This window comes from Mytilus californianus, unplaced genomic scaffold (assembly GCF_021869535.1).
Source record: "Mytilus californianus isolate M0D057914Y unplaced genomic scaffold, xbMytCali1.0.p SCAF_12, whole genome shotgun sequence".
Taxonomy (NCBI): Eukaryota; Metazoa; Mollusca; class Bivalvia; order Mytilida; family Mytilidae; genus Mytilus; species Mytilus californianus.
Window position 1 is genome coordinate 44104692 of NW_026262604.1, and position 144179 is coordinate 44248870.

Here is a 144179-nt window from a genome sequence, read left to right on the forward strand (position 1 = left end):
TTCAGTGGCAAATATTTCAGGATGAGAACAAATTTGATGGTATGTATCGTTACGTAAATGAATGTATATATCAGAAGACAATTTACTGCATCATAATGTAACTTAAGCGACAGTGTGCATAAAAGAACAATCGGCAATCCTCGTGTGAATCCGCTACTCTGCTTCTATCTATCTATTTTAGATGAAGGTACGGAATCGGCCGAGTAATCACGAGTGCATAACAGGAGACATGGGGCATACATCGGCGAGATCGCAACACAACGGAAACAGCCAAAAAACATTACCGTCAGAGAGAACATTAGAAAACACTTAAGAAGGAAAATTGAACAAAATCTCTCTTGCCATGTTTATTTACTGTATAGAATCGATCAATATATTTATATAGTCAGGGTTTGGCGACATTAAGTTTTACCGTTTAAATGATTGAGTGATTTTCCACATGGTATTGTGTCAATAGATTGAGTTTAAACGTATAACGAATTCTTTCAAAATCACAAAACCATGCAAAATTAAATCCCTTAAGTGTATATCTATGTAAAAATAATGTCGTCACATGTAAATTTCTATCTCAATATTTGTTTTAAGGCAGATGTGATTGTTATATTACTGTAAACAGTCGGTAAAGAAAGCAGAAGTGATTTTATGTGCTGAAGACTCATAATAATAATCATACTTTATAAAATTTGTATTTAAGATCATAATTTAACTCTAGGACTATTGTTGTCCTGAATATGCATGTATACTAGTATACATTATTGTTTAGGGGCCGGCTGAAGCCCGCCTCCGGGTGTGGAATTTTCTCGCTGTGTTGAAGATCCATTGGTGGCCTTGAGCTGTTTTCTGCTCTTTGGTCGGGTTGTTGTCTCTTTGACGCATTCCTCGTTTCAATTCTCATGACATATTTGCCACTGGACGTCAGTAAGGAGCCAACAGCCAATCAATCTAGGACCATTGAGACAATCAGAATTCGCTATTAACGTAGATTGATTTTATTTCCTTATAAATGGCACGTGGTCATTTCTTGTTTCACGCACATGGTAAAACCCATGAAAGTTGTTGAAACCCCATATAATTAGATATGTTCTTTACATTTTGTTAGTATCATTCCAGCAGCACCTGCCGTATGTAAAGTTATATCTCCCAGTTGATACGACATTTCAAGATCATGATTTCCAACTAGCGGATTTAATTAAGACAATCCAAGACGGTGTCTTCAACCTATGCCAACATTTGAAAAATATATATTCAACCTATGCCTACAAACAAAATACAAAGGGTGCTGTTATAACAATTAATAAATAATTACAGGTAAAATACAGTCAGTATTTTAAAGCATTAAAAATTACTCCTTTAGAATAAAAAAAAAAACAACAGTTAAATACTTGCAAAATTATGTTGTAGTAAAAATATGACATTTGAAAAAAATAGATAAAAATATTACAATAGAACACTCTTGTATGGTCAAATACTTCCCACATTATGTGGTTCTAAATATAAAATTGAAAAAAACAAACAAACAAACAAACAAAAATAAATAAATGAATGATTAAATGAATAAATATAAAATTATAGAAATTAAAAAGAATTAAAGTAAAAAAACATTTTATTTGGGATTTTTTTAATATACAAGATTTGCTAACTTATGACTTGTTGCTGAATATCCAAGCTAAAAAGTGTATTAAATCTGATTCATGTTCTATATCTAAATTTAAATTTTTATTTTGAAAAGGTGCTTTATTATTTCTGGTAATCATATATAAAAAAAATGGGCTTTAACTAGGTTTCACAGAGTTCTTTAATTCAGTATGATTTGTATGTCTTAGAAACATAATTCCCCATTGAATCTTAAAATATTTTTTTTAAGAATAGAAATCTATACACAGAGACTTAAAATTTTCTAAGCACATATGAGTAGCGTAACCCACCATAAACCGGGGGAATCTCAGGTGTCTTACAGTTTTATCAGATATGTTTTTATATATAAAAGCTTATTGTTTTCTGTTTGGTATTAAATTAATTATTAAGACCCATTTTGTTACATCTGGTGATCCGTTTATTTGGCCATCGCCATGGCAGTCAGCAGGGTTTAAGAACATCCGTTGTTCGACCTGCTAGTCAAATGCGTTTTGTTTTCAATTTAGACTTGTATATATATATATATATATATATATACAAACAAGTCTAAATTGAAAACAACGTTCAAACCTATGATTGCGTTGGATAAAAACCACAATTTTTATACATGTGCATGTAAAACAAATTTCTTGGTAGACGGGTCTAAATACAGCACATACAACATTTTCCAAAAGACCAAAAAAGTGAAAAGTATATTTTAACAAATCGCATTTGACTAACAGGTCGAACAACTGATGTTCTTAAACCCTGCTGACTGCCATTGACGATTGCCAAATAAATTGATCACGAGATGTAACATGGATCATATTTATTAATTTAATACCAAACAGAAAACAATAAACTTGCGGAGAAGATGGTATACCGCAAACATGAGGTGCAAAAATGTGTACACCATATCCGGATTTCGACAATTAATGTCTCTTCAGTGATGTTAGGAATCGAAACGGTATTTGGAAGGCCATATAATTTACATCAATTTAGGATAGACTCTTGAATTTGAAAAAGTCGAAATAGGATGAATGGATCATATAAATCCGAAGGAAAATATAATACAAGCCCAAACGAAAAAATATAAACAAGTCTAAATTGAAAACAACGTTCAAACCTATGATTGCGTTGGATAAAAACCGCAATTTTTATACGTGTGCATGTAAAAGAAATTTCTTGGTAGAGGGGTCTAAATACAGCATAAACAATATATAACATATATATATATATGTGTGTGTGTCTCTGGTATGATGTAATTGTGAACATTGTAAAAATGTATTTAATTGTGATGTCAGTTTTTACGAAATATGTGTTTTTGTATATTATAATACATGGAACTGCAGAATTAAGCACTATTGTAATAAGAAGTAACACAAATATATACAAAACACTATTATTTCATAAACACTGAACTGTGAAAAAATACACTTTTCAATGTGAAGCAGATTTTAAGTAGTGTTATATTCATTATTTCCATGCATTTGACGTAATTCTACTTTTAGAAAAATATAATCAAATTTTTTCATCATATATTGTATGATATTCACATGATACTGGTATATCCTGAACATGCATGAAATATTTTCAATTGGACGTTAAGCAACCTTCAATCATCAATTGTTTTATTATGCGAATTCCTAATACAAAAGAGATCAACAACACATAGAGTAGCCTTCATTTTGACTATTACAAGTTACAAAAATAGTTTTGGGTACACTTAAACGCCAATTTTAAACTGATTGTAAATTGATTGACCCCTAATTATTTTTTGTTTTTATAGCACTTAATCTGTTATATTTTATTCAACCTATGCCAACATTTTTTCATACAATCTTATACCTAAATTTCAAAATGTTGGCATAGGTTGAATGAACCTCCAAGACTGCTATCCCTATATTTCATTATTTTGTTGGTTTTATAATTAAAATGACGTTTTCTGTAAGCTTGATTTGAAGAAAAATACTTTCTCACCCTATCATATCCATAAGAATTTTTTAAAGAAAATTCTGCAACTGCTGAGGCACCTGCTAAATCTAAGGATATTGCAAACTTTATTTCCACATCTGTACCTAGTGCTCAAATGTTTAGCATTCTAAATGAAAACTGAAAACCACCTAGTTATTTTCCTATTCCTAAACAAGAAATGTACGGGTTAAAAAGATGTTTCAAATATGCGTGGCTGCACTATTTCCCATGGTTTGTCTATTCAACTTTACAGGATGCAATTTACTGAAAATTTTGCGTTTTGTTCGCTACTGACTACAACCTCGGACAGTTTGTTAAGAAACCAGTTCAGAATTGGGTAAAAGCAAATGGTTTATGTAAATCACACGAAAAAACAAAATGCCACCAAACAGCCTTTTTAATAGCACAAGACTTTACTCACACACATGATAAGCCGGCTAGTGGAATAGACGTAAGGGCTGATACGGCAATTTCAAAACGGGTGGATAAGATCTGTAATTAAATAATTAAACTACTCTAAAAAGTTAAGTTTGAGTAACCATATGCCGGATGAACAAAAAGTGTGCCAATTTTGAAAAACATAATGTTTGATATGACAAGAAAACCTCTATAATGTTCAAAAACGTTTCTCAACCCCTCTGCACAGTATACACAATGGCGAATTCAAGTACACACACCCTTTTTTGATAGGAAAACATTGTTTTTTGGCATAAAATCTTCAACAAAAAAATCGCATCGCTTAACTCTCCATCATTTTTACCAATACTGATAATCACTCCCTTTTTTCCTCAATCCCAGGACCGCCCATGATGCATATAGGCTGTGTCTAAAAACAATCATAATTTATTAAAAATAAAATCTGTGAGCACGTTCGTGACAGTGAACACACAATATTTTATCCGTGGTATCGGTGGACTATCATTGTATTATATCAAGGAATTCTTGAGGGTATCATTGGAATACATAATCAAAGTCAATCATTTTCAATGTAATAAGTATTTAGTGATTGATTATTATTGATAGATGTTATCATAGCTTTCAGTGAAATGGAACTTATTTTGACAATTCGGTTTTGTTCCAATTGGTTTACTAATGGAGAATTAACAACAAAATCTCACACAAGCTCTTTGGGGAAAAAAAAAACGTCTTGTATTAGCATTGTATTTGATCATTAATAATCATATTAAGAAATGTAACTTGCACTGTAACTAGCTGTCTATATGGAATTGTATTGTTTTTGGTCATTTGTTATATTTAGAAATGTAGTGTGCTGTAACAAGCTGTCTATATGAAATTGCATAACAAAAAAAAAACCAATTTGTTCACCAAAAAGAATATCGAAAGATCTATAGTATAAACGTAGTTTTATAGCCATGTCACGCTATATTATAATATTTACTGTAACATGTATTGATCATATTTTTCACCTGTTTCCATACTATGTGTCGCGATTGATTTTATGTAATTAATATTTCTCAAAATCACCTATCCATGAAAAATACAACATGTCGCTGGAGTGTTGCTCGTCTGACAGCAGATGGTTCCAATGTGGTGAATACCAGTATATATTTATACAAAGATAATTTTTTCCAGCACGATGATAATGTGTCTTAAGCTTTCCTACATTGTCTGTTTGGCTTTTTTTCTCGTTGTTGAAGGCCGTACGATTGCCTATAACTGCTTACATCCACTTCATTTGAACTTTGGTGGATAGTTGTCTTATTGGCAATCAAACCACATCTTATCTTTATATAGAACACTATTTTTGTTTACTTCTATGAAATCATAATTCAATGGTTAATGTTTCACACTTGTAAAAAGTTTAATCTAACTGTCCTTTTTAATGCAGGAGTTTCATAAATAGGAATGAAAGAATATTTGGATACGCCAACGAGACAACAACCCAGCGAAACCAATAACCATGATGTCTGTCTTAGCTGCTTATTTCTAAGAATTGTGTTATTGATATCACGAATACAGTGAACGACTTAAAAACTATTCTTCAATAATTACATTATAATACGTTATTTTGATTGGCTAACAGCTAGCTATCTCGCGTCATTCTGAAATCAACCTTCATTTCAAAATGAAATGTAACATTGATGATTATACGAGCTTCCACAATAAAGTGCACAGGTAAATAAAAGAAAAACTTGATAGAAATCGTGTTTTCATGATCCTAGCAAAAACATGTAATTATAAGTATTGAATGCTTTTTTTAGTAATTTTATAGGGTTGTAAAAGCGTTGTAAAAGTGCTTCATACACAATGTACTTCGGTCAGACGAAGAAACTATGTACACCAGAGTGGATGTTTGTAATTTTACTAGGCCAAATCGGCCAGACGAAGAAATCCTGCACACCAGAGTGGATGTGTGTACTTTCACTAGACCTTATCTGTCTGACGAAGAAACCTTGTCTACCAGAGTGGATGTTAGTAATTTCCCTAGGCCTTATTGGTCAGACGATGAAACATTGTACGCCAGAGTGGAGGCTTGTACTTTGAATAGGCATGATCAGTCAGATGGAGGAACATTGTTGACTAGAGTTGATGCTTGTACTTTCATTCGGCCTTATTGGTCAGACGAAGAAAACTTGTACACCAGAGTGGAGGCTTGTACTTTGAATAGGCCTGATCAGTCAGATGGAGGAACATTGTTCACTAGAGTTGATGCTTGTACTTTCACTACGCCTTATTGGTCAGACGAAGAAAACTTGTACACCAGAGTGCACGTTGGTACTTTCAATAAATGTTATTGGTCAGACAAAGAAACCTTGTCCACCAGAGTGGATGTTTGTACTTTCACTAGGCCGTATCTGTCTGACGGAGAAACCTTGTACACCAGAGTTGGTGATAGTACGTTTACTAGGCTAAATCAGTCAGACGAAGGAACTTTGTCCGCCAGAGTGGATATTTGTCCTATCACTAGACCTTATCAGTCAGACGAATGAACCATGTCCACTAGAGTGGATGTTGGTACTTTTACTAGTCTTTATCGGTCAGACAAAGAAAACTTGTACAACAGAGTGCTTTCACTAGACCTTATCGGTCAGACGAAGAAAACTTGTACACCAGAGTAGACGTTTGGATTTGTACTTTCACTAGGCCTTATCAGTCAGACGAAGAAATCTTGTAACCGAGAGTTGATATTTTTGCTTTCACTAGGTCTTGTCGGTCAGACGATGGGACTGTATTCACCAGAGTGGGTGTTGTAACTTTCACTAGGCCTTATCAGTCAGACGAAGAAACCTTGTACACCAGAGTGGGTGATTGTACTTTCACTAGGCCTTATCAGTCAGACGATTGAATCTTGTACACCAGATTTGATATTTTTGCTTTCTCTAGGTCTTGAAATTCAGACGATGAACTGTATTCACCAGAGTGGGTGTTTGTACTTTAACTAGGCCTTATCACTCAGATGAGGGAACCTTGTGCACTTGAGTGGATGCTTATACTTTCACTAGGCCTTATTAGTCAGACGAAGAAACCTTGTACACCAGAGTGGGTGATTGTACTTTCACTTGGCCTTATCAGTCAGACGATGTAACTTTGTTCACTAGAGTTGCTGCGTATACTTTTACTAGGCCTTATCAGTCAGACGAAGAAACCTTGTACACCAGAGTGGATGATTGTACTTTCACTCGGCCTTATCAGTCAGACGATGGAATCTTCTACACCAGATTTGATATCTTTGCTTTCTCTAGGTCTTGAAATTCAGACGATGGAACTGGATTCACCGGAGTGGGTGTTTGTATTTCACTAGGCCTTATCACTCAGATGAGGGAACCTTGTACACTTGAGTGGATGCTTGTACTTTCACTAGGCCTTATCAGTCAGACGAAGAAACCTTGTACACTAGAGCGGGTGATTGTACTTTCACTAGGCCTTATCAGTCAGACGATGGAACTTTGTTCACTAGAGTTTATGCTTGTACTTTCACTAGGCATTGTCATATATTGTCATACAAAGGAAGCTTGTTCATCACAGTGGATGATTGTATTTTCACTAGGCCTTATCAGTCAGACGATGGAACCTTATACACCAGAGTGGATGCTTGTATGTTCACTAGGCCTTATCAGTCGGACGATGGAACCTTATACACCAGAGTGGATGCTTGTACTTTCACTTGGTCATATCAGTCAGACGATGGAACCTTATTCACCAGAGTGGATGCTTGTACTTTCACTAGGCCTCATCAGTCAGACGATGGAACCTTATACACCAGAGTGGATGCTTGTACGTTCACTAGGCCTCCTCAGTCAGACGATGGAACCTTATACACCAGAGTGGATGCTTGTACTTTCACTAGGCCTCATCAGTCAGACGATCGAACTGTATACACCAATGTGGATGATTGTACTTTCACTAAGTCTGATCAGTCAAGCAATCAAGCAGACAGTGGAAAACTGTACACCAGAGTAGATACTTGTACTTTAGCTAGGCTATATCAGTCAATCAATTCATCAGACAATGGACCACTGTACACCAGAGTAGATACTTGTACTTTTACATGGACTGATCAGTCTATAAAATCAGCAGACAGTGGAACACTGTACACCAGAATAGATACTTGTGCTTTCACTTGGCCTGATCAGTCAATCAATTCAGCAGACAGTGGAACACTGTACACCACAGTAGATACTTGTACTTTAGCTGGGCTATATCAGTCAATCAATTAATCAGACAGTGGACCACTGTACACCATAGAAGATACTTGTACTTTTACATGGACTGATCAGTCTATAAAATCAGCAGACAGTGAAACACTGTACACAAGCGTAGATACTTGTACTTTCACTTGGTCTGATCAGTCAATCAATTTCAGCAGACAATGGAACACTGTACACCAGAGTAGATACTTGTACTTTCACTAGGCCTGATCAGTCAATTCAGCAGACAGTGGACCACTGTACACCAGAGTAGATAATTGTACTTTCTATATTTTAGTCACATGATTTTTCTATTAGTTGTTATTGGCTTTGAACTACACAAATGTAGCTTTTTGTAACTGTGAATATTCTCATATCAGTATTATCTGTACTTTTTGTCTTTCGTGTTTTTGTTATTTGTTTTTTTGCTTTGTATCGACCTGATGAGTTGAATCCTTTTCAACTGATTTTTATAGTTTGTCCTTATGTTGTGTTGTTACACCACTGTCCCAATTCAGGGCAGGGTTGGCGCGCCCGCAAACATGTTTAACCATGCCACATTCTGTATGTGCCTATCCCAAGTCAGGAGCCTTGTAATTCATTAGTTGTTGTTTAATTCTGCTTATCTATGTTTTTAGTTTTTTTTACATAAACGAGGTCATTAGTTTCTTGTTTGAATTGTTTTACATTTGTCATTTCAGAGCCTTGAATAGCTTGCATTGAACCTTGTACATCAGAATAAATAATTAACAAGAATGTGTCCATAGTACACGGACACCCCACTCGCACTATCATTTTCTATGTTCAGTGGACTGTGAAATTGGGGTCAAAACTCTAACTTGGCATTTAAATTAGAAAGATCATACCATAGGGAACATGTGTACTAAGTTTCAAGTTGATTGGACTTCAACTATATCAAAAACTACCTTGACCAAAAACTTTAACCTGAAGGGGGACAGACGGACGAACGGACGCACAGACCGAAAAACATAATGCCCCTCTACTATCGTAGGTGAGGCATAAAAATAATGAGATATGGTATGATTGCCAATGAGACAACTTCCAGCAATATTCATATGAAGTGGATGTTAGCAATTATAGTCAACCGTACAGCCTTCAACAATGAGAAAAATCCATACAGTATAGTCGGCTATAAAAGACCCTGAATCAGAGCTGGTTCTCATGTTTTTTCACAAGGTTTGATCAGCCAAAAAAATCCAGACTTGTTGTCCTCAGAGTATGGTATATATGAAATATTTGCCATAACAATCAATAATTTAGATAGGTTTTTATGTATTTTGTAATCTGGTGCATTTGATGAATTTGTTGAATTGAAAGCCCTGTAGAAAAGAAATTTGTTTCAATTAAAGTGAATGTAAATTAACCTGTATAAACCAAATATCCATCTTTTTCAAGCAAAATCTTCAGCCCAAAATGGGTTTAGATCAGACAGGTTTTTTCTTGTCCTAAATATACATGATATACATATATTTACCATTTGACATAAAGCAAATAACAATATCACCCTATCTGGACACATTATTTCGACTCCAAATTGATCAGTCTTTGCAGTTACTCTTAAATGTTCAGTGCAGAAGCAGCAAATACCAATTTTCAAATCTTTGATTTAATCGCTCCCCAAGCCGAACAGTCTTTGCTCTTAATCCTAAATGCAGCAAAAAAAGCAGTAAATGACAATTTTCTTTGGTTTGACCCTGGCAGGGATTGTGCCCATGACCTCAACAATGGAGGGGAGCAGGACACCACCATGGCTGTAATCACAAATAAGTCTTCAAGATGGCAGATATCAGATGGAAGAAGGCCAACATAAACCAAGTGATGGCAACAGCTTAATATATAAGCCAGAGGAGCCAAAACAAATCTTAAAATGCCAAATTGTAAACTGCCTCACTGCTCTCAATCAATTTCAACCCCCTCCTTCAGCTCCCCAATGCCCAACCCTTATTCATACTGTATCCTCAGCTAGGATAATCTCTAACCTCTTTAACATCTTTATCAATATATGGCAAACAAATTAAACACATGTAAATGGAGACATCTGCTGATTTATTTCAGATATAAACAGTCACGAACTCTGTCATTGTCATAGTAATAGCAAAAGACCATTTGACCTTCAACAACCAATCAAAACTAATAATAAAGGATCATGTGGTTAAAAGAAATCTTTACATTTCAAAGTTTATCAGGATGACTTCTTCAAGTTAAAATTGGTCAAAAGTAAAAGATGTGTGTGTCAAAAGTTCTATTTGTGTTTGCATACTATATGGCACTCTTAACCTTTGTTGAAGGTCAGAAGGTCAAATGCATAAAATTAAAATTGTCTTGAGCAAAGGTAACATTGCACAATCTTTCTGAATGCCACTGGCAAGGAAAAATCTATTACAAAATTTAAATATATTCAAAAAATGGCCAAAAGTAGGTTTAATTTTAGTTGAATTATGAGATTTACATCATTCTAATGAAAATTGATTTTTCATTTCTACAACTCTGAACTAAAAATACAACGACCTGAACCATGCACATCTAGTGCTTTGTAAAATGAACAAAATATCAAAATACAAAAACATATACAGAAATCTGAATATATGGAAGTAAATATTTGAAAACATAGGTATCGAACCTCTAATAAGTATCTTTTGGCCGAATTAATTACAAAAAGATTATATGTAAAAAAATTTAAGTAGCATTGCCAGGGAACGTGGTTTGGAAATTTCCACGATAAAAAAAACACCATGTAACCATGGTGACCTGCAGTGGATGTTTTACAATAAAATTACCATGTAACCATCACACATCTACAATTTACAATCACACAGCTAAATAATTTAGTCTCTGACCAGAGAATCAACAACTAACTATACAGAACTACTGATAAAATTTTGGTTGTGTACAGACAATAAGCTGCATAAATATAATGCCCTAGAAAAGAAAAGGGAACGAAACATATATAATGTGTTTAAATATGAATTCAGGACCCAAGTGTTGAGTTGAAATTACAAGTTTTCCTACACCTATGTTGCATCCAAAATCCCTTTTGTTCATTGTAAAATGCATATTTTGGGGGTATAATAGTGTAGACTTATATAAATCAACCTTTTGTATTTATCTATTTGTTTTGAAATTGTTAGAATCTTTTGTGAAAAGTTCAAACTTGAATTGTTAACAAGTGTATAAATATACTGTCTGTACACATCCAAATTCAATTGTTACTATAAATAGATTTCCTATTTACATGATATTTTAGACTATATATAAAAGAGGTCGAGGAATTTATTTATTTAATGTTTTGATTGGTTAATTCATTAATTCACAAATCATCTGATTTACATAAATTTTATCTTAATTCACTTATTGAATAATTATAAACAAATTATCACAGGCTTCTAACTATTTTACCCATAAAACTGTACGCTTCTAATTTGTATAGTCACTTGTCTTATCATAAAAACTATTATTAAGTTGTATAGTCAATTGTCTTTATTACAAAAACCTAAGTTACTAAGTTAGATTATTTTGATAAAAGCTAAAAATGGTGTGAAGCTGATCTCAATATTTATAAAAATGAAAAGATTCCAAAAAAATTAACTTTTATTACCACTGCATTATTCTTTTTTATGGTTTTAAAATATTTTAGAAATAAATCATTTCTAATTTTATACAAAAGTGGTGATCTTTCATTGGAAAAATGTTAATCTCTACTTGATGGAGCCAATTAAAGTCCAAATTTCAAAATACTTTCAAAACATCCAATATGTGTTACTTCAAATTATGTTAGCATTGACATTAGAATCTATTTTTATAGTAAGATATCAATTAAATATTGCTTGGTAATTAGACAATTAGTAAATTATTATAGACATCATCAGATAATTATATTTATAAAAAAAGTCCTAAATATTGCACAGATATATTGTTAATTCTACCTTAACCAAAAATTTAAATAAGAAATAATTAAAAAAAAGAAAATCGATAAAACAAAAGGAAAAAAGTCTTGAATATATGATATTGCTTTCATTTTTACCCTGTTTCAAGAATATTTCTGTTAGTTCGATGAAAATGACATGTTATTATCAACTAAAAACAAAGAACACAATTTTTTAAATCAGTTAGATATAAAAAAAAAAAAGACAACAGAAAAGCTTTGTTCATGAAAAATATTCTGAGTATTACTGATCTAAATACTGTTATAAGCTACACTGGAACTATCTACCCTTCACAACACGATAGTTCCTAGAACATGTTTGCAGTAAGAGTTATTTCCCTTGAGAAGAGCTAAGAAAGACAAGTACTGAACTGTGTAAAGTAGATTTAAATATCAAAATGAATTTTATTTATTTATTTCTATGAAAAACATGAAATTTTACTACACACTACTTTAAATGAATTATCATTTTGAATAAAATAATGAAAACAATACTGTTAACTGAAGCACTTCCTTTGTCAAATTCTCCCAAAATATTGTTCATTTTCTCCTAACCTAATTATCTGCTTTGTCTAAATAAGACATAGCCAGTACCCATTTTTCAGAAGTAAAAAATAAAAAAAACATAACTATATTCTATAACCAAACATATTCCTCTCCCATGAAAAAGAAATCACCTTGTAACCAACACTACAAACAAAAAATGGGGCACCAAAAGGGATGATCAAATTCTGCTTAATCCCACTTTTCATTAAACACAGTTAACATAAACCCTGTGTAGGAATTGTTTTCCAATATGCATAAAAGAGGTCCAACAATATTTAACAGTGTCACATGAAAAGTAGCTTATTGCTGTTTGTCAGAAAAAAAACTTCATTGTAAACATAAAATATGACTAAAATTATATGCAACTAAACATGAATCTACAACTTAGTATGGATTTCATATATTGAGGCCCTAGAAGGGATATAAATACTGAGTAATACAAAAAGCTTATAAACCCTGCTTTAGGGACCCCACCAATGGCAATTTCTTTCTCTTGAGACAGAAAACAAACAAAAACTGTAAGATTTTGGGGTCCAACAAGGGATAAATATACAAAATAATAATACATAATTTGATTATATTACAAGCGATGTCAATCACCTTATGTTGACCTCAATGAGCAAAATAAATAATAAAGCAAAAAATGAAAAAAATCCTCTACAAAACATAATATTGCTTCTATTTGAAAACAATTTCATTATGGAGAGTTCCATCAATTCAATTCTATTATCTAAATATTCTTTTCATGAAAAAAGTATAAAAAGACATGTAACACATTTAATATTTACAGGAAATTTCAGCTCTCTTAACAATACGTCTTTTTTTGTTTGTTCTTGATATGAGAAAAAACTCTTTGTAAATTGGCAGAAAAAAAATTACAGCAATATTAAAGATTTTTGATATCACAATAACTGTAAATTCAATTCGATATTTGTCAAAGGGAGGTAATCGTCATTTCTCACAATTACAATAAAGACATAAAATAAATTGGTTATTGTGAAGACAGCTGAAATTCATTTCACACAAAACACTTACACAGCACTATATATGGTTGCCTCCATTTTACAATTTAAACAAAACAACAAATTGTAAACAACATTTGCATAAAAAGTTTGATGTTTTTTCGTCAACACATATAATAAGAACAATTAACAATAATAGCATTGGAAATTATTACAAGTGGAATGTCATTGAAAAAAATGTCAATTTCAAAGCATTTGTTCGAAGGGAATACTTCAAAAATGTACAAAAAATGGGGACCATTTAAAAAAATGATGAGATGTTTAAATTGGTCCAGTTGATCATCACGTTACAAGCTGGAATTTCAAACTCCTGACTCCTTACAATTTTACATTGTTGATTCAAAAAAAGATAATTAATAAATATTAGATTAAAATCTAATTATTTAAGGAATTTTCAATTACTTTTTGCACAACCAAAACAGAGTATATAATTAACACAGATACACAAGTTGCATATTTAAAAGATGAAAAGTATTCGTTGTCATGGTTTCGGATTTATAATAAATGAGTTTTCGATCTACCAAATTTTTTGTTTCCTATTTCAAACTCCTCCCTGGTAAACAATCTAATTTTTAAAACAAAATTAAAACTAAATAAATTTTTATTCATATTGGTACAGAACACATTGAAATTTTCAAATTTGATTGAATACTTTATAAAATCTAGATTATATTTTTTTGTGTATGGTACAAGAGGCAAGCTGTAATTTACAGCTCCTCGTGTGATTAAAAATTTACATTTTGAATAAAAAAACAAAACAAAATCCCTGAATTGTTCTGATTATTTGAAGAATTGCACACAGTTTGTATTACAACTCTTAAGCAATTCCTCACTACATCAATGCATAAAACATGATCGAGGATCTGTGCAATCATTAAAATTAAAAGGCATAATAATTGTTCGTTTGAATATAGATATGCCCCTGCAGTGAAGATATGTTGAAGAAATGATTGGACGGAAAAAGAGCTAATCAAAACTCTTTACTAATTATGTAATATCAACAACAAATTATGAGACTATTTCTAAGGTAGCTCACTTGAACATTTATTTTTTTCAATTTTCATCTCCCCAGCTTTTGTTTTTGTTCTGAGATAAAAAAAAATAATTATTAAATCAAGAGTAATATATTCAAATCATTTTTAATTCTGTCTAATTACGAAGAAAAAACAAAGAATATTTATTTGGAAGATGTGTTTAGAGCATGGTTTCCAAATTAGTTGTATTGTCAAGGCAAGTCTGGGAAATTAATTTCTCAACCTGTTGCTGGTTTTGCGTACTTCAAAAACTTTTTACTGGTACTGGTCTAAAAAAAATAAACATTCAAGGAATAACAGTGAGACAAAAAAAAATAACATGATCTTAATATGAAAACTAAGCTAATTAAACAAGGATTGTGATTGGCTATTGAAAATTGTGTCAATTTAGTGAATTTATCTATCTACTACATATCTTACATTAAGTGATGATGAAACATTATGCATATTTCTTAATTTTTTTTAACTGTATTTTTTGTTTCTTTAAATCTAATGTGTAAGTGGATGGTTCTCTTATGTGTTTTAAAATTCTTAAAAAAAAAGGTATGCTTTTTGACAAGTAATATTTTGTATTGCAAACTGCATTTAAAGTAATCACTAAATAAACTATTCTAAAAATAGACCATCAAAACCAACCAAGTCACCTTTTAAAAGTTATCTTTTGGTCATGTTGGAAGTATTCATGTGATAGTCTTTAGTGCTGATATGGTGTAAAGCAAACAAATTAATGAACCAGTTGATCAGAAATACAATAGTTTCTGAACATCCAATCTGAGTGTGTTATGCATATAAATATGTGAATAAAAGGAAATGTGGGATACATGTCAATGAGACAGCAACCCATCATATCTTGTTTTCGATTTCTTAGCCAATCACAATCCTTAAATTCATAGCTAAACACTAATCAAATAAACCAATAATCAATACACAATATTCAATATCAACATAAAAACCAGAAAAAATGGTTTCAACAAATTTCATGCATATTTTATATAAATAGCTAAATCACTATATATAGATATATACTTATTATAATATACAAAAAAAATCACTGAACTATTCATTAACAACCATTGAATTAACAAATAAATAAGTTATCTCCCCTTTATTAAGGGAAATTGTTATCAGTTCAGTCTCCTTGGTTACCATGAAGATGTCCAATCATTAAGCAGAATAGTGTGTCCATGGTGACCAATGAGATCATAACACTGAGGTGGGTGAAATGGTGGTATGACCAGGTACCATAGGAACCTCTTGATTTTTACCCTGAAAACAATATGATATTTCTATTTACTATAGCTGCCATATATAAAAGATGAAAAGGTAAAATTGTACTACGCACTTTAGCCCTCATTACACTGCACCAGTTCCTGATCCTGTCCACACAGACAGGAACTCATGAATGAACTAGAGTGATTACATTCTTCCTGAAGGCACAAAACCAGATAGTAAGATTGGAAAGAAAATACTGTAAATTAAGAAATTTTCACAAGTTTATTTAATTGACACAGGAAAAGTTTTGTAAAATCTAAATATAGCTTTTCAAATTTTTGAAGCATTATTTGAATGCAGCATTCATGAAATCGCAATAACTAATCTCACATTTCTGAAAAAAATTGCAATAATAAATGCCTACAAAAATTTCTGAATTTACAGTACATAACAATAGCAAACTGTTGAGATTTTCATGTGATTTTCCAATTCATAAACTGTAAAGTTTGAGATGTTATTTCTGTTGACATTTTGTGGTATACAATTTCAGTGTTATTTCTTGAAGTAAGTTGTCTGTCAATTGTTTTCGGATTTACAATAGGAAATATGTTATTTTCTTGTCAAGTTAGTCCATTTATAAGAACCTTTTTATAAATTTAAATGTATACATGAGAATAAAAACAAATATTGCTTTGTGCGTCTGCCCATGCTTTAATGTTACTGCATAGTGAAAAACAAAGGTAGGAAAATAGAAACAAAATCTACATATAGTTTTGAAATGTTCTATATGATTTGTTATCAGCTTTATGAGATGTTTTCATTAATCTGATTGGCAGTGCTGTATCCAATCACCTACTCATGCAGTGATCATGTGATTTACACTACTGGGGTCAAAAAAGGGGAGACAATGTGATACACAACATACTAAATTATATGTGCTGATAAAAATAACTGAATAAACACATAATAAAAGTCATTTTTGGTTGACCAAAATACTTATAGAAAAAAACATTTGCACATGCTAAAATATTTTGATATCCTAATCTGGTATTTTTGTTGTTTATAAAATGGTTCTTACTCCATCTATTGATGCATTGAGATCTTAATACTTCTCATGATTTCTTTTTAAAATTTGGTCATATATGATAGCAATGCAACAAAGAAAAGACAGAGAATTTAAAATATATGAAACAATTAAATTCTGATTGGCATAATCTAGTAGAAAATATTATTGAAACACATGACCTGGTTCTTTCTCTTAAAGTTGCAGTATAAAATGGTATAATGGAAAATACTTTTTTTCAAATTTTTGAATTACTTCCCTTTTAACAGTAAAGTGAAGGAAGATTGTCAATATAATGGTCTGAAATGTATTGGAGAAGTGAAAACTAATTCCCAAAGGCTTTTGATAAATGATAGAAAGTTGGAAAGATATTTTGGTAGACTTATCCTCAATTTAAAAAATTCCGGGCAATTATTTACTCTTTTTAAATTACAAAAAATTCTGAGCAACTATAAAAAGAACAACCAACACAGCTTTTGACACCATCTGCAAAGAAAGAAAAGGGGCGCTATAATATCTATAAAAAGTTGGTGAAACATGCTGCAGAAAGCTATGATCTGTTTGTGAACTGCATAAAAATGTGAAGCTACTCTGTTATATAGAATATAAAATTCAAATTTCCTTTTAGTTACACCAAGGAAATAACAAGATTTTATTAGTAGATCATGTGCATTGTTGAAAGAGAAAGAAAAAAAAACATGTCCCTCATTCAGGTGTTGATTGGACTTTTTTTATCTACTAAAATTTTCTGACTTTTACCAAGTTTATCTCCAAGTTACTCCCCTTTGTAAATTGTCTCCCCTTTTTTGACTCCATTTTCTAGCTACAGCCAGAGGATTTATAAATTTTTCTTACTTGTTTAATTGGGTTGTTACCATAGTAACAGTGTTAAAGTCCACTCACCACCTCACCCATCTTATTTTTTGCATATTCAATACGGATTCCTCCTCTGTCAGAGGAGAGAAGAACAAAACCCTGTAGTCTATTCAATGCTTCTGTTGCTTGTTTTAAATCCTGGAATAAAATGTAAATTAATTTTTTATTGGGCCTCTCAATACTCTTTTCTGTCTGACCCATTTAAGATGACCGAAGGGCACTGTATTCTGTCAATTTGTTCCTGTTTCATAAATGCCTTTAAATTAACATTAAAGCTGTTTCAGTCAATCTGAATCTTGATCCATATTTTCTGCAGAATTTTTCAGGATCTCTAGAATCCAAAATAGACCGTTATATCAGTCAACTTAAATGTTGACTGACTGCAACAGGAAAGCTTTGGTTTCAGGAAAAGGGATGTGTGTGGCATTTTTTTGCGGGAACTAAGGGCATATACAAATATCTTGAAAATTTAATCACTTTTATCCACCATGTGGTTAATGTATTTGTTGTGATATTTTGACAGAGCAAATGATCTGAATCCTCTGGTTGGAGAAATCTAGCATGTGACATGATAAACTGGCAATGTGATCTAATTTAAATGTCATGTGATAAAATATGCAAATAAGAGCACATATAGGGGAAGATAACAGATTTCTGAAAAAAGTGTGTAAAAAGGCACTGAATATTTGTGATGACAGAAATAGGCAAAAAAACAATTATCTAATGCTTGTTAACACGCTACAGTGCAAAGGAAGGGAACTTTTACAGCCAGACAAAAATAAATATGCAGTGATGCTAAGAATATATAGGCACCAAACAAATCCTCCTGTCGATGCTGAGTGACAAATATAGATGACATGCTAGGTTGTGAATAACATTGATACAATTTATAAAGTAAATGGCAAAATAGCACAATTTACTTTTGACTTAAACAAGGTTGAAATCTTTATAATTTATATGTATTTTTTTTTCAATTTCTGTACAAGCTTTTTTACTTACTATTTCCTGTTTTTGAAATTTGCTTTGAGCATAAACTGTATTGCAGAATTCTACTAAATTCACTATAATGAATGATTTTTTTTTTCGTAGGTAATGGACTTAGGGAACTGTGTTAATTCAAATATCTGTAATTGTTTTGTTTTTTACATCTTTACTAAGCATCTGGTGTCCATATTTTGAAAATGTAGAACTTTTTTTTCAATGTGTTTGTGATATGGCATTAACAAGCTTCAATCTTTATGTTTGCTGCTAGTTCAAAGATGTGTACAAATATGTCAGTATGTTCATGACTTTCATGGACCAGAACTTACAGCATTTACAGTTCTTTGATTTTCTTTATCTTACCTGAAACTCTACAAATGCCACTGGTGAACCTCCTTTATTATGCATTCTTAGCCGGTTGAAACCCTGAAAACTACAAGAAAAAAACAAACTTTTAAATATATTGGAAAAAAAAGCCAAATCTAGGTAAAATTGCATAACAAATCTTCATGTTTGGTCCCACTAACAAATGACACAACAATCCACCAAAGCGACTATATTTTTTGTGAGGAAATAATTTTATTCATCAAGGTTTGATTCTAGTAGCTAGTAGTCCTACAACATTATAACCTTATGGATGATGAATTTGCTTTTACATTTCCATTCTTCAATGAATAACAGGAGATTTTGGGTATATGAAAATGGGACAGCAACCCAAAGAACACAAAAACCCAAAGGTCGTCACATTTATTTTTCTAAATCTTTTGAGTTCACTTGGATTTTTATTGTTTAGTTTCCTTCGTAGTGTTGTGAATCTTTCAGAGTTTTATTTCTTCAACCATCTTCAATCTTACCACTGTTCCAAACAGTGTTCAAAACTGACTATACTGTATAAGAATTATATAGACTTTTTATCGTGATGAAATCCTTATTTCAACAATACATGTGCATGCAACAAATTACTGTAAATTCAGAAATTATTGCATGCATTTATTATTGCGATTTTGTCATTTTAGACTTAATTGCGATTTTAATTTTTACGATTGTGAGAAAAATCATGTTTAATTCATATAAAATATTTCAAAATGCGAGTTTAAATTATTGCGTTTACAACTCTGTCGCATTTTTCGCAATAATAAAAACCTCGCAATAATTTCTGAATTTACAGTATGCATCATTCAATGTACATCTACATTTTTTATAATCTGTTTTTTAATTGGCTTAAAAACTTTAGTCACGTGGTCTTGTCAGTAGCTTTCATAATGTATGAAAACAGGTTACTATCTTGAAGCATGTGTTGCCAGTGGTACATGGTAAAAAACAGTAAAATCTGTTAGAATTCAATCAATATATATTGTAGAATAGCTGTAAATTCACTCTATAATTGTAAATTCTATATGCTGCCTTGTACACAACATCAACTGGGTTTAAAAGAAGCAATACTACTGACTTTGTCATATATAGGGTGTAATGCATAGAAAGTGAAAATTATTTCTGGAAAAATAACTATGTAGGTATGTCAATCCCAGATAAGTGAGAAATAATCTATACTAATATATTAGTACTAGCATCCTTGAAAATCAAAACGTTTACTTCTTTTTTCAAAATTTCACAGGTTTTGTTAAAAAAATCAAAACATTTACATCTATTTTTGAATGGTTTCACATGTTTTGTTTGGAAATCAAAATATTTACATCTTTTATTTTGAATTATTTCAAAAGGTTTAATTTTTTCTTAAGTGACATCATCAAATAGTCTATTGGTAAGTTGGAAGTACTTGCCATCACAAAATTTGATTTTATAACCACTTTTATTTTTGATATAGTATTTAGTATTAATACTGCCATATCATGTGTTTTAATAATTAAACATTCAGGCATACCGAGCAGTTAGGTGTAAATTCGATCCATTTATATTTGTATAAAAAAAATCTTTTTCAAATGGTTTTTTTTTTTTTATAAAACTGCCATTTTCAAAGATGCTATGAAAAGATCCAAAATCACTTCAGGCAGAGGCAGGGTAACATTGCAGGATCAATATACAAGATTCAGAGGTGAAATAAAATTTTACCACACTCCTCCCCATTTTTTTTTTTATTTAGAGAGATGATTTAAGAAAAAATGTGAAAAGAACAAACAAAATATAGCATGTGCCAGTTTCAAACCAAGCAAATTTCACTAAAACAACAATATAAATATAACGGTAGGGTCAAATTTACTCAACTGCTAATACAAAACTTGGAAAGAACGATAACGGACTACATGAATATGAAATGTTTCTATGATTTTACAAAAAGATTTAAACAAATTTCTAATTTTCAGCGATCAGAATGATTTACATCAGGTGGTTTTTAACCATTTGTACATATGTAATTCTTACACCAACAATCACTAGTTACGTACAAGACGATCTTTGTTCTAGATCTGGTGGAATGGAATGTGAGATGAAGATTTTACATACCGAACTTTTTCAAAATAAGAAGATGAACAAATTTATCCCACACAAAAGGAAAAAGACATGGAAATCCTTACGAAGGAATGAAGACCTCTAACTGAACTACTATGACCTCTGACCTCTACCAAATGCCTGAAGTGACTTGGACCATGTTAGTGGCCCAAAGATGGCCTGTGAACTAACCTGCTAAACAAGTCCTTTAGCTCCTGCTCTGATGAAAATTGACCAAGATTGGCCACAAAGAGCGTGGAGCACGGTGCATTTTGCTGCATCAGTGGCGAACTCGACGTCGAGGGGGTGCTCATCGTGCTAATTGGGCTAGTTAAAATAGGCGTGGCTGCTAATGGCGGATGTGGCAAGGCAGCTGATACGGCCGTAGGGGGTGCTACAACTGCTGGGTGATGTATCTGTTAATAAACATAGACCCGTGATTCCAGTGATCATGTGATAAGTGGTTCTATAAATAGATATGTTAATGATCTGTGCCTGTTACAGCTGTTTCCAATTTGTTGGTACCAGTTTAGCTCAAATGTTTTAATATCAAGTTCTTTTTTTCTAATTCAAAATCATAAATAAATGATTTTATTCACACTTTAAATTTCTATTTTCACCAAATTTTTTATTTTGAATTATTTTATTGTTTTATTTTTTTTAAATCTTTACCAATTCAGCTCAAGTACATAAACATTAAGAGCATAAAAATGAATAAATTATACCAAGATTATGAAATCAGCTGTAAGCAAACCCACTGCTACAAAGATGCAATAGGATAAAGCACAGAGAAGAGAATTGATTTCTTTTGAAAAACTACTAATATCAAACAATTACAATGAATCAATTTCCTCTTATTTCATATGACAAAAATTGTCACGTGAAATTATATAATACTTCATTTTTTAAAAATTTGTCAGTGAACCTCTGGTTGTAAAATGTAAAATATCTAAACATTACCTTTTTCAATTAAATTTTATACAGTTGGATGCAAAGTACTTGTATCAGACATTTTTTTCCATGACCAAAAGAAAAGACTAGAACAAATGTACTCAATCATTAAGTAAATTTACAAAGTACTTGCATAAGTAATTTAGTTCATTCTATATAAATTGTTCTTTTTTTGTGTTTATTTATATTTTGTTGTTCCAAAAAGATTTTTTTTTCCATAATTTTTCGCTTAAATTAGCTTGATCCATGGTAATATTTAGATATATATACATTTTGAAATTGACATTGATAGCAGACAACAGCTGACTAGTGTTAAACATGCTGTTAATTTCAAGTAGTTCTGTAATTGGTTGTTCATGCAATCTGTAAAAGTTCAAAGTTCATGCTGAAACTATGGAAACATGCCATGAAATTTTACTCAAACAACTTTGACTTTCTCCTTCCTGTTAGAAACAATCTTAAAGGTCAGTTAGAGTTATCTTCCCTTGAAACATAAATTTAAGTAACTGGACACCTGCAGTTAAATTAAAGGATTGAAACATAAAAAAAAAACCACCAGATATTATGAAATTTCTTGAATTCAACAGTAAAATGATATTATTTTTTTTTTCTATCATCATTATTTAATACAAATATTCCCAATTAAAGGAAACACTTATAGAACCGACTGTGCGAGACCCTCATGGGTAGTCAAGGTCCATGAACACCCCCCTAGTTGTAGCATTTGACAAAGAAGTTGGCCTTTACCAGAAGACAGACAAGAAAATAAGGACCATTCACAAAATAAATTATCATTTTGTCATTCAAAAATTATGTAGCCATGTCATGTTTGAAATAATTTCACTGTCATGGGAGAGAATAGGAACAACATACAAAGCAAAGATCTCTTACCAAAATAATACATGAATAAAAGCAAGAATTGCAACTGCACAAAAAGGCTTGAATAAAAGCCAGATTGCAACTGAACAATGCATGCAACAGAAAACTAACAAGAGGACAAAATAAAGCATTTGTTTATAATAATCAAACATGAAAATGATGGTAATTTTAAAATTGTCATTTCATTTGAAAACTTCTTCATATTAGATTTGCCCTCTTAAAAAGTATCAAATAATTTTGAGTATCAAAACATTAAAATTCAAGATTTAACAGCAGAAATATATGTAATATAAATGTATTTGAATTACTTCAATTTTAAATCAGGAATTTCTTGAAGACAAACGAAATAGAAATGTTCATAATGTTCCAAATCAAACTTAAAAGTCAGAAGAAATCTCTGATTAATTGAATTTGGAAAATCATTAAAGTGTGACTTCTGAAAATTAAATGAATGAAAATACCACCAAATTGCAAGTTTGAAAAGCTGCTTCTGTGAATAATAACAGTGAAATTATTTCATACACTGATTTGTGAATTACTTAATTTTATTTTCATAGCTTGATGAACAAAAAGTTATTTTCATTTCTCAAACAACCCCCTCAACCTAAGGAAAAAAAAAAAAATATTAGCTCTTGGAAGTTTTACTGCTGGCCCTATAAATTTGTGTCGGATCCGTCTTTTCGTCCTTATAAAACAAAAGATCGAAAGGTCGACAAAAAGTTACACACAGTATAAAAATGCCATTGATATTCATCATCTGATTAAAGTTAGAAGGAACTTTTTCAGCTCTAGATGACAGAGCTTTTAATCATTTGTTAAATTTTATGAATTTTAAGAGCCTGTAGTTCAATGGTTGTCATTGGTTCATGTCTGTCATATATGTTCATTTTGTGAATTGTATTTTTAAAATAAGGTTGTTCAGTTTTTTCATTTGAATTGCTTTATATTTTTCATGTCAGGGCCTTTTATATCTGGGCCTTTTATATCAGACTATATGGTATGAGATTTTCTCATCATTGATAATCGTATGGTGACCTATGATAGCTTATATCTATGTCATTTGGTTTCTGGTGGAGAGTTGTCATTGACATTCATACCACATCTGCTTATTTTTATATTTGGACCAGACTGAAAAATTGCTGACATATGTCTAATGTTGAAGACCAAATGTTGCCTTTTGGGCATTTTTGTCATTGGGTTCCTGTCTCATTGACATCCTTTTTATATCCTTTTGCCTGAAAATGTTTTGTTTGTTATATCCTCACACATGCTCTATCGTGCCAAATGTGTCCTTGTTTTAAAACAGGAAGGTAATTGGGTCCTGGTTTAAAAACAGGAAGGTAATTATATCCTCACACATGTTCTATCGTGCAAAATGTGTCCTTGTTTTAAAACAGGAAGGTAATTTGGTCCTGGTTTTAAAACAGAAAGGTAATTGGGTCCTGGTTTAAAAACAGGAAGGTGGTCCTGGTTTTTAAACAGGAAGGCATCATTTACAGAAATAGATTCTGGTCTTTTTCATCTTAAAAAGCAAATTGCTTAAATTACAATCAGTTGCATTTCATGTAACATTTAATCAGAAATAACAATGGTATATTTTTACTGCTTGTAGACTTAAACGATATATAAAATTATTTCAATAATATACAATAACCAAAACTAAAATCATTATTTGGTAAAAACTTTTAAAATGTATTTAAACCATAAAAATGAATACAAGTCAAAAATGGAATTTTGATATATTTTTTTCATCAAGCTATTGTGCATTAAATGAGGAGATTTTCTTTTACCTGTGGAAAATGTGTAATCCATTCCTAAAAATGTTCAAATAAGGAAATATTGTAAATGGGCTGGCATAAATATTATATATTTTTGCATTTTAGTCAGTAATGGTAGTAAAATAATGTTTTCTTTTTTCTTAATTTTCCTGACACCCAGAAGTTGCATGATGCAATAAAGATTAGATAAAATGGAAAATAAATACTGTTTGAAACACAGAACAAAATGAAAAACTCATTCGCATATAAACTTCAACCATCATCTTTCTTTTTTTTTTATGTCCTCAACTTTTGTTGCTGTCAGCTTAGCTTTCAAAATTCTCACTTTTGTTTTGACAGAAAATGTGTTATACTTAATATGAACATGAGCATATCATTGCATAAAACTAACACCCTTCAAAATGAATGAAATTCTTTTCAGTTGTATTTGCTTCCCCCCTTTTTTTCTGTTTACATTAGGAATGCAAATAAGATGGCAGCACCTTTGTGCAAGAAGTGTGGAATTGTTTTTCATTTTTAAACATGTTACTAAAATTTACGCTGGAAATTCCAATATACATCCGATAAAACTATATATGTGTCATGCAATCATTTAATTAACTGTTAATAAATAGAGGCACTGTTAACTGTTAATGGTTGTTAAATTTACCTGTGGAAAGTGGTGTATCCATTCCTGGAAATTAAAAATAGTACACAAATTAAGCAGTGGGCAAATAAAGTGAACAGCCAATCAAAAATAGTGTTTTATATCAATCAATCAATCATGGTTTGAATCAGCAAATCAGAACTTGTGTTTCAACTAGGCAATAAATGTGTGTTTCAATTAAACAAAATTATTCAAAAATAATGGACAACATTATGAACCCTTTTTATTTCAATCAAATAAATCAATACACACAGTGTTTTTGTGAGAAGTATTTTCTGCACTAACTAAAAATGAGTTTATATCAGTGATATCATGTAGTGAACTAGTTTCACTAATAGCTGGACATTGTAAATTTTGTAAGACTGAAACATGTAAAAAAAAAAAATTCTAGAGTCCCTGCTAGAAACATTTTTCTAAGCCTTCTGCATTCATTTGTCATTTGGACACAACGTCATAAGACATAATGTTGTTTGTGTGACCTTTTACCTCCTAACTGACAACACAGCCTAACTCCTCTAGTAATGGAAAAATAAAATTCATATCAAAGATCTGATATTACAAAAGGTGAAGTAAAATTTTGCAGTAGAGTTTTTTCCAATGGGTACAACAATTGTAAAAAAAATATAACTAAAGGATAATTCTGATTCTTACAATGTCTAAATTAGTTTTTAATGTGGACCAGAAATACAGAATATTTTTCTCTCCCTCTTTTTTAAACAATTATATATTTTGAATTGGTGCAGATCTGTTCATATTAAGTCTATCTAACATGTAAATTAGGTGACAATTTACATTATTGCCGGCCACTGCTATTTTGTTTTTCAGTGTTTCAGAGTATGGTACCACGGTATATGGGTTTACATGCTAAAGAAGAGACAACCTACACCAAATCTAATATGTATGTTCTTAGTAGGTATTAATCAGCGACCAAAAAATTTGTACACACATTCTACAAATTTTAAACAGAAAATCAACGACAATAGATTACAATTAGATTCTACAAAAGTTTTTTTTCAATGATCAACCCATTAACTTGTGAGTTGCAAATTTTGTGACCATTGTATATAACTTGCAAAATATTTTTTTTCATATTAAATTGAAATATTTTAACCCTTATAACAGATTGAAAAATACAGTTACTTTCATCATAATACAACAGCCATACTACAGAAACAATGTCACAATATTAATACGGCAAATTAGAATTATTTCATATTTAAAAAAGTATAAATATTTTCTCCATTATACTATAAATGTATATTTATATATTATATATTACATAGTATAGCGACTGTGTATTGCAAATGGCCAGTGTCACCTTTTTATACCTCCCAGACAAAAACTTATCAGAACAAAAGCAGACTAGAAAAAGGAAGCCGAAGAAAATGTCTGATCAAAGTTTGTTCTCTGCTGTCTCTGCCCACTCTTTGAAAAGCAAAGATCCACAACTACAGAGTTGATAAATCTTATGGAACAACACACAAAGTAAGGATCTTAGTGGATTCTTTATTTGATCATATATCCTAAGGACAGAGTAGGTGACAGATGGAACAAGGTCACAGTGTAGAAATGATAGCATATCCTTTGGTCGAGGAGGCAGAATCAGAGAAAGAAACCTTTATTTCTCACTACTGTGGAATTTTGTTAGAACTGCTTTATTTTTGTACACAGTATAGACTTAAAATTGGACAAATTTACTAGCATTGATGAAATGTCCTTTCTAATCTTTCTGATCTATTTTTTGGTCTAATTTCTTATACTAGCTACCCAGTCTATGAAAGATCTATTCCACAACATTGAGATATAAAAAGATTAAAGATGGAAGAAGCCAAAACTTGAAATCAAGGTCACCTTGGATTATGGTCCCCTTTTTTTTAAAATCCTGAACATCAAATTTTTCTAAAACCTTATACAATAGAACTATAGAATTGTAAAAAACTTTACCATTATTTACCCAAGCCATTAGAAATCTGTCATTTTTACCTACATACACATACACATAAAACACACTATCACATTTGCAATACACAGTCAAAATACAAACACACCACACATGTTCCAATTATCACATCGTGCAAAACAAAACTGTACATTAGACAATGATAATCCTGGTTATAACATTAAGAACAATATCCAACATCATCTAACTTTTATCCATATTACAACACAAACGATTCATGTGTTCACCATTATTTTTATTTTGCAAGGGGTAAATTTTATATGAGTTGTTGGGAAGAGCTTAAAAAAAGACAAATGAAATTCAAAATTACTTGTTGAAATCTTGACCTAATCAGGTTACATGACAAATTTTGACATCAACATGGAAAATTTTATATAAATACGCAAATTTCATTCAATATAAAGAGATAATTTTTCACAAAAACTTAGAAGTATCTTAATTTCAACACAATAATGTATCCATCCCTTCAAGAGATAAAAATGCATACAATTTGCACTAATAAACAAATAATTCCTAAATAGGGAAAAATCACTGAAATTTTTTCTCTTACATGGTTGAAAACAAGGATGTATCATATTTACTCTCAAATTCACCCTGTTATCCTGTGCATAACCTCAGCAAGTCTTGATAGTTTTCCTTACTTTCTTCAAATTATTGCCATGACAAATCAAAACCAATGTTATGGTTTTTGGTGTTACCTCTGTGATTGAAATCTGTTGTGACACCAACATTCCAAAACATGTTAATTTTTCAATCATGTGATATAAAACGTTTGTTACCATGGTGATATGTGACTAGTTTTGCACGAGTGCGATAAATGGAAATAAATGATAACTAACCCGTACCGGAACTTGTGCTAAGGCTGGGTGCTGGATGAGTGCTGTGTGGTGGATAGCTGCAGCATTCGGATTTAACTCAGGATAGGCGGCCAATGGGTGTGGCGCCCACGCCTCAGGAGCACCTGGGATAAAGGCAGCACCTAACTCTTCTGTAAAGTGAGGGAGAAAAGAAACACGCACACGTGAATATGCTAGTATGTGTCAGTAAGTACCCTACTACCGTCAAATAAAATGTTACCGCAACCCAGGCATTTGTGACTGTATTGTATTAAAAATTGTCGTCTGCAACTAATCAAATGACATGTATTGCTGTATGATTTAAATAACTGTCGAAAAAAACTAAATTCATGACATGTGACTAGTAGCAGAGTTTTGATTGGCTCATAGAATGGGGTGATAATCTATATTTATATGAAATGCAGTGACTTAGAAAATAATTTATAAAATTCTATTAAAAGTTGTCTAAAGCTCATTTGCATGCTATTGTGAAATTTATAAGAAAAGTGCTGGATTAGAAAATAATTTAACAAATATTAACTTGTATCCATAGCAACAAGTGTCTAAAATGGCCTCTTACATCATCCCCATTCTAAAGAGAATTTATGTTCATTTGTAGCAACCTGAAAAGTAAGAAAATATATTCCTTATGTAAAACTTATCCATTTTATCTCTTCTCGGAAAAAGTACCAAAATTTACTGTACAAAAATAAGACACTCTTCTTGAAAAAGCTCTCTTTCATGTGAAATTGTGGTACTTTGTCAAGAATCTTGTTCAAGTGAAAAATGTCTGCCATTTATTTTACCCACAATCCTCTGGTCTTCACAGCATTCTGTCACCTGCTGTTTTAATGGTGTTGTGCATCACATATAAAACTTCAAAAACCTTCCTGGTCATGAAATACTTGTAAAAATCAGTTCAATCAAATAATTATCAATCTAATAATTTATTTTCTCCTTAATTATCAAATGTTTTCAAAAATTTCTCTACTTGAGATCAAAGGTTTAAAATCAAAATTGACCATCCATACATGGATAACTGGTCACTTACTTTTAATCAAAACTTCCAAGTTTACATGTATTTTCATGACCAGACAGAAATGGCAGACAAAATGGTTAAGAATGACACAGATGAAACTTAACTTAAACTATAAGCTATCACAAGAATTAGGGGCAAGAACCCTCAATTAAAATTCAGACCTACCAACATGCTTGATTCATGGGGGATTTCCATGACATCCTCAATTATAGCAACTAAATACCTCAAAGCAGGCATTCAAAGAAATTAAAATGACATTTTAGAATATATATATATATATATTATCTCAAAACCATAAAATATAAGATTAAAAAATACTTATGACATATATAAGTGTTGCATTAGGTTCTTGTATGCCAAAAATCCCCCATGGAGATTTTGAAAAGTTGGTAGATATGATTAAGTAAATACATAACAAGGTATATTTCAGAGAATTCTGTGTCAATCTTATTTAAGAAATCTCCCTGTAGCTCCCTCTATCTACTAGGAGAATCTCCGTGTACCTGATTTATATGGTAATAAAGTTTAAATACATCAATTTAATCAATTTAACTGCATAGAAATATTAACATTGCCTAGCTGTATGATATCATTTAAACTTCTTTATACATAATACAGAAATTTCTCCTTTGAATTTATCAACTTTATTAATATGATAAAGACGTCATTTATCTTATTTAATAATTGCTAAAATTATGTAATCTCTCTTTTTTATGCGAGTATTGATGATATCTGTTGTATTGTGTTCGTTCTGAAGCAGCAAGTATACATTTATCAAGTATAAAGTTATCCAAAACTCTAGTCCATAATATAAAACTTGTAAATCATATAAATGTTTATCGAAAAAAAGCCTTTCAAAATTTCAACGCATTCTTTTGATGTAAACATAGTCATGACCTGACTGGGTGTAAATAAACACACCTTGACAAAAAAAAACTTCACGATTTTTACATCCTTCCATTTATTTGAAATTATCTAACCGCTTAACAATTTTATATTGCCATTTTTTGAAAGCCAACTATCAATCATGTTATTATTGAAATAAATCTATTGGATCTTTTTACTGCCAAATTTGTGTAGGAGTTAATTTTTAGTTTTGAACAATTAAGCAATTAAATAGCAGTAAACCATGAAAATTAAGTAGGAGAGAAAAACTTGCTATCAACAAAACATGAATAATCATCTTTCCTTTATTGCTGCATATTATATTGTTTTCTTACATAATTTTAGCAATTATGATTTATTTGTTATAAATAAATATATTTGTAACATTGGAAAACATCCTTATATTTTGAAGCACCATAAAAGCCCCTTACACGCCACACATTATATCTTACCGACAGTCAAAGCTCGTCCAGTTAACGATTCAGACATAGATCCCCCGCCTCAAAATATATATTACAATGTTATCTAATTTCACCAAGTAAAAAAAAAAAAAAACTATTTACATTTATGCAAGTATAATTGATATAATTTCTCCACTTTCGTAATCAACTCTAGAAATTCATGCAATATCTGTAATTTTACCAAAAGGAGGACCATTTAGATTTTTAGAAGTGTATATAAAATTTGAAAGCAAAATTGTATGGAGGTTTATAATCAGATCAAATTATCAACTCAAAGACTTAAATCAGTATTATATTTTTCAAGAAAACAATGTCTTCCAGATATGATAATTCTTAATAATTAACAATTAATTTGACTCTTTCTTCCATTCTTTAAATATATGCATAAAAGATATGCATTCACATATTTTTTTTACAGTCTTCCTTTCAATTTTATCTATCACTCAGATTGATTTCATTTTTATATTTTTTTCAATTGTTCTTTTCTGAATACTGTGGATTCATTATCATTCGTGGAATACCAACTTTCGTGGATTCATTATCATTCGTAGAATACCAACTTTCGTGGATTCATTATCATTCGTGGAATACCAACTTTCGTGGATTCATTATCATTCGTGGAATACCAACTTTCGTGGATTCATTATCATTCGTGGAATACCAACTTTCGTGGATTCATTATCATTCGTGGAATAACAACTTTCGTGGATTCATTATCATTCGTGGAATACCAACTTTTGTGGATTCATTAACATTCGTGGAATACCAACTTTCGTGGATTCATTATCATTCGTGGAATACCAACTTTCGCGGATTCATTATCATTTGTGAAAAACCAACTTTTGTGGATTCATTACCATTCATGGAATACCAACTTTTCATGGATTTCATGGGTATTTTATAAGTGAACCATGAATTTAAATTTTCAGCAATGTATAAATTTTCTATAGGCTAGTATGCTGACTTTAGCAAAACCACAAAATCAAGTATCTGAAAAAAGTATAAGTTTTCCTCAATCCATGAAAATTGGTACCTACAAAAAATAAATGAATCCTCAGTATATAAAATCTAATCTTCTTCCGAAACATGAGTACTTACGACCAGTGAGAGGATGTATAAACGTGGGAAGTGTTGCCGCTGGCTGGGGACTTTGTTGTTTTGGCTTTGTGACTTTAGTATTACTCTTGGCAAACTCTAATCTCAGAGTCTGTGGTAGGTCAGGGTCAAATCTAACACCCTGAAATCAAAATATTCAATTATCATTTTTTGTTATTTTACAATTCCATCAACATTATGCAGCAATGCTGTGAAGATAACACATTTTCAGTCCTCCTTCCAAAAGTTACAATGAAAAACTTGAAAATTGTGTATGCCAAGTTTACATTTAGGAATTTTGCTAAGCTTCCTGTATAAGATGACTGCAATGTAAAGTCACATACATCGCATTTATGCAAATACAGATCACAGTATGGCATTCAACAAGTGTGCTTTATTATCTGGCTAAATAAATGTAATTATCATCGAGATTGTAACTTATAGCAATACATTAGCAGACACCAATTATTACTATATGTGGACCAGTTTAGATCATATCTAAATATAAATGTTATCTAAATTTAACTTGAAAATGATTTGTTAATTAAGGAAATTACAAAACATGATATATAACTGTTATATTTTTTCTACCGCATCTTTTGAAGATATACCATTAAATAAAATCAAAAAAACACATTTATGAAGCAGAATTTTTATTGGTGAAGTCGATTTCAAATCAATATTGCAACTTCAGAAATACTTCAGATGTTTTATTACAGAAAAACATGCAATTGGATAAGCCTTGCATCAAAAGAACAAATTTGTTTTATTCTTGAGGCATAATTTGGATGCAGTATTTCCAGAAAACACATTTATCAATCTCTTGTGTTTGTATGTTCATCAAAAATGGTAAAAAACATATGTTTTCTGTTATGGGAAAAAATATTTTGCAACATTTTCAATGGATACAATAGAGTTACAATATCATAAAACATAGTTACATGTTGTGTTTGTTTATACTGTACTTATTTACAATAAAGAAGTGTGAGTTGCCACCAGGAACTTTTCTGTAGAAAATTGCACTTCGATAGATTGGAAAACAGCAATTTATCACCATGTTTCTTTTGTACTGTATAAAATCGTTTGCCTCTAAGGAAGAAATAAGATTTAAAGACTTCCCCCCAAAATTACGTATAAAACACAAACATACGCAATTTCCACTGAAACAAAGATTGTAGTGCTAATACTACTTCCTCTGTCTGGAACTAAGTTTGAAATTTAATTTTATACATCTCTCAGCTATGTAATTTTTTTATATAAATTTTGTCGAGCAGTTGATATCAGCTGCTCTCACTAATTGATGAACATCGGAAAATAAATGATTTCTTACTTGTAAATCTTGCTTGGCTACTTCTGCAGCTGCTCGGGAACTAAATGTTACAAATCCTACAGGCTACAAAGACAAAAAAACACAATTTTATATTAAACACATAAAGTACATAAATTATTATCCATCTTTAATGGTACAATCTAAAGTACTGTAAATTTATTGCAAAATTTGCGATGGAAAGGTTTTGCGTAAATAAGAAGTCATTTTAAATTTTGAAAGCATTATATGCATGCATGAGCCTTTTCTGAAATAACAATAAATAATCTCTCTTTTTGTCTCTTGATCAACAATTGCAATAAATGCACACAAAAATTTATAAATTTACGTTATCTTAGAAAATGTTTTTACTGTAGATTCATAGTACATGTATCTTAGAAAATGTTTTTACTGTAAGATTCATAGTACATGTATCTTAGAAAATGTTTTTACTGTAAGATTCATTGCACATGTATCTTAGAAAATGTTTTTACTGTAGATTCATAGCACATGTATCTTACAGAATGTTTTTACTGTAGATTCATAGTACATGTATCTTACAGAATGTTTTTACTGTAGATTCATAGTACATGTATCTTACAGAATGTTTTTACTGTAGATTCATAGTACATGTATTTTACAGAATATTTTTACTGTAGATTCATAGTACATGTATCTTACAGAATGTTTTTACTGAAGATTCATAGTACATGTATCTTACAGAATGTTTTTAATGTAGATTCATTTGAATTTATAGGGTACTTATTGTAATCAATTTGTGGGTAAAATATTAAGTGTTAATGAATTTTAATTTACAAATTCTCATAGGGTTGTAGGAGAATTTCCCCAATCCATGAAAACTGGTACCCAATATAAATGAATCCACAGTACTTATATATTTTACATATGTTGCAATCGTATTTTTTTTTTAAATACTCTTTTTTAACTTTACGTAGCACAACTTTATTTCTAGAATTTCAGTTCTGAACCTCTATATCTTAAATTCAAGTCTTGAAAATGTCTCAACTAACAATTATTTTCTTCTTTTCTTTTCGAATTCTTTAATTCGGTAATATTTAGTTTTACAAATAGATGCGTTATTTTAATGTGTTGATAAAACCCCTATTGTATATTTTAAAGCCTTAACTGAAAAAATACTGAAGTTTTTCAAGTCTTCTCTTCCAATGTCACTGGCTCAGTATTTCAGTTGATTACAAAGCAGGGTATATTCCTATCACAGAATCAATTTAAAAGGTCATGAATATGCATGCAACATTTGAAGCTGACTGTTAATCAATCAATCAATCATTAGATACACTCCTACTCTTTTTGTGTTTTCAAAGACAACAAATGGCATTCAATTTATTCTCCGAATCATACTCAATCTATTTCCATGTGGTGCTCCTACTATATGAGCAATCAATACACAACAATATACAGTACTTACTGAGGTATTTTTGCCGTTTTTGTTTGTGACCTTTAATAACGAACCTTCATAACCCTGTAAAAAACATAATGTGAAACATACAAGCAACGTGAGCTGTGAGCTTTAATCATGTGACATTAATACTTGCAGGCTATTGGTTATTGTTAGTTACTATTCAGATCTCTTTATTACTTATATATATGAAGCATAAATGTCATAGTAGACAGCAACCCAAAAACTACAACAAAATCTTAAGCTTGGAAGTTGGTGGCAATTTCCATTACTATTGGGCATTTTTAAAGCATTTCATTTTTTAAAACCCTTTACATTTCCAGTATAATGGACCAGGACTCTGGAATAATTTGTCAAACCATTTTTGGAACAACCATAAGGATCAATCTGAAGGAAATTGACATATACGATGTCCCATTACCACTCTCAAGAAAGAGGAGGATTCATTTTGTATATCTTATAGATAAATGCCCAAATCAAAGCTAGTGACTTTTTCAGAACAAAATCATAGCATAAGCCAATACAAAACAGGTAAAACTGAATTAGGAATTAGAATTATATATATAATGGCCTTATTTTGACAATAAATTGGCTGTAATTTTAATGAATTTTCTTAAGTGGAGGCATCAGGTGCACCCTGTCTACAAAAGTACTACAGATTAATGCATCACTTAAAACTGAAGTTTTCACCAAGATGTTGAAATACACAATCATATATAATATAAGCAATAAAAAGAAGCTGAATAGCCAATAGCCTGCACTATAGCTAAAATCAGGGTCAAGGTCAAATTTGCAAATGTCAAAGTACAGAAAGGTCACTACCTATGAATGTACTTTTATTGACAAATATGACATGACAAATTTCAGCATAAAATGATATGTTAATTTACAAATAATGTGTTAGTCATAATGTGATGTGCAATGCCCAAGATGTTAGTCTGCAAATGTCATTCTACAAAAAAAATATACACATGCCACTGTTAATGGTGAAAATTATGAACAATAACATTTTTGGTGAATTAACGGACAGACATGTAATAAAATTGTGTTAATTTTTATTGTATTAACGCTGCAATGGTGAAACACTATGGTGATGGTGAAAAATAACATAATTCTGACACATAAACTTTCACCATGTGGTGACCATGGTGACCAACTTACACTGTTATTTTTGCCAGGTTTACCCATCACCTTTAGTAAAGCATTTTCATAACCCTGAAATCAGTAAAATGTTTCCAACCTATAGCATTGAGGTATATTTAGTAAAGCATTAGATTAACACTGAACACAAACAATTATTTTTTAACCAAATCTCAAACAGGTCCAGAAGGTGAACATATACAGGTTTGACTGTATAATATTTCTAAATTCCATTTGTGAACCTTTTGACCAAACACAGCAACGATTGCAACCACTACCAAAATTCAAATTTGAATCAAAATTCCATCATCCATATTAGTTACATATCACCATGATAATTTTCTATAACAATATTCATATTCAAAAAGTGAAAAAGAGAATGGAAACTAAAATAAAAGAATGAAATGCCTGCAGTGTGTATATGGTGTCCTTAATAGTAATTTAAACATTATTTAGTGTATTATATCTATAAAGTTTTCAATACTTCTCACTGAAGTCAAATATCTCTATTCTATAAGGTATAAATAGCTACATTTTACGAGTTAATACATTTTAATGTTAAACTCTTGATAAGCTTGAATTTCATACTTTTCATGCTAAACTCAAAATAATTACAGTAACAATTGCTTCACGCCACCTAAATTATGATTTAAGAATATAATTTCAGATTCTATTTGTGACACCTTATACACAGGATGGCAATAATCTAAGACTGAATTCAATTAAACTTAATATAATCTGGCTCAGGGGAATAAAAGCAGGAACTAAGGAAATTATTAGGATTATCAGATTAGGTTAAAAGAAAGAATTATTTCTGCAGACATTGCGAGAATGAAAATCAGGCTTTTATTCACAAGCTCAAAAATTAAGAAAACGCTATCTCATAAATATTGTGTCATTAACAGTAATTTTTTGGTAAAATTAGAATATTATGCAATAATGTTGTTTTTGCTTCACGCTCTTTCTACCGATTCTTAACCGTTTAAATTACAATGAAGCAAAAATCGTCACTTTACGTAATCTCTGATGATAACATGCAGAAGATAACTTACTTAAATTCTAATATTATTACAATTTCATGATTTGTCAATTCACTGGTGGATTTACCAGCCAAGTTAACCGTTCAAGTTTAAAGAAAATTTCTAAATCTTTTTTTGCTTTTTTGACACGTATGGCATGTTTTCTTCTGTAGGCGATTTCCTCTTGACGTAAATGACACTTCAATTTTAAAGTGAAGTTATCGTTTAAGTTGTAATTATAAACAATGATAACATTCTGTTGTAATTAGTAGCTCTGATGAATTACTGAATGGCTGCCGATCTGAGATTTTCCGTTGAGCATCAAGTGGGGAATATAGGTGTCAATTTACTCCAGCGTAATCTTAATTTATATTGTCTTTATGCTTTTCTGTTCTTGAAACTATTGCACACTTTGTCTTGTATTTCTTCCAATAAATCACTTTTATTGTGACGAGTGATTTTCTTCAAGTTAAATAAATCATGGAGATTATTCCGGGTTGAAATAGAATTTTTATTTTGTTTCTACTTGTTTCATGTTTTTTAAGTTGAATTAATGGAAACACACAAGTTTTTCTTACCCAAGTCAAATATAGCCTTAGCTGTTTTTGTCAAACTTTTCCGTTTTTATGGTTTTCATTGCTTTTCAACTTCGTTTTTGATTTGGTCTACAAACTGTTTTGATTAGAGCACCACCAATAAATCTTATGTACTAGCTGACAAAACGCATTTCTGGTGTACCAATTTATAAACCTGGTATATTAATGAGTTTTTTGTGGAGACATTTTGGTAAAAATCTTTTTGTCGAGACAAAAGTCTTACCTTGTAAGCTCTGAAGAGGAGATATAATTCTCTAGGCTTTGCATCCATAGGCAGACCACTCACAAATAGTGTTCGTACCTGAAAATACAAATAAATATATAGTTGATTGTTGCTTCCTTCAAAAAGCCAGTGGCAAATATCTCATGTATATTCAGGATGATAAATAAATGTTATAGTTCTATAAAAACAAATAAATTGTTGAAGTATCCAAATATATATGATCAAATTAAAGTTTATGGATTAACAAATACCAAAAGTGTGTTGTTTTTTTTATATTTAAAACATGTAGTTTAGTTTTCTCATTTGAATTGTTCCATATTTTTCATGTCAGGGCCTTTTATAGCCGACTATAGGGTATGGGTTTTTCTCATTGTTGAAGGCGGTACGGTTGTCTATAATTGCTTACATCCACTTTATTTGAATTTTGGTGGATAGTTCTCTCATTGGCAATCATACCTCATCTCTTTATTTTTATAAACAAGACCAAAATCTTTATTTTCTTCAAATTTATTATTTATTCATAACACAGTGACTTAAAAGCTACCAGATGTATTGCCTTAAAAAAAAGTAGAAATTAAGTTAGGATTAATTAAGATTTTATACAAATATAAATCTTTCAAATGTAAATTTGAGGCTTCTCGAAGTTTTGCTGGTGCAAACTGTCCATTGTTTATTTAACTCATCTTAGAACAGATTGACCCTTAATTATACCATATTTTTTCTAAATATCTAAATGATAGTGATTACGACATAATTACAGTACTATATTCCAATCATTATTGGTATCACAGATACGTATTTACAAATTCTTCCATTGACTTTAAATTAAACCATCATAACCCAGTATCCTATGATTAAACTTGATGCAGAGAAAGGTTAACTTAATTTCCTACCCTGAACAGGTCTATAATATTACCAATTTTGGACGGGAATGAGAGTTAATTCAGTCGTGTATATTAACGATAGAATTCTCTTACGGCAAGTTAAACTGCAGTAGGTTTACATTACAGAGTAAATGAGGATTAGTGTACCAGTGCAGACATGGAATCCACGTCATTTGGACTCTGGTTCATAGATCTGTAATTGGCAATCAATTTACCACATCTCCTAATTTTAATATAGTCATGTGTTGGGCTGTTGGATTATAAAAAGTCCATAAATATCATGGTCAATTGTATGGACATGCAAATTAACTATTCTTTTCCTTTACTTTTGAAAAATAAGTTCTGTCGATTAACAGGATTAAGGAAAAGATGTTATTTCTGATTCTCCTCAGCTTTGGAAAATGTCTGTTTTTCCTTTTTTGTATATTTTTGTGTTTTAATATTTATTCTTCATTAAATAAAATAAATAACATTTGTGTCAATCATACATTCCAGGACTCTAAGGGTCATCCCAGTAATCAACAATTTAATATTCTGTTTGGGGGAAATTTTCCAATTACACATCTCTATGCAACAAATTTGGTATAAACATTCATTAAAAGTACATGTGTTATATGTGTTATATCCATGCTAAAACTAAAAGTCAACAATTTCCTTCCAATAACTTTCCTGACATCGAGACATAAATGACAATAAATGATCTCCTGGGACAGTTTGGCTGAGAAATCACAGATATATATTGGTGTCTTAGTAACTGTCATTGGATAATGGAAATACATAGATATTTATCACGAACATTACCAATAAGGATAAATTTATGATCCTAAAAATCAAAAGTCAAATGCCGGTCAAGGTAATATTTATTAGTTGTTGCCAAAATTCAACACATCTTAAAGTTAGCTAAAAAAACTAGATAGAGACAATGACAAAAACAGATATTAGAATGCTCTTAATGTTTAGGTAAAATCTATGTTGCCATGAGGCACATAAAAGCACAAAATAATAAGGAAAATAAATGGAGAATGTGTCCATGGGACACAGATGATGCCCCCGATTACATACAACGTTATAAAGGGGCATAACTCGAGAACGGTAAAAGTGATGCCACCCAAATTCAAACTTGATCTGTGTTTTATAACATTTGGTTATGGCAAACATAGAGAACAGAAACAAATTTTGGGAGGTACGGATGGACAAGGGCAACACCTAATGCCCCCTGTGGTGATGGCGGGGGCATAAAAATGGTCCATTGCATGGACAACTAGTGAATAGTACAAGAATATAACCATTAACACTGTTAAACAATACATTATAGACAGAAAATGGCAGACCATTATTTCAACCTATCTATGTCAAGAATTACTGAAAAGAATACATGGTCCCAATAACTTGATGACTGACTCGTAATATATATAAGTTTAATGGTATGAATAAGTATAAAAGTCTATGAAACAGCAACCCAACAATACAAAAAAAAAACATCTAAAGACATCAAGTTACATGTGTTGATTTATTAGCTATCAGTCTTTAAATAAGCTTTCATGGAATGAGAATTCATCTGACTAGAATTACAAGGAAATGTATAAGACTAGAGTATTTCTGCTGTAAAGTATTGAAGCCACAAATCTTTTACAAAGATCAATTTACACGAGTTGATTTTTTAGCTAACATTCTTTAAATAAGCTTTCACAGAATAAGAATACATCCGACTAGAATTACAATGAAATATGTATAAAACTGGAGCATTTCCGTGGTAAAGTATTGAAGCCACAAATCTTGTACGATGATCAAGTTACATGAGTTTCAGTATTCTGCAAGATTTCAAATTTCATCAGCTATCAGTCTTTTAATAGCCTTGTATGGAATTAGCATATATCAGATTCTAATTACAAGGAAATATGTATAAAACTGGAGCATTTCCGCTGTAGAGTATTGAAGCCACAAATCTTCGTACAATGATCAATGGCACTGTATACAAGACCTTCCATCATGATCTATCACTGTCCACTTTCTAAGATTGTATAGTTCTTGTCAAATAATGGCGACTATCATCAATTAAAGTGATCCATTATAAATCAAATATTTATTCTATCTGCTAAAACTTATTCAATAATATTTTTCTACAGATTACTTTCCTGTTTAGCAAAATAGATTGATATTGCTGATTGAAGATTGTGACCCATAAACTGACTTAGTTTGAAAAGTGACATGGCTTGAAATGTACATTAGTTTGACAAGCAAACTTCTGGTTGATATTTTCATTTACATTTCTTGTACAAGCTTCAAATAATACGAACATCAGATTCTACTAGTACAGTAGTTGAGTTTTGTGTAATACCAAGTTAACAGAAAGAACAAAAAAGAAACCCTAAAGTCTTAAATGGGAAAAACAATTGTTGTTTTCCGGGACAGATCCAGGATTTGATGTTTGGGGGAGCTCATGAGAACTAGGACGTAGATTACCTTATTTTAACACAAAAGTTGCTGTAATTTTACCTTTATTACTTTTTTTTAATCTTTTTTTAGGGGGGAACATGCCTGGTGTACCCCTGTCTCAGAATTTCCACTTGGGATTTCAGTATTTCCCAAATATAAAGTTAATTGTTTCTTTAATATAACATATACATAGTGCATTAAAACTCAATCACCTTTTAGATGCAGTCATCACCTTTTAGATGCAGTCATCACCTTTTAGATGCAGTCATCACCTTTTAGATGCAGTCATCACCTTCATCACTGACAACAGGTATATTTTTACCTGTAATTACTTCCTTTGATACACGACCTGCATTATGTTTACAAATCCACGGGGAATCTGAAGCCATTTTTTAATTCACAATTATAACTGTGAACAAATAAGCCTCTTAATATAAATACCATCTATATATGACCCATTAATCGATACGTGGCTCTGTCGAGGTTTATACACTTTCCAAGGATGATGGCGACAAAAGATCTATACATCCATGCCTGTCATGGGAAAATTAGATCTCTGTATGTTTGATGGTGTCGTATTTTATGATCTAATTCCGAATCATTTTCAGATCTTTTCAGATCGTAGTTATTCCATTTTGATTATTTGATTACATATGTTAATTTATGCGAAACATGTAATTAATTTGTCTGTCACTTATTTAATCAACCTTAATCTCAAATAGTGCTTACTGTGGATTAAATAGTATTTTCCTGGGGTACCAATTTTGATGGAGTAAGGGAAAATTGTGTATTTGTTAATATATGATTACGGTGGATTTGGTAAAGTGTACATATAAGTCTATATAAGATTGAAGCTTGTTAAACATTAAAGCCTTGGTTAATACCTTTCTTTACCCATGAAATCTGCAAAAATATGTACTCCACAAAATATACTAAATTAACAGTATTCAGAAACGAATGTGATATGGATAAAAGAGGCTGTGGGGTATATGTCGATGAGACAGCAAACAGACAAAGCAAAAAAACAAAAAAAACCTAGAAGTCAACATTCTTGTACAAATTTTATTATCTTAAGCTATAAGTCTAGAAAATTTGTAGAAGTTTGTTGGGGTGTGACATTAAAACAATTCTAACTAAACTGTTACACAGTTAATGAAAGCCTGCTCAAAGTTAAGTAAATCTGCTGATTATAGAAATGCCCAATCTAACACTTATGTTGTTGCCTCAGAAATAAATTATATGAACATCACAGATATCTGGCCAATACGGGAAATACATAAGATGGTAAAGTAGACGGTGAAATTTATGTTGAATAAAGGGAATGAAAAATAATATAATCTTCGTAAATAGTAAATTTTACTTTCAAGACATTTTTTAAAAAGAGTGATGCTTAAGAACTTTTTTAGATAAAAACAGGTAAAATAATAAAATATTCAGCATGCATTCTAATTCAACGAGTAATAATGAATCAGCAAATTTCAGTGGTCAAGATAAGAACTTTCCTGCAGGTCCACGACAAACTTGACCCATGTGCAACTTGAGCAATATGCCAGCTGATAACTTCATGTATTACACTATTTAAAGGATAAGTACATTAAAGAATGTTCCTGCCTACTTGATCAGTTGAACACAACATCATATTTCTATCCCAGAGTCCTCCAATCAGTTGATTCTACTCCCAGAGTCCTCCGTTTCTATAGATTTTATATAGATACGTGTTTGTTATGTTTTTTTATTCAAGTCTAAAGAATACTCAGAATTTAATTGTTTAATTTTAAGTAGTTGACGGGGAGTGACAGTGACATTAAGTTCTATTGAATGTATTCCATATCTCTGGAGATTTTTGTTTCAATTAATTAACTAGCGTTGTAAGCAGTTAATTTGAAAAGTGCTACAAACTAGCTGTATCGTGTCTCCTATTTCATCTACGTTCGCTTAATAACAATACTTTTATGGTTGTAATTTTCATGACAATGTCTACATGTTTTTCAAAAAGCATACCATAAATTCAGAATTAGCATGTTCAGATGTTTTTTATGGTATTAATGGGGAAAATGAAGCTAGGCTTAGATTAAATATGTATGTAAAAACTCACATTTTTTGTTCTATCGTGCACATTTTAATAAGAGATTTACTCATTTTCATTTCTAATTTGCAGACAAAAAAGTGAGCAGATTATTTCATCAACAGGCCTGCAGTCTTTTTGACTGAATTACTGATAATTCCAATATTCAAAGGACCAATATATCGAAATTTTTACCTACAAATAATATCAACTTCCACAAACTGGAAATCACAAAAATGAATACCAATGAAATTAAATTAAGAAACAAAACTATGAAATTTTAACCAACGAAAATAAATACTTCTATCATTATACCAATTGAATCATAATCCAGACAATATCTAGAATAAATTCATCATAGATACCAGGATTCAAATTTTGTATGCCAGACACACGTTTTTTGTACAAAGTACGAAGATGAACAGCATGGAGGACCCAAAATTTCGAAACCCACAAAAATAAATGCTCTTCCTGTGGATTCAATATTATGCCTTGGATACCAAATTTTGTGGATTTCGTGGTTACCTCGGAACCACGAATTCCACTGTCCAACAAATTACAAATTTTCTTCAGGAATTTAAGCAGATTTTGGCAAAACTATGAAATTGAATATCCACGAAAATGCAAGTTTTCCTCAATCATTGAAAATTGGTAACCACGAAAAATAAATGAATCCACAGTATCATATACCAATCAAATCTTTACCCAGACAATATCTACAAATGAATTTTTTATGGTAATCACAAGATAAATCATTTTCTAGAATATAACAAGACAAATATCTAAAAGTGACTTTTTTACGGTAAATGCAAGATAAATTTGTAATAATATTTTTACCTGAATCCCTTCCATTAATTCCACATGGCAGACACGATTTTCTCTGCGCTATTTTCAGACTAATTAATATAAACCACTATTGATCCTAAAGTCTCTGGACTTTCCAATTACATTATAACCAAGAACATCACCCAAATAATCATAGAAACTGAGAAAATCTTCAGGTATCAATCCCCATCTCTCTGTACCACAGATACAGCAAGAAATGTGAAATATTAGAAGTTAATTCACGCAGAACGTGTTCTATAGGAGCTTGGATCAATGGAGCATATTGATTAATTATGCATAAATCTTGATACAAGCAGAGGACAGTGACAATTGTTTATTGATAAAACAATGCCGAAAATTTCCAATAATACAAGTCAACATTCTCTCCCGTCAATTGGGAATTATAACACGGAATTGACGGAGTGGTTAAACTTTTGATATTATCCATATGTCTTATTGTATCTGACTTGAGGGTTCAATCACTTCGTGTTGATTATTCTGGGAAGTATCGTAGTGGAAATACATGATAGAATATTATTTACTCTATCACAAACTTAATCAATGCTATTTAATAATTCAATTATCTCTTTTGTAAATTATCCTCTACAGTTTTTATCAACCTCTAGGCAATTTTATATTTTTATAACTTACGCTTAAATGAAATAAATTGTTAACTTATATTTTTTTATGTTTACTTTCAAAAATCTAGAATCTAGAATCTGCCAGAATCTTCAATGAAAACATGCAATGAGTATACATTTTTGGCTATGAGTTGAAAGAATAAAAGACACAGAAACAGCAATAAAAGCAATTTCTTTGCTTTAGATTTTGCCAAGTGCATGTATGTTGGGATTTTTACATTTTTTTTCCAAAATTGATACGTCGCCATATCTTTTCTGTTCCATTTGATCATATTTGATCATCAATTCAGTTCTTATTCACTACATAGACAAATTTATCATTATAATTTATTTATCTGTTATATATGTCTCTAAACCAAGCAACAACAAACTTACTACAGAATAACAGATCATTAAAAAGACAAAGTTTGTGTCCCCAAAGATAAAAAATGATCCCGGTTTGTTTCTGTGTAATTCCTTATCTAATCGAGCATTCATTGTCTGGTCTACTTAATAAATCTTAAATGAACAAATTTATTATTCCGACACATTCTCAAAGGGGAATCAAAAAATTCGGATGATGTCTTTTGCAATGGATCTTCAAAAACATCAATTTTTTAACGAGAAGTTAAGTTGAGAAATGGCATAGTTGTGTTCCCGACTTAGAGATCTATAGCTGAGTGTTAAATCTAAATCAATAACACAGAACAGAGACAGTCGATCTTTAATTGTTTCTGTCATTTAGCCATAGTTTGAACTGATATATCAAATATATTCAGGAGAAAGGAGATATGGGTTGGATACATCTGCCGACTTGAAGCTCTTTGGTCCTCTGCTGATTTTTCACAACAGAGACAGTCGATCTTAAATTGTTTTTGTCATTTAGCCATAGTTTGAACTGATATATCAAATATATTCAGGAGAAAGGAGATATGCATTAGATACATCTGCAGACTTGAAGCTCTTTGGTCCTCTGCTGATTTCTCACAACAGAGACAGTCGATCTTTAATTGTTTCTGTCATAAAGTGATAGATTTGGCTCTAAACTACTGATATATAAAATCTATTCAGGGGAAAGGAGATATGCCGTGGTACATCTACAGAACTGTAGCCTTTTGGTCTTGTGCAGATTTCAAATACCATAGACCCTTACATCATCAAGAAAATCACAAACAACCTTAAAATATATAACTACAATTCCACAGCTAGGGTGGATACATACAAGACAACATTCACAATATATACTTGAAAATATCCCTATATTAAAACAAAATCAACATTTTATTGCTGTTCCTCATCTCGATGGTATATTGTATATATTCAGCAGTAACCTTATAATTAATATCAAGAAATCTTTAAAGTCAAGTGATTAGCGGTACTAATGATGATATTCTATAATAGCATCTTAAAGTCAACCAAGGAAATGGAAATCTTTTTGTTCATTTTTTCAATTGACACAATTATAAGTTCAAAAACATGAATTTTGCATATATAGGTATTATTGATGGTAGAAAAAAATATATATCACTGTAAATCATTTCTAAATTAACTTGCCTTAAATTTGATTTCACAGCAGTTATAAGGAAATTCAAACAGTATCGGCTTTTTAATGATTAAATTGTATATATTTTCTTGAAAGAGGTATTATTTGAATAGGGAATTAATATCGATTTATGACTTTTATTTTTCAATTGACAGCTTACTCATAAGCATCCTGTTCAAGGATTATAACTGTTTCAAGGCTTTTCAAAATTTTTAACCAAACTTTATCAAATATATAAGCCAGCCTGTAATTCTATTGATTTTCCTGTCTGTTGCACAGGAATTGCATTAATATTCTGTGCATTTCACAAAAGCTTTATTAAATTTTTCTGTGTGGAGCAGAGGATGTGTATAAAGTTGTTGTCCACTGGACATGCACATATTCATGCATTGATTTGAAAGACTAAGTTACAGTAACAAGCTCAGAGGGTTTGGAGGAGGAGTCCTTCAATTCTGTAGTTTTTTTTATTTTTCTTTAGCCATTTTTTTTTATTCTTTAAAAATTTTGCCCGTTATTCTTCATTCTGTATTTTTGTTGCCCATTATTCTTTATTTTTTTTTGCCCTTTATTTTGCATTTTCCCCATTATTCTCTTATCTTTTTACCCCATTCTGACCCTAATTTCCAAAAATTCCAATAATTCTGTATTGAAATACATAAGTCAATATTTTTCACACAAAAGAAAAGAAAAAATATCAAAAGATTGATTGATTGCAGTTTGTGTAAAGTCCAGTGACAAATATTTCATGCAGAATCAGCATATGACCATCAGTCTGGCTAAGGTAGGTAAGACCTCGGCATATGGATGAAAGGCTGCAAATGCACGGGACACCACAGGAATAGACTGGTTGTTTTGTAGGACAACACAGGAATAGACTGGTTGTTTTGTAGGACACCACAGGAATAGACTGGTTGTTTTGTAGGACAACACAGGAATAGATTTGTTGTTTTGTAGGACAACACAGGAATAGATTGGTTGTTTTGTAGGACACCAAATGAATAGATTGGTTGTTTTGTAGGACACCACAGGAATAGATTGATTGTTTTGTAGGACACCACAGGAATAGATTGGTTGTTTTGTAGGACACCAAAGGAATAGATTGGTTGTTTTGTAGGACAACACAGGAATAGATTGGTTGTTTTGTAGGACACCACAGGAATAGATTGGTTGTTTTGTAGAGGACACCCCAGGAATAGATTTGTTGTTTTGTAGGACAACACAGGAATAGATCGGTTGTTTTGTAGGGGACACCCAAGGAATAGATAGGTTGTTTTGTAGGACACCACATGAATAGATTGGTTGTTTTGTAGGGGACACCCCAGGAATAGATTTGTTGTATTTTAGGACACCTCAGGAATAGATTTGTTGTTTTGTAGGACACCAAATGAATAGATTGGTTGTTTTGTAGAGGACACCGCAGGAATAGATTGGTTGTTTTGTAGGGGACACCACAGGAATATATTGGTTGTTTTGTAGGACACCACAGGAATAGATTGGTTGTTTTGTAAAGGCAGAAATCTGAGCAGAAGTACAAAAATCTGCCAGAAACTACCTGAGCCTGAAAACCAACTACATACTAAACCAATTACTCTACTTCACTACTCCTCAAAAACCCAGGTCTACTTTAGAGGTTCAATAAATCTAAAAGCTTTTTATATACTTGAAAAAGATATTTAAAAACTTTTTCATTTTAATATAAAAATATAAAGATATAATAGTTTAAATATCCACCGTCATCTCTCATCATGCATGACATGTCATCTCTCATCATGCATGACATGAACATCTTTACATCGTCATCTCTCATCATGCATGACATGAACATCTTTACATCGTCATCTCTCATCATGCATGACATGAACATCTTAACATCGTTATTCCAAAACTTATGGAATTTATATTACCAAAAAACAAATTCTATAAAATTAAATTAAGAGTATAAAATAATATTGGAAAATGATTTTTTTCTGCCAATGACATTGTTAAGAGTCCATGATCGATATGTAATTACTCTTATTTGTCATTAATGCACTACTGTCTGCACATGTTGGATCATTAAATTCCTCGAGTCCATTGGGATAAAGAAACCATGTATTTTTCTGAATTCTTTTAATGAAAATGTCTAATTTTGTATCATCAATTTTTTCCTTCAATATTCCTCGGAGAATGACTTGTTGATATTTTTTGTTATATCATTTCATCTTGACAACTCAAATGTAGAAAATATTCCAAGGATGAAAACCATTTAGAATTACTATTTTGATAATTTAAACCAATGTTTAGATCATTTACCATTAAAACACTAAGAAATAAATGAAGAAGTTTGTAAAACTATGGATTCTCAGCAGAACCCCCTCCACATCAAATCTTCAGGATCTGTGTCCGAGGGAGACCAAAATTCATGGAAATTGTGGTTATTGGGTGAACCACAAATTTAAATGCCAATTAAGGATTTGAATTGATTGATATTTGGTGTTATAACGCCACTTTTAAGCACCGCTTTTGGGCTATTTCATGGCGGCCAGTTTTTATTGGTGGAGGAAGCCGGAGAAAACCACCGACCTTCGATAGGGAAACTGACAATCCTAGTCAATTAAGATTGGAGTCAAGTGCACCCGCACGAGCGGGGTTCGAACTCACAACCTCAGTGTTGACTGGCTAGTGATTACAGTAGTAACTACTTAAACCACTCAGCCACCGAGGCCCTGCCAATAAAGGACAAATTTTCTTTAGGCTTTAAAACAATGCTGACTTTGACAAAACTCTGAAATCAAGATATTCACAAAAAACACAATTTTTCCCCAGTCCACGAAAACTGGTTTCCGCAAAGAATAAATGAATCCACAAAACCATTGTTATATTTTACTATTGTCATAAATTGGTATCTTTTCCAGTACAACTTAGAACAAAATTGACCTATCATAACAGGAACTCTTAACTATAATAACCTGTCACTCCATAATATGATATTTTATATAGATTTAGCTACTATCTGTCCAACATTACATATTTTGCCAATAAATTTAATCGACTGACTGCTTTTACTTAAGTTAGCTAATCAATAGTTATAATTTTGAAGTAAATGTTTTAAGACTTGATAACATGCACCGTATCTTAGTACATAGGGGATTACACAATGGAATAATAATCAATTCACTGATTCGGAAAATTACATCAATCGACTTCTAAGCTGCATTTCTTAATTCAGATTCAATGATGACTCTTTTTATACAAACATCATTGAATTTGTCTCAACATTTAATCAATAAAATTTTTTCAGGTGTATTGTGTCTTATTAATTTGCTTTACTTAAAAACAAAAAGCTCCCCTAACAAAAAACAAATCAAACAATGAATACTACACTGGACAGATTAATTCCATCTACTCATTAAAAAAACTTCAAATAAATCAATCCAGGGATTTTTCAACCGGTCAGATCATTATAGAAACAAGACATCTGCGATCGTGCCTATATAATAACATATACACAAAGCAATTTTAATGTTTTATTACCCAGAATTGATTCATAAAGAATAATTAATCTCACAGAATTACTTCATAGAGGATGAATTAAGTGGATCTACAAGTGACAGCTTTATAGGTAGTTAACAAGCGTATCACGTTTTTTACAACAGTTTTGAAAGCTTAAGAAAGTGAAATACCTTGTAATCGAGAATAATATTTGTCTTTTGAACAAATAATCACTTTATTTATGACAAATTTTATCATAAAATCGACTTCATCTTTAGTCAATAAATAATCAAGTAGAATTTGAACAATCTCATAGAAGGGGAGATAATTCAAAAAATTTTATTACTTTTAGGTGAAATCATACACCTCAAAATTAAAGCACTGCCACTGGGCTACAAATATTATTAATTTGTACATTTCATTTTAGTAAATGATTAGAAAAATGGTCTAGACTACCCTGAGTGTATAAAGATATTAATACGAGTTCAGAAGTCTCATTTACAATGTCATAGTGAGTAACATTTCAACATAGGAAACATATTCTTCCTATTTTAAAGTCTGATTAACATTAAGGATGTTCGCTACTCTGTTTCAAAATAATAAGCTTTTTAAAAGACTGTTATAAATTGATAGTATATAAATACAGGAACTAAAAAGGCAAATAAAAATGAAGGGTCCTTGTGCTTGTTTTCGAGATATAAGCCATTGAAAATTTAGCAGGAAATGATTCTCTCTAGATTTTTCATACATTTAACATTGGCACCTTTTTTCTGTAAAATAGTATGACAAGAGTGCACACACTGAAATGTCTCGCCTTCTTTACTAATCATTGATATTATGTTGATAGTCCTAAATATAAAGCTTTATTACAACTGTCACATAAACTTAACATTAACCAAGAAAACTAAACATTGACCAATGAACCATGAAAATGAGGTCGAAGGTCAGATGAACCATGCCAGGCAGACATGTACAGTTAACAATTCTTCCATATAACAAATATAGTTGACCTATTGCTTATAGTTTAAGACCAAAACACAAAAACTTAACACTGAGCAATGAACCGTGAAAATGAGGTCAAGGTCATATAAAACCTGCGCGACTGACATAAAGATCATAAAATATTTCCATACACCAAATATAGTTGACCTATTGCATATAGTATTAGAAAAAAAGACCAAAACTCAAAAACTTAACTATAACCACTGAACCATGAAAATGAGGTCAAGGTCAGATGACACCTGCCAGCTAGACATGTACACCTTACAATCATTCCATACACCAAATATAGTAGACCTATTGCATACAGTATAAGAAAAACAGACCAAAACACAAAAACTTAACTATAACCACTGAACCATGAAAATTAGGTCAAGGTCAGATGACACCTGCCAGCTAGACATGTACACCTTACAATCATTCCATACACCAAATATAGTAGACCTATTGCATACAGTATAAGAAAAACAGACCAAAACACAAAAACTTAACTATAACCACTGAACCATGAAAACAAGGTCAAGGTCAGATGACACCTGCCAGCTAGACATGTACACCTTACAATCATTCCATACACCAAATATAGTAGACCTATTGCATACAGTATAAGAAAAACAGACCAAAACACAAAAACTTAACTATAACCACTGAACCATGAAAATTAGGTCAAGGTCAGATGACACCTGCCAGCTAGACATGTACACCTTACAATCATTCCATACACCAAATATAGTAGACCTATTGCATACAGTATAAGAAAAACAGACCAAAACACAAAAACTTAACTATAACCACTGAACCATGAAAACAAGGTCAAGGTCAGATGACACCTGCCAGCTAGACATGTACACCTTACAATCATTCCATACACCAAATATAGTAGACTTATTGCATACAGTATAAGAAAAACAGACCAAAACACAAAAACTTAACTATAACCACTGAACCATGAAAATGAGGTCAAGGTCAGATGACACCTGCCAGTTGGACATGTACACCTTACAGTCCTTCCATACACCGAATATACTAGACCTATTGCTTATAGTATCTGAGATATGGACTTGACCACCAAAACTTAACCTTGTCCACTGATCCATGAAATGAGGTCGAGGTCAAGTGAAAACTGTCTGACAGGCATGAGGACCTTGCAAGGTACGCACATACCAAATATAGTTATCCTACTACTTATAATAAGAGAGAATTTAACATTACAAAAAATGTTAACTTTTTTTTCAAGTAGTCACTGAACCATGAAAATGAGGTCAAGGACATTGGACATGTGACTGACGGAAACTTCGTAACATGAGGCATCCATATACAAAGTATGAAGCATCCAGGTCTTCCACCTTCTAAAATATAAAGCTTTTAAGAAGTGAGCTAACGCCGCCGCCGCCGCCGCCGCCGCCGGATCACTATCCCTATGTTGAGCTTTCTGCGACAAAAGTCGCAGGCTCGACAAAAAAATAACAAGGATTTAATAAGATTTTCAAAGATGGCATTTTAAACTATATTTAATCAAATTATGAAAAGAAAAGTAGGGGTTAGTGGGCAAAAATTTTCAATGGCACTACATGGATAAAACCAGAGGATTCCGAATATCTGGCAAAAATTCAAAAACAAGAGGAGCGAACTTCCTTAACAAGCATAGTTGTATAGATTATCAGTCTATCTGTCTATATGCCCTATGAAACAATCCATTTCAAGAAAATTTGTAAGCTCATCAAATGAGCTTTTGTATAAAGGTAATTTATTCTGGTCTATTTTATATCCTATTAGAATCCTTTACTATTTTGACTATGTGATGGGACAAAAATTGAAATTTCATGAACAAATATATATATATATACATTATAATATTCCCTCGGGTTTATATGATCCGTTCATCCTATTTCGACTCTTTAAAATTCAAGAGTCTATCCTAAATTGAGGTAAATTATATGGCCTTCCAAATACCGTTTCGATCCCTAACATCACTGAAGAGACATTAATTGTCGAAATCCGGATATGGTGTACAAATGTTTGCACCTCATGTTTGTGGTATACCATCTTTCCCGCAAGTTTATTGTTTTCTGTTTGGTATTAAATTAATATTAAGATCCATTTTGTTAAATCTTGTGATCAATTTATTTGGCAATCGTCAATGGCAGTCATCAGGGTTTAAGAACATTAGTTGTTCGACCTGTTAGTCAAATGCGTTTTGTTAAAATATACTTTTTTCACACTTTTTGGTCTTTTGGAAAATGTTGTTTGTGCTGTATTTAGACCCCTCTACCACGAAATTGTTTTACATGCACACGTATAAAAATTGCGGTTTTTATCCAATGCAATCATAGGTTTGAACGTTGTTTTCAATTTAGACTTGTATATATATATATATATCCTAAAAAAAGCTTCTTTGATACATATTCAATCAACTGCTTTGGCTAATGTTGGTTGTTTAATGTCCAGCAGCAAAGATTTCATGCTAATTGTTTTGGCTTATGTTGGTCATTCAATGTCCAGCGTCATGTATTTCATGCAAGTTCAGGAAATTCCGTTATGTAGAATGAGTAAGTCATTGGCCTATTTATATCTCTATTAAAGTCACAATATTTATATATATGGTAAATATTATTATGTAATAAAACAGCTAGCTGTCAATATCTGTCCTGCCAATCTGTCATATTTCACTAATTATGACAATCTTTGTCTCTATTTACAGATCTATCTAAATACCACATGACAAACCACAAAATGTGATACCCATTTACAAACTATGACATTTAATGGAACCTTTTTTTTTAATTTCTGAAAGTGTGGTATTATGGCATTTTAACATAGCTCTGCCAATATGTTGTGTTTAGTAAAGCAGAATTTTTTAGGTCTGTTTTGTCTGTTTTATTCCCAATTTAGCTATTGTTTCATCTCTTTTACTTATGTCTTTATTCCCCTGAAGTATTTTCTAAATTTTTTTCTTGCCTAATTTCTACCATTATTTCTGGTGGCAGTCCAAATTTCCCGCCCTTAATCCCTATCATCCCACCATGCAGAACCTGCCTATTGTATTAATAGTTTCTCTTCCTCAAATATGCACAAAACATTTGACAACTTTCGAGTTTGTTGCATTTTGTCAAAACTTTGGTTTTAGTGAACATCATTCGTTTCACTTCGGGGCATCGTCACTTCCTTCCAATGTTGAGCGAGGGGTTGAAAAAATATAATGCTGTATTGCACGAATTATTCTGCAAATTATATTCTTATAATTGATAATCAGCACTGCTGTCTTTAGAGAATTGTGATTAAAGTACCTATGGAAAAACATTATTTCTAGTTTATCTTGCATAATGACGATCACGAAGATTCTTGATGAACTTTAATAGTGCAGGGATACAGGCGATCCCCTCTATCTGGTAAATGACGTCACAAAGGCGCTCATAATTGACGAACTTTTCCAGTGAAGGACACAACTCGAAAGTGGTCTATTGCCACTGGACCATTAAATAAGCAACAATCAATCAATTTTTCCCACTCTTTCAAAAGCTGTGATATTTAGCTTCTGGCACCTTTAACTTCCAAAAAAGTATCACTGTGACATACCCAGTGATATACATGTACATGTAGATATTTCTACATAATTTAAATAAGGTTTTGTGAAGAATTATACAAAAGATGCTGTGAAATTGTTTCATCTTTTCCATTTCTATTATATAGTCACACTATGAACTACCAGATAGAGACTAAATATGTGACTGTACATATAAAATTTTCATCAACCAGTTAAAAAATTTCTGAAACATCCGCTAAAAATATCATTCACAGGCCACTTCATATTAAGTCATATAACATCATTTTATCATGTTATCATGATTTGGGCCATTAACTATGTGGTGAGGCTAAATGATCTGACATAAATAAAATATACTTTGATATCAGAGCCAATTCATTTATTATTAAATAAATATATGTATGAGTAAACTATCTCACTACCATTAATTCATATTTGTAAACATTTTAATTTTTTGGTATATAATGTTTAATCAAAGCTGATGTGAAAGTCAATGAACTTTAACTTTATGAAACCCTGAGAAAGATGTTTTTGTCATTTATTACTTAAATATCTGATGAAAATTATCCAGACAAACCTACACATACTTTTTTATAACATTAAATGAAACTTTTTCTGTTGAGTCAAACATTTTGTGCTTCATTGGGTTATGAATAACTGTATTTGTCACATGACTCACTATAGACCAATCAAATTATAATTATTTGAAACAAATACATTGAAATACTTAATAACTCTTATTTCATCAATTTGCATGTCACTACCATTTTGTTGCTTTGCATAATTAATTTTTACAAGCTAAAATGAAGTGTTTCTTGGTTCCATCTTCAAAAGGAGATCTTATCTTCATTGCTGTAATAACAATAACCTTATTAGATCTCAAAGGGAAATTTCATGAGAGCATTAATGACCGATTCTGCATTATCGTAAAATTTTTATTATTTACGGGATAAGAAGAAACATATCCATAATCATTCCTTACTTAATATACTGATAGAAAAATACCAAGGGTAGTATTACCAACAAATTTGTTATTGACTGGGTAATAGTTCTTCATATCCACAACCATAAAATATAAAATAAAATAGCAGCATTCTTTGATGTAGACATCCATCGTAATTAACCCCTTTTACAATATAAGCAATATCTTATCTTCCTGTGAAGATCATTCCGTTAGTGACAATCCCTACACGAATAAGTCGTAAATTTCTGAATAATTCACTTCCCTAACACCAAAAGATCCCTTACTAGAACTATTTACTGTTTCGCTATAATCAAACAAAGTAAATTATTTAACAGAGTAGCAATTAGGAGTATTGATTTCCCGAAGAGAAACTTGGAACATCACATGACAACGTCTCGTTAACTTTGTATTCCATGATATACATGTTTTATGTTGTACTGTCGTGGGTTGCCTTCTTCTATTAATCAGAAAATGACTCTGATCTGGCTCACAGATCATAGGAAACCCAGCGAAATCAGAAACAATTGCTCACCAACAAGACAAATTTTATCAGTGTGTAAGACTTTAAAGTAATTAAATTATTCTCTCTTCGTGTTAGATCAGAAGACACTCTATTTGGCTCTGACAGAAAGATTTTTTTTGTGATGTTTTTATTATTGGAAAATTTGCTATGGGATAGGTTTTGTAATAATTAAAACTTGCATTTAAAATTCAAAATTTTGATAGCATTATCTTTATGTAGCATTACCTAAAATTGTATATTTTTGTGGATATTTCATTTCATGGTTTTTGCGGAATTCTGTATATGAGTCTTTAGTCTAGAAAATTTGTAATGTGGTAAAAGATTTGAATTCATAGTTCACGTGTACCCAAGAAATCCATAAAAATAGGTATCCTACAAATAAGATCAAATAATAATGAATCCATGATACAGATACAGTTATGCAAACTTTTAGGACTCCTGCCTTCAACACCAACAATAATCAAAATTTTATAATTCAGGTAATTCAATAACAAACTGGTAACTAGATGGAAACCAGTACCCATCTTTAATACAATTTTACAACCTAATACCAAGAGCCGATGGCCATGTATAATGACAGTCGGACCCAAGAGACTCTCGGAACAAGAATAGGTGTTGTCGTTTCTTGGAATTCCGCCATCATTTTGTTTCGAAAACTGCTAATTAAATCAGCAGTTATTGCCCATTAATCTGGTACAACAATGAATAATTTATGCCACGGAAATTAACATTCTATCAGAGCACACTGGCATCATTACTTATTTACAAAATTCTCTTATGTTTTCCATTTTCGCTTTAATTTCACAACATGGCGGTAGTGTTTATTAGCAAGTGTAATTGTAAGTTGCGGCAAACATGGAAGCTCTGCAATATAAACCTGCGATTCTATCATACTTTTTTCACTTATAAAATTGATTTACTAATGTAATAGTGAGATCTAGATTCTAATAAAATTAGTTTATTTGAGTTTTTTTTTTAATTACAGCTTCGTTCACTCTCCCTAGATACAGCTTTGATTCTTGAAACTTAAGACAAAAAAACAGAACACAGTTGTCTTTTTGAGTTATGCCATCAGAAGTATATAAAGAAGCTAATAAAGACAATTAAATTTCAAATCCTCTGCAAAACTTTACAAATGATCAAAAAGGGTAATCATGATTAATCATAGCAATCACAATCTATTTTAAGCTTTTCATATTCATGCACAATCATGGTAATCATTATATATATATCAATAACATTTCCTTATCTATGATGAATCATTTAAGTAATCATGATCAATAAAGCTAATTTTCCCTAATACAAATGCAAATATTATGCCAACATGTCAAAGTCACCTTTAATATACATAAATATGAATGCATAACTGCGACACTTATCAAAATTGTTCCAAAAGCATTGGACCAAATCTGCAAAACACAGCAAAATATTTTTTTTTCTTTCATACAATTTGCGGCTAACTTATCAAAGGTTAATAGCTCACTGTGAATGGGATAAAAAAAAACTTCAAAAGAAGTTTTATGTCAAACTTTATTTTTAATGTTATATTAAAAAAGTAATTTACAAGTTCTGCAAAGTAACTTTAAAAAGATATTTTAAAATCATCGATCTATAAATGTTTAGATTTAAGTTTTAAAAACTGTAAATTTTATATATTTGCTGTATCTGGCTTTTTCATCCACGAAAGCATTATGCCTCAATCACCAAAAACGTTTTCAATGTTCATGTGTGGTAATATTTATTTCAAAGGCATTCTTGCATTTAATTCGATCCCATCACTGTCTTCTATGGAACAATATTCACATACAAATGGAATTTCAACATTGCCTAAGAGACTTGAAAATTAATTTCTCTTTTTTCTGTAATCTACAACCATATAGTATGAACACAGATAAGCAATAAAAAACATTCAAATGAATCAGCATTGAATAGAATTAATCACGACTAAACGACTCAAATGCATTTACCTAGTAATATCATCTATTTCACAACATATAAACTTGTTGTGATACAATTACAAAAAAAATCATAATATAAATCAAATTACGGTAATTGAAGCAAAACACCTCTCCTGTTTTGTCTTCGGTCTTTATTAATTTTCGTGTTTATTTTCCCCAACGTAAATGTATATGCATATTTGCTTGTTACAAGAAAAATCAAATAACTTTTGGAGTCAACTTCAACAATTTGTATCAATGTTCTGTGCAAATGTATACAAATGGCAATTATTCGGTCCCACAGGAAGCAGTATTGCTGATCAAAATTAATGTATTTGATAATCCAGACTTGCTTTATAAATTTATAAAGACTCCAGTGTAGCAGTCATTTGGTATATTTCCAATTGTACTCAGGAATACTGTGTCTGAATTTTTTACATTTTTTTTTTCTCTTTCAATAAAACATGTCAGAAACAATTCGATAAATTGGTCTGGTTTATTCCATATCCTTAATAAAGTCTGCATTGTTAAGCAAAGAAGGGGTAAATGACTTTTCACAGGGACTTGCAGAGTTGTCAGTATACATTGTAGGATAGTAAAATGGACTGTCAGTTATTAAATGTCCCTAAATGTAACTGCACTCAAAGTAATTTGTTGTCCAGTGTCGAAGTTGATTTAGATTTTTGTTATCTCTAATTTTCAGTCATTTCGTTAAACTTGTTAGATTTCTTAATATGCCCATAAATGATTGCATAAAAAAAGCATTGAAATTGACAAAAAAAAATCCGCTCAAACCTGTGCTGACAACCACATGTAACCAAACATATCTGCAGGGGAACATTTAGTCTATTTTTGCAGAATCATTGGATTGCTGTATATAAATTAATGTTTATATTTATTCATATTCTATGTTATCAACACTCTCAAAAAACTTGAAAAAGATTGTTTAACACCAAAAAATCTTGAGATAAAAAGGATTATAATATATTACACTGTTGTACTGAAATGTTTCTGACATGGTGATATTTTCAAAATTTTCATCAAATGATCCGCCTCCACATGAAACAAAGACTGTATTTGACTACCACCTTTAAGTTCAAATGATATCCTATTACAAGTGAAGCAAACACCAAAAGAGAGTTTAAATTAGCTGTCACCATTATTCACACTCAACATTCAAGTACAAATAAGAACAATATGTCATTTCTGATTAATACCTCGAAGTTTTTTTTTACATCAAAATTCAATAATCAAAACATGTCATTCTATTGAGTAATACCAAAAGTTTTTTCTCTCAAAAATTGATAATCAAAATATCATCCTATTGAGTAAAATATGAAAGTTTTTTCTCTCAAAATTTACCGATCCAAAAAAAAACAAAACTCTTTCCTTCGATCCATACGGTATGTCTCCGGAGAACACACTACAAACATTGCTCGACAGGAAGTAATTCATCAAAGACCGATATTGGATTTTATATCAATTAATACACAGCCTGTAATACCAAGGCAATCTATCAGATCATTACCGCAGAAAAACATTTTGACAATCATTTTTTATCTTCCGCAAATTACAAAATATGATATTAATTGGCGTTAATTATTTTATCTTGTTTTATTGGTAAATCTTAAATGAAATGACATGATCAATTTTAGGTTAAACGATTTCAAAAATGTATTGATTTTATACCAACATGTCTTTTTTAAGGGACAAGTGGAAATTCATTTTGATATAGTTCCTGATCTTGTTAGAATCGTCTGCCTCTGAAATTAAAACAGATTTCAAATCTCAGACGATGGAACCAAAGAAAATGATAACATACTAGAAGAATGTAAAAGACTTTAAAGGATTTTAAATAATCTGCTCCATTGGTTTATTTATTGGGGGAAAAAAGCCAACAAAAAATTGCAGAGACATAATATTAAATCTCTCAAGCAGGAGCTGATGAAGATTGATTAATTTTTGGTGTTTAATGCCACTTTGAACACTATTGGCTGTATTATGGTGGCCTGTTTTTATTGGTGGAGGACCCTTGAGTTGCTGGAGAGTACCACGCCCTTCTCCAGGAAAACAAGCAAAAGGTACTGCAAATCCTTTCATCATCACCTGATTTCATCGCTGCTTTTTGGTGGGTTCCTGTTGTCCAATCTTTAGTTTACATTGTAATGTTTTGTTATCATTTTTGTTATTTGTATCATTTTTCTTTTAGAGCCATGTTGTTATCTGTTCTAATTGAACTTATGATTTTTGATTTTCCCATTGGCAACTTCTCTCTATTTCACAAAGAATTACATATCAAATGAGACAATCATCTCTGTGGTACCTTACTTTTCATAAGAAAAGTACATAGGAAAAATTTATCAGCGTTATTTTTGAGTCTGATCAATAATAGACAGAATTCTTCCATCATCCTCAACATCAGACAAGAAAACACAAAAGGTTATCTCTTATTCCTCAACTATTTTTGTTCTGTAAGAACAGACCCATTGTCATGGAAACAAAGTTTTATCTAAAACAATTGAAGAAAACATTTCTTTGTTTCAAGTCGCTAAAAGCATCTCATATTAAATGGTAAATACTTGTAATGGAACATGAACATTGATTGCTTAAAATATTTACAAGTAGATGTTAAAATACATTAATATCAATGTGTCCGGAAAGTCACATAGACACTTACAGTAGCATTTAAATTCTTATCATAGAGTGCCGTCTTGATGTTAAATGAAGACAGTCTTTTATTTCAAGAAAGTATAAGAGTAAATGTTTAGGCCTGCTAAAGTGTTCTCTTTGAGACCACATATATAAATTACTACCGTAAATTCAGAAATTATTGCGAGGTTTTTATTAATGCTAATAACGTGACTAGGTGATTATCGCAATAGTTAGAACTCGCATTCAGATGTCTTATACATATATCTGTATTCAGATTTTCCTGAAATCACAATAATAATATAATCTCGCATTTTTGTCCATTCATGCATTCTTCAAATATCGCAATAATAAATGCATGAAATAATTTCTGAATTTACAGTATCAAAACACACATTTGACAATCTATGACTATTGATAGGCTCTTTATGTCTGCGTTCAGGGTCCTTTAAAATTCAGAAAGTTAAAAAAAAAAAAAAAAAAAAGCATTTGCATCTGGAAAATATCATATATAATTAATCACATACTATTAATATTAATAAAGCACAGACTATAACTTTTAAACAGTTCCTGATACATTTAAAAGTTGTGTTGATCAACTAACTTGATAAACTCCCACTCCATCGGGCTTTCCATATATTGGATATATATTAACACATCCTACTTAGTCTTCTGTGATTTACATAGCCTCATGATACATAAAAAGTAAGAGCAGTGTAAACCTCTAATTGAGATGGCAACCTAATAACCACACAAGGGGTCAAAATATACCTTTATAGAGATCACCATACAGTAATGTAAACGACAGACAGGCTTCCACTGGTATGAAAGATGGTCACAGGTATTAAATTGCAGTCTAGCTGCAGACAAATATTGTATATTACTTGATATGTCCACACATGAAATAGTGAAAAAAAAAACACTTTTTACCTTTATATTTTTAAAACAGGGAAGAATTCTTTGCATGTATATTGCCAAGACTTTAAGATTTCTCAATAAGGCCATAAAATAATATCTGAGTTTTCTCCAAAATGCTGGAAAAAATTAGGGTAGGTCGGTAGGAAATAAGATAACCTTTTTTTTTCTACAAATTTTGAAGTTGTTTCCACAATGGAATGAGTCGGATTTATTTATAGCACTTGTTTTAAAATGACAAAAAAATCTTTTGTATCTCTTGATTTGGAACAAAAATTTAACAAAATGCTATATGAATAAAGGAGATCTGGTATTTATGATAGCCAATGAGACAACAATCCAACAAGAGTCCAAATGAAGCAGACTTTAGCAATAATAGGTCACTGTACAGCCTTAAATAATGAGCAAAACCGATACTCCACAGTATGTATGCCAATCGGAAAACCAGGAAGATTTTAATATGTTATTTATATAACAAATAGTTTCTGTTGTACGAACTGAACACTATGAGCCTGCTTAATCAACGATGCTATCAGAGGTTTTATACAATTACATTAATTCTGTGGTGTTATAGCTGAACCATTGTAACCTTGCGTAACTTCATGTCTGTAAAAATAGACTTCTATTTCTCTCAATGATCTACGTTTCTATAAAGGAATAAATATTCAAACTTCAAATACTGTGAATTAGTATTTTCCTGTTCTATGTATTAGAAAATTTGTTTGTTTTTCTGTCTTTTTAAAATGTATTATAAATTAAATAAGACCAATTTCAAGCATGAATAAATTTAACAGTATTTTAATTAACTAGATTAAAAAAAATTCCCTTGATATAGCCCTACATATGATGATGTAATTAAATAGCATGAAATTAGCTGCAATAGAAAACATTTCTGGTTTTACCATTTTTTGGCTTTTATTTCTTCTCAAACAGATTTTTTTTACTCAATTTCATGTAACATATATCATTGTAACTTAAATTTTCTATCATCAGTAATATGACATAAACACTGGATTAAATCTTATAGATATTAATCAACTGTATAAGAAGATTTTTTTCTACAAATTCTGATTAAAAAAAAAAATTTCAATAGATTTCTGATGTTCCAAGTTCTGCATCCAATATTTCCTCCTTTTAGTTTTAATTAAGGGGGGATAATGTGCAGTTGATTTAACCTCTTAATTATTTATGCTGCTCAGGCTTTCAAATTTGCAAAAACTACTTTTCTTGTTAAACAATTACATTTTGTAACAAGAAGACACAAAAAGGTAATGAAAACGGGAAGTGATACACTAATGATGCAAGAACTGTGCAATGGCACATTAGGATCCCATTTATATTTTATAAATGTTGGTATTTTACATGCTTTCATCTTTTTTTTTTTTAATTCAGACTTTGAACTCTCTGTCTGATCACACCAATTATGTGTTTATTACTTTATCCAAATACCCATGAACCCCTTGTCCCTCATACCAACTCAACATTTTCTATAGAAAATGAAAGGATATGGAGTAAATGTACATGGGACAAAATTGCACACAATACATAGTAAAAATAAATAATTTATCAATGAACAGGGCTCCACCCGATTTTCATGACCCATGTTCTCATTCGTATACAGCATTTTCAAGTATGCCCAATGCTCATGACCAAAACAAAATAACCCATGTCCACATTCCTATCCATCATTTTCTATAATGCTCCATTCTATCTTCATTTACAAACATCAGTTTTAACCCCTTTATCAGGATGTACACATGCAGATTTATTAGTTTTAATGACCTTGTGGTGCCAAACTTGTCATTAGATATGGCCTTGAACATCTTAATGGTGTGCCTACTGTTTCCAGAGGCTCCTGAAGAAAAAACAGTTTTTCCTTGTATTACTCCACAGCTTTTTAAAAAAAATATTTGCATTTAGTATGTAAATAGTCGTGAAATGACATGTTTCAATATATTTAACTTAAGTTTTTATTACTTTTAATTAATTAAGAATGTTTTGCTGACCCCAGATGAGCCAGATTAATGGGATGTGGAAATTTACGTCATGTCCAGCAATATATATATATATTACATGTACCACCTTGTTAAACAGTAATTAAGAATTTAAATAACTCTGGGTTTACCTAATAGTCTCAATATATTCTGATATGATTGTTCCAGAGCAAAAACCAATTAGGGTATATCATAAATTCATGTTTAATTTACCAGGACAGATCCTGCATGAGCCAATTCAGTTTAGCAAAAAACAAGCTTAATTACAAATATGAAATATTTTCGTTTCATATATAGCATCTGGGGAGTACATATGACTACACAGAGGAACTTTGAAGTTATTACAACTCTGTCAAATTAATTATAGAAATATACATTTATCTTATCAGGAATAATTGCAGGCAAGTGCACATGCACTTTTATGATAAGCCAAAGCTGATAAATTATATTAATTGCCAGATATTTTGACACAGACTTGCTATTTTCTCAAAATTACATGTGAATAAATTATGATAAAATCTTTTTCCAATTTCAATTCTAAAATTTCTAATAAAGACATCAATTAATGGTTTACCCTGAACTGAGGCCTAAGGGTCATTTTAACAACAGAAAAATGACCAGGTTTGACCAGATTGTAACACTGATTTCATTCAATATTGATTAAATTGTAGCTTAATTATCAAAATCCAATTTCTAAATTGCTTTTAAAGACCAGTAATTTATTTAAAATTTGTAAGGTACAATGAAATGCAAGACAATTTTACAGCTATGCAATGGGGTAAGTGTAGAAAAGAGAGATGTTTTCCCAAATATATAGATAATTACTATACATACGTTGTTATGTAATTTGGTTAGTACGTCAAGTAAGATTATTTACAAAATCTCCCCCCCCTCAAACTTACCAGATGAATAAAGGAAGGGGTAGGAGTAAACTTCAAGCTGATACATTATCTCTCCATCCTCCCCAATAAAATAAACTTGAATATGACGATAACACATACACATCTATGTAACGTGAAAAGGGGAGGCTAGAACATAATGTATATGTTGTGTCTCCACATATATTTTGATGCATTAATACTCCAAAATGAAAATGAGAAACAGTCCCACCCAACAGATACACATAAGGCTAAGAGTCAAAATTGATATAATTTAAGTGATGGATTCAGATCTTTGGATCAACCTATATATTTTCTGTATTTGATATTACTAAGCCTTACAAAAATCTCTCCTTGTGAACCCCCAATTATAAAACAGCATGTACTTTTATGATACCGGTATACAACAGACATGTATTAAATGACTTCAAAAGTTTATCAGATCCTGTTTGTTATCTTAAAAATACTTCATAAATTCATTATACATCTGAATGTTTCCAAACAGAAGGTTACATTCTATATCTGTGTTTATGATACAGTAATGTTACAATATGTAATCTGCCTGTTTTCCATTTCCCTTTTATTTACATTACAGTAATGTTGCAAAACTAAATCTGACTGTTTCCATTCCCTTTTCCTTATGTAACAGTCAGGATATCATCAGGTGAATAATTTCCCTAACTTTCCATGTTGCAATCTTAATAGTAATTTTATCTTGTCAGATCATTTTCAATCTGAGACTAAAATAGCTATACTACATGAAATCGCATGATTATTTGGCAGAAAAAAAGTAAAACGACTAAGTGAATTAAATATTTTTACCATCAGTTTGTACCTTCCATTACTTCTATACTAAAATCTTAGGAAAAAAAATCTTGGGGAAAAACTGCAATTGCTATATTGTATCTATATTTTGGCATAAAATTTACCAAAGACTTAAATAAAATCCCCATAACACTATTTCATTAGGAAAAAAATAATTTCTGTTGTTCCCATTTAGTAACCCTATATCTACCCTAAAATTCTATATTAAATAACTAAATAAATAAATCCCTACTTATCTACCCTATTTTTTTAACAATATAATTGAAGCCATATATCATTTTATCTAGTCCAACATATATTATAAAATGGTGTATCATTTATATACATAATGTAGCATTGGTGACCTTCAACCCTTAACTACTACATGCAGCCAACAAACAAATAAAATATTATTAAGCAGTTGTTTATGTCTTTTACTTATAAATAAACAGTAAATATACCACACTGATTCTCATTAAAACATTAAACAGCCAGACATCTGTAAGAACACAAGGCTATCTCCCACAAGTCAAAATACTTAATTAAACAATTACTGCTTAATCAAGTGCACCTTTTTCTTGTCATGGGAGAGTGCCAATCAAGTAGACCCTCAAAAAGTCAATTATATATAAACACTTGTTCTCAAGCACTTAACATTGTAAATTATATTAATATCACACTGTTACAAGTGTATGAACAAGTATATCTTATTTATGAATTATTATTTATGTAAATATTTTGACAGATAAAAGATGCCATGAGATTCTGAAACATGAGGAAGAGATTTTGGTAAATTAATGAAAATAAAAATATGAATAGTGTGTTGTGAATATGAAGGAATGAGGAAAAGGGTATTAAAGAGTGTTTAAAATTTTAAAAAGGTTCATTTTCTTATGTATGTGAATAAAATTTGTGAATATGAAGGGATAGATAAAACCTTATAGGTTCAATGGCTAATGTCTATGTGTATAAAATTTGATACAACTCATAAAACACATAGTATCTCCTTAAGTTTGGCCTCAGTCACTGCTATATATATTTTGCACTTAGGCAGCAAACATCAATCAATCAATCATTAACCAAAAGTTTGATCCTTCAACTTTAAAACAGAACTTTTAAACTTAAGGTTTACACGAGATAAATTGAATTACTTTGTAGTGAGAAACATCAAGTACCATGATATAAACCACTTACAAAGTTACCTCAACAATTATTCAAGAACTATCTGATTTTAGACAAAACATCTTGTTATCTATATATATATATATATACAACCAACCTGTTGATATAATGGTCTTAATGATATTTAAGCTAATGGCCTGTGAACTTTTTACCTCTTTGAAATTTGATTCTTATAAAATTAAAGGTAGATTTCTTTATAAAACTTGATAAATCATTAAATTTCAAATTGAAAATGTACCCGGTAATAATAAAACGCAGGTTACACTGATAGTTTCATTTTTTGTTATGATGGGGTCTTTAATACTATAGGGTATGTATTTAGCTCCTTGTTGAAGGTCGTACAGTGCCTACAATTGTTTACATCCTCTTCCTTTAGTCTCTGGTGGATAGTTGTTTCATTGTCAATCATACCACAGCTTCTTTTTTCATACATGCATATATTCTTAAATTTTCGATTCTTATCAAAATTTTTAAATTACTGGATGTAAACAAACTATTTTGCATGCACTTTTATACAATATCGACAGGTAAATGTGTATGAAACCTGACTCAGTCATATCTAATCAATGAATAAATTAAATGAGAAAAAGACATTAACGTCTGCTCATTTCTATTCTGAATCAACAAGCTGTTTTAACATATTGATACATACCCTTAACTGGAGAATATCATACGGATCCGGATGACCATTAACTGATGAACTGGACATTTTCATGTATTAGATTTTCAGAATCACAGACGGAATCGAAGGACGGAATTAATAAATCTCACTTTTATCCCATTTCAAAGGCCACGTCTTCATGAACAATTTGAACTGAACGGGTTTCGAATATTAAATCGTTGAAAATGATAAAATTAAGTGAAGGATGACTACATTTTCTTGCTTCAGTCTCATGCAACACCGCACAAAGTCTCGTTTCAATCTTTAATACTTACTAGTCGGATAATTTTGTAATTATCTCTACCTGACATACATGGCTGATTTTACTGTCATCGTCATGGATACTAATGTTTGTCATCACAGAAAACTGTCACGGGTGGGGACTCAAGCACATCAAAGACCTAACTGGGGAATATATATATTGCGATTAACGACCCAAGACACTTTCAATTTGTTAACACGACCATATACAGTTAGTTATAAGGATAGCCCTTAAGGAAATGTTCATTTTCAATTGAAAGCTCAACATTAATTTTGAATGAGTATCTATAAATTTTAATCAAGAATTTCCTAATTACTTTCGATGTCATTCTATGGACCACGACATTTAACTATTAACATATAATGTACTTATCAATTTCTTATGAAATTTCGATGAATAATTAAAATTAATGTGTATTTTACTTAAGTTTGCTCTGGACCAGAGATTTTTATTGACAAAAAATGTTATGATGTTTTTTAAACCTATATTCTTTAAAACTTATCTTCCTTTTTAAATATCAATAAATCTTCCATTAAATTTATACTTATGAACTTGGTTTACATACATAAGTAAAAGAAAACTTAACATATATTCAAGAAAAAAATTTATTACAATTCTTCCACATGTCAGTCAAAATCTCAGTGGAGCTTAAGTTTTATATCTTCTTGTTTTTGTATCATAGACTTTAAATAAATCTATTTATTAATTCTAATATTATTTATTATTAAATTCCTTTTCGAGACAGTAACAGAATTTTTCTTACAACATCATACATGTATACAATAGTCAATATATCTTGCTAATTTTGTGTTAAATACACTTTAAACAAGGGGAATAACTCAATATAGATTAATAACCCACTTTTAATTTTAGTCATTTCCCAAAAAATGGCATGAATTGATGAGAAAATTGAGAAGAATTCTTTAAAATGTTCAAAGTTTTGTCATTAACTGAAAAACAAGATATTACTGTTAGTATGCATTTCAACTATTGAAATATCTGATCAACAGAATTAAAATTAAATTAATTTGACTTCTGAAAAAGCTACATACAAATGAATAGGCAAGTTTACATTGATGCATTGTTTACCTGGTTTTATTTTACGCAAAAAAAATCTGAAATTACTACTGTTTGAATGTCAGAGGAAAAAGACAAGTTGTTCTGAAATTTACAAGGATTATAAGCAGCTAGCTTGATTGGCTCTTCATCAGTTTTTTATTACAGTACTTATTAGCAATCCAGTTTATATTTTGCTTTAAATTTAAAATTTGAAGTCAGAATGATGATTTAGGAAATAATTGTCAGGAATATGGACAGAGCTACAGTGAAAATGATGAAAATTTATAATTCTACTTATTATAATTGTGTAGTCAAATATCACAGGGACAAATCAAGCAACTTTTAAGTCGGTTAAATTGTAGTGAACCAAATTTCCAGTAAGAACTATGAAATCACTACATCACTCGATGTTCAGTCATCTCTCCCACCATTGTAATTCAAATTACAAAAATACAATAGAAACAGAGCAAAGCAGAAACAATTCAGTACAATTAGCATCACACATTGTCAGGTATAGAATATACCTGAAAAATATGCCCTCTGTAGTGTTAATGAGTTTGAACTAGACATAACTGCCAGTGTCGTAATTAAGCAGATTTACTAGTGACAGAACATGAATGTTAGAAAAATATTTTGAAACAGCGTATACAAATTCTGAATGCTGTTGATTCTTATATTTTCATGGATTGGGGAAAATTTGTACCTCTATCGATACTGGTACCCTAAAAATAATAATAATCAACAAAAAACAATTCTAAAAAGTTTCATTTTCTAAGATAAATTATATTTAAAGAAGTCCAAAAGTGTAATTACAATGTGTGTATCACAGTGTCTAATTGCACCAATGAAGACTGCAGGTACGATTCTGACACCAATCAAGTTCACCCTAAATGTACCTCTTTCAGTTCTCTATTTAAATGAACCAGGTTTGTGATGTTCTTTCACCAAGAATCCTATCTTAACACCCATTTGGTCTGATAACAAGATTATAAGAAGAAATTCACTTAAGAAATTAAATGCAATCAATCGTGAGGGTTTCTAACAAGTTCATTAGGTATAAACCTGTTATGTTATGAAAATTGTCATAAATATTGGGCTTAGCAGCAGTGTTTTATCAACTTCCAAACATAACCTCCATTTCATTAATCAAAAGTGTATATTTAATTTTTTTACCATGATCAATTTCTTGTGACGGAGAAAAAACAGTATAAATTGGACAATCATTGTACTCTGGTGTGTTTGAGCAAATGTTTATTTACTATACATGTCAAAGCCAAAACTATCAACTGAAACGGATACGAAAACACATTAAGAGCAGTCTCTTTTTTATTCAACCCTTTCATGTCCTTAATTACAAAAGCACAACAAAAGCCCCATTGAATAAAATTCAATGTTCCATCATTGTGACATTTGATTGAAAAAAAATTGAGTTTTACTTATGCTCAATAGTAAATTATGAATAGAGCGCTGATGGAAAATTATTGACTCGATGGGTTTTACCTTAATTATTGATTGAAAACCCGCAAACTATTATCTCGTGTTGAAAAGTCGCTTAAACTCATTCAACTCTTGTAATATGTTTGTATATATTCAACAAAAGATGTTAATAAACATTTTAAAGAAACCCCTGGCTGCCCATGTATGGAAATATTTTTTATTCATTTTAAAATAAGGAAGAAAACCATGTCATAAATTTTAAATAGGTGAGCTGGACTTATCTCCCTTTGATTACAGGTGAAAATTTCAAATTACTAATTTTCAAACTTTAAATATCATCAACTGTGTAAAAGTAAAAAGGTCATTTTAAATTCAGACCACATTTTACAATGCATTTAGATTTATAAATAATTGTGCCAACTGGTTATTCAATCTTTAGAAATGCACACTTCATCATCATATTTAATCCATTAACTTTTTGAATTATTAATTTGAAATCTAAAACCACTTATTCAATACATAAACTTACTACTGAAAATTTCAAATGTTAAACATATTTCTATGATGTAAACTTTTTAAATTTAACAAAGAAAAAAATCGTACATTCATATTGTACAAAATAAACCCCACTGTAAAAGTACTCTTACGTCTAGAAGTTCTGATGTTTGTGTGGTGTTGTGGTTTGATTCATGGATTTTTCATTTTGTGGTTTCAGATTTTGCAGACAACTATATCTTTTGATAGGTATTATATTCAGGGTTGAGATAGACAAAACAATCCAAAAAAAGACAAAAACAAGAGTCCCTGAAGAACAAAGAACGAGAAACAGAAAATGAAGAGTTTAAAAGATATTTTCGCAAATACTGGCTGTAAGAGTAAAAAAGACTAAGACAATCTTGATCTATATACTGTAAACCAACTAATTTTTGTGAATGAATTATTAAAGCAAGTTACACAAGTAGATCTCTAGTACACATGTAACAGCTTCAGTAAGCTTACAGCTGACTTCCAGAGCTCAAATCATACAAAGATGTTCCAATTATGAAATGTATTTCTGGGATTACCATCAACTAAACCATGTACTCTAATTAAACAACTACCCCAGAAAATAATCGGTATCTTTCGTGTGCGACTTTATAAAAAAAGAATTCAGGAAACGAGGATCAAACCAAATTTTGAACAATTGTAATGTTGGTTTGCTACCATCTCAGACATACACATCCAATGAAACAAAGAACATATAAAGTGCGTTTTTTCAAAGTACATTTAAACTTAACTTTCTTTCATTGTGTGCTTATAAACCTATAAAGTGTATTTACTCTAATGTATATGCAAACACATAGAACTGTGTTATTTTATTCAATAACTTGAACAAGACAAATTATGACTCACGGTTTTATTTTTTTAAGAATTAAGGGCTTATATAGATTAATAGCCCTCTAATGCTCTACACAATTTAAAAGCAATATTCCCTGTCCAAGACCTGCCCAAACATAGACATGTGCAAACATTGGAAACAATAGGTGCATGTCTGTGTTACTTCAAAGTCAAACAACGTCGACATCTTACGATAAACTCGTCTATCTTAAATGATCGATCTTAAAATATTTGTTTGATCGTTAATGCCAAATCTCACTTTAAACTCCTGTACTGTATACAGAAGGTGTACTAAAACAAATATTGAGGAATAAATCAAATAAGTCTTTAAAAGTAAAATTAACCAAAAAGCCACTTTTCGTTTGTGCATCGAACGTCTGAATGTGAAGTGAAAGTTAATCAGCTATCAAATGATCTATGATTTAAACAATATACTAAGTTTATCATACTGTATACTTAAGATTATTCTATAATGTTTTAAATAGTCAACCTCGAAACTAATAAGAGTACTCTAAAATAATGTAGTTCATTTATAGACTGGCACAGTTTGTAAAACAAGGTCCTCAACTTTATGATATTCTGTAAGGATCTTATATATTTTTCCTTGAAAAGTTGAATGGACAATTAAAAAAATAGAATTAAGATACCAAGGAAAAAATAAAAATCACAAGTTGAAATAAATGGAGAATGTGTGTCCCTGCTTGCATATAAAGTTATAAAGAGGCATAACTCGAGAACGGTAAAAGTGATGCCACCCAAATTCAACCTTGATTTGTGTTTTGTGGTAATAAGCATTTTGTATAAGTTTGATAACATTTGGTTGAGGCAAACTAAAGTTAGAGAACGGAAACCAATTTCGGGATGAACGGACAAGGGTAACAATTAATGCCCCCTCTGGGGAAGATGGGGGCATAAAAAAAACAGACTGACAAACAAGCCCTAAAACAATTCACAAAAACTGTAAACATGCTTTGAAAACTCAATTCTCCTTCTGAATAAGAATGGAAAAAATATAACATCCTAGGGGTCAGGATTACTGCTTATTTTGTTTTCATCTGATCACCTACTAAGAACATAATTGTCATAAATAATAAATTGTCACTCTCTTAAACTAAGTACAATATAATCAGAAATAAACTACTTTACATTATTTTGTAATTATTTCAAAATAAATTATTCAAAACCAATTTAAACAATCATTCATTTCTAAGTTCCTTCACTAACATCTTTAATTGAGGACATAAATAGTTAGTAAAATCAATGTAGGTTTGACATTGAACAAAGTGTCTTTTTCCAAATCTTTCCTGAATGGCATTCATAAATCCACTCCTTTTTTTACAATATGCCCTTTGATTCTGGACTAAAGTGCTTGCTTCAGAATACCCATAATATCTGCATTAATAAACTTTCAATTAGTCCTATTATCCTAAGCCAATCTATTGATTTTTAAATTCCTTTGGAATATTTAAGTATAACACAATAATGCAAGCTATTACACTGCAGATTTGAAATGTTAATATATATAATTTCTCAATGGACAAAAAATATCCTTAATATCTTAAATGCGTTCAAATATAATGATTTTCCATATTACGTTTTCATATTTGTAATATTCATTCAATCACAGTGAAGGCTAGCAACAGAATATGATAACTAAGACATTCAATAAAAGGTATGCTAGATGATGGCCTAGATCTATACTTTTGCAGTTAATGAACAAAAAGTAACAGGGAGTCGATCCAGGATGGAAAGAGTTGCTTCCCTTTAACAAAAACACCTCGATAATACTACTGATGGTCAAATATCGAGGAAGATCACAACAATATGTAGACAGAGTTCTAAAAAAGTTATGGTCCAAAGGTTTTTGACCACCAAAATTTTCAAAGGACTGACACTATTAGGTATTTTGCAATAGAAATAATAGTGAGGACCAGCAGATTTTATTCAAGGACCGACAGGGAAAACAACAGTTCAAAAACTCTGTGTAGACTATGAACAAGAGGTAATGTGGGGTATACATTCTACTGTGGTGTAGACTATGAACAAGAGGTGATGTGGGGTATACATTCTACTGTGGTGTAGACTATGAACAAGAGGTGATGTGGGGTATACATTCTACTGTGGTGTAGACTATGAACAAGAGGTGATGTGGGGTATACATTCTTCTGTGGTGTAGACTATGAACAAGAGGTGATGTGGGGTATACATTCTACTGTGGTGTAGACTATGAACAAGAGGTGATGTGGGGTATACATTCTACTGTGGTGTAGACTATGAACAAGAGGTGATGTGGGGTATACATTCTACTGTGGTGTAGACTATGAACAAGAGGTGATGTGGGGTATACATTCTACTGTGGTGTAGACTATGAACAAGAGGTGATGTGGGGTATACATTCTACTGGGGATTCGTTATTATTCGTGGGGTACCAATTATCAATTATTTCCTAGGGTATTATGGGAAATCACAAATTTAAATGTACAATGATGTAAAAATTGATTACCGTATAAGCTTGTGTACATTCCCCTGCGAGGAATTCAAGAACTGTTCTTCGAACCTTAACTTTGTAACCTTGTAAACCACGAAAATACCATTTTTCCAAAATCCACGTAAACTGGTACCTCAACAGAACCCCAATGACACAAATAAACAAAAACAATTCCAGAGGACTTTTTCAACAATAGACAGATATCTTTACAATATGTCTACCTCTATACAGTACACAACCTTAAAAAGTGTTGAATTGATTAAACAAAACCTATCAGAGATCTACCACCAATACCAACTGACCCCCCCCCCCCCCCCCCCCCCCCCCCAACTCCAAAAAAAAAAAAAAAACGAAATAGAACTCTTTATAAACTAGGGAATATTATTTGCCATGCCTCTGAAGCAAAAGATAGCTCTGTATAAACTGGGGAGGGAAGATTATCCTTTTCTGAAATTCTGTGCAAGACAACGCCGTTTCAACTTAGGGATATCCTTTGCAGAGCCCCTGAAGCAAAATAGTTTCCAATATTTATATTTACTTATGACATAATATTGTCAAAGTGCTGTATACATCTGGCTTACACAAACAATACAGCTCCCTACCATCATACGTCTCTGGGATAAAAACTTTTAAAACATGATATTATATAGATTTTGTCTCATTATATAGATTTTACAGTATCAATTGAATTTCCATTTTCTATGACCGTTCTCCTAGCGCTGATTAAACAAACGCTTAACTACAATTACATCAACGTTATTATCTACTTTTAACAATTCATAACAAGTATGTTATACCCTTTTAAATTATATACTAGTTTGGTCTTTGTAAATGGGTGATAATTTATTTACTCGTGAAAAATAACTGCTTTTGAAGAATTTTCAATTTCTTTACCAAATAGGTGACATGACTTGTCAAAAGCAGGGGTTTGAAAAAAGAAAAAGAATTTTCACATTTATTCGGTGAAATGAGTTTTTAACAAGTTTCATTGTTATAACGATATATGTATTTGAGGTATATTTACATTCGTAAAATAGTTGATGAATTATTTAGTTAGAATGATACTTTACGAAGGTTTTCAATCAAGTTTCTCATAATAATTAAAATATGAGCGTAATGGTTTTCCATTCAAATGAAAGTGTAGAATGCTTCATTATCATGTGACAACCTGCAAACTTGAAAGTTTACTTGACAACCAAAAAATACACGTACACTTGACATTTCCCTATCTTAGAATTTAACACCTGTTTGGTTTATACCCCCTCAAATTATTTTCAAAATGTTTGGAACTTTGCGTCATTCATATAAAGCTGACCAATATACTACAACCAAATGGTCTTTATTTCCTTAAAACACCTGTTATTTTACCTTACTCATAAACCAGTAGAAAATTGAGTAGTAATTATTTCAAATAAACTCTACGATTTCATTTTTGTAAGTACCAATCTATTCTAGTTCAGGAAAAATTTGCTATTTCGAGGATAATCTATTTTCGTGGTTTCATCATTTTCTCCAATCCTTTTAGTAGCTAAAATTTCATATTTCTTTTAAATATCTTTAGTTTTCCCTTCCCGCAAGCAGGACCGGGTAGGGGTAAAGGTTTGTGCTTTAAACTAAAAATAAGATAGGCTGTCACAGTCCTAACGCAACTCCCCCTTCATACCATTTATTTGTATTCCACATATTTTTTGTATAAGTGGTGATTTGCCCAGTCCGTCTGTCTTCCCTTTTAATTGTTTTTCAAAATCTTTTAAGTAAACATCTTAACAGAAATGTTTTTCTAAACTATTTATTATTGTGACCAGGTGATTCATACATCTAATATTAAAACTTTTATCATATTTTCATTGTAAACTGTCCACTTCAAGTGTATTAAGTTGAAAATTTGGCCTTAATCCCTCCCAACAAAAACTGTCAGCCAGGGTCTGAATTAGTTACTAGCGATGATTCTTAAGAGAAGTGAGGAAAATAGTGTTGTAACCATATACCCATTCAACTATAACTCAGGTCAACCCACACCTGAAATTTAAATCCCTTAAGTACAGTGCAATATTTTACAACTTATGCTGCAAGGTACTGGTGGTGCCACCTACGTAACGGGTAGAAAAGTCATATCATATAATTACATAACCAGTTTTTTTCAAATTTTAATTTTAATTTTTATCACTTATGTAACAACCCTGGTTTATAATCATCTTTTTTTCAGGAAAATTGCATACATATAATTCTTGTGGTTTTACTTAATTTACATGAATTTTGTAAACAAAATGCAATATCCTGGACGCATAGATAAAAAACCCAACATAATTAGATCTATGACAATGTCATCATAAAAACAAATATCATCACACAAGTAATGATATAGTCGTCATCATAACGATTCGTTTACCTTAGTTTACAGGTGAGATAACTTCTACCTGTCAACCAGGTAATTTGACCGTTAGCACTTTGTACCTCGACAAGTAATCACTTCAAACAACTGTGGGCGGGTTGCACATGTTAATCAGATGCAAACGTAATAGTTTATCTTGTTTAACATCTTTTAATGCAATTTAACACCCAAATTATTTTTTTTCGGAACAGGTAACTTTTCAATTACAATAGATGTTTTATTAAAGAAATCAACATTAAACAAATACTATTACCATTTACGTACGTAAGGTCTAGTTAATTAAGTACAGAATTTTTAAAGTTTCAATAAAAAATTTCACAGCCCAAATTGCTTCTTGAGTCATCAGTTTATGAAACAATTTCATCTTATAAGTACAGAATTTTTAAAGTTTCAACAAAAAATTTCACAGCCCAAATTGCTTCTTCGTGTTGAGTCATCAGTTTATACAACAATTTCATCTTATATCACTGATTTTACCATTTTAATTTGCATTTAGTGTGATTTGGTGACCATTCCAAGAGTAAATTCTCCCAGTCCTACAATTGTTATAGATCATTGAACAGCATGTTCCCCAAATAAAATAATAAATTCTGTATAATATGTCTAAACTCTATTTTCTAATTGGAGATCTACCCATAACTAGTTTCAAGTGATTTGAATACCCTATGATTGCTTTACAAAAGATTTGTGGTCAACAACCATTCAAAGTGACCAATTAGGCGGTCAGTGAGGCAGAAAACAACAGCCATCACCCCTGGAGGTCATTCTCTAATCCTGAGAAATAGCAAACATTTCTATTGTCCAGTCCACCTAACAGTGTGACAAATTTAGACATCCAAAACACAAAATCAACAAATACTGAATAAAATTTTATCAGGTATTAAAAGAGGGCAGGGAAGGGTTACTAATCGTAAGATGGCACCTGTACATCAATAATAATTAAATTCAAATTTATGGGATTTTTTTTTCGGTAACCAGAAAATGAAACATAAACAGTGAAAAAAAAATCCATTCCAAATCATGTATGGGAACACAGAATGCATTTGTTTTGTTATTATTTCATTTAAATTTCTAATAAATTGTCCGTGGTATATATAACATCATTGTCACTATAATGGAATCAGTGTTTATGTATGGGTCCTAAATTAGTCTTCTGGAATTAGTGTTTGCAACATACCAGCCTTTTCACAAAAATTCTTAGAGAAAAGACATTTATATGTCATGAACATTTCAGTACAACTTATGATTCATTTTTTTCTTAATATGTATCCTAGGATTTTTGTTAAAGGAGTTGCAGTCTCATAAATCTTCAAGTTAACAATGATACAATATTATTCAATCTGGGAAATTCAGTCCTTCAATAGATGATTAAAAAACCTGACTTAAACAAAATTTTCTCTACAACAGCTTAGCTTGTTACTTACTGCACTAAAATGAAATTTGTAATTAAAGTTTTATCCTTCATTGAATGAAAAATGATTTACAATTTTCTTTACTGATATCAAAGCATTAAAAACAATATCCCAAATTAGTTAGAAAGTCAAATGATCCAAATACATGTTCATTTTCAATTCACAATTAGGTGAACCGTTTAGATCTTAAATTTACGTAATTATTTTTTTGCAAATCCTTGAACTCGAAATGATTAATTTAAAATGAGGAATTTTGGTTAAGAGACTAATTTACAACAAGGAATTTTTGTTTAGAGACTAATTTATCATTTAATACTCATTATAAATGTTCAATCTGTTTCTTTAGAATGAAAGCAGAAGTACTATCATGTAAAACACACAAATGCTTCAGATCAAGCCACTACAGAAGACCAGAAAGGTCTTCAAAACATGATGCACCAGATATAAATCTTTTGAAAATCACAGAATCAAATATTTCTTATCTTTCATAAAGATTTGTACATGGTACATCTGTCTTAATTGTGTAATCAAAACACAATCAACAACCTAAAAACTTTGGTATTATTTGGCTAATCATGTGATTTTAACATGAAAGGATGCTGATAGAATTATCCTGATCTGAGATTAATGAATCAAGTGGTTCAGAAAACTTCACTTTTTTCCCCCAATATTTGTGTTAATTTATGACATTGATCTTGATTATCTCTTTAAATGTTTATTTATCATAAAAACCATTTCCGTTGATAAAATTATTGTAGATGTTTTTAAAAAGTTCCATGCTAAAGTTTAAACTAATATAACACTTTTAAATTTTGATCTGCTAAAAACACACACACACATGTTGATTGCACATCAAATAACATACAAGTAGTAAAAGGTTGTAATTAATAAACTAACAAAGTACCTAAAAGCATTGTATTACGAAACTGACAACGGCATGTTTAATCAGTAGCGAAAGACAACATAAATAGAAACTAACAAGTATTTGCTGACAGAAGAACTTGTACAAATTACACAAATCATTTCCAAAATCAAACATTTGAAAACATATCTCCAATATTTGTAAAGGCAGAAAACAAGAATTATAAACAATGGGGAACATAACATGTATTTCATTGTCAATATGGACATTTTCAATTGTTCTAAACATTTTGATGGATCGGAATTTCAACAAATACTCTTGTAATTAATTTTTATATCCATTCACAGAATTTTCAAAGGCCATGACAAATTGCATTTTACAATAGTTTTAACGCATTCAAGAGTTCGGGTTTTTATATAAAGCTTATTTTCCTGGCTTAATTGGTTGAAGAATTGCAATACTAAATATTTTATAAACAAGAGAGCCGAAATGCAAATATCAGTCTATCCTGGCTTTCATCTCCGAACTCCCTAATGGCACCATAAATTATTTACGTCAGTTGGAGTGAAAATTCATGAACGGAGTGATTATACTCTGGGAATCATTGAATACCGTGTTACTTAAGCCACCAGAATTCATTTAGTAGTATTTAATTCAAAGTTTATCCTGCAATATCAGCATTTGAACTCCTCATGGATCTTTTGTCTAAATTATTAAGAATGCATTGTCTCCTGGTATCCTGTTAAATGCTGAGCAAAGGACAACAGACTGGTTGGAATTTTTTAAATGTATTCCATTACATTCCAAGCAACTATTTTAAAGTTTTGAAACATTGAAATATTTTCAAATACCTAAAGTTTCAATATCATCTTTTGGTACTATTTTTTGAATGAACCACAAATTTAAGAATTTTATAAAATACAGTCACACAAATCTCTTATAGGTTTGGGTATAAAGAATTTGTTAAAACCACAAATTCCAGTATCCAGAAAACAATAAATTACACTGAAATACAGTGTCAAACACTAAAAGGTTGAGAGTTCGAACCCTGCTTTTAAAAACTGCTTTTGACTCTGATCTTATTTAACAGGATAATTTTTATAAAAAGCTGAAAAATTGATATTTGCTAACATTGTATAATTTGATATATTGTTTTTTTATAACTTACTTGTTAATCTTTGCAACATTCAACTAATTACTTATATACTTTCAAACAATTAACAAAGTTGATAACTTTGACCTACCTGAAAAGATAAAATAATAAATCATATAAATACATTATGTATTAAATTTAATTAATAAAAACTGCACAAACATATAACGGCAAAAGTATAATATTTCTATATTAAACTCTCATAATTGACCCTTTTACCAATACATCTTAATAACTGCATGACAGTTTATTCATAATTAATGTAAATACCAATTAATTTTCAGGTTACAATTAATGTACATGCTCCTCAGGGATAGACCCTCATGACAAGCATACAAATCTTTAACTCGCATGCTTTACCAGCTATGGGTACAGTAAATGCAAAATGTAAAATAGGTCAAAATCTACTGTACATGATCGCAAAATTCATTGCCAGTGGCAGATTCAGGGGGTCAAAGTGAGTATGAGCCCCCCTTTTGATTAGTAAATATATTCCTTTTAGCATTAAATTTCCCAAAGAATTGACGCATAACTTTGCTTTGTAGTATGTATTCCATTTCTGGAATTACACTCCCCTCCCCAACATTCACTTTAAAAAATCCTGGATCTGCCCCTAACTGTATTGCAATGGCAATCAGAAACGCAGACAAATTTATGCTGTACAGGATAGCAAATACAATGTTTTGAATGGCAATGGGGAACACAGATCCTTTTGTATCTGCCGTAATGATAGCTTGTATTAGAGTGTGTTACTGAATGTAAGACATTAGGTCTGCTCCAAAACAAATCTCTAAAGGACTTCAAAAGTTCTATAAACCAATTAGTTTTATAATATAAAATTTGTAATCATGTAAAAGGCGAATGTCATTCCCGAATCAACACTTGTCCCTAACGTAAGATCAGTGTTAAAAGCTTTATGTCCTATGCAAGGACAAATCTTGTATGTCACTCTCAAATCAACGTCCCTAATGTAAGATCAGCGTTAAAAGCCTATGTCCGATGCAAGGACAAACTTGTATGTCTCTCTCAAATCAACGTCCCGAACGTAAGATCAGCGTTAAAAGCCTTGTGTACATGGACGGACAAAACTTGTATTAGGATAATGAAAATTGATTGCGGATCAGTTACAGCATCTCGTTGTTAGTTTAAAGTGGTCTGGTTGTATTACTAATTAATTTGTTTCTCTGTTACTCCTCTATTGGTAATTTGATTTTAATAGAGACTATTGAATTAAAGTTCTTATCTTCTATTTGTACTGAAATTAATGTTCTGTCATTATTATCGAATCAAATACTCAATTTTGCTGTAAAATATGATCCTGTTTAAAACCGATCTCTCTGTCAGGAAGGAAAACAGATAGATATGGGAAATTCTTAAACTAAATATTTCAAAGATGGCTTCCATGAGTTGGGGAAAATAATTATGGGGAGGGCCTGATTATTGGGGTTTGGAAAATCATAATAAAATTATGTTCAGGAACTTCCCCTAAAACTAACTTTCTGCTCTCAGCTCTGGTCAGTCCTCATCCTTCCACTCTCACAAGGATTTAGTAAAAGTTCATGGTTAACCCACGAAAATTGGACTCCCACAATTAATTCTAAATCCACAGTACATTTATAGTCCCAAATAAAAAAAAAAAAGGTGAATATTTTTTTCTTCTAATATTAATGATCTGGACAATGAGCATGCAGAGAACCTTTAAATGAATTAATCTTACATATAAAACCCCATACACAGAGTCAAAAAGTACATATTTTTATCATCGAATCAATATTAATTTTCAAATCAATTTCAAATAATTAATTTCAATTGTTACAACACACAATAAGTATAAAAATTATGGCTACCTATTGTAACGATTACCATTGTCAAGGACCGATTTTTTATTGTTAGGTTTTTATACATGTGTCAAAACTGTCGTATCAAACTGTCAAAAATGGGACATTCATGTCTGGAACCATTTATTGCCTAATTATAATAACTAGTAATATAATATGTAAAACATATATGCATGTTACAAATGTAATTTCAATTTTTAATTTTAATGAATCACTAGTAAAATATGCAATATAGTAGCAAATATTTATGTTCAATTATTAATAAACAGAGATGTGGGTTTAAGTCGATGAGATAGAAACCTAATGACACAACATTAAAAACCAAGAGATTTAGAGGGTGAATAAACTGTTAACACAGAGATATGTCTCTTGATGCCTTTTCGTTATTTTGATAATGCAAATGTTGAAATTAAAATAGCAATACTTTAACATATAAGTTATGCAAATATTCAAAGTCAATGAACCATGACTGAAGGTACAGGGCTAAATAATCTCCATGGAAATGAGATGTGCCAATGCTAATACAACTGCAAACCAAATACCATAGACTTTTCATAATTTGTTCCCTTTAAACAAACCTAAACACAAACATTAACTTGTAAACTATGTAAAGTTTCAAAGTCAATGAACCATAATTAGGGGGTGGGGTTATATAATCTCCATGGAAATGAAACTTCAATACATTTGCATACCGATTATCATTGACTTAACATTAGTGGTTCATCTTAAACTGACCTAATCACAAACTAATACATGTAAACTAAGCAAAAGTTTCAAAGTCAATAGACCATGACTGAGGGGTAAGGACCAAATATTTTCCATAGAAATGAGATATGCCAATGCTTATACAACTGCATACCAAATATCATTGACCTACCACTAGTGGTTCCCCATAAACTGACCTACCACTAAAGGTTCCCCTTAAACTGATATAATCACAAACTAGTACATGAAAACTAAGCAAAAGTTTCAAAGTCAATAGACCATGAATGAGGGGAGGGGTCAAATAATCTCCATGGAAATAAGATATGCCAATGCTTATACAACTGCATACCAAATATCATTGACCTACCACTAGTGGTTCCCCATAAACTGACCTAATCACAAACTAATACATGTAAACTAAGCAAAGTTTCAAAGTCAATAGACCTTGACTGAGGGGGCAGGTCCAAATAATATCCATGGTAATGAGATGTGCCAATGCTAATACAACTGCATACCAAATATCATTGACCTATCACTAGTGGTTCATCATGAACTAGACCTAATCACAAACTAATACATTGTTGACGCCACCGACGCCAGAAACAGCATACCTATGTCTCGCTTTTTGACTCCGTCAAGGCGAGACAACAATGTACAAAAATTTTCTTCACCTTACATGGACGAATATACCAAGTTTGTCTCATTTATGAATTTTCTTCACTTTACATGGTACAATGTACCAAGTTTGTCTCATTTCAGAATTTTCTTCTCTTTACATTGGACAATGTACCAAGTTTGTCTCATTTCAGAATTTTCTTCTCTTTACATGGGACAATGTACCAAAGTTTGTCTCATTTCAGAATTTTCTTCACTATACATGGGGCAATGTACCAAATTTGTCTCATCTAAGAATTTTCCTAACTTTACAAACCGACAATGTACCAAATTTGTCTCATCTCAGAATTTTCTTAACTTTACATGGGACAAACTGACACTGTACCCGAGTTTGTCTCATTTCAGAATTTCTTAACTTTACATGGTTAATGTACCAAGTTAAAAATGTCTCATTTCAGAATTTTCCTAGCTTTACATGGGGTAATTAAACTTTAAGAGGGTTAAATATGCCATTTCTAGATTTCGATAGATTTCAACTGAGTTGAAGAAGAAATATATTGAAGCAGGTGGGAATCTTTAATTTGAATATCATCAGACTTTAATCAGATAATTAGGCGATAACTGGATGGGAACTGTTAAATATAGAGATAAAATATTTTTATGTACAAAAATCTTTGATTGAAAAGCAAAATGGTTGAAGAAATACTTTTGTAACTTTAAAAAATTATCCAGCGAACAACTCAAACTGGATTGATGTCCTTCTCCAATGTGTGTGCGTGTGTAGAAAGACGGGGTGGGGTTACGGACTCACACAGAGGAGGATTAGGGGAAGGGGGCCCTAATGGAGCTAAATATATGGTTAAGGTTTTACATGTCCCACTTCTTACGTTGCTTAGTTTGTGCCCCCCCCCTGATCCCCTTTTTCAAAATCCTGGATCCACATCTGTCATACCTCAGAGGACTGGTCAATGAATAATGATGAAAAACAAAAAATGGATGGTAAAAATGTTTGCTAGGGTCTATCAAGGAAACCTGTAACTAAAGGTTTTCAGACTGCTAAACTGTTGTCAGTTCTCCACCTTATAAATGTAACTAAAGGCTTACAACTGCCGTCACCTTCAAAGCTAACAATTGCAGGCCTGTAACTAAAGACCTTCTGACTGCTGAACTGTTGTCAGTTCTCCGCCTTATAAATGTAACTAAAGGCTTACAAATGCTGTACCCTTCACAGCTAACAATTGAGACTTGATCAACTATATTTACTGCAAATACAAGTGCAGACAGAATTATCACATTTTTGTACACCTGGGATCAACTTCAAACCAGGGCCTCATTTTGATAAATATTAAAAGAATTAACAGATAATCTCCCTTTATAAACTTAACCAGACAACTTAACTAACAATGAAGTGTCGCTTTCACTTTTTTACTCAAACAGAACGGCTAATTATTAAATTTCAATGCATTTTTAAGTATTGCATTGAACATCCAGCATTGAACAGTGTCAGTGATATTGAAAAGTGTTAATAGATAAAACCTATCGTAGGTTGATCTCAGTAAATTGCTATTTAAATATGACGTTTTATTAATTTTATCGCATTTGATAGATTATTAATACTTGTACATACAGATCGGTTTGAGTTATGACAAGCCTTTGAATAGCTATGATATAAAAGCTGTGTACCAGCGTAAAATCGTACAACTATTATCTTTAAATTTACCTATAGATGATTTGTTATCCAGAAACCCCGTATTTAATTCAAGACTTTCTCATACAAAACTTCAACAAAGGTGAGCGTATCCCGATAACAATGGCCTTGTATTGTTATAGTCTGTATATCTGATTCAACTTCAAAAATCTATTTACCGATTTTAACCCTAGATCGAAAGGCTATAAACAAAAGCTATTTGAAAATCTGAAAAACATGTTGAAAATTGATTCTCATATTTAACAAAGACTTAAAGTGTATAAAAAAACCAGGCCTGGGAAAAACTTTCTTTTTATCATATTGGTCCAAACTTTCCCATATTTTCAGAATCCTTTTCTCTGTCTACACCACATTTCAAAGATAAATTTTCCAATATTCAAATTTCCTGTGTTCTAACAATATTGTCTAAACAGTTCTACTCAAGGATAACTGAAGAGCCCTAGAACCACACTTCAAATACTCGTTTTACCTCCGACAGCGGAACAAAAAGGAACACTCGAGCCTCAGCAATGGCATCGATTTTAAAATCAATTACGGTTATAATAGGCAATGTGGTTTATATACCTACCAAACTACAAGACAATTACGATATAGTTTATCGTTAATCATCACTAGTTTAATAGGTAATGTTCAAGCCTACCATTGATCTTTGGTTATAGCCCATACGACTGTTACTTATAGATTTTAAAGGAGTAGCACTACTCTTTTATACGTAGCTCTAATTATTCCCTCGATGAAACTTTCATTACAGAAAAAACCTCCGATCCATAAATAAATGGCAGATGATTGCCTCAAAACAAAGCAACAAGAAAAACAATAGTTTTTTTTATTGAGCTTTGTTTTTTTTCTTCTAAATATTGCTATTTCAGCAAACAGAGACAAATTTGTTCATTCATCTTTTTGATATATGTGTAATTGGATATTTGATCAGCTAGTTTTCAATATTTTATAGTTTAGATGGAGAAATATAGTTAAAAATTATATCAGTTCACTTTTCTGTTCTAAAAATAGATCCCTCAGCTTAAAGCTGAATTGCAGTAACATATTGCATAGATAAATTACGTTGCACAGTACTAAGTGTTAAGTCGGTTCAATTTTGCTGCGATTAATTTTCATGATTTGAAAATCTAAATTTGTTTGCAAAGTTTTATTTTCACATTTTTTTATCATCCTTACTCTTGTCTTCCTTTAAAATCAAATTTATGCATGGGATTTTTTGTCATTTAATCTAAATAGCAAAGTTAGCAAAACTAAACCCTTCACGATAAATTTCTCACTTGACAGTATATTACTGGAGTTAGATATCCTGTTTTGGAATAGGATATTAGACTTTGTATTGTTTTTTTCCCTTATTTTTTGCTTTATGTAATAAAATAACCGTACATATGCAGAAAATTTAAAACATGTAAAGCATGTTAAAGGTGTTTTGTGAAACGAAAACCCAAACCAGGGTTGAACTGAGGTGCTTCGGAAAGGTTGATAATTTCTACTGCACTATACAGACATTTGCCTGTTAAATATAAAAATAAGGAGATGTGGTATGATTGCCAATGAGCTATCCACCAAAGTTCAAATGAAGTGGATGTAATCAATTATAGGCAACCATACGGCCTTCAACAATGAGAAAAACCCATACTGTATTATAAGTTGGTTATAAAATCTATTACTCATTGGTACATGTATGTAAATTCTCTTATTTAAGTTAAGATTGACTAATTTGCCTTTATTCCCTGATCTACCCCATTAGTATCTGTCAAGGTAGTCCTGCGATCAGCTGACATCAGTCAGACACTTAACGGAACTCATCCATCTTTCTACAGATCAACGTTCCTATATAATTGTCTCATTTCCTTTTAAGGAAATCAACATAATTAGCACATATCATAGACACGGGGAAAAGTCTCCGTCAATTTTAATTAATGTCGCAAGGGTTTAATGTTTCTATATATTTCGATTCCTGTAAAAAATGAAGGCTGTTTTGTCGTAGATCAATATTAACTTTTTATTTATGTACCAGAAAGGTTGGCTAGCAGATGGAACTGTTAATTATTTTGTCTTATGTAAAAACAAGAGCAGGCACCTCAAAAGTCCTCAATGTACTTGTCTTATGGTTTTTTAAATGGTTAAATTCAGAAATTCTTGCTTTCATTTATTATTGATATTGTTACAATGGATACATATGCAGGATATTTTACTGCAATTTCAGAGCATAGAAAAAAGACTATTATAGTTGAAGTTCAAGTTTTATATTTAGTAAAACCTATTCGGCAAATATTTTTGACAAAATGTTTATGAAATGTTTTAACTGATTTTTTTATAATATTTCTGTTGGACCAAATATTTTGCATAAAACACCATTATTCATCTTTACTTATGATATAATGTTGTATTAGCTTAGGTGGAAATAAAAGCACTATAAAATGAAATAAGCCAAGGGAATTGGGTAAAAAGCATAATATAATTCAATGTGGCCTTAGCTTGCAGTAAGTGAATTTGCTGGTAGATTTAAAGCTAGAAGTGTTCCACAATAGCAAAGGTAGCGATGACTTACTACATGTATCCCAGTCAAAGCCTTTTTCATCATGTCAAAAAAAATCCTAGCTTCAGTAAGAATATATGTCCCATAGTTTCAAGCTCAACACACATTTCAAATTTCAGAGCATCAATTTGTTGATTGATTTATTCAGAAACTTGTTATTTATAAGAATTTTAACAGCTTGTTACATTTAAATGTTGCAATGAATATCTCGCTGTTCTTTCTTAACACGAAATTATCAAATTTTCAATCAGTTCTCACTTTTTAAATCAGAGGAATTCTCAAAAGATTTTTGTATATATTTCTAAAAACTTTAGTCTAGGCATTATTTTATCATTATATAACGGCCTGCTTAAAATAAAAGCATGCAAATATCTCTATATAAAAATATTATCTGTAGACTTACAAAACAAAGTCTATTTGTGATAAATTTTTACAGACAAATTGTTAATACAGCTCTAAAAGCTTTGTCAGAGAAATCAGATTATGAAACCGATTTTTTCAAATTTTCTTGTAAAGCAATTTTGTTTTGTCAAAAAAGACATTTTCCCGCAGAAAAATGTATTTGTGATTGAAATTTGTGTCTAAAAACATGGTTTACCAATGAAACATATCCAAGACTCACAGTATTATTACCCTGAAATGACTAGTGTAAAACAATTCAAACTGGAAAACCAACAGTCTAATCTATACAAAAAACGAGAAACACTTATGAACCACACCAAAAAACAACAACCACTGAACAACAGGCTCCTGACTTAGGACAGGTGCATAAAAATGCAGCAGGTTTAAACGTTTTAACAGGTGCCAACCTTCATTGATTGTTTAAGAGATCTGTAGAATGTTGAGAGAACTGTTGGTTGCGAAATGTTTAGGGAGAAATATACCATGTAAATGCAGGTTGTGTTGTTTAATCTTTGATTCATGAAATTAATGGAAATCAAAAGGCTATTTCTAAGTTATTTTTTCTTGTTGTCGGTTTGCTTTCATCTGTGAATATCTTTCCCAGAATTTGCACAATTTTTACTAAGGTCAAGACATTGAAACAAACATGAACTCAGTTTTTTAATTACAACTACAACAAAAATACATGATTTTACAAATTTATAAGTATTATAATCTTTAATAATTTATATAAAATATGCTCGAGAAGTTACAAGAACAATAAGGCAAAAGAACTTTTCTAAACTTTACTGTCCCTAATATTCCAATAAACACTACAACAAACCTACCAAGATAAACAAAGATTTTTTTGTCTAGCCTAAAAGTTATAATCAATATACACCATCATGTAATTAACTGGATCATTGGATGACACAAAGATTATACAGATAAACGAAGATTTTTTGTCTAGCCTAAAATTAATTAATATACAACAACCCAGTATAATTAACCAGATCACTGGATCACACAAGGTTTATACAGATAATAGATACATTAAGCCAATATGAAACTAATATTTGTTTTTGTTCCTTCATCTCATAAATTGCCTGTCCTATTAGTAATAATTACCCATATCATATATTATACCATATATCAGCTAGCTGAAAGTAAACCTGTTTTCCATTTTGTTTGTTTATTAGCTAGACCTCAGATGTTTGTTAAGAAATGGACAAGACTTGGGTATGAAATGTACACATTGACAGAAAGACAAATTACCAAGATTTAGGAGTTTCCCCCTAGGATTTCTATCTGTCTTATAAAGTCTCTTCTCTATAGTTCAATATTATGGAAAATGAAAGCTTAGCTTTCCTTTATAAACTTTGCCCCTTTTTTCTCCGTTTTTTTAAGCTAGCAACACTCAATGAATCATCAAGTCTTTTTTAATTAAAGATAATTCTTTTTATAAGCAATGTCTTAAGAATTCTGATGAGAAGCCTGAAATCCACACAAGGCTAAAAAAAATACCTTAAATTACATTAATCTATAAAGTTTCTCAAACTTACTTTTTTATCACTTTTTTTTTGCATTATAAAATTGAGCTTTGTCCAATTTTTTAGACAAGAATAATTAAAAAAAAATGAAAACATAAGTTTTTGGCCAAATTGGGTTGCTGCCTAATTGGTATTGCTCTGTGGTTGGGTTGTTGTCTCTATGACACATTCCCCATTTCTATTCCCTGTTCTATTCTACAATATCTCCTTTTTGCCTATGTTGGGTACCTAAACGCCCATTTATTCATGAAGGTTTAGGAGGTATTATAAACACAGATATTTTTATATTTGGCCTAACACTTACTGCTTAGGCCCTGGTAAAAACCATCTTATTTTTAAAACATAAAAAATTACCTAGATATTTATGTGATGATCTTTTCGTTGTCTATCTAGTTAATTTAACGTGAATAATGACCCAAAATGTTTAATATAATATATAGCTGTCCTCTTAAGGCTTAGGTAAACAAATATGTTGTTTGTCTAATATAAATACCATTAAACAAAAACCTCTAATCCTTGAAAAATAAATATCAAGATTTTTACAATGGACTTAGACTTTCAGTAAACGTTCAAATAGATGCTAGCTTAAGTTATTTCAGCCATATTCAACAATAATTTGCATTTGAAATGTTTAGCTGATATTCTTTAATTGAAGTATTATTAATTCAGTTTTTTTTTAATTCAGGGGTGGCGGGAAAGTGGAATTAAAATAAAATTTGAATATTGAAACAGTACAGCGAGTACATAACACACCTTGTCCAAAGGGTCAGCTTAAAAATCAAAAAGGACTACACATTTTTTCAACATTCTTTCATATTTATACAAGCGAATTTATGTTGAATATGATTTGAATGAACATCGATGTACAATGTACTTTTCCCTATGAGTTTTTGTCAGTCCTCAGTATTTCACACTTATATTTTAGCTTCAACTTAATACCTTTTTATATCATAGTTTAAACCTATTTATTTTCAGACAAAGTACTAAATTCAAAATTCATTGACCTATAAAATTTATGACTTCCAAAATGAATGTTCAGACCAGGACATTTTGCCCTAATTCCACTTAAACACCATTCAGACTGCCCTCACTGTTTGATATAGTATACATTAGCAAATATATTTGTGTTTATTGTAAATAAATACTTCATAAGTTCAATTCAAATATATTGACCAAAATATTTGTCTTAAATACACTCTGTCTTATTGCATTCAAGTGTCGAGTTAATAATTTCTTTAGATAGGAAGATAAAAGCTCATAAATTTCAAAGTTGTTCATGAAATTAAAATCTGCAGTGGCACTTTAATTTTTAAATTTATAGCTAATATGCCAATATTACAATCTAGACAAAGACCAGAGCTTAAGAACTTATGATTAATTATTATGGATTGATGTGCCAAATGACTTGGTGTTGCTAAAACAACTTATATTTGGATAGTAATGCATTACGAGTTAGGATAACATTGCATTAAACAAGAATAGATAAATTCTTGTCAAGTCATTGACCAATATAATATTACATGAGGGAGAGAAAAGTTGGTTGTCTGGAAAAGAAGAACAGATAAATTTCTGTCTCGTCATTGACCAATACAATATTATCAGCAGCAGAAAAATGTTGTTGTTGTATGGAATGGAAAAAAGGAACAGATAAATTTTGTCACGTCATTGACCAATATAATATTACTGGATTGAAAGAAAAGTTGGTTGTTTGGTGAAGAAGAACAGATAAATTTTTGTCACGTCATTGACCAATATATAATATTACCGGCAGCAGATAAATGTTGTTGTTGTTTGGAATGGAAAAGAAGTACAGATATTTTTTTGTCATGTAATTGACAAACATTATATTGCTTGATATAGAATTGTTGGTTGAAGTGGAAAAGAAGTATATGAATTTTTTGTAATGTCATAGACCAATAAAATATTACAATATTACCCAAAGCAGAAAGAAATGTTGGCCAGAATAGAAAAGAAGAACTGATTAATTTTTGTCATGTCATTGACCAATATTATATTACTTGATGGAAAGAAAAGTTGGTCTGGATGGAAAACAAAACTAACTACAAAGATGGGGCTTTATTCAATTTTAAACTTCAAGAGCAAGTCATAGCTGCTATAGTTAAAATTTTAAAAACACAAGGTTCTCAGTTTTGATCTATCTTTCCAACAAAAATATTACCGAGATATTGCCCTCCCCTATCCACAGACCCTCTACAGGGATAGACTGGATAGTGGTATCATTAATCCAAACCAAACTACTGTGGATTCTATATTATTCGTGTGATACCAATTTTCGTGGATCTTGTGAGTAAAGGTGAACCAGGATTTTAAATGGTCAACGAATTACAAATTTTGAATAAGATTGTATGTAGATTTTTTTCAAAACCACTAAATCAAATATCCACAAAAAAAAATACCATTTTCTCCCAATCCAAGAAAAATAAATGAATCAGCAGATTTCACCTATCTACAACAGCTTTACAAAAATATCAATATCCCATATCCTCTATCCACATAATTTTTTTTCAGAAATATTGCTACCCACTGATCCCCTTTTCCATATCTCCTCTACAGGAACATGGCTATCTAATCGTCTCAAGGTTACTCACTCAATCTTCTGTCATTCTGAAAGTTTCCCATCATCTCTAATCTCAAATATCCCCCTAGTCCAAGTATCTCAAATCAAAATTTATCACATTTGTCAAATAAAATTAAAAATTCATAACTATTTTGTTTGACTTCTCTTTAATCCTTTACTGCTTTGTAATTTTATGGTTACGGAGGAATTTCCCGTCTTTACCTTACTCCACAATAGGACAAGGTTTAATGTATGATGATGTTAAAATTTATTTACTTAATAATTTCTCCCCTAAATGAAAGTTTTAACCATGTTAACTGCTTCGTCCTTTATAAAAGACAACATTTTTCTCATATATCCTGGTGTTAAGTGATGAACTTCCTAAATTTGTTTAAAGTTAATGTAATTAAACAGTATACCAAGGAAACTTTCCATTATTAAAGATTATAGTCACCTTTCATGGTATCTAGAAACTGTGGATTCATCTATATTTGTGGGTACCAATTTTCTTTGAGGAAAAATTGTATTTTCATGGATATATTTAATTTCGTGGTTTTGTCAAATTTCGCAAATAGGTTTATGGAAAATTGTTTTTCATTGAACATTTAAATTAATTTTTCAACTTTTACCCACAAGTTTTCTCTCACAATATCAACCTTAAGTTTTAGTGTCGTCCAACAATACATGAATTGAATTTACAATATTTTAACAAGTACTATTAAGTCAGGACAGGTCCCCTGTAAACCCTGAAAAAATTGCTAATTTTTTTTAAAAAATTTTGGTGTTTGTCTATTTATTCCAATATCAACTGTAATTTTATGAATATACCTGTGGATTCAATACTATCCATGGGATACCAATTGTTCGTGATTTCATGGGTATTGGTAATATAAACCACAAATTTAAATTCAAATGTTCAAGAAGTACACATTTTCTATGAGCTTGTGTGCAGACTTTCACAAAACCACGAAATCAAATATCCAAAATACTACAATTTTTCCTCAATTCATAAAAATTCGTAGCCACGCAAAATAAATGAATTCACAAAAACCAGAAACAAAAGAATTTTTTTCCTTTAGCCTTGCCCTCAAGGTTCATCCACAGCATGTTACCCCATAGAAATTACTTCCCAACTATACCATAATCAAGGTATCCTATTAAGTGTATTAGAAAGAAATAAATGAAAAAGACAGATGTCTATAACTGTAATTGTGAATTAATACATTTCAATTCCAAGGCTCTTTTAATGTGCGTCATAACACAACATACAATATTATAATAGGCCCAACATGTTGTTTAAAACACTTTAGTAATAGATTTTTTTATCTTTTATCTTTTATACTTTTAACAATGTGTTATCTTATACAGGTTTAATAGACTAATAGACAATATAAACGTAAACTCTAATTGATTTAATAGTTTATGTGGTTTTTTTTTTACATTTATGCACTTTTGTTATTTTTTTTTTTTACTAACACATTAAATTGTTTTTTATTAAATTGATAAAATCTATCGGTATCTTCACAGTGTCTTTGAATGGATGCAGTTTTCAGTTGATATGGAACCATTGTATGATAATTGTTCAAACTTTAAACAGCCTATTTCAATTTCAATTTTAACTTTCTCAAAATAATTTCACTTAGTTGCCACCTGAATTAAAGGGATACATTATTTGTACAACTTGTCTCACAAAAGTGGTCTATAGACCTCCCTAGAAAATCAGGTTACTGGTTTTAAACATAAAATAGAGTAACAACATCAGTATACACATATAACTGAAACTCAGTCTTAGTCTGAAAGTCCCTTATGACAAGGACCAGGAAAAAACATGGCTGACAAGTAAAATTTTATATTTCTCCTCTGTAAATATAAGTAAAAATTGGTGAAAACACCTCACACCTGGCCAATAATTCTAAATCAATTGTAAAGCCTATATCATTTTTCCATCCTCAGTCAGTCAGTGTTTAGGATAAGAAATTAATGTCACGAAAGCAGGCCAATCTCTCTCTATCTCGAAAAACCACAACAAAGTAAAAATTAATGCAAAATTTACTCAAAGACACCATAAAAGAAAATGATTGCAAGTACAATCTTATAAAATCAGCTTATGACAGAACTCTGCAGGCATCAATTTCCAATATCCATCTGGCAACAGCATCTTGTCTTAATTACATGGTAATTTGGTAAGCTGATTGGAGAAATACATGGATAAAGTATAATAGAACTATTGAAGAGTCCTTGGCAGAAGCAAATCTTGGGGAACACAAATAAATATAGAACAGTTAATCTCATTTAAGGCAAATTAACGAACATTCTTCTAAAACTAAAGACTTACAATCATAACGAAATAAATCCCAAAGGTACCGGTATTTTGAAAATTCTAGTGTCTCATTTGTCTTATTTAATGCACGAAATATTTTCTTACAGAACAAAATTCTCTATCAATTTGTACTTTTTATTTAAAAATTCCCTGCAATTTCTAATCCTAATTTTTGGTTAAAAGATCATTTTAAAATATTCACAATGGCATGAATCAATCTGCCATTTCAGAACCTTAGAGAGCAGTCTTGGTAATATTTTCCAGTGTACACCAAAATGTTCTATCTAAATATTAGTTCTTGTTTCAAACTTTCAATAGGGAACATATATCACATTACTGTTGTAAACAAACCAGTGGCCGAAACGTCTTAAAAAATGGTTTATTTACTACAATGAATATTAGTTAACAATTATCATACAATGATTCCATATCAATTGAAAACTGTATCTATTCAAAGACACTGTGAAGATACGATAGATTTTATTAATTTAATAAAAATCAAATTGCCAAAAAACTCAACTTTAAGAATTAACTGTGAGGTTCAATGCTTTATTTTGAAAGGACATATCAAATGCATAAACAGTAGATGACTAGTCTGCAAGTATATACTTTTGCAGTTTCAGATCCAGGATTTTATAAAAGGGGAGGGAGGTGGGGAGGGGCCTGGCAAGGTAACATTTGGAGTGATACTTGTAAAAAGTCTATACATTTATCATATGTTATGCTCAATAAGGGAGTGCCTCCCCCCTAAATCTGCCTCTGCTTTGCAAATTCAGGCTTATTTCATTTTAATGACAAAAATGTATCATATCAATCTTATAACAAAGATGACTATATGATATGACTTTAATGTCATCTTTATTCTAGTCCTGAAGGGCATAATATTTTGCTACTTAAAATTTACAGTGCCCGTTAGGATAATCCTGTCCCAGTGAAAATATAGCTTTTTATTTTTGTTTTTCATTGTTATCTGATGGATGACTTCAAAGGATTAGTATAAGTTTTGTACAGTGTATGAATAATATGTAGTACAAAGTCCTATAAGCAATGAACATATCTAGACAGAAGGGGGTTAGCAACCATGTCCTTACACTACAACAAAGTCCTGTAAGCATACTGAACATATCTAGACAGAATGAGGTTAGCAACCATGTCCTTACAATACAAACCAGGAGGATTTTGGCCTTTTCTACATGCCAACCATGGAATAAGATTGATTGTTCCTTGCTTAACATCAAGTGGCAATTAATTCATGTGTACTCAGGACAAGAAATATAAGGTTATGGTGGAACCACCATGGGAAGCACACTTTTATGATTTTGTAAAAACTTTGTATACTTTAGCTTTTTTTTTAATATTCCAAGTTATAGTATCATATAGTTAATTCTGATGATTAAAAAAAAAGGAGGGTAAAGGGTGGGCTTTGAAAAAAAGTCTATGAATTAACAATATATGTAGCTCTTTAAGGCACACCCCCCCCCCCCCTCCCCTGAATGCCTCTGACAAAATCCACATTACCTGCAGTGTATTATAAAACATTTGGCCATTGACTTTTGATAAATGTAAAATTTTATTGTAACCCTTTCAGAAAGTTATCAATTAATTATAAATGTCATATGTAAATGAAATGGAATAAAATATATACAACAAAGAATTACAGATATAATATTCTCCTTGTCAATGAAATTTATATCAACTTTTGTTATATATTCTCGAACAGAAAACTTCAAATGTTTTGAAATATTCAGAACTATGACATTAATATAAGATATTTGAATATTGTTTTTAAATGTTGAAATATTGGCTTTATTATCAATAAATTGTCTAATGCATATTTTACAATTGTGGTCATGCATTCTGTCAATGTACTAAATCCATCTAGAGGTTTACCGATTGATATTATACTACAGGAAAGTGTGAATAGACAATAGTATACATTATATCAAACTCTTAATTGCCACAGGTCAGAATAGTTGGTGATGATTTAACAGAGCTAATGCTAATTGTATTTATATGGACTGACTTAAAATAAAACTTTTATGTCTTAGAGTCAACCCAAAATTGGACATCTTTACAATATTCTCTAAATGAAAAAAAATATATTAGACCAACAACCAGTGATGAGATTTTGGGTGGCTTTTTTTTTTACATTAGATTGCTGTATCAATGACTAATCACGGTATACTCAATATTAAATAACGACAGTGTTACAGTATTCAATTTGAACATTTTTCGTTCGTTGAAATCCAAAATTTTTACTTGCCATACAATAAATTTGTTTTGTAAAGTTGAAAAGCTACAAATATTTTAACCTATTCCAATGTCAATGTCGTTATATATCTTTTCGCTACCAAAATTAAAATATACTGTTCTTTCTTCACATGCTTCACCACTGTTCACGTGCTTAATCTTGACCTTCGTGATTGGTAATGTGTTGATTTAGTTTTTTCAAAACAACAAAATTTTTCAAAACGTTGTAACATACAAAAATCTGTCGTGTCGATGTTTGAAAAATGATAAAACAATTTGTCAATGAATTTCCAATAAATCAATCTTCATTCTCCTTGATGAATTGAATGACACAAAGATCACTTGTTTTACACAGTAAAGTGTTAACTTAATTAAGATGTAGGCCTCCGGGCAGAATAACTCTGTAATGGAATATGTCGTCTGTCTGTGGATATTATCTGTTTAATTCACACCTTTATGTGTAAATGTGTGTCATCAAACGGTCCTTTGGCCTTAAATGGGCTGATTTAATACCACCTTATTGAAAAGGAAAGAAATAGTGTGCTCTTTTTTTAAAACACACCTATGTGTCTTGGTTGAGATCTATATACAGTGCATATTACTCAACTTTTGTCTTGGACCTTCCTTTCGCTTCAAAATAAAATCCGAGTACATATGAGTCGAATACACCTTTCTTGATAATAATGATTCAGCTGCATTTACGTTTTTTCCCTGGCTCCCTTTTAAATTTATTTGATTGACTGATTGGTTGTTAGTTCCTTGACGCCAGAGTCAAATACTACACGTAATGCATATCCAGGACGAGACGCCAGAGGCAAATATTACACGTAATGCATATCCACGACGAGAACTATAGTTTACAATGTCTGCATCAATTCATAAGATCTTTAAATGTTGATTAAATGTTGATTGATCGGGAAAAGGACTGGATAGCTATGTAAATGTCATCGGAAAATCGAATGGCAGCCGCACATTGAGGAGGGTTCGTTTTTTCTTTTTCTTTTACCACATGCTACTTTTCTATCCCCCTCCCCACAAGAGCCATAGCTCGGATACAACACATGCACTGCATTTAAACGTCCTAAGTCACGCCAAAATATCTGCAGGTTTTCCACATCTTATAATCAGCATACAGATTTAAAAGATACGAAACTATTGCAGTATTCAGCAAGGCCTTAGCAGCAACAAAAACGTCTCTAGTTAAAGTGGTACTTAACAATCCATCTGATGTATATCCCTTTACGAGGAAAACGTTATAAATCATTGTAATCTCAATTCTTATATTGATAAATAAATTGATATATTGCAACTTTGTGGTAACTAGATGTCTTTAAAAAAAGAGATATGTAATGCATCCATGACATGTTATCGTTCCTTATCTAAATGTTCGGTAAAGATGTATACTTCCTTTTAAAAGTATTTTGATTATCTGAATATTAAGTAACATGATACATAATAATGAGACGTCAATGCCACTACACAATTTACCAATTCAGAAATTCAACTTCCTTCCTTGAAAGTTACGTTTACGAAACCTTAACGTCCTCGTACAAGACATTTTGACCAATCTGCGTCCTCGTAATTGACATATGACCAAATCGGAAGGTAAAAACATATAGTTCCCATAAAGCAATGCCCTTTCTGAAATTGACCAGTTCGCAACTAGCTGCTAAGATCAGATGAGAGACTGTCAATATGAATCAAACTTTCCGATCGAAAGAAAATTGATTGATTGATCGATTGGTTCGTTTATTGATTGATTAAATAATCGATGAACTTTATCTGTTATTGCTCCTTGACCTACGTTATCCTTCAAGCATGGAATGTGAGTTTTTTTTATTATTACTGTAGCACTCATAACCCTTAATCATAGCAACAACAGAGTTTTGCTGCAAATGGGTTTTAACGTCAACTGACAAGGTGTCAGACAATTGGACAAAGTGAGAAAACAATATTTGGTTAAATATGTCAGACAGCATCTCAACTATCGACGTTTTTTCCGTAGCGTGAATTTCTTAAAACCGTAAAAACAATCCTTGTAGAACAATGATACGTGCTTTTTTTAAAGGATCGTGGTTATTTCACGTTTTTCAGCAGCATATTATTACCAAGATACAAATTTCGAAAATTTAGTTGTAATTACTCAATACATTTCAGCACTACAAAACCATAGATGGTTTCGTTTCAAGTTCTATCATCAACAGTGACTTTTTGTCAGAACTACACCGGTATTGATAGAATCGTATACAGAGTGCAAGTAAGCAAGATTCTTTTACAAAATGGCCTTGAACAGATCGTTATAAATAAATAAATAAATATCAACTTACAATATACTGATATTTATACGTTGTTACATAACCTACACTGAATTGTATAGCTATTTTATAATAAGTTAAATATATCTTACATATTTTGTGAACATAACAAAGTACACCTGCTGCCATATGACACGATTCATGCATGTTAGATATCTTCTTCGTTAAGAAACTTTATACAGAACTATGGTTAAAACTCATTTTACGGATACGGTTCATGTTTCTCAAACTTCGGTTTTCTTTGTAGTGTTTTCGTAACTGTCTTCTCCCGTTTGATCTTTTGTCCATGGTTTTGCGTGTTTTTCTTCGACTTGTGTTTTTTTTTTTTGCCCCCTGTCTGTAGTAATTACCTCGCTTTCAGTGTGCAGACTTCGGACCTATAGTATATATATATACTATACCAAGGATAATTGAAAGGAACTCCGAATGAACAGTGGCGGATATGTAATTTGAAGGAAAATGTTCGAATCCAGCAACTTTTTAAAAGATGAGGGCTAAGAATCATTTAATATGTATGTCAGAAAAACATATGTTCCTCAACTTTAAATACATAAGAGAGAAATTTCTTGCGTATTGTATTCATCAAGGAGGTCTGGTAGATCAACATGTCTTGGTGTTCATTCTTATATAAGCATATATATATAAATGCCGTTCGTGCATATGTTGGCATGTTACGAAATTATCTCTTAATATCAAAATAGTTTTTAAATCACTTTGGTAATATACATGCTGTTCAAATAATTTGTGGTTAAACACTAAACTATTATGACAGTTCCCCTGCAGGCCATTCCTATAACCAGATGAAAAAAGTTATGTATGTTGATAAACTTGAATCATTGAAAGAAGTTACCAAAGGTTTAAAGTCATTAAAACATAAAACAGAGAAAGAAAAATATATTGTTTGACAGAACAAAACAAAAGAAAATACCGAAACTTAAAACGGTTTCCCAACAGCAAAATTACACACCCCGGTTCGCTCAACTAAGCCCGTACACAATGACTAACTTTCCGAAGAGTATCGAGTGTCGCTTCGCCTAGTTCCGTTCGTTTACGCTTTTTACCCACGAACAAAGCCTGCTCTCATTTTTAAGCCAATATTATTTCTACCAAAGAACAAAATCGGATTTGTGTTTAAGCTTTATATAAGGTTTTATAAAAACACACAATAATGTAGATAAAACCATAACTCGACAAGTCTTTCTGTGTTATTGTGGAAAGGAAACAATTATAGTTTTATTTAAAATTTTAAAAGACTATTGTGCATTGTTTGCCTATGTAAAATTAAATCGCTTATTAAAAGAGAAACGATCGATTGTTTGATCTGCACGAAGAAATACTAAACCGTTACCCCAGACAAGCCTTTGTGAAATGTATAAGCTCTTTAAAATACATACATCATAAATGTAATTATTAAATTTGAAAACGTAAATTAAAAATGTCGTTTTACTTGTTTTAAAAAGGTTACAAAGCACATTTGGCCGAGACGGCGAACCTCCCTCAGAGTTTGCCTAAGTTCAAAATGGTATACATGTATGACATATGTTGACTGACTGATTGTGAGCGCCTAACGACCTTAAATGCAAATGTATTCACGACGTTTAGCGGAAGCAAGCATGTATTTCTTGTCATATTCGGAATTGGAACGCGGAATACAAATTCATGTAGTCATATAAATCCCCATATATTAAAGAAAAAACAATAATTTGACACATAAATTAAGTCAGATTATCAGGTGATACCCATCTGCCTTGCTGAACAGGAAAATAATACCGAATTGTAGTTCCTCATGTCCTTGCAAAAAAGTCTAATGCCCTTGAAATAAAGATAATGATGAAATTCATCCGCTAAACCTTGGTGAAACAATACCAATTAACTCATATCTTCACGAGAAAGGATTTTACGCATGTAGACAAGATTGTTTAAGTTATTTAGAAAAGAAAATTATCCACCTATTTTAGTATGTAAAATAAGCCATTTCTCCAGCAGATAAGCCTTGCTCATACCAACATCACTCGGATACTTTAATGTTGTCACAACCTTCAAATCAATAGTGAAATTCGTTGTTAAAAAGACTTGTATATATGTAAGGTTTATGGATACTTGTAAAGTGACGTGGCTACTTTTGAACCTCAGGTTGATCACACATGCAGTGACAAAATGTTGAATCCGAGCGAGGGTTCATATACGATTGTTGTTTATCATTGTATTATCATCACTACAACAAATATACATGAACTTTAAAAACGAAAGAGAGATCGAGATCAGTGGCGGATCCAGAAATTTTCATACAAGGGGAGGGGGGCACTGACTGCCATAAGAGGGGCCCACTGAGTCATGCTTCAGTGATTCCCTAAATAATCAACCAAATTTTTCCCACAAAAGGGGGGGCTATTAAGTATTTGGTGACCTTTGAATGTTTACTTATATATGGTTTTTTTTCTGTTGTTAGGATGCTTTGTGCGTGCCTTTATTATACATAATCCGGCGTACTTTGAATTTTACCAACAGTTTCGTATATATCATTCCAAGTTTAAAATAAGGAGATGTTTATATAAAACTGTTGCATGATTGACAGTGAGATAACTATTACGTTTCCATAGACCTTAAAAAGGGAGGATGAATATTTTTGGTTTGAGGTAGGTGAAATGCTACGTCAGTTGTGTTCAATAACATATATAACTGATGCGAGTGCAAATAACATGCTTGAAATTTTATTAAAGCTTTGCCTATACACGTGGCGACATGGAGCTATTCAAGTCTTAGTGGTATTCTCACTTTTTATAAAATAAACTTTTTATAAAATAACGCCAAAGGCGTCATTCCTCCACATGTCTATATAACTTTCAGATGATTCAACTACATATTAGATTGCTGTCGGAAATTTAAAAAAAAGTAATGGAAATCTTTGAAACAATGACGTACGAATCCTAAAATAAAACGATTCTGAGCCCAATTAACTACAAAATATCTGTCTACATGTGATTTACTGACAATTCCAGCATTACCAGTTATAAGATAGATCGACTCTTCTATACCACTGCCAATATACAAATATTTAGTGACCAAGTAAAGCTAAAATAAACCAATATTATCCTTCTAAATGTCTATAATAGGTATCAATTATACACGAGAACTGTCAATATAGGTGTAATTACTAATGAAATAAAATCAATAGACTTCCATATGATAGTGTCTAAACCATTCGTTACGATGCAAGAATGGATGACGATGTTTTAGACGCGGTCAGCTCGAGTTGTCAGAAATCGGCTTTAACAAAATAAAAAACAGTAAGAGGTTTTTTGTGCTTAATATGCAGATCAAGCCGGCAAGGGAGTAGAAAAAATGATCGGATTGACTTCCTACATGCAGATCAAGTTATAAAGAGTGTGACAACATAATTCAAAGTTCGTGTGTACGTGCAATCAATTCGACTGTCAAACAATTCAAATGTCAAATACATAAAATATTCCCAACATTCAACAGCTGCATTAATTGTGTTCAATGTGATGCAATACTATCAATGTGCAAGTCTTTTGTGTATTTATGTCGTTGGGCTGCTATCTCATGGATATATACCCCACATCTCCTTTTGTTCAGAAGTAGTAAAAACTTTAAAAGTTTAAAAGATAACTTGCAGGAATAAAACTTTGTCTAATATTCAAAATGAAGTTGAGAGTTTTAATGACTTCCTTGTGAAGAGGCAATATCCCACCTTCTGTTGACGGAATAAGCATAGACATATATGATAGGTGGGTCAAAAGGAAGTCTTGCTATATATAGATCGAAAAAAAACCCCGGGGAAATCGTACTGAAAAACGTTAGATTTGGTAATCTGAATGCAAAACAGCAAGATCAGTTTGGTATCTTTTCAAGTGAAAGGTTTAGCTAGCTATAAAACCAGGTTTAATCCACCATTTTCTACACAAGGAAATGCCTGTACCAAGTCAGGAATATGACAGTTGTTTTCAATTCGTTTGATGTGTTTGAGCTTTTAATTTTGCCATTTAATAAAGGACTTTCCGTTTTGAATTTTCCTTGGAGTTCAGTATTTTTGTTATTTTACTATTTTCAGATAAAAGACCAACATCATACATCTTTTTGATATAAAATCTGCATTATATATCAAGAGGTGCATGCTACTGTAAGATGACATACGAATTATTTTTTCTTGTTTAATTTATAACTCCTAGTTGACCGACTGGTCTAGGTTGCAACTCGTCAGAAAAGGTTTAATGTTTCTATGTTAAACAGTCAACATTATACCAAGGAGGTATATACAACCTCCTCTATATAACCCACGTGATCTCATTGTACCTTATGTATCATGTGTTTTCTCAAAAAGAAGTCTACATAAACCAAATTACGACGATACAGGGGATGATAAATATCCGTAGAATTTCATTACGACCAGACCAATTCTTAAGGGACAACCTATCAATTTCTCGGTCAATAAGAGAGTTAGCTTTCATAAATCGTATCCTTACGGGATTCATCTTTCGAACGTGATGCATGTGAGATTCGCTCAAATTACCGCTCTGTTACCGACAGCGATCAAATTGATGACATCACTGGTCAGCTAGAAAAGAAATCACTAAGTCAATAAACTCGACCAGAACACTGTATGTGAATCTAGTGTTCATCAAGGAAATACCATTTAGGTAGTAACACTAGTATAGCATGAATCCGCCGTAACATTTGATATGAATATCGCCATTTGTTAAATAATATCACGGAAAACAGTTAAAAGATGCACATATAAAAACTGCAGAAAACGTAAACAACCGGTCCATTAGTCGAAGCAAGAAATTCAACAATTAAGTTCAGACATCTCAACTCGACTTCTTGATTGGTTAATTGTTGTTTAATGTCAATTATTCCAAGCAATTTGAGAACTCATTTTTGTTTGCCTTCGAATGCATACCAAAAACAACGGAGGAGGGGAAAATGAACGACTTTTATAAGCTTTTCAGTTTTACAAGAATGAACGAACTGACCGTATTGATAGTGCTGGTTATTGTGGGGGAGGGGGTTAAGTCCTGATAATGGACTTCTTTTGCGATATATATTGACATTTTGTTATAATACGATGAGAAAATATTTGCAGGTCTTTACTTCTGCCAGTTTTTATAAGAACCTTCAACCTGCGTGATTATTATAATGCTTTACGAATCTTTTGTTAATCTGGGGTAAAGTGTTCATTCAAAGTCCAGAAACACAAATTATCTATACTGACTGATCCAGTGTATTCAGCATATATAAAAAGGTTTGACTCCCCGTTGATCCTCGTTTGATAAAATAATCCAGGGTGATTATGTCGGGTTTATTTATTTAGAGATCAACAAATTGAACTTCACTCTAGGACTACGAGCCCCATGTTATCTTCTTACTATCTCTTTACTTAATTTAATGTTCAACATAGGATAACGATTCAAGTATTTCTTCATTAAATTCTCTCTCCAGATGAAATTCTGTAAATGGCTTTTCAAATCATGTCTAGATCTACATTCATTACTGCGATACGTGAGGAGGTTAGAAAAAATAGCATCAGCCAAAATTCCTAATTAAATAAATGTACCATGATGCATGTGCATGCGAATGAAGTACTGTATTACATTAAAAGACCGGACCGGATGAGTGGCTGGTTAAAGATTTGTCAAGCTCTCAAATCTAACTAATACAATGTTTGATTCTGCAAAACCAGTGGATGGTTCTTAAAAATATTTTTGCCCTTTTTGAAATAGTTTTCTGAAATGATTACTCTGCAAAATACTGATTAGAACAAACTATATTTTCATTGTCTAAAACAAATGCATGCAACATAAAATCGTAACATGTCGGAACAGGAGCCCGTCTGGTTTTCTTAAGAAATTACAGCTATTTCCACGTGGTCGATTTTTCCCATGCACTGTTCAGTTAATTGCGGAAGAAAGTTAAAATGTGTTTTATAGTCTGGATTAATTAGGAAAGAAAGTAAATCGTGAATATCTATCCATATTTTCTTGTCTAACACGAATAAAACTCGTTATAAAATCAATTTTAGATCGTATGATTGGAAAGAAACAAGCAGGATGAAAACTTCAAACAGAGATTTGGTGCCTGCTCACGGAATTTAAAACAAACAAATACTTCCGAAACATTTTATCGACTTTTGCTAATGTTAATATTGAGACAATGTAAATACAGCTCTCGGTGGTCCCCCTGACAATGCGTATGGTCTAACGCCAAAGAAACCGGTGCTTTCGTCGTTTTTCATACCAATTTGTTACCCGTTCAACGTCCTTGACTTTACTTAAAATAAATTTAACAGTGCATTTTGTTGGAAGTAATTATATAGTCTGTGACCCTGAATTTATAACTGACAGTACTCTTTTCGTAAAATATGTAACAAATTAACTGTTTCTTCTCAGAACACAAAACTCTACAAACCAATTAATCCACTGCATTCTAAAGACAGACACTAGATGTCCATTCTGGCAATGTCTGGCAGCAATTTCTATTACAATACTTCGAATGTATGTCTCATATGAGGTTTGAATTGCAAGTGACCTGGCATGGAATGTGAAAGTGTTTGTGTTGGCAACAAATTCACATGCATGTACATGTATTTGCACTATAAGCAAGCGAGGCAGAACAATAAGATTTTGTTTTCTTCAGTTGGACTCTGTCTTTAACCTCTTAATATTCTTGTATTCGTGACTCAATACTCGTTAATATACAAACACAAACCCCAGCATAGTATTTTTCACCTTAATACAAACCAACAAATTTAAACCAATTTTGAAATTAATACAGAGAAAACTTATTTAAGAAACACAATTTAAAGTAATAAATAGCAATTATGTAAATGTTAACATCTGTTTTCGAGGTCATTTTATAGTTCGTTTGGTTCATTTCAACTGTGTATTGAGTATCTTCAGATTTGGGTGGAATTAAATGAAAATTCATTGTCAAAAAGCTCAGTTTAAAACTTTCTTTTGTTAATCTGTAAGTATGGCGGATTATCCCCAATTTTGACGAACAAGCAAATCTTTTGGAACTTAGTGCATTCAGGTTTTAACTGGTGTTTGATCGTGTTCAATTCCAGATTTGAAATCTGATAGTTAAAAGTACCCAAAAAGGACTGAATAAAGTGGGGTTCGTAAAAAAACACGCTAAATTAAATATGGAAATTGTCAAACTTTGTACACCCGAACATAAACTAGTCAAAATTTACCATGAAAATCATTTTTTAGCAAGAAATAGAAAAAATCGTAGGGGTGGTGTTTAGAGATGACGGATCAAATCATGTCTTTAAAAAGCAAGAAATAGAAACATTGTAGGGGGGGGGGGGGTATTTTCGGAAGACATATGACCGGCAGGAAATTAGTATATAAAGGTTTGTACAAAATAACAGGGAAGGAGTAAATGAGATGCAGCATCATATAGCCCCCTTACCGAATATCATACAAAAATGATAAGGCAGGTAGCAGTTCTCTTTAGTTAAAAAGAACAGCATGTTAATTACATCAGATATAATAGAAAATATTTTACCACTAGAGATCAAGCCTGGGAAGTCAATTACCACCTGAGGAGACATGGAAATAGATTATTTGAAATCCATGTGTAACAGGTCGTTTCGCTATGAAAATTACCAGCAAGAAAAAAATGGCATATAGACCCCTTGCCGTGGGACCCTCGTTAAACAGATAAAAAGGTCTTGCAGTAATGATTTGTATACAGAATATGAATATAAAATTCATAAACTGAGACAATATTTACATATTTCTTTACCAGAGGCGTGATAAATATTAATTTTCATATTTTAACGATATATTTTCTTTATTCAGTCAACGATAACATCGGGAATAATACAAGGAATTTTTTATTGTTCTACAATTATAAATATACATGTATGTATAATGAATGTAATTGATTAATTTGGACTGAAAAGAAAGCCTCTATGAGTAAATGGATAATAGGAGTCCCAAGGGCTCTTTATAGAACTACAAATTGTTTCCAAACGAGAGCAGAATTTGATTACATCGTTTCATGTTTCTCTGTGGATCAGAGAGAACAATTTTATTTGCGTAATCTATCATGTTTAATGGGCTTATTTTCTGTAAATTCTCTTGTCTTACAACTTTTAAATAATTTAGCGATAAACTGACTTAAGAGAATTTAATTTCTTTTTGGCAAAATGTAAAATGAATTCTTAACGTGTATTATTCTTTACTGAACAGGTATTAAAAATGTCATTTTAATAAATCTTCCTTGCACGTTCTTTATACATATTAAAAAACCACAAAAATGAAATAATATCTCATAAGAAAAAACACATTTCACATGGATATTCAAGAAAAGTTAACATTTAAGGGGGCGTGTTCATGTGTTCATTTTCAGCACCATTTCTCCATCGTCACGTGCTTTGTGACATTTTCACCTGCGCTCAGGTATGATATTAATTAAGGTAAAATTAACTCACCTCTTCTTCTGGAGTTGTATTAACTGAGTCCATACTCTGTGATAACTGTATTGTCGTCTCCGTGTTTAAAGAGGAGCTCGGAACCTCTGGGGTTTGCCTCATATTCGATGTTAGCAACATTTGACCAAAGAGAAAGTCACACAAATTAAATAACTATTTTTTAAAGTAAATAAATTAATACTGGTTTAGTAAATATACACACTGTGTCTCCACTCAATATAAATTCCTATGTTTATTTAACGACTCTGAATTGTTGATTAACGTTATAATTTTATCGTGAACCGATAATATTTTGAATAACAAAACGTGTGCTGAAATATCACTTTCGGTGTTGAAATGTGCTGGTGCTGAAAGACTCGGGGGAAATGTCTCGTGAAAAACTTCCGTCACCTACATGTATATTTGCACGTGCTACACTTTTCCCCTTCAAAGTAAAACTACATTCTGCTTTCAAACACTTGTGCTTTCAACATAGTATTTTGTTATTTAAATGCACGCGAATTCACTGTGTACAATAGTCACGTGGTTTCCCACAATGCAATCAACTATTGGAAAATGACCTGTAACCCCGCCCCATTGTTCTTAGTTAGGTTAGCATAAAACTTATTTATTTTCACTAAAAATCGATTATAGATTGAAATCGGATCATTTAGGACTAATGCTTTTATTTTTCCTAACTAAGATTAAATTTAACAATGATAGATCAACGAACTTGAGTCATTTCCAACCGTTTTTATCAGGTTTTATTTATAATTTCTAAATGTCTTTATTCGACATTTGTATAGAAATTCAATGGTTTGGAACGTATTGAAAGAAAATTCATTTCACCCAGTTTTGTATTTAACAAACAATGATCTATTAATAAAAGAGTGTTAAAAACTCTTTTCAATATGTTTTGACTGGGGAGTCTAACGGAAACTTTATATATACATGTCTGTACGCATATTTAATTTAATTATTTCATATTTTAAATATTATGACATCGATGATCGAACTATGACAAACTTGTATGAGTGGTATAAAGCTTTTTAATTGATAGCAATACAAATTTAATGTTTATGGTGCTTTTCGGATAAATATGTTTTAGACAAAATTATTTTTTTGACAACTGCGTTACACTTAGGACTAATATATTAATATAATATATTATCTTAGTGAATAGTCCCAGGTCCCACATACAAATTATATCAGTTACTAGTACTCGATATTGTTGCTATAGAGAAACTTTTTTATTTAATATTTACCAAATAAGTAGACAAAACTTTTTTCTTGTTGAAAGACCAAACTCATGGTAGCAAAGTTGTGTTATTGAGTTACATTCTTAAAGACATTAACTTATATCTATACAATTTTAACTTTCGATCCCGGCATTCAATGCTTAGCGGAGAGATTGTGGTCCTTTCTTAGGCTAGCTGCTTAGAATAAAGATTTCAGGTTAGGCAGCAATCTCATTATGTACGTTATCGGATGTCAGTCAGGAATTTCGCAGTAAAATACGCTAAATAACCCTCAGCATATGGCTTTACTATACTAGTACTATAATTGGGTCATTTTCAACAGAGGTCGTAGGCAGCGGCGAATGTAGGATTATTGAAAGGGGGTGATATTCCATAAAACGAAAGAATTACCGCCGAGCGTGGCGAGTCAAAAACAATTTTGGACGATTTATGTCGAAAAATGATATATTGTCCAATGAAGAGGTGGGGTCGTACGCCCTTAAAGCCCCCTATAAATACGACACTGGTAGGAACATGATATGTAATCTTGGGTGGTTTTTTAAGTACCTATATCGTTGTATACTTGAATCGTGTGCCACAGTATTGAAAGTATTTATTATTAATATTGTCATCATTTTTCAAAAAATAACATAAGGACCTATAAGAGCTATGGTTCCTCAGCTAGTCACCGGGGAAAATGATGACTTTTAGGGTTGTGTAACAAGAGCCTGACTGAATGGCCTCTTGTTACTGAAACTGTGTGATGCACCTGATCACACAATGAACGATTGCTCTGAATAGCTATATGAATTAATCTAAAATCTTAAAGCGATAAAATAAACATTGAGTCGAATAATTTCCAGTAAAATTACCGTTTTTGAGAGTAAGATTAGTACATTTTCATATGCGGCTACGTTTACCATCTATGTGTTTATGGAAAGGTGTACTTAACGCAAAACTCAGTGATGTAAGCTGCAACATACACTGGGTTTGAAAATACCTTTGAAAATTCCCTATCCAATTACAGATCAGCATGTAAAACATATTTTACCAGCTCGTCACCACGACTAGCTATATAGCAAGATTGATATAGTGACTATGATTTATTTGTTGCAATACGTCCAGCGGCAAATATTACATACATAGAAGCTCGACAACATGTTATATCAATGAAATATGAATGAACCATGCTGAAACTGTTTTAAACCGATATGCTGAGCTGGATTTTTAATGTGCAAGTTCACAAGGTAACAGTCCGCAGGAAGACTTGTCACCCTTACCGGACACCTCATTCTGACTCCGATCCAGCCACTTCTGGATCGGAATTTAAATGTAACGTGCTTAGCGAAAAAAACACAAAACTATACAAACGTTCAATTTTATGGTTTGGCCTGCATGACCGGGGTCGAACCACGACCTCTCGCATTATAGGCAAGCATACTGCATGTAACCACTATGCCACCAAGGCGGGTAATTAAAATGAAATAATTTCTGTTGTAGTTGCAAAATGAAAAAGGAAAAAATTAAAGCACTGTAAACTTTAAAACTTCATGCAACGTAAATGAATGAATCTTGTTTTTTTTCATGGACAATTCCTACTTATAAACCTCCATAATTCTAACAAAAAGTTCTGTCATAAAAAATACTTGATTTTATTATTGCACCATAAAAGCTTTTTGCTGGAAGAGTATTCTGCATTTTTAAGGGACTCAAATATGCGCATGACTATTCGTCCGCACTTGTTCCTTTATTCGCATGATGATGATGATGGTTTTTAACATCCAGTGGCGAATATAACATGAATATCAGAGCGACAACATGTTAAAGAGAAAGGCATATGAATCCTACTTTGTATACAAGACCGATACGCTGAGCTGGATTTTCACTATGCTAGTTCATCAAGCGCGTGCATGCTTAGTGCAAGGGGAAGCAGAAACTACAAATTTTCATTTTTGTTTTGTTTGACACTACCGGGGATCAAATCCGAAATCTTCCGCATCCGAGGTGAGCACGCTATAAAACACCAGACCACTGAGGCGTTGGAAAAATTGAAATCATGGTTGGTCGGAAAATGTAATAGTCTGTTATCCATTTCGAAAACAATATTCTTGATAATATTCACAGAAATAGCGACACAATCTCATGGTATGATAAAAAAAACCATAAAAACAAAAACAATACAACAAGTCTGCTTCATACATAAAAGTTAAATGGCAACTTAAAATCAACAGTGATTGTCAGCTGAGACAATTGATTAAACTATCATATTCCAATTGTGAATTTTCCATTCCTTATAGTTACATTCTAGAAGCTCCTGTATTTATCTCACTTTTTTGTTTTGTTCTGGTGATGTTTGAAATTTTGTTTTGTTTTGGTGATGTTTGTTTTGTTTTATTTATTTTTTATTTGTTCAACGAATCTAAGATAGCATAAACGTATTGACTGCACTTTATATGAACAAAAGACATATAGTTTTAAAAAAACTTAAATATAAAATAATTTAGAAGAAAATATTTCTTTTGAGTTTTATGTGACGTTGAGTTGTCCACCGATTGACGTATAGTCTACAACTCCTGTATTCATATATATATATATCACAAATATTTTGATTTGTAATGTATCAAAATGTCTTCCTTGAATAGGAAAATGTATCCGTGATATACTTCTAGCAAAAGGAAGCCGGTTAATCCTCGTAGTTTAGATCAACAGTGTATGGATTATCTGATAAAATAATTTCTTATTGTTACATGACAGTAATAAACCGTACTTTTCTATATTTAGTTTTGTGTTTGATACCAAGAATTTTCAATAATTTTTATAGTCGCATTTTTCTCAGCAACACTTCCGCGCAATATTTCGTTAATCCCAAATTACACATAAATATATATAACAATATAATATGGTTCCCCGTTGTAGGAGAGATACGTATGAATAAATATAAGTTTATGGTCACTATTTCTCACAAATTGCTCTATCCAATTGCTTCTATCAAATTACACCCAATTTTATTTTTGTCAGAAATTGAATTAGTTTCTTTATCTTATTTTGTCGACAGAACATATGTTCCCATTGTGGCCCATAGTAATTACGTTTTTACGTGGCGAAGTAACACCTAACTCCGCGTTAGACGTTCGATTTTAATCTTCTTTATTAATCTAATTAATGGCGATATCGTTACTTTTTCAAGGTACACAGTAAATAATTTATCGAATATAGCCAATTGTCTTACAGTAAAAAAACTGATCAATAAGGAATAGGTTGAATAATTAATGATTTTTGTAAATTAGTGTGAGAAACCTTGATTGTTTTAATGTCTAGCCGCCCAGTATAGCTTTATTGTTACCTGCCCAGATTTTTTTTTATTGAATTTTAATTGGGTTAAGTAAATATAACATAGAAGTGCGATTTTTAACCATATGTGTTGATTATATTCTCGCCCGCTGGATATATATCTGCCTGTTTTATCAAACAAAAAATATATTTATCTCAATTAATTCATTTATTATTCAATTTTTGTAGAAATACCCTGGGGAAAAAAGTTGAGAAATTCTGCAAATATAGCTGGCAAGTGAAATGTAAAATGAGAACCTGACAAATAATATATTGCAATGCAATAGTCGAAATATCTTTCTAGATTCCAGTCTGAACAAAATAAAACCATTTTTCTTAAAAATGTCTTCACATTTTGTAGACCTTTAAACTCAGAATGCATTTTTACTCGGTTTTCTTATGTAAAGAATCTGTCTGTAGATATATAGGTATTGATAACAGATATTGAACCCACTGAATAAGTTAAATTTGTAAAAAACAATACCAAAAATTAAAAAAAAGAAGCTATACTGATTTTAAATAATTGTTTAAGAAAATAATCAAGATATATCTATGAAAATTCACACGTTGCCAATTGAAAAAGGCAGATATAAAAAAAATGTGATTAAAGAAAAACGAATTTTTCACTATACGTTAGATGTAGAAATGCCATTGAAGGTGAATATCATTTCTGTCTGTCCTGCGGTTTATGTTGATTGTATATATGTGGGATTGTTTTGCATTAATACAGCTATACACTGTCGCAGGTTAGGGGATGGTTGGGCGTCTGCTCACATGTTTAACCCCGACATATTATGTATGTGCCTGTCCCTAGTCATGAGCCTGTAGTTCAGTGATTGTCGTTCGTTGCTGTATATCATAATTGTTTATCGTTCATTATATTGTACATAAATCAGGCCGTTAGTTTTCTCGTTTGAATTGTTTAACATATGTCATTTCGGGGCCTTTTATAGCGGACTATGCGGTATGGGTTTTACCCATTGTTGAAGGCCGTACGGTGACCTATAGTTGTTAATTTCTGTGTCATTTGGTCTCTTGTGGAGAGTTGTCTCATTGGCAATCATACCACATCTCCTTATTTTTATATAGTTATTATTTTTGTTAATAATCAATAAAAAAAGAGAGACCGAGAGAAGATACGAAGGGTCGTAGAAAAAAGGACCGTGAATACCATGATCAAAAAGACAAAAAAAAGTCTACAAAACACTGCACAGAAAACTAAAGACTGAGCCATACGAGCCCCACCAAAACCGGGGGTGATCTCAGGTGTACTGGAAGGGTACGCATATCTTGTTTCAGTAATGACACCCGTAAGTTCATAAAGAGGTAGTACCTATTTTTCTTATGTTGGCTTCACTAGCATTATCAAATCTTTCGATCCTTTTGCATATGTTTTTGTAACCGGAATTATTGCCGTCGCTATATTTCGCTGCTCTACGATGGCTACAACAAGAAGAGATCGATTACGTTGAGGGACAGAATTATAATTAGAATTCAAAGATATTTCAGCTTTTCGAGGACGAATTCTTTTAATGAATAAAATAACAATGTAGCAATTCTCTGTGAAATACAATTGAAGATGTTGTTTGAGTCCACATTTTAGCGTATACTTGATACATTTTGTTTTAGTTTGTAGCTAATAGGGTCATATGGGACAGGATGAGCTTTATTCATCACATTGTGTCTCTCCGTCTCGTTCAGCTTTGTAAGCTACTCTAAAACTACTAAGACAAATTGAACCAAATTTGTCAATAATAACCCTTGGGATTTTAAAAAACAAATTAAAAAAAAAAGTCAATGGACGAATCTTAAACTATAATCGTGACAAAGAGCAAAAACCTGCTTAACTTAATAAAAGTTCCATTTATCATCAAACAAACGGGACTGTTTACGGATATTTGTATAAAAAAACGTCTCTCTAAAAATGGAACAGTCGATAATGTAGTTATTTGTATGAAAACAAACAACTAATAGTAATGCGCACTTGTAGTCTGATACAAACAGAACATGCTATGAATTCTTTTACCATAAAAAGGAACACATAATGAATACTTGTACCATAAAAAGGAACGGATGATGAAAATGTGTTTCATAAAAATAACAAATAATGAATACTTGTACCATAAAAAGGAACAGATAATGATTACTTGTATCATAAAAAGGAACACATAATGAATACTTGTACCATATAAAGGAACAGATAATGAATACGTATATCATAAAAAGAACAGATCATGAATCCTTGTATCATAAAAAGGAACAGATCATGAATACGTGTATCATAAGGAGGAACAGATAATGAATACTTGTATCATAAAAAGGAACAGTAAATGAATACTTGTATCATAAAAAGGAACAGATAATGAATACTTGTATCATAAAAAGGAACACATAATGAATTCTTTTACCATAAAAAGGGACAGATATTGAAAACGTATATCATAAAAAGAACAGATAATGAATCCTTGTATCATAAAAAGGAACAGATCATGAATACGTGTATCATAAAAAGGAACAGATAATGAATACTTGTATCATAAAAAGGAACACATAATGAATACTTTTACCATAAAAAGGAACCGATAATGAATACGTATATCATAAAAAGAACAGATCATGAATCCTTGTATCATAAAAAGGAACAGATCATGAATACGTGTATCATAAAAAGGAACAGATAATGAATACTTGTATCATAAAAAGGAACAGATAATGAATACTTGTATCATAAAAAGGAACACATAATGAATACTTTTACCATAAAAAGGAACAGATAATGAATACGTATATCATAAAAAGAACAGATCATGAATCCTTGTATCATAAAAAGGAACAGATCATGAATACGTGTATCATACAAAGGAACCGATAATGAATACGTATATCATAAAAAGGAAAATATAATGTAAACTTGTATCATAAAAATGAACAGATGATGAATACTTGTATCGCAAAAAGGAACAGATAATGAAAACTTGTACCATAAAAAGGAACAGATAATGAATACTTGTATCATAAAAAGGAACAGATAATGAATACTTGTATCATAAAAAGGAACACATAATGAATACTTTTACCATAAAAAGGAACAGATAATGAATACGTATATCATAAAAAGAACAGATCATGAATCCTTGTATCATAAAAAGGAACAGATCATGAATACGTGTATCATAAAAAGGAACCGATAATGAATACGTATATCATAAAAAGGAAATTATAATGAAAACTTGTATCATAAAAATGAACAGATAATGAATACTTGTATCGCAAAAAGGAACAGATAATGAAAACTTGTACCATAAAAAGGAACAGATAATGAATACTTGTATCATAAAAAGGAACAGATAATGAATACTTGTATCATAAAAAGGAACACATAATGAATACTTTTACCATAAAAAGGAACAGATAATGAATACGTATATCATAAAAAGAACAGATCATGAATCCTTGTATCATAAAAAGGAACAGATCATGAATACGTGTATCATAAAAAGGAACCGATAATGAATACGTATATCATAAAAAGGAAAATATAATGTAAACTTGTATCATAAAAATGAACAGATAATGAATACTTGTATCGCAAAAAGGAACAGATAATGAAAACTTGTACCATAAAAAGGAACAGATAATGAATACTTGTATCATAAAAAGGAACAGATAATGAATACAGATAATGAATACTTGTATCATAAAAAGGAACACATAATGAATACTTTTACCATAAAAAGGAACAGATAATGAATACGTATATCATAAAAAGAACAGATCATGAATCCTTGTATCATAAAAAGGAACAGATCATGAATACGTGTATCATAAAAAGGAACCGATAATGAATACGTATATCATAAAAAGGAAAATATAATGAAAACTTGTATCATAAAAATGAACAGATAATGAATACTTGTATCGCAAAAAGGAACAGATAATGAAAACTTGTACCATAAAAAGGAACAGATAATGAATACTTGTATCATAAAAAGGAACAGATAATGAATACTTGTATCATAAAAAGGAACACATAATGAATACTTTTACCATAAAAAGGAACAGATAATGAATACGTATATCATAAAAAGAACAGATCATGAATCCTTGTATCATAAAAAGGAACAGATCATAAATACGTGTATCATAAAAAGGAACCGATAATGAATACGTATATCATAAAAAGGAAAATATAATGTAAACTTGTATCATAAAAATGAACAGATAATGAATACTTGTATCGCAAAAAGGAACAGATAATGAAAACTTGTACCATAAAAAGGAACAGATAATGAATACTTGTATCATAAAAAGGAACAGATAATGAATACAGATAATGAATACTTGTATCATAAAAAGGAACACATAATGAATACTTTTACCATAAAAAGGAACAGATAATGAATACGTATATCATAAAAAGAACAGATCATGAATCCTTGTATCATAAAAAGGAACAGATCATGAATACGTGTATCATAAAAAGGAACCGATAATGAATACGTATATCATAAAAAGGAAAATATAATGAAAACTTGTATCATAAAAATGAACAGATAATGAATACTTGTATCGCAAAAAGGAACAGATAATGAAAACTTGTACCATAAAAAGGAACAGATAATGAATACTTGTATCATAAAAAGGAACAGATAATGAATACTTGTATCATAAAAAGGAACACATAATGAATACTTTTACCATAAAAAGGAACAGATAATGAATACGTATATCATAAAAAGAACAGATCATGAATCCTTGTATCATAAAAAGGAACAGATCATGAATACGTGTATCATAAAAAGGAACCGATAATGAATACGTATATCATAAAAAGGAAAATATAATGTAAACTTGTACCATAAAAAGGAACAGATAATGAATACTTGTATCATAAAATGGAACAGATAATGAATACTTGTATCATAAAAAGGAACACATAATGAATACTTTTACCATAAAAAGGAACAGATAATGAATACGTATATCATAAAAAGAACAGATCATGAATCCTTGTATCATAAAAAGGAACAGATCATGAATACGTGTATCATAAAAAGGAACCGATAATGAATACGTATATCATAAAAAGGAAAATATAATGAAAACTTGTATCATAAAAATGAACAGATAATGAATACTTGTATCGCAAAAAGGAACAGATAATGAAAACTTGTACCATAAAAAGGAACAGATAATGAATATTTGTATCATATAAAGAACTGAAAAAGTAATAAGTGTGTCATAAACAACATATATCGAATACTCTGTGTACCATCTAACGGAACAGATTGTTTGTTTTGGTGTATAACGCCACTCTTAGCCGACATTGGCCATATCGAGGCGGCCAAGTTTCATTTCATTGATGGAGGAAACCGGAATACCCGGACAGAACCATCGAACTTCGGCCGGAAAATTAGCAATCATGGTCTTTAAAGATCGAAGTCGAACCCCTGAATGCATATTGAATATTTTACAGAGGGAACCAACCTAAATCGTCTCAGATGTGTGCTTTTATCAACGCAATCGGGTGAACGTTTTTGATAAAGCAATCTGTTCACATACACTGCTCTTTTATATATATATATATATGACATCGCATTTCATGATCAATGGTTTGCGGACGTGATCTGTTGAAGTGTGTGGTATTTGGACGAATATTGTTATCCCTTTCAATGTATTATGTTTTTTCATTATACTGTTGTATTATAAAATCTTGTTTATCTGTTTCAAAGGCAAGGAGGTTTTCAAATTCTCTCATGTGTCTCGTTAAAGAAATGTTTAAATGGCTGAAAATTACATTAATTAAATTAAAAGAAGCAATCATGTACATAATTAATGAGACATTTAGAATTTAAAGGGGTAATTAATGCTCGAATACGTGAAAGATACTATAAATTTCTAAAGAATCAAATAAAATATTTACTGAACTCAGGAAAATCTAAAAATGGAAACCTCCAATAGGCACTCCGGAGCTCTGCTCTGATTACGTTTATAAAGGATTGCATACTGTATTTTTTCTGTAAATTATACCATGAGTGAAACTTATACAAGTCCAAAGTCCATTGAACTGAAGTAAAAATCCATGTTATGCATGTATTAGTAGAACAACATGCAGTAATGTACAACAACGTTAAAGGGCAGTTGCTGTCAAATTCATGACCACCGATTTGACTTAAATTCTCATATTTGATTCATAACATACTAAAACGTATATTCAAATTACAAAAAGTCCAAGAGAAACGATCAACAATGCGTGGACTCGTTATAATGTATCAGCATTTCGTGCGTATTTTGATATAAAAAGACTGAGAAGCACGCGGAGTTGTGTAATTACGATTTTTCTAGGTCTGTTTGATTTCATAGCGTAGATTTAAAAATGAAAATCTTGGTTTCATCTTGATATGAATGATAGTGGGCTGAATCGGCCAAAGACATGTTTTTTTTTATGGTGGATCCCTTATTTCAATGTTGACATTCTTTCCTTTTTAATAACTGAACACGCTTAGGGCATGCGTAACCCATCTTCAGCTGAAGGTTAAGTTAGGGTTACATGAATACGGGTTCAACCGAGGTTGAATTATTGACTTGCAAGTGAATAATACCTTTGCGATGTTTTCGATCTCAGTTTGACCAAATTCAACCAAACTGACTGCTAATAGCGAAATATTGTTTCATTATTCCGCTTTTATAACTGTTTGAAACAAAAACAATCGGATTCTATTTTTTTTTGTCTAAATGGCATCTAATGCCTCTTTAACACTGTTATTGTAACGGTGGTATTACAATGTAGAATACGGGAGGCCGTGGGTTCAATCCTCGGCCGGGTCAAAACCAAAAACTGCAAAATTGGTATTAGTTGCTTCTTTGCTAAGTATAAGAGCAAAGACCGGTCGAATCGGATTCAGAATAATATGTCCGGATAGGGTGACATGTCTTCCTGCGGACGGTTACCTTGTGAACTAGCACGTTAAAATTTGACATTATCATGTTATCTTCTTGAATATACATTTAATTTCCCACTGGGCGTTAAACAGCCATCCATCCGGTCATCGATACAGTGTAGTTTCTGTATTTCAAACAGTGTTGTACGTTATAATTACAATGTAAGTGTATTTTTTCGGTATTACAATGTTATTTATGGTATTACAACGTAGTTGCAAAATCACAATGTAGTTTTACACATTACAATGTAGTTTTACACATTACAATGTAGTTTTTCACATTACAATGTAGTTTTACACATTACAATGTAGTTTTAAACATTACAATATAGTTTTACACATTGTAATGTATAGTTTACACATTGCAATGTAGTTTATCACATAATATAACAACGAATTTTGCCGTAATACAAAGTTTTTGCAATGTTACAGTGGTGTGATGTAGTTATCTGTTTTCGCACTTCGTCAATATTACATTCTTTACGACTTGAAACCATTATTTGTTGTTTTTTGCATTATTTTCCCCACCACACAAAGTTTCATGTCGCCACAACCCTTAAATATATAATTTGTATCGAAATTTGCTGTTATAGAATTTTATATCTCCCTCGTGCTAAGCCATGATTCCTTGTCCAAATTTTACTATACTTTTGGTCCTGTTTCGGGTTTATTTGTTTTTTATGCCCCACTCACAATAGTAGAGGGGCATTATGTTTTTCGGTCTGTGCGTCCCTTCGTTCGTTCGTTCGTCCGTTCGTCCGTTTGTCCCTCCGTTCGTCCGTTCGTCCGTCCGTCCGTCTGTCCCGGTTCAGGTTACAGTTTTTGGTCAAGGTAGTTTTTGATGAAGTGGAAGTCCAATCAACTTGAAACTTAGTACACATGTTCCCTATGATATGACATTTCTAATTTTAATGCCAAATTAGAGTTTTGACCCCAATTTCACGGTCCACTGAACATAGAAAATGATAGTGCGAGTGGGGCATCCGTGTACTATGGACACATTCTTGTTTTAAATTATTTTAATTTTGTTTTGAGATGGAATCGATCATCACCGAAGAGACATTCATTGTCGAAATGCTCATCTGGTGCAGTAAAATTGGTACAGTTTATTATTTTATAAAATAATACAAATTTAAATCTGTAAAAGATGGCTAAAACTGATAAAGCAAAGTTTAACAATCCCAATATTTAGCATTAAAAAATAAACCAATGGTCTATATTGACATTCTCAATTCTGTACTTTCAATCAATCATTACCTAGTCGCAACTTTGATGGACAACAATTTAATTGTGTGTTGTGATGGCAATATTTAAAGGAATATATTACATGCGATTCTCTCATTTTATTTTTTAAAAAAATACCTTGATTTATATCTTCTAAATGGATTTATAAGATCTGAACATTGTTGAATAGCTGCTGCTTCTAATATATATATATATATATATAAAGCGATAGTAATATAATATGTAATGACCATCCACTTTGGATAATATTATATTTACTTATAGGCATACATTTGGTGGCATTTGTAGTACAGCAACATAAATATATACCTTGCAAGCTTAAATAATTGTTTGATCTCTTTGTGTTTACACTGGTACTGAATTCTGTTATAGATACCTACACGTTATTACTGAACTAGAATATCTGTCCAGAGGACACCATGCCTGCTCGCTAAATTTCAATTTTCAATGCGCTAACAATTTATTTTTGTGATAGCAATATTTTAAAGAATATATTACATGCAACTTCCTCAATTTTTGTTTTAACGGCTAATTACCGCCGTATAGTCAGCTATAAATGGCCAGGCATGCCAAAACGTGAAAAGTTTAAACGAGAAAACAACTTTTCTTTGCTAATAAACTGAAAAAGTCCCGTTACAGGAGATGAATGTCAACTATACAATCTGTGTACACATACCAGTGGCGGATTCAAGGGGACGGCAATTGAAGAAGTACGCCACCACCTTTGATCGAAAAAAAATAACATTTTTTTGCATAAATTCGCGGTCTGAATTTTTTTCGCATCGATCCGCTTGACGGTACATAACGCATATCTTAAATTTTCAAACATCACTACCCCTTCCAAAATCCTGAACACTGAGCGTACGTTTTGATTTTCCATTACATTGTATTACATTTGCTCATTTTACTTTGCAAAATATCTTGGTTCTCTAACCAAACAGAAAACCAATAATGTCACATTTAAAATGCGAAAAGGAAAATTAGTGGCATTATATCCGCGCCTCTTTAGCATGTATGGCGTTATTGTATAAGGTATAATAGTGTATTGACGGTTTTCACCACACCATATCTTAAATTATAAATATATACCAACAAAAAGATTCTATACCCTATTAATGTACGACGACCGACTAAGTCTTTGTGTAACTAAGCTTCTTATACGTAATTATTAAACTTCATTCATTCTATGAAGGATTGCGAGGGTCAAAATGGAACTTATTTAAACAAAAAAATTGGCAAATGAGGATGCAGAGTGTCTATAAAAATCATATCATCAGATCAGCGCGAGGGTTTCTTGCTGTTCCCTATCCTGAAAACTGGTAGAGGATAGCTGAATATTTGCAAATAGCCCAAAAGCTAAATTGCAATGTGAGGCGAAGATGAGTCCTAAATAATATTCGACACATGTTCATCTCCAATGTAAGCGTCTGCATATTCTATCAAAACCCAGATACCCAGATGCAGATTCAGGATTTTGAAAAAAGGGCCGGCCCAACATGGCAACGTTAGGAGTGGGAATTGTAAATAAAGTCTCTGCATTAACCATAAATGTAGCTCTATATTTTTTGGATGATTTTATAAAACAAGGATATGTTTCCAAATCAAAGTAAGGCGAAAGGGTTTTCCTATCTACATCCCACCTAAATCTGCCACTGTATTTGATTGCAGAATTAGAAGAAGTACATACTCCAAGATCAAAAATATCATTGGAATTCACTGTATTATAGAATTAGCCATCAATTTTTTACCGTGGTATCTATCTCTTTCTATTGTACCCTTTTGACTGACAAATTGAAACAAACTGTAATTTGTAATAAAATAATGTACTTTCAAAGGTATTTTCAAACGAAGTGTACTTGAAGAGATTTCAGTTGTCCCTTATAATTCAATCGTTTGGATTGGCAGTAAGCTATTGCAAACCTTCTTTAAATGACTGCATGTATATACATAAACATCTTCTAGTTCTGCTTTGAAAGTGCAGCGAGTGATTGTTTGACCATGGAAGTATTATATTGTCAATATAATACTTCCATGGTTTGACGTACGTGTGAAATGATTGACAGACACGTGGTACATAAGGAAGTAAATGTGACATCTATCGACGTTTTTGGTTATTTTTGTCGTTTGATTGCTGTCTCATTGACGTATACCTCACATCTCCTTTGATTCATATAAGAAAGTTTAATAATTCGAACATTAATGCCAGATCTCATGGTTAACCAACGAGATTTAATATTCTTTACATGCTATACATTTATGTTCAAATTCAATTTAGTAGGTGCTCGGTGAGTTTGGAAGGGACCTAGGAAATTGAAATAAAAAAAAAAAAAGAATATTTGTGCATTTACGATTACAGAGAGATAAAAATACAAAGACTATGACAATGGCTTAACATAATAGGAACTTTCTATTTCAACGCCTCCTTGTTATTTATTTGAATTCACACTAAACGCGTGTCTTGATTAGACAGATATCTATGTTTCAACAGCCTTGGCGTATTGTTCATTAAACATTTTAAAATGTAAACCATTTAATTGAAAATTACGAGATCGGAACATTGTACTTTAGAAAAACATAACTTTGCATTTGAATAAAGGGAAGAATACAAGAAAAGGTAAGATAAGATTTCTCGTCTTAAACAGGCGGAACGCCAGAATGGAGATCAGAAGATAGCTTAAGTTAAAAGTCACGTTAGGCGTCCAACTTTCTTCTTGTTGTAAGATAACGTTTTCTTTGACCCAAAGAAAATGAACTGAAGCAAACCAACTCATTTCTCTATAACCAAATAAGCATACCTCGACAAAGTGTATGGTTACTCTAGGTTGAAACCTGAGCCAATTGCGCTCGAAATGTTTACATTTTCAAGTAGAAATTTATGAATGAAGATTGTGTATATATATATATATATAAAATATCGAATACTTTACAATTACTGTCTTTTTGGTGAAGTAAATATGACTGAATTTTGAAAGATTCAAATTCACCTAGACCAACGGCCGAAGTGAATATCAGTTTTTTTTCAGAAGTCAATGAAACTATTTATTTATTGAAACAAAAGACAATTGTTTTATTCCATATTCCGAGAAAAAAAATATATTGTATGACAATTATTTGCCAAAACTATAAAACATATCACAACCATCATACATGCAGAAGCGCGGAGCATATGCTTTTTTTAAAACTCTTAAGTCTATACTGAATTCATATAGAAAAACCTATTAAGGATGTACATAACACTACAGGGAGATAACTCTTATATATCCAATGAAATTTTTCCGATAAAGTGTGTGGTTCAAGTTTTTTGAAATCTTTTATATTTTTTGTCAAAGGGTCAAAGAAAATATTTTGTCAAAATTTTATGAAAATTAAACGAGCCAAATTAATTTTAGTCAAGGTGTTTGGTACCACCTTAAAACGATACCAATATAAACTAACAGTGAATATTCCTGCACCGTCACACACAATGAATTAATACTGTAAATTCCGAAAGTTTTGTTATTTTCTATTATTATTTCGGAAACTGCGACAAAATAGCTATAGTTTCGAAAAAATAAAAAACTCTTTTTGTAAATCTTGATAGCATAAATATTATGCAGCATTTCCTGAAATAGCAATCACTAATCTCGCATTTTTGTAATTTGGTCAGCATCCGCAGTAATAAATGCACGCAAAAATTTCTGAATTTACAGAATCGATGGATTTTTTTCAAACAGATGGTGGTTGACGCCTTTTTTTCTTTCTAATTTACCCAAAATTTGTCTTTTGTTGCGCTGTCATTTTCCATATCATAGCACAAAGAAACTTCAAGTTGTGTGTATGCTTTATTTCGCAGTATAAAGATTCGAATCAAAACTTTCGTTTCTAAAAAACAAGAAAAAAACAAACACCACGAAACCGACGATTAACATTTAATTTCAGTTGTATTTTTAGATAGTTATTTTCGAACTGATTGATGCATTGAATTACCGTAACATCATTACATGGTATCCATGCATATCATCAGTTCAACGTAAATACTGATAGATGGTTAGTCCTTTAGGGTTTTCTCTAATAGATGTATATAGTTCAATGTTAGTCATTAACTTACATGATAAAATATTTGTTAATTAAATTCAAAGTTTACAGAAATAAAAAAAATTGTAATTTGAATGCCGAGTTTCACCACTTTTAGACACATCAACTCAACTTTTTGGGTACCCTGTTTATGTTATGTGGTTTTCATACTACCAAAGAGACTCAGTGGATGCTTGGGCAATACAGGAATTATGTATATGGTTCTAGAGCTATGTTTATCTTTATTATATAGCAACATACATTTCTCACAAAACGTTACGAAAAATGTGTGACTGTGTTATAATCTATCATATTGAAGTAGTGGAAATATAGCTTCAAATTATCAACTTCTACGGTGACAAAAAATATGTTTTAAACAGTTCGTGTTTACTTTGCATAATGGTTGTCAATATGATTTGATTTTTTGTTGTTGATTTTTTGTTGTTTTAACGCCACTTTTAAGCACCGCTTTTGGGCTATTTCATGGCGGCCAGTTTTTATTGGTGGAGGAAGCCGGAGTGCCCGGAGAAAACCACCGACCTTCGATAGGAAAACTGACAATCCTAGTCAATTAAGATTGGTGTCGAGTGCACCTGCACGAGCGGGGTTCGAACTCACAACATCAGTGTTGACTGGCTAGACTACTTAGACCACTCGGCCACCGAGGCCCCGGTTGTCAATACGATCCCTCGTAGAATATACATATATTGCACTCGCAAGCTCTTGCAATAGAAATATCCACTCGGGACAATATTCACCTATATTCATGCAATAATCCTTATAGTATCTAAAACGTAAGCCATCCGACGCTACATCGGTTGCATTGAGGTAGACGGTGTGTGAAAGATCTCTATACGTCATTTCGTTTACCCTGCGCAATCACGACTCCTCCGCCAAAATAATTTACCGCCAAGTGCAAGTGCTGATAAACGCATAAAATAAGGTCAGCTTTCCCCCGAGAGTCTAATAAAGTTTAAAGGTATAATTGAAAACAAATAATGTTCTCCCTCCATGTAAGATTTATGGAGATAATACAAATGATATAAGGGGATGAATATATGTATAAAATAAAGTTTAAAATGGAAACGCGGAATGTGTTAGAGAGACAACAGCCCGACCAAAGAGCAGAGAACATCATGTTTGTACGTGTGTAATACACATGTAATACACCACAGTTCGGTTTTATTTTGTCAATCCCATGTCGTGAAAAAGCCCGTCCTTTCCTACTAGAATTTTGACATCATATTTAGTGAAAATATTTACAAAGTTATCGTAAGACCAATTCTTGTAAGTAAAGAAAACATGGCATGTCCAGTTTAACGGTTGGCACAGAGAACTATTTAGAAAAGAAGATTAGCCTACACTTCCACCATGGACGGTTAGAAAAAAAAAAGAGACGGAAGATACCATAGGGACATTAAAAACTCATAAGTCGAAGAAAATCTGACAACAACATAGCAAAAAACGAAAACGACGAAAAGCCGAATAAATCCACAAAACAATTTACATAGAAAACTGAAAATTGGGCAACACGAGTTTCACCAAAAACCGGAGTGAAATGAAGAACTCTACCTTAGGGAGCAACCATTTAACTTCAAAAGGGGGGGGGGGTATGGTTTTTTGTCTGTGTCAGAAATTTCTTTCGCGAAAAGCGCGATCAATTTATAGTTTTTCAACACTTTCAATCAAATTATTTTTTTTTCAATATTTAACACTATAAGGTATGGGGAAAATCTGGATTCAGAATATATTTTTTTGTCATCTGCTTGACCAGAATATTTTTTTCATCAAATTGGGGATCAGAATATTTTTTTAGAAAACAACCATAAACCCCTTGAAGTTAAATCATGGTCGTTCCCTTAGATGTGCTGACATCATCTCAATGTTACCCTCCTTTGTACCCCCTTCATGGATTTCATCTACACTATAAAATATAAGGCAATTAATCCTGGCATAGAAAATATCTTCTTTTCTCAGGTACACTAATTATACAAATATGACAAAAACATGTAAATTCTAGTTTATGTAGTTCAATACCTATTCAAGTGAGATCTACCGAGGAAGGTTTACGAGAAAAAAAAAGCTTAGTCTTTTTGATTCATTGATCCAAAATATGAAGACGAAGAAAGGGTTATCAATAATTAATTATTCTTTAGGTTAATTAATTTTCCTTTCATAATTACAACCTAGATACACTGTAGAAGGTAAATTATGTATTACCTTCCGTGCTTGGTTGGGGCGGGATGGGAATTCCGATTGGGGTATATATCTCTTGTTGTTCCGTGTTTATGACGAAACCTTATCAATAATTTACAAAAACGGTAGAAGTTCTTTAGATAATTATTCAGCTTAACACGAAGTAATCGAAATGTATAGGTTCGCTACACGATAAAAAGAATTGCATAGGTTGATTTATTACAGTTAAAATGCACTCAAATGTCTTGTTTACTGATCTAGCTTTTATTTTCATAAAAAAGAGGGGATAAATTATGACTGTGTACTACACATTATGCAAACTAGAGGCTCCAATGAGCCTGTGACGTTTGCCTGGTATCTATGCATACTATTGGTAACAGTAATCGGAGCAAAACGACCCTGATTCCATAATATTCAGTGGCGTAGGAGTAGACTGAAAAGTGGGAGGGGCAAACTTCTGAAAGTGACAGGTTAAAAATAAAATGAAAATTAAGTCTTATAATCAGAAATTAGTAAGTGTTCTCATTCATTTTCATTTTTTTTTTATTCTTATTGTTTTTTGCCCAAAGCTCCTGCGCCAGTGATAATGAACTGTTTTTGTAAGTTTTGAAATTTGAACAGGATATTATAACTACCGACAAACTTAGCTTCAAACGGGTTTATTCATTAGTCCTCTTAAGTTTAAAACATTTTGCATATCGTTTCAGAGATTTCTGAAGACTAGCCAATTAGATTGGATAAGCTTCCCTTTAGTGTTTTACATCAGACTAGAAAAAAATGCAGATATAATTTTCAGAAGACTTGTCATAGATATTTCCTACCGAGAATGGTTTAAATTCGCCAAATAGAAACTCGAAAATGTAGTTTCAGAGGATACGATTTTTATAAAGAAGGCCAATTAGAATTAAGATTACATCTGGTGGGCATGTTCTTTATCCGATAGAAATCAAACGAACCGTCTGTAGGGGACCTTCAATAAATCAGTCCTGCCGAGTTTGAGACAAATTGGCTTTGTAGTTTCAGATAAGAGGATTCTATATAAAAAGCACATAGCTGGGATGGTGATAGAGCAGATAGTTACCCCGAGAAAACATTGTCAACCGAGGCGAAGCCAAGGTTGACAATGTTTATTCGAGGGGTAACAATCTGCTCTATCACCCTCTCAGCTATGTGTTATTTAATTTATTATACTGAATGTTCTGCCATTTTTAAATTTTAAATTGAAAGTTAGTAACTATGACGTCATGTACATAACACCGTTACAGTTACCACAAATGTATTCTAAATTGTCGATTTTGATTGGTCTGCACGAGAGGGTGACATTAAAAAAATCGTCTCCCGCTGAGCCATGGGATAGTTTATAAATAACACATAGCTGAGAGGGTGATAGAGCAGATTGTCCCCCGCGAGAAAACGTTGCTAACCGCGGCGAAGCCAAGGTTAACACTGCCTTTTCGGGGTGTAACAATCTGCTCTATCACCCCTTTACATGTAGCTATGTGTTATTTACTTTATTATACCGAATGTTCTCTGTTATTTACTGTCTGTTAGATTTCTCGTCTTGTTCATAAGTCATCCCTGTTTAGTAATCTCCTTGAAGGGTAATAGAGTATTCGCCATGGGATAGAGTAAATTGTCTACCTCGTATTAACCAATCAGAATCCCGCATTCTGACATGAAGTAATAATCTAATTTGTCATAGGGTTAGATGGGAACTATCTGCAACAAATGCTGAACATTAAATGAGAATCGATGTAGAGGGTCTTCAATCATGAATCCCCTGGAGTTTTAAATATACATGTATTCTGCATTATGCTTGTATGATGTAGGCATCTGTATCATGAAAATATATAAGTCAGAGATAAATTATTTCACTTATTTAGTAGAACTATTTGCCTTTATTAATCAGCATCAAATCACACAGATACTTTAATAAGACTCCTCCAACTCGAAAAAGATAAAAAATCAAAACTTTAAACAAACAGACATTGGCAATTGAAACAGTGTCACACAGAAATTGATTGATCAGTGTTTACTAAATGTCCATTTGAAAAATATAGACGCTTACAGTTGGGAGTATCACCAACCTAGATATCAAGCTGAAAGAAACAGACTTTTATTAGTTGTAACAGTATCACAGATACATAAGTCAAACAATTATCACAGTCACTTCTATTCTAAAACAGTATCATTGACACTTCCAGTATCTAGAGCAGATCATTGACACTTCCAGTCGTAAACGATATCATTAATACTTCCAGTTGACACAGTATCATTGTCACTTCCAGTTGACAGAATCATTGGATACTGGCACTTCTAGTTGACACATTATTACTGACACTTCCAGCTGTCACAGTATAATATCATTGACATGTCCAGTTTACATAGTATCACTGACACGTTATTTAAACAATATGATTGCCAATCCAGTTGACAAAGCTTCCTCGACACTTTGACTTGACGTGTTGGCATTGACTTGTCCAGTTCACATTATCAGTCACTTCGTTAATACTTAATCATTGGCACTTTCAAGTGACACATGATCATTGACACTTCCAGTTGACACAGTATTATTTTCACTTCCAGTTGACAGAATCATTGACACTTCCAGTTGCTAAAGTATCATTGACACTTTCAGTTGACATATTATCACTGACACTCTCAGTAGACACAGTATTACGGACATGACCAGTTTACACAGTATCATTAACATGTCGAGTGCCATTAACTTGTTGACACATAATCATTGACACTTGCAGTCGACATAGTATCCTTTACAGTTCAAGTTGACACACTAGCCCTGACACTTCCTGTTCACAAAGTATCATTGACCCTTCCAGTTGACACAGTATCATTGAAATTCCAAAAGACAGTATCATTGTCACTTGAGGTTGAGTTTTATTGAGACTTCAAGTTGATTCTGTATCACTGACATGTCCAGTTGACACAGTGCCATTTACTTCATTGAAAATTTCCAATCAACACAGTATCATTGACATGTCGCTGTTACATTATCATTGACACTTTATTTGTAGGTTCCATTATTTTTGATAAATCAGTGTCATTAATTTTGTTCTGACACATTAACACTGACACTCTCAGTTGACACAGTATCACGGACACGACCAGTCTACACAGTATCATTAACATGTCGAGTTGGCACAGTGACATTTACTTTGTTGACACAGAATCATTGACACTTGCAGTCGACATAGTATCCTTCATAGTTACAGTTGACACACTAGCCTTGAAACTTCCTGTTCACAAAGTATCATTGACTCTTCCAGTTGACACAGTATCATTGAAATTCAAAAAGACAGTATTATTGTCACTTGCAGTTGAGTTTCCTTGAGACTTCAAGTTGATTCAGTATCACCGACATGTCCAGTTGACACAGAGCCATTTACTTCACTGACACTTTCCAGTTGACACAGTATCATTGACATGTCGCTGTTACATTATCATTGACATTTGATAAATTAGTGTCATTAACTTTGTTGACACAGTATCCTTTATCATGTCCGAAGCCTTTTATAGCTGACTATATATAAGTGATTTTGCTAATTGTTAAAGGCCATACAGTGACCTATTTGCTTGAATACATGTCATTTGGACATGTTGCATAGTTGTCTCATTAGCAATCATACGACATCTCCTTATTTTATATTGATCACAAAAAACTTAACATTTGTAAACTGAACCATGAAATGAGGACAAAGAAGGGTGAACACTGTCTGACAGACAGGTATACTGAACATTAATTATTTATACCAAATAAAGTTGTCCTATAAATCTTCTCAACTGAAAAAAAAATCACATTATAAACAAGAGTGCACACACTGAAATGTCTTGCCTATTTTACTTATCATTGATTTCATGTTGAAAGTCTGATATATATTAAGGTTTTTGTCGAGCCTGCGACTTCTGTCACAGAAACAAGACATAGGGATAGTGATCCGGCGGCGGCGTTACTTAACTACTTAAAAGCTTTATATTTCAGAAGGTAGAAGACCTGGATGCTTCATACTTTGTATATAGATGCCTTTTGTTATGATATTCCGACTGTGTCATAAATTATGTCCATTGTCCTTGACCTCATTTTCATGGTTCAGTGACTACTTGAAAAAATAGTTAAAATTTTTTTGTAATGTTAATGTCTCTCTTATTATGAGTAAAAGGATAACTATATTTAGTATCTGCGTACCTTGCAAGGTCCTCATGCCTGTCAGACAGTTTTCCCCTTACCTCGACCTCATTTCATGGATCAATGAACAAGATTAAGTTTACGTGGTAAAGTCCATATCTCAGATACTATAAGCAATAGGAATACTATATTTTGTGTACGAAATGATTGTAAGGTGTACATGTCCAACTGGCAGGTGTCATCTGACCTTGACCTCATTTTCACAGTTCATTGCTCAATGTTAAGTTTTTTGTTTTGGTATGTTTTTCTTGAACTTTAAGCAATAAGTCAACTATATTTGGCATATGGAATGATTGTAATGTGTATATATCTGTTTGGCAGGTATCATCTGACCTTGACATCATTTTCATGGTTCATTGGTCAATGTTAAGTTTTCCTGGTTACCAGTAAGTTTGTTTCTGAGAAACTATAGGCAATAGGTCAACTTTATTTGGTGTATGGAATGATTGTAAGGTGTACATGTATTTCTGGTTTGATTTATCTGACCTTGACCTCATTTTCTTGGATCATGTTAAGTTTATATGATACTTGTAGTAAAGCTTTATATTTAGGACTTTCAACATAAAATCAATGGTCAGTAAAGCAGGCGAGACATTTCGGGATGTGCACTCTTGTACTACGAGTATCACATAAACTTAACATTATTAATGTTCAATGGAAATGAGGTCACAGTCTGATGGACCATGCAAGACAGACATGTACACAATACAATCGTTCCATACACCAAATATAGTGGTCCTATCGCTAATAGTACATGAAAAACAAGATTAAACCACAAAATCTTTACATTGACCAATGAACCATGAAAATGAGCTCAAGGTCATATGAACTCTGCCAGACACACATGTACACCTTACAATCATTCCATACACTAAATATAGTTGACCTATTTCTAATAGTATCTGATAAACTGACAAAATTACAAAAACTTATCATTGACCAATGAATCCCTATATATTGCATTCTGTCACTAGCCTGTCAACAGGTTGATGTTATGAGTACTAACCCAGCTCTCGGGAGTTTTCCTTCCAAAGGTTGGTGGTTTCCTAAAGCTTTCTCAAACAAGAGTGCACACGCTGAAATGTCTCGCCTTCTTTACTAATCATTGATATTATGTTGATAGTCCTAAATATAAAGCTTTATTACAACTGTTACATAAACTTAACATTAACCAAGCAAACTAAACATTGACCAATGAACCATGAAAATGAGTTCAAGGTAAGATGAACCATGCTAGGCAGGCATGTACAGCTAACAATTCTTCCATACAACAAATATAGTTGACCTATTGCTTATAGTTTCAGAAAAACAGACCAAAACACAAAAAACTTAACACTGAGCAATGAACTTTGAAAATGAGGTCAAGGTCAAATAAAACCTGCATGACTGACATATAGATCATAAAATATTTCCAAACACCAAATATAGTTGAACTATTGCATCTAGTATAAGAAAAAAAGACCAAAACACAAAAACTTAACACTGAGCAATGAACCATGAAAATGAGGTCAAGGTCAGATGACACCTGCCAGCTAGACATGTACACCTTACAATCATTCCATACATCAAATATAGTAGACCTATTGCATACAATATAAGAAAAACAGACCAAAACACAAAAACTTAACTATAACCACTGAACCATGAAAATGAGGTCAAGGTCAGATGACACCTGCCAGCTAGACATGTACACCTTACAATCATTCCATACACCAAATATAGTAGACCTATTGCATACAATATAAGAAAAACAGACCAAAACACAAAAACTTAACTATAACCACTGAACCATGAAAATGAGGTCAAGGTCAGATGACACCTGTCAGTTGGACATGTACACCTTACAGTCCTTCCATACACCGAATATACTAGACCTATTGCTTATAGTATCTGAGATATGGACTTGACCACCAAAACTTAACCTTGTTCACTGATCCATGAAATGAGGGCGAGGTCAAGTGAAAACTGTCTGACGGGGATGATGACCTTGCAAGGTACGCACATACCAAATATAGTTATCCTATTACTTATAATAAGAGAGAATTTAACATTACAAAAAATCTTAACTTTTTTTCAAGTAGTCACTGAACCATGAAAATGAGGTCAAGGACATTGGACATGTGACTGTCGGAAACATAGTAACATGAGGATCCATATACAAAGTATGAAGCATCCAGATCTTCCACCTTCTAAAATATAAAGCTTTTAAAAAGTTAGCTAACGCCGCCGCCGCCCCCAGATCACTATCCCCATGTCGAGCTTTCTGCGACAAAAGTCGCAGGCTCGACAAAAACTGGCTGCCACATTAGAGCCAAGAGTGTTGAAAGTGGTGTTAGACACCAACAATCAATTAATGCATCTTGAAATCTGTGACAATCCTTGCAAGTGAGATAAAAACAGGAGAATTATTGGAGAACATCAGGTTATAAAATATGCATACAAAAGAGGAGTTCATGTGCTCCATGTACCTGTGTTCTCTTATACCCTACAGGAAACACTGGTGCACGATGGGACCATGAATTTTACATTAATAGATGAGTATTAATAGTTCATTAAATTTGGGAAATTCAATTCTTGATAATGGAAATAAATGGAGACTGTGTTTATGGGACACAGATGATGCCCCCACTTGCATAAAACGTTATAAAGGCACATAACTAGAGAACTGTAAAAGTGATGCCGCCCAAATTCGATCTGGATCTGTGTTTTAAGGTAATAAGCATTGTGTATAAGTTTCATAACATTTTGTTGAGGCAAACTAAAGTTAGAGAACAATTTTTTCAATTTGTAAAGAGGCATAACTCTAGAACGATATAAGTGATGCCAACCAAATTGAAACTTGATCTGTGTTTTGTGGTGATAAGCATAGTGTATAAGTTTTACAACATTTGGTTGAGGAAAAATAAAGTTAGAGAACGAAAACTAATTTTGGGACGTACATATAGACAGATGGACAAGGGTAACACTTAATGCCTCCTCCACCACAGCACAGGCATAAAAAAAGCCATTACTACACATTCTTGCTGGCAGGCTTTTGGTCTATGGCCAAAAATAACATATATTTACAGATTTGTATATTCAATAAATAAATTCTATTAACGGAATTTTTATGTTTTACTATCCTCTTTTTTGCCTCAAACATTTAAAAGGGAGACAAATCTGTGCAATTCAAGCATTATATTTAATCAAAGTTTTATCCTAAGAGCAAATACAAATCCATTTAAACTATAAAAAAAAGAAATAATCTTATTTTGATGCAATCAGTATTTTAGTTGAGAATAATTTGTGATTTTTTTTCTACAATTGGTTATAAATGTTTTCCATCCATTTGATGTGTTTGAGCTTTTGAATTTGTCATCTGATAAGGGACTTTCCATTTTGAATTTTCCTTGGAGTTCGGTATTTTTGATATTTTACTTTTTTTTTTAACAAAATTCTTTTGTAAAGAATTGTCAGAAAAAATTGTCCACCAGCATGTTAAAACTGAGAAAATGAAAATCATTTGATAATCTAAATCAATTAAACTCACTATTACATAATAATAATAACCAGGAAATCAAGCTTAAAAATGATTAACTTTTATCTGAATTGGGAATGTTTAAGAACCAACAACTCTATAATTGTGACATTGTCAACCATAGTAATGGTGTTTCTACTCTTAATCCATAACAATTACAGAAAATTTGCAAACGTTTGCATCAATGAATCAAGCGTGTGATAGTTCAGTGCACTTAAATATCTTTAATTAAATCTTTTAATTTCAATTTGCATCACAAATTAGGATGGCAAAATATTTCTGACACTCAAGGGGGAGATAATTCTATGCATTTTTAAACCTTTTATTTCAAGAAGGAACCACTATCAAGGGAGAATAATTCAGAGTCATTTAAATATCTTTATTTTGAACATTTTTTTTGTTTCATAGTATGTTGTTTAATTTAGGAGGATATATTAAGTGCAATCAGAATACATTTAGGGGCTATCTGAAGCCCGCCTATGGGTGTGGGATTTTCTTGCTGTATTGAAGACCCTTTGGTGGCCTTCGGCTGTTTTCTACTGATTGGTCGGGTTGTTGTCTCTTTGACGCATTCCCCTTTTCCATTCTCAATTTTATATTAAACACAAGTTTGAAATAAAAATAAAACTGTATTCATAAAAAAAATTCTTAAAGGCTTGTTTTAAAAACTTGTCAAAACTACTAAATTAAGTTACCTCAAAAGTAAAATTTTTCCTCAATCAACAAAATAAGTAAATATGAAAATAAATGAATCAGAAGTACTTATTTATTATGTACTTCAATTATATAGATAAAAAAACTGACAAATGAATAAGTTGGAATATTATATAATTTGATAAATAAAATTAAATACAATGTAATCACAGTATGGCAAAATAAATAATTCAGTACTGATGCTAGCTTCCCCATTCTAAAGCTTTCACAAATTCTTCCTCTGAGAATGATAACATCTTCGCTGCTTCTATGTGCATCTGAAAATATATTAAAGGGATTTTTTAATATAATGGATGTGATAAAAAAAACAACTGTACAGTATATTTTTCCTTTAATTGGGAGATGACTAGTTTTACCTTCCAGTGATCTAGGAATTATAGGGAATATTGATACTTGAGTACAATGAAGTCACAACACTATTTTTACCATAGAGTCTTTTGTATTTTTGTCTAATTTAAATTTTGAGTGTGCATTCAATCACAACTTCTCCCCACTTGGCTATAGAGCTTTTGTAGCTAAATGACGTCTAAAAATCTCCCATGATACATTCCAAAATATGACAAAAATTTTCTGTCGTCAAAAAAAACTATGAAAAATTAATCTGATGTGGTCTTAGTGGTGTTACATCTTACAAAGTCTATCCAAATTATTTTTGCAAAGAATTCCGCTCAAGCTGGTGCTAGGGGTCGTCCTAAACTTGCAGTTAGGTGAGTTTTTTTTTGCTCTGTGTTGGAAGGCCTCATTGTGACTTTGAGATGAAGAACAGCAATTAAAGTGCTGTTCCTTAACTTTATGTGTGTATTTTGCTGTACATGTACTGATTTTGTGTCATGGATGGATATCCCATATCCTTTGTTTTTCTATTAGTCGAAACTCTGCAACAATTTTTGTAAGACCTAAAACATCAGAGGAAAAGAAAATGGTGTATGATGTAATTCACCTTTTCAGAATCTAAAGGATTGTGGGTAATTTCATTGTTTGTATCCAAAATTAAAATAATGTAACGTCATTGGTTGAATTTCCATTCTTAAACACCTTTTTAACCAAATAAAGTTTTGGTGTATACTTTTGAAAATATTACCCAGAATGCCTTTAAGGAAGTAGTCAGGTGAAATTATAAAAAAATCTTGGAATTTAAAATTGATACTATAAATCAGAAGAGCATTAGTTAAGGAACATTATAAGCTAAAAATATTGATAGGTTGATAGGTTATCTACTTTTTGAAATATTTGATTTAAAAAAAATGGTGGGAAAAGGCTGACTCTGACTTTTACCTTACATTTAGCATTGGCATTATTTGGGTCTCAAATCGTAAGAAAAGAAATCTAGAATCTGCTTAAATTTTGGTCATGAACTTTTATGAGCTATTGAAGTCTTCCATGAAAAAAAGTGGGTGATATGGGGCAAATATTTTACCCTGTATCATAGGAAAAATCCCAAGGAGTTTGATAAAAAATCCTCAACCTGAATTAGGAATGATATAATGCCAAAGGGTGCATGGTGTTACAGAGAATTACATTCTTGGGAAGTTTTACAATGATCAACGTTGAACTACAAACCTTTTGTCTTTTCAGGATATCTATAAGTTTTAGTTGTTTTTTAAACCCTGCCATCAGTTCATTTTTCTGTTTTTCTAATCGTTTGTTATCTGCCAGCAACTGTTCTGTTCTCTTTCTGTCATGGTCTGTAGATTCCTGTATATAGAATATCATGAACATTGATGTTTTAAGGAGATACTCATTTACCATTGTGAGTGAGTAAGCTCCTCCAACATCATGTATAAGTGAAAAAAGAGAACAATTTTATAAATAATGTCTTAAACAAAGAACTCCTGAGTTTTGTATATTCTGTTTGTTTATTACAGAACAAGAATGTTAAAATGCTGAAATTTATTGAAACTAGATAATCTTATAGGTATTTGTAAAAGTTGATCTTAGTCCAGTCTTCCATCTGGGTTCAGGGAAAGGTTTTCTTTAACATGCATGTAACCAATTTTAGGGAATGTCTTGTTTTTATATGACCACCATCTTTTCATAAAGTGGAAATATTTTACTTGACATCTTTATTCATTTCATGTCTATTTTATCATCAATACTACCATATGAATTGTACAATCAATTAATCCATCAAAACAGTTTTCCCAATCATTTACATAATGATGACAAACGCACTTCAAACTTTAAAAAAGTGGTCAATAATAAGCTTCATTTGGACTTCTTTGATTATAAGTGATCTGAACCTTAAAAGACGATTTAAACTTTTATTTTCTTGATACTTTTATCCTTTTGTAATAACTGCTCCCTACCTTCTAAGATTTAGCCATTAGGCCAAATAAAAATATATGTGTGGTTCCAGTTATATTCCTAAAAAAGATAGGGTCGGTAGGTCAGCATTTTAAAAAAAAAATTTGCTTGGATTGTCAACATTCTGATAAAAATTGTGTGTTCACCAAGTCCGATATCAGTATTATACACACACCTACCGAAAGTTCACCATTTTCTTTATGTTTGGTTGTAAAATAAACAGACATGTTACACCTTTTAGTTAATTTTGTTGTATTCTGTTAAGAATTTGTTGCATTTTTAGCTGTAGTGGATACTTCTAATAGAAATTCAGATGTCAGAAGTCTGTGAATTTAATCATTGAAATTCACATTCCACAAAATGGGATCATTCAAAATGTATTTTTCAGAATGTTTACAATAACTGCTCCCTACATCAAAAGAAGATTTAGCTCTCAGTAACTGTTTTACATTTACAATAACTTCTCCCTACCTTAGAAGAAGATTTAGCTCTCAGTAACTGTTCTATGTTTACAATAACTGCTCCATACCTTAGAAGAATATTTAGCCATCAGTAACTGTTCTACATTTACAATAACTGCTCCTTACCTTAGAAGAAGATTTAGCCCTCAGTAACTGTTCTTTATATTTCTCTATCTCCTCTAATGCTCTGTTTAACCTGACTTCTGTTGCTGTATTTGTTGATGTCTGTTGTTTCTGTGACCTTTTCATCTGATCTAATTCCTGTTATGAACATGATGAAATTGTCATTGTTATTTCAACTTAAAATAAGGGTCTATATCCTTTAAGCATAGGTGAGTTAAGATGGTTTTGAATATTTGTTTCTTTTCTAATTTGCATGTTATTGCACATTTTTAGCTATGAAAATTGTTGTTGAAATTAATTCTGAAATTATGTTTTAAATGTGATTTTCTCTGAATGGGACATTATAATTAACTAAACAATCCTTGTCATTTTTTCCGAGTTAATTATAATTAAGCTTATTTCTTCCATATTATTCTGCACTCTGATGTTAGCAAAAGTTTTTATCAGTGAACCTTTTTTGAATGTTTGCCTGTATATTTGAATGTAAAACTTCTACTACTAAAAGTCAATAGAAGCCAATAGACAAATAAGGATTAGTTTTTGCTTATTTCTTAAAAAAACCTAATTAAAAAAGAACATGGCGACCCTGTAACATTACATGGTGGATGTCATGTTTTCTTTAGATCAAAAGGATTACTAATGCCGGTATATATGTGTTGGTACAAAAGACCAGGATAGGAACTTTATACATCTCTGCATACCATGTGGATGTAATGAGTCATAATATCAGATCTTATATAGAAATAAGAAGATGTGGTATGAGTTCCAATGAGACAACCCTCCATACAAGTCACAATGTGTAAAAAGTTAACAATTATAGGTCAAAGTAAGCCTTCAACACAGAGCCTTGGCTCACACTGAACAGCAAGCTATAAAGGGCCCTAAAATGACTAGTGTAAAACCATTCAAACAGGAAATCCAACAGTCTAATCTATATAAAAAACAAGAAACACTTATGAACCACATCAACAAACAACAACCACTGAACAACAGGTTCCTGACTTAAGACAGGTGCAAACAAATGAAGCTGGTTTGGCACCAACATTCACATCCAATATTAGTGTAACATTACAACATAGAAAGACACACTATAAAATATCAATTGAAATGGCTTAACTCAATCAAAAAGACATTAACAAAAACAAGTAAACATACACTGAAAGAATAAATTTGATCTATGACACAATATAAATACAATATTAATTACATGTACATTTTGTGTATTTTTGTTGTGAAGGCATGTTTAAGTATAATTAAATTTAAAGTATGTTTTTTTTATATTCCAATTCATAAACTGATAAATTTTTTTATCGTCCATCCATTTGCCTATATCACACTGCTCCGTCTCTCCTTAATTCTCAGGCTTGAAGATGTGAGCAGACATGATCAGTAAAATCACATTGTCTGAGGTGATGTTATCAGCTATGTCACAATATGTGAGATGTTATCAAGCTTACTTTGGTCAAGAATAAAAAAGAGAAGGGGGAAATGTGTAGAAAGTAGGATAATCTATACAAATCACTGTAATGTTGTATAATAAATGCCATCCATCATTTAGTGTAAACATATGATACTGGTTTTATCCCATACGACACATTCTCCGGTTTCTAACATTAGACTATATTTTCTATACCTTTCCAAGATCTGCTTACTGAGTTAGATTATATTTTCTTTACCTTTCTTAGACCTGCTTACTGAGTTAGATTATATTTTCTTTACCTTTCTTAGACCTACTTACTGAGTTAGATTATATTTTCTTTACCTTTCTTAGACCTGCTTACTGAGTTAGATTATATTTTCTTTACCTTTCTTAGATCTACTTACTGAGTTAGATTATATTTTCTTTACCTTTCTTAGATCTACTTACTGAGTTAGATTATATTTTCTTTACCTTTCTTAGACCTGCTTACTGAGTTAGATTATATTTTCTTTACATTTCTAAGACCTGCTTACTGAGTTAGATTATATTTTCTTTGCCTTTCTTAGACCTGCTTACTGAGTTAGATTATATTTTCTTTACCTTTCTGAGACCTGCTTACTGAGTTAGATTATATTTTCTTTACCTTTCTGAGACCTGCTTACTGAGTTAGATTATATTTTCTTTACCTTTCTTAGACCTGCTTACTGAGTTAGACTATATTTTCTTTACCTTTCTTAGACCTGCTTACTGAGTTAGATTATATTTTCTTTACCTTTCTTAGATCTGCTTACTGAGTTAGATTATATTTTCTTTACCTTTCTGAGACCTGCTTACTGAGTTAGATTATATTTTCTTTACCTTTCTTAGACCTGCTAATTGACTCTCTGCAGTATCACTTTTAACTTGTGCATCTTCTGATATTTTTTTGAATTTATCGATTTGTGCCTGTTGTGCTGATGTAGTACGATATAATCTTCCTCTTTCATCTTCCATTTCTTTGATTTTAACTGATAAAGTTTTATTTTGATCATCTCGTTTGTTGACTTCTGATCCAAGTCTATCAAGCTCTTCCTGCATAACTCGTAATTTTGCCTTGAGAAAACGTATTGTAGCTTCTGTAAACCAAGAAGATACATATTTTTTAGTTTTAAGTTGTTATAGTGGTTCTTCTACTAAGTGTCATGTTTTTCTAAACATCGATACAAATTTTCATAATCAATTAAAGGGATAGTAGCTTCGATTTTGACAAAATTATGACCACGTTTTAAAGCTGCTAAAATCAAGGATATGTACTTAAAATTAACAATAAGATCGCTGGAATGTTTACATAAACTACAGAAGTGTTAATAATTGATAATTAATATTGCGTTGCGTGCCTATTCATCTCATTAATTATGCATTGGGTTTACTTCCCGAACTTTGCCGACGCAGCAAGTGAAATGACCCAGATATAAATAGATATGAACATGTGCATTTTGTTTTCTTACGTATTTGACAATTTCTTTAAATTAAACGTACATATTTGACACCATTTATCAAATTATGTAAACAACAAAATATAACAAAAGCCTGCATCTTATTTGAACCAAAGGTTCTCAAACAATGGTGATATTATATACTTGTTTTTACATTTGTATTACCAAACAATGATGATAATGTATACACGTGTTTGTGAATTGAATTGGGGCCATCATGAAGGATACACCGGAAGAATAATATTAAATTATAAGAAGTTGATTTTTAATTTCTGCTATGTTGGGAGATCACTGCTCGTAAATTTGTAAACATATTTTGGACAATAATGATTTGAACACGTCGCAATTTGTTTTCATGTGATATGGAATAGTTTAGAATTGTAAACATTTCGCAAACTGTCGTATTGTCGGCTACTTCTGTGTGACTTTGCCTGCGTGACAGGTTTTTTAAGCGATTCTAATGACAGATCTCATGGCCGTTATTTATTTTTCAATTTACAATAACTTGTCTGCACCTCTTTTCCGATCCTTTTTCTCGCAGAAACTGTAAATTCACGTTCCATTCCCGCGATAATATTCCTCTGTTTAACATTTTCTCTTCGAGGGACAATGTGCAATTGCGCATTGAGAACTGCATAGTTAAGGTCAACATAGGTCATATGAATAAGGGTTGGCTTAACATCTAATTTTTGTCTGGTAGACAAAAATAATTTCTAAATGGAAAGTAAACAGTGATGGTTTTATTTAGACTTAATTAACTTTTTGTACAAAATCCGGCATATAGATTAAAAAAATAATTTGAATAAGAATCGTAGCTACTATCTGTTTAAAGAAGAATATTTATCAAATTTACACAAATAAATAAAAATAGAAAAAACGTTAAGCGTGTAAAATTAGTAACTACAAAAATATTTATTCTTTTTATGTATTTACAACAATCCTACAAAACTGCCAGCATATTCCCCAATACTGTTGCCTCTGTGAGGAATATTGATTTTTTTTGTTTCATTTTATATTGCATTTTTCATTTGATGAAAGAGAGATTGTTTATTATTTATAGATTTTTTTTTATTTATACAACTATATGATGACCTCTTGATTTCTTTTTCAGTGAACTTGTGCTGAGGAGTAATGAAATCAGTGTTTAAAAATCTTTTGAGAAATGGGAAGGAATAACTTCAAGATTGGTGTTCTTTCAGTTTAACATGTGGTGGTACATTTCATCTTGCATTGAATAATAAGAAAATCTATCATATGAAGACTGGTGGGTTGAGGTTAATGGATACTGTACCAACCATGTATAAATGTTTTATAGAGAAAACTAAGGAAACTGTTTCTCCAGAAAATGACTATACCAAGTCAGGAATATGACATTTGTTTTCCATTCATTCCATTGCATTGGTTGATATAGTGGGCATTTATTTTTTTCACATTTTAAGAACTTTCCCCTTTTTGAATTTACCTGAGATTGGTATTTTTGTTAATACTTTTCGTATCAACATTTACAACTTCTTACATCTTTTAAAAGGTCTCTTATGGACCTCATTTCAAATATTTTTTTTCTTACTGATAACATCTCATACCTGCTCCCATTTCATTGGCTGCCTGAGGTATGACATCATCATCTTCATCAGAGATTACCTGTCCTCGATCAATCTGACCTTCAATGTTACTGACTGTTTTATCTATGTTAAAATCTCTAAACTGTGTCATGAATGTATCATCAGGGACGGCTACATTGTCTGCTAGGTTTGATTTACCACTCTTTGGTCTCAGAGGTCTTAAAGATTAAAATCACGTCAATTAGCAGACATTTTTGGTCTCAGAGGTCTTAAAGATAAAAATAAGGTCAATTAGCAGACATTTTTGGTCTCAGAGGTCTTAAAGATTAAAATAACGTCAATTAGCAGACATTTTTGGTCTCAGAGGTCTTAAAGATTTAAATCACATCAATAAGCAGACATTTTTTTCCTCAAAGGTCATAAAGATTAGAATCATGTCAATAAGCAGACTTTTTTTTCCTCAGAGGTCTTAAAGATTAAAATCACGTCAATTAGCAGACAATTTTGGTCTCAGAGGTCTTAAAGATTAAAATCACATCAATTAGCAGACATTTTTGGTCTCTGAGGTCTTAAAAATTAAAATCACATCAATTAGCAGACATTTTCGGTCTCTGAGGTCTTAAAGATTAAAATAACGTCTATTAGCAGACATTTTTGGTTTCAGAGGTCTTAAAGATAATATAGAGCTGGGCCATGAGTGCATGATACGCCCGCCGCTTTTTCAAACAATAAAGTTCCATAACTCCTCAATGTCATATCAGAAATTTATAAAAAACTAAAGGGAGGTTATTTTAATAGACATAAAACAGTCAAAGTTAATGAATAAAACCCCATAACTAGGAAACGTAAAATCTAAAATTTATAAAAATCAAAAGGGAGCTCACGTCAATAGATATAAACTATTCACCAAAGTTTCATGCAAATTGGTTATAGAGCTTTCGAGGTATTGTCCAACATGTTGATGACGGACTGACAACGGTATACCATAATACGTCCTGTAAACGGGTGTTTAAAACCATGTCTATTAGCAGGCTGAAATATTTCAACATCTTATTTTAAAGAGAAACAATACATTGTTTTATCTTTTTTTTTATATCAAATACTGTGGATTCATAAATATTCATGAGATACCTATTTACTTAAGATTTCATTGATACCAGGAAACCATGAAGAAATACAAACATTAAGTTACGTTGAACAAAGGGCTTTATTTGGCATCATTTTTCAGTGACTTACGCTTGCAAGTACTATAAATTGGAAAATTTTCATGAAATTATGAATTTAATTGTTTGTTTCTTTCTTTTATATTTTCACATTTTTTTTTATGTCAAACGTATTGATTTCTAAACTGAACATTCAGTACAGTCCCCCTGGTTCTTTACATCTTTAGTCAATGCAGGATAGTTGTCTCATTGGCAATCTACGACATCTCCAGTTTTTAAAATATTATTCTGTTTTCTATATTCATTTTTTTATAACAATATTTCATGGCTATAGCAACATCTCTGATTTTAAACAAAAGTTTTATTATTGAAAGTCTATTCATACTTTCCAGAAGTAGGTCGTTTAACTTTTGATGGTGGTCTGGACTGGTTTGTTGAATGTGGTCTTGTATGGTTGGTAACCTTTGAACTTGTTCTGGATCCAGTCTACAAAACAAAAAGTGAAATCATGATCAAATCTTCCTCTTTTCACAGATTTTGAGGTACATATAAAAAATACCTATTTTCCACAACTAAGTTTTTAAGCACACCATTGTTACGAGAAATTGCAATAGAAAATAAAGTATTTATGTGCATGTAACAATAAATGTATTTACACTTTTGGTATTTAGCTATATTTTGCCTCCGAATGACCTTAGATCTACTCTGAATAACCTTTTGACGTCAGGCAACAATCACTTTTTAATTGTGACGTCAAATGTTTTGAATTATGATGTCAAAGTTTACGGGAACCTGTGTGATTTTACGTAATGGCGGACAAATTTGCATACAAGTGTAAATACGTCTATTTGAAGAGGGAAATGATAAAAAATATACAGTAGTTCTGTTTTTTTTTTTGTTATTACTATATACCATAATATTTTCTTGTGGACTTATAATCAGTAGAGTTCTCAAAGAGAACGTGCAAGATATTGAAAGTTTAATTTATCAGTGTTTGTAGGGTTGGTATTTTTTACGACTAGATTTTCTACAGAATTTAATACTACATAAAACTGACAAATAATCCATTTGAAAAACCTTTACATATTTTTGTAATTTTATTTTGTAAAAACATTGACTGCAGCATATTTTGTATGAAGCACAAAATGGTTATCTACCTTTAACCTAACCAAGAAAACTAAACATTGACCAATGAATCGTGAAAATGAGGTCAAGGTCAGATGAACCATGCCAGGCAGACATGAACAGCTGACAATCCTTCCATACAACAAATATAGCTGATCTATTGCTTATAGTTTAAGAAAAACAGACTGAAACACATAAACTTAACACTGAGCAATGAACCGTGAAAATGAGGTCAAGGTCAAATAAAACCTGCGAGACTGACATGTACATCATAGAATAATTCCATACACCAAATATAGCTGACTTATTGCATGTAGTATAAGAAAAAAGAGCAAAACTCAAAAACTTAACTTTGACCACTGAACCATGAAAATGAGGTCAAAGTCAGAAGACACCTGCCAGTTGGACATGTACACCTTACAATCATTCCATACACCAAATATAGTAGACCTATTGCATAAAGTATAAGAAAAACGGACCAAAACACAAAAACTTAACTATAACCACTGAACCATGAAAATGAGGATAAGGTCAGATGACACCTGCCAGTTGGACATGTACACCTTACAATCCTTCCTTACACCAAATATACTAGACCTATTGCTTATAGTATCTGAGATATGGACTTGACCACCTTGTTCACTGATCCATGAAATGAGGTCGAGGTCAAGTGAAAACTGTCTGACGGGCATGAGGATCTTGATAGGTACACACATACCAAATATAGTTATCCTATTACTCATAATAAGAGAGAAATTAACATTACAAAAAATCACAACTTTTTTTTCAAGTAGTCACTGAACCATGAAAATGAGGTCAAGGACAATGGACATGTGACAGACCGAAACTTCGTAACATAAGGCATCTATATACAAAGTATGAAGCATCCAGGTCTTCCACCTTCTAAAATATAAAGCTTTTA

General features: G+C 31.6%; 2 protein-coding genes across 11 annotated transcripts in view; both read right to left on the reverse strand.

Moving 5' to 3' along the window:
- Nucleotides 1-10287: 10287 nt before the first annotated feature.
- Nucleotides 10288-106735, reverse strand: LOC127721871 (protein couch potato-like). Of its 10 annotated transcripts, none has more exons than XM_052228685.1 (13): nt 106208-106735; nt 37612-37689; nt 34643-34696; nt 33220-33282; nt 31893-32031; nt 30786-30833; nt 28419-28534; nt 25617-25640; nt 24980-25003; nt 21552-21775; nt 19278-19347; nt 17913-18071; nt 10288-16048 (listed from the first exon to the last, which is right to left on the reverse strand). In XM_052228685.1, the coding sequence occupies exons 1-12, from the start codon at nt 106325-106327 to the stop codon at nt 17946-17948; spliced, it is 1086 nt and encodes a 361-aa protein (XP_052084645.1). In that variant the 5' UTR covers nt 106328-106735; the 3' UTR covers nt 10288-16048; nt 17913-17945. The 10 variants fall into 10 exon arrangements, with proteins under 10 accessions (XP_052084645.1, XP_052084643.1, XP_052084644.1 ...); XM_052228683.1 differs by having other exon boundaries at nt 28413-28534; XM_052228684.1 differs by lacking the exon at nt 34643-34696 and adding an exon at nt 35795-35848 and having other exon boundaries at nt 28413-28534.
- A 26986-nt stretch (nt 106736-133721) lies between these two features.
- The window catches only part of LOC127721869 (testis-expressed protein 9-like), a 17213-nt gene continuing 6755 nt past the window's right edge, over nt 133722-144179 (reverse strand). The window contains exons 6-11 of the mRNA XM_052228679.1: nt 142518-142618; nt 140991-141187; nt 138791-139047; nt 136516-136650; nt 135185-135319; nt 133722-133881 (exon numbers count right to left, since the gene is read on the reverse strand). Coding sequence (XP_052084639.1) covers nt 133807-133881; nt 135185-135319; nt 136516-136650; nt 138791-139047; nt 140991-141187; nt 142518-142618 — 900 coding nt within the window. The 3' untranslated portion in view covers nt 133722-133806. The remainder of the gene's footprint in view (nt 133882-135184; nt 135320-136515; nt 136651-138790; nt 139048-140990; nt 141188-142517; nt 142619-144179) is intronic.

What these genes read in the sequence shown, in the direction of transcription:
- LOC127721871 (XM_052228683.1), bottom strand. Translation starts at nt 106,327, where the DNA reads ATGTTGCTAACATCGAATATGAGGCAAACCCCAGAGGTTCCGAGCTCC. An exon ending in ATACAACTCCAGAAGAAGAG is followed by an intron (nt 37,690 to 106,207) that starts GTGAGTTAATTT and finishes TTGTATTTTCAG; the next exon opens with GTACGAACACTATTTGTGAG. An exon ending in TGGACGAGCTTTGACTGTCG is followed by an intron (nt 28,535 to 30,785) that starts GTAAGATATAAT and finishes CCTTTATCCCAG; the next exon opens with GTGCTCCTGAGGCGTGGGCG.